The 128214-nt window shown below is 40.6% G+C and overlaps 7 protein-coding genes and 1 long non-coding RNA gene across 8 annotated transcripts; 2 read left to right on the forward strand and 6 right to left on the reverse strand.

Annotated features, from left to right (window-relative positions):
- Nucleotides 1-1984: 1984 nt before the first annotated feature.
- Nucleotides 1985-22912, reverse strand: ahnak (AHNAK nucleoprotein; the record flags this gene model as incomplete). Its single annotated transcript, XM_083981223.1, has 3 exons — nt 1985-22307; nt 22411-22628; nt 22756-22912. 3 exons carry the CDS (start codon nt 22910-22912, stop codon nt 2946-2948), a joined length of 19737 nt encoding a protein of 6578 aa, XP_083837349.1. The 3' UTR covers nt 1985-2945.
- Nucleotides 22913-23027: 115 nt separating this feature from the next.
- LOC310992743 lies at nt 23028-35661 on the reverse strand. Its single transcript, XR_014595716.1, has 3 exons — nt 35474-35661; nt 27908-27970; nt 23028-23088 (listed from the first exon to the last, which is right to left on the reverse strand). It is a non-coding gene; the product is annotated as an uncharacterized lncRNA (long non-coding RNA).
- A 12929-nt stretch (nt 35662-48590) lies between these two features.
- eef1g (eukaryotic translation elongation factor 1 gamma) lies at nt 48591-54484 on the reverse strand. The gene is made up of 10 exons (XM_083981447.1): nt 54435-54484; nt 53465-53623; nt 53179-53242; nt 52588-52730; nt 52261-52404; nt 52019-52148; nt 51504-51708; nt 50552-50724; nt 49487-49611; nt 48591-48949 (listed from the first exon to the last, which is right to left on the reverse strand). The coding sequence occupies exons 1-10, from the start codon at nt 54444-54446 to the stop codon at nt 48791-48793; spliced, it is 1314 nt and encodes a 437-aa protein (XP_083837573.1). The 5' UTR covers nt 54447-54484; the 3' UTR covers nt 48591-48790.
- Nucleotides 54485-54777: 293 nt separating this feature from the next.
- Nucleotides 54778-60398, reverse strand: polr2g (RNA polymerase II subunit G). Its single transcript, XM_083980609.1, has 8 exons — nt 60299-60398; nt 59887-59996; nt 59363-59522; nt 57188-57238; nt 57012-57077; nt 56731-56802; nt 55653-55686; nt 54778-55037 (listed from the first exon to the last, which is right to left on the reverse strand). The coding sequence occupies exons 1-8, from the start codon at nt 60308-60310 to the stop codon at nt 55024-55026; spliced, it is 519 nt and encodes a 172-aa protein (XP_083836735.1). The 5' UTR covers nt 60311-60398; the 3' UTR covers nt 54778-55023.
- Nucleotides 60399-60814: 416 nt separating this feature from the next.
- Nucleotides 60815-64880, forward strand: LOC310992466 (uncharacterized protein). Its single transcript, XM_083980525.1, has 5 exons — nt 60815-61150; nt 61236-61400; nt 61494-61593; nt 63538-63668; nt 63813-64880. The coding sequence occupies exons 1-5, from the start codon at nt 61097-61099 to the stop codon at nt 64095-64097; spliced, it is 735 nt and encodes a 244-aa protein (XP_083836651.1). The 5' UTR covers nt 60815-61096; the 3' UTR covers nt 64098-64880.
- Nucleotides 64881-78410: 13530 nt separating this feature from the next.
- Nucleotides 78411-109576, reverse strand: LOC310992099 (neuronal acetylcholine receptor subunit alpha-7-like; the record flags this gene model as incomplete). The annotated part of the gene is made up of 9 exons (XM_083980088.1): nt 78411-79004; nt 79778-79887; nt 82256-82342; nt 83370-83564; nt 84325-84572; nt 93012-93121; nt 94219-94263; nt 97892-98031; nt 109507-109576. The coding sequence occupies 9 exons, from the start codon at nt 109574-109576 to the stop codon at nt 78411-78413; spliced, it is 1599 nt and encodes a 532-aa protein (XP_083836214.1).
- A 6170-nt stretch (nt 109577-115746) lies between these two features.
- Nucleotides 115747-117695, forward strand: LOC310992997 (uncharacterized protein C3orf85-like; the record flags this gene model as incomplete). The annotated part of the gene is made up of 5 exons (XM_083981224.1): nt 115747-115799; nt 116787-116857; nt 116996-117120; nt 117208-117293; nt 117614-117695. The coding sequence occupies 5 exons, from the start codon at nt 115747-115749 to the stop codon at nt 117693-117695; spliced, it is 417 nt and encodes a 138-aa protein (XP_083837350.1).
- A 1598-nt stretch (nt 117696-119293) lies between these two features.
- Nucleotides 119294-125523, reverse strand: LOC310992567 (neuronal acetylcholine receptor subunit non-alpha-2-like; the record flags this gene model as incomplete). Its single annotated transcript, XM_083980653.1, has 6 exons — nt 119294-119458; nt 119572-120481; nt 120785-120894; nt 121110-121154; nt 123789-123940; nt 125460-125523. The coding sequence occupies 6 exons, from the start codon at nt 125521-125523 to the stop codon at nt 119294-119296; spliced, it is 1446 nt and encodes a 481-aa protein (XP_083836779.1).
- Nucleotides 125524-128214: the final 2691 nt, after the last annotated feature.

Here is a 128214-nt window from a genome sequence, read left to right on the forward strand (position 1 = left end):
TAAAACTGTGGAAATTACACTTTGCATGAATCTATTGATATATAATGTATAGATCTGAATTAATTAACCACAAAAGTGTTAGTGAAACTTCTAAAATGTTCCAAAGATATATTCAAAACCTATTAATGGAGGTTAATTATTGTTCAACCACTGGGTGGCACATTTTTCATTTGACCCAATACATATAATTGTTTCAAGCATGTCAAAGGACTTCTAAATATTAAATTTTCTCAGAATTATCCTAATCTCTGTCTACATTCCCACAATGACGTCAAATTTGAGTTACCTGAATTATAATGGGAACAGAGTGATAATATTTTGCAAGAGGAAGACGATTGAAACCACCTTTAGTTAATAATATCCTATTTCCTATTTTTAGCACAGCTGCGCAATAATTAAATACCATGATTCACATGTACAGCACATTCAATGTTGGCAGCTTGCAATCACTATGGTTATTATTATTATTATTATTATTATTATTAGTGGTACTAGTAGTATTAGTAGTAGTATCCTCCAGTCCAAACTCTCACTGCATACATAAAGTAATACACAAATGTACAGCACGTACACAATAATGATTGTCTAGTTGTTGTCCGTGGTCCAAGAGAATATCCTACATGAGAAAGACTTCCAGGCTTGTACAGTTGCTAGTTGTGCCTTATTAAGTTGTGCAGTTATATGCTCAAGGTTGACAGTGTTAACAAAGCTATCGATCCAGAATGATTTCATACATATATCTGGAGTAAACCAGTGTTTTAGAATTGTTTTCTTCGCAGACCTAGAAAATGCCATTTTACACTGAATTTGCTTAAGAGTGATATCTGAAATATTATTAAGGAGACAAAAGGCAGGATTAGGAATAAAACCAATGTCAAATACTGGTACTGTATGTCTGCACAAGCCCAAAACTTGCTGGCAGGCCCAAAACATGTGAAAAATGTAGGTTGTAACTTGATCTGTGATGTAGGCTCTATGTATGGTCTTGAATTATTTGGTGTGCTAGATTCTTATAAATCATACATAGATTGCACCATATTCTTCCCCAATCTAGGTTTACGTCCAAACTCCCTATTCCATGGATTCATGAAATGGTAAAGCCTCGGCCCTGTGCTCAATCAGTTTAAGAAACAGAGTGATGTGAGGGGAAGGGATAGTTCCAGTGAACTCCATAAGCTTGTAGGGCTGATCTTAGCTAAAAAATAATAATAAATAAAAGGCTGCAGGAAGACAAAGGTGTGTTCTGATGAATTACTTTTAATTTGTTTTGATTGTTACACTAGAGAACAGGATGTCTTGCAGCCTGTGTGGCAATACCTTAGAAGAGTCAATCATTTTCCATGCAGTAGTAGACTGTGGGTCGACCCATGTGTTGGCCAGTTTTTTTGATGTGTTTCTTAAATGTGAGATTCTCATCTAGTGTGATACCAAGGTAGTGGAACTGGATTACCAGTTCAAGTTCCTCTCCTCCAATTAATACTTTAGATCTGTTCTGATTTATTGGTCGTTCAGTGAATGTCATACACACCATTTTTTTTGTATTGAGCATAAGGCAGTTGTTATTAAGCCCGTCTTGTACCATAGTTAGAGCATTTGTGAGTTTGCTGGAAGTAATGTCAGAGTTCGGACCATGATGTTCACTTTGCCTTGGGCCGCCTCTAGGGCACACGATGATGCAATTAATCTGTACTTCTTTTTTTGAAATTGTTTTAGTTGCGTTTCTTGGATCAGGTCATTGTCAGCCTTTTTGCGATGTTGGTAGGCCTTTCACATTAAGTGATAAAATATACAATGACTGCATCAGCTTATACAGCCAAGTTAGTGTAATACATAGTATAACCACATAATCTTCCTGCCAATCATTGTACTGTTGTTGCAATGCTGATGTTCTTATAGGGTAATATCATATCATATCATGAAGAAATCGGGAAATACTGACTTAAGAAACATTATACATTCTATATATTTTTTTTATTTAGTTTATTTGGCAGAATGCACACAAAAGAATAGACCCAAAGAATCATGTTATATCGCAATTATATCTGATCAAAACTATGCAACTCTCTATGAACACAGATTTTTTTTTTTTTTTTGCAAACACATGAAATAACATCAAAAAGTGACTTTTTATTTATGACATTGTTTACATATTAATATGGAGTGTGTACAAAGAGTGACAAAGCAAATGAAATACAGAGGATCATCAAACAGGTAAGAATGAAATTGACACAGGATTAGGAAGCAAAACATTGAAAACAAATGCAGCAAATGCTTATTTTGGTAAATGGCATAGATTTTACGGGTGAATACATTTTCTAAAAAATAAACAGGAAGTACTGACAGCATTTTAGAGAGTTGACAGTTTCCAAACAGTGATTGTCTTTGCAATTATGGTATGTACAACACCATTACTCCTTAGAATGTGTTACACAGGGCCATCTCTATGTTGCATATGCTCCTGCACTGATTACATAAAATAAAAGCTTGAAAATAAAATATTTTCATACATTAAAAGTGGTGACTGTTAATATTTGTGTCTGGTGTATAAACAACATTTTCCTTCAAAATAACTATTGTAACTATCCGTTCTGTGCAAAAGACCCTTGAATACAAATATAACACACCTGTTCAACATTCATTTAAAAGAATGAATAGGACAAAAATGGCGAACCCTGCAATGAACTCTTGTTGAATATTTGGTAAGATGGCATGTTTTCAATAAATCTGGACTATGTACAAAAAACAATATCTATTATTACAATACAAATTAATCTTATTTACAGTATTAAGGGATTTTAAACAATCTCATGCCCTCCTGTCAAATTACTGAAAAAATGAATTACTCATAGTTAATGACTGTACATGTCCCCTTAGGTTTGAAAGAATTTATATTAGGAGGACACACTGGAGTGTGCATGAGATAGTTTAATTTGCCTTATAATTAATCATTTTTTTGGTGAAACAGATAGTTCAACTCTTGGGAACCTAAAACCACCTCTTGAGCCACTGTCACTGCTGGAAGATGAAGACAATCTTGACTTTTTAGAGGGTAAAGAAACATTCGCACCTCCCTCAACCCCTGCCTCCCTGTCCTCACCAAGTGTCACTTCATATGAGCCCTTTGACTTTGCACCAAAACCTCCAAAAGTGCCAAACTTCAGCTTTCCTTTCTTTCCTCCAACTTTGCTTCCTCCTAGATCTAATGAAATGTCGCCCCCCTCAGCTTCTAGGTGAGTTGAAGGAGAACTGACTGCAAGCCCACCTTCATCACTCAGAGATGAAGAACGATGCCTTGATTTTTTGAATAGATCCAGTGAGGCTGACTTGCCTTTAGTTGACACACTGAGTCCAGGGTCACCCTCTAATTCCAGTTTCCCACCTACCATTTCCCCTGTGTGCACACTTAAGCCTTTGGGGACCTTACTGCCTTTTCCACTGCCACTGAATTCTAACTCTGGTCCCCGAAGATCACCTGCACTACTGCCCTTTGCTTTTGATTTGCCAAACAATTTTGGCATCTTTACCTTCATTTTGCCCTCACTGTGCCTCAGCTCTGGACTCGGAACCTCAATATTTTGTGAACTGGCTTGGTAGCTAATGGATGGAGACTGTATGTTAATTCCTCCTCTGTTTGAAACTTCTGACTCAACATTTCTTCCACCTACTTGGCCTTCAACCTGAGGCAGAGCAATGCCGAATTTTGGTACCTTCATTTTTGGAAAAGTTACTGTACCCTCTGGGAATTGAAGGCCACCAACAGCACTGCCCCCTGACACACTTGCATCAATCTCTGCACCACCTTTAATATTTGGCATTTTAATATTGGGAGTCTTTAATTTAACATCTGACCCTTTCAAACTAACATCTGGGCTGTCAATACTTGCACTCAGACTACCAGATGACAAATTGATGTCAGGTGATTTCATTCCCTCTGATACAGACCCTTCGCCTTTCACTTTTGGGGATTTTATGTCTAATTCCACATCAGGAAAATGAAGTTTTCCAAAGAGGGGCTTCTTTACCTTCGTTCCCTTGAGATGAATATGTGGTGTGTCTACATCAAGGTCCACTGCCGGTGTGTCTATGTCAAGATCAGCCTTCTTTGCCTTTCCTTTCACTTTAGGAAGTTTAAATTTCCCCTTTTTCCCCTTTACGTTGATATCGATATCTGGGGCATCGAGACTTGCTTCAGTGTCTGGGAGATGCACTCCTGTTTTAGAACCTTTTGTGCCCACACTGACTGTGGGAGCTGTCCCCTCTATTTCTGGGGATTTTATTCCAAACTTGGGACCTTTGAATTTAGGAAATGTAACACCTGTCTTTCCACCTTCCATAGAGATGGATGGCACCTGGATGTTAGCATTCAGACCTCTCGTATTACCTGCCATTTTAGGAAGAGAGGCATCAATCTCCCCTTTGATCTTAGGCCCTTTTAGGTTTACATCAAGATCAGGAGTTTCAATGTTGATGTTAGATTTGGGATGATTTATGTCAAATTCTGGACCCTGCATATCTGGACCCTTTATGTTCAGTGATGGCATTTTGATTTTAGGCATCTCAAATCCACCTTTAGGTCCTTCTACATCAATCTTTGGACCTTTGATGTCGATGGAAGGTGTTTTGATTTCTCCTTCAATCTTTGGAACTGACACATCCACATCACCTTGGAGTTTGGGACCTTTAACATTGATGTCAACATTAGGCATCTTGGGTCCTTTTATATTTGGCATCTTCAATTTAGGTCCTTTGATTTTAGTGTCAGTGCTTTCAATGTCAATTTCTGGAGCTTTGATATCAATGTCAGCTTTGGGAAGGTTTATGTCAACATCTGGACCCTCTACTTTTGGACCTTTGACGTTCAGTGATGGCATTTTGATGTTAGGCATTTCAAATCCACCCTTCGGTCCTTCAATATCAATGGCGTGCCCTTTGATATTAACATCAGGTGCTTTTATATCTCCCTCAATCTTTGGAACTGACACATCCATATCACCTTTCAGTTTGGGACCTTTCAGATTGAAATCCACATCTGGCATTGAGATTTTTGGTCCTGATATGGATGGCATGTTGAATTTGGGTCCTTTGATCTTGCCACTAGGACTCTCAATGTCCAATTTTGGTCCTTTGATATCCAATTCAGGAGCCTTGATATCAATATCAGCTTTTGGAAGGTTGACATCAATGTTTGTGCCTTCAACATTTGGACCTTTAACTCCGAAGGATGGCATTTTGAATTTTGGCATTTTAAATCCTCCTTTGGGACCCTCAATATCCACATCTGGCCCTTCAATGTCCACTTTTGGTGCCTCTATGTTACCCTCGATCTTTGGAACTGACACATCAACATCTCCCTTCATTTTTGGCCCTTTAAGATTGATATCCCAGTCAGGCAACTTTGGTCCAGAAATGGAGGGAAGCTTGAATTTGGAACCTTTGAGTTTTGCATCAGGGCATTCCACGTCAACTTCTGGCCCCTTAATGCCAATATCTGGTGCGTTAACACCAATGTTTGCTTTGGGGAGATTAATGTCAACATCTGGACCCTCCACTTTGGGACCTTTGAATCCAAATGATGGCATTTTGATTTTAGGCATTTCAAATCCACCTTTTGGGCCTTCAATATCAACCTCTGGACCTTTGATGTCAATCTCAGGTGTTTTTATGTCTCCTTCTATCTTTGGAACTGACACATCCACATCACCTTTCACTTTGGGACCTTTCAGATTGAAATCCACATTTGGCATTGAGATTTTTGGTCCTGATATGGATGGCATGTTGAATTTGGGTCCTTTGATCTTGCCACTAGGACTCTCAATGTCAACCCCTGGTCCTTTGATATCCAGTTCAGGAGCTTTAATGTCAACATCAGCTTTTGGGAGGCTGACATCAATTTCTGGGCCTTCAACATTCTGACCTTTAACTCCAAAGGATGGCATTTTGAACTTGGGCATTTTAAATCCTCCCTTGGGTCCCTCAATGTCAATATCTGGTCCTTCAATGTCCACATGGGGAGCTTTTATGTTGCCCTCAATCTTTGGAACTGACACATCAACATCTCCCTTCATTTTAGGCCCTTTCAGATTAATATCCCAATCAGGCATTTTTGGTCCAGATATGGATGGAAGCTTGAATTTGGGACCTTTGAGTTTTGCATCAGGGCATTCCACATCAAACTCTGGCCCTTTAATATCAATGTCTGGTGCGTTAACATCAATGTTTGATTTGGGAAGATTAATGTCAACATCTGGACCCTCTACCCTTGGACCTTTGAAACCAAAGGATGGCATTTTGATTTTGGGCATCTCAAATCCACCTTTCGGACCTTCAATATCAACCTCTGGACCTTTTATGTCAATGTCGGGTGTTTTTATGTCTCCTTCCATCTTTGGAACTGACAAATCCATATCACCTTTCAGTTTGGGACCTTTCAGATTGAAATCCACATCTGGCATTGAGATTTTTGGTCCTGATATGGATGGCATGTTGAATTTGGGTCCTTTGATCTTGCCACTAGGACTCTCAATGTCAACCCCTGGTCCTTTGATATCCAATTCAGGGGCTTTAATGTCAATATCAGCTTTTGGGAGGCTGACATCAATTTCCGGGCCTTCAAGTTTTGGACCTTTACCACCAAACGATGGCATTTTGAACTTTGGCATTTTGAATCCTCCTTTGTGGCCATCAATGTCAATGTTTGGTCCTTCAATGTCCATTTTGGGAGATTTTATGTCACCCTCAATTTTTGGAACTGACACATCAACATCTCCCTTCAATTTGGGCCCTTTCAGATTAATGTCCCAATCTGGCATTGTGGGTCCAGATATGGATGGAAGCTTGAATTTGGGACCTTTTAATTTTGCATCAGGGCATTCCATATCAATTTCTGGCCCTTTAATGTCAATATCTGGTGCATTAACATCGATGTTTGCTTTGGGGAGATTAATGTCAACATCTGGACCCTCCACCTTTGGACCTTTGAAGCCAAATGATGGCATTTTAATTTTGGGCATCTCAAATCCACCCTTTGGACCTTCAATATCAAACTCTGGACCTTTGATGTCAATCCCAGGAGCTTTTATGTCTCCCTCTATCTTTGGAACTGACACATTCGCCTCACCTTTCAGTTTGGGACCTTTCAGATTGAAATCCACATCTGGCATTGAGATTTTCGGTCCTGAAATGCTTGGCATGTTGAATTTGGGTCCTTTGATCTTGCCACTAGGACTCTCAATGTCAACTTTTGGTCCTTTGATATCCAGTTCAGGAGCTTTAATATCAACATCTGCTTTTGGAAGGTTGACATCAATTTCTGGGCCTTCAACGTTTGGACCTTTAACTCCAAAGGATGGCATTTTGAATTTTGGCATTTTAAAACCTCCTTTGGGACCCTCAATATCCATATCTGGTCCTTCAATGTCCACTTTGGGTGCCTCCAAGTCACCCTCAATATTTGGAACTGACACATCAACATCTCCCTTTATTTTAGGCCCTTTCAGGTTGATATCCCAGTCAGGCAACTTTGGTCCTGAAATGGAGGGAAGCTTGAATTTGGGACCTTTGAGTTTTGCATCAGGGCATTCAACATCAACCTCAGGCCCTTTAATGTCCATTTCTGGTGCATTCACATCAATATTTGCTTTGGGAAGATTTATGTCAATATCTGGACCATCCACTTTTGGACTTTTGAATCCAAATGATGGCATTTTGATTTTGGGCATCTCAAATCCACCTTTTGGGCCTTCAATATCAACGTCTGGACCTTTGATGTCAATCTCAGGTGTTTTTATGTCACCCTTTATCTTTGGAACTGATACATCCACATCACCTTTCAGTTTGGGACCTTTCAGATTGAAATCCACATCTGGCATTGAGATTTTTGGTCCTGATATGGATGGCATGTTGAATTTGGGTCCTTTGATCTTGCCACTAGGACTCTCAATGTCAACCCCTGGTCCTTTAATATCCAATTCGGGGGCTTTAATATCAATATCAGCTTTTGGGAGGCTGACATCAATTTCTGGGCCTTCAAGTTTTGGACCTTTACCACCAAAGGATGGCATTTTGAACTTTGGCATTTTAAATCCTCCTTTGTGGCTATCAATGTCGATGTCTGGTCCTTCAATGTCCATTTTGGGAGTTTTTATGTCACCCTCAAGCTTTGGAACTGACACATCAACATCTCCCTTTAATTTAGGCCCTTTCAGATTAATGTCCCAATCTGGCATTGTGGGTCCAGATATGGATGGAAGCTTAAATTTTGGACCTTTGAGTTTTGCATCAGGGCATTCCACATCAAACGCTGGCCCTTTAATGTCAATGTCTGGTGCGTTAACATCAATGTTTGCTTTGGGGAGATTAATGTCAACATCTGGACCCTCCACCTTTGGACCTTTGAAACCAAATGATGGCATTTTTATTTTTGGCATCTCAAATCCCCCTTTTGGGCCTTCGATATCAACCTCTGGGCCTTTGATATCAACCTCAGGGGTTTTTATGTCTCCCTTTATCTTGGGAACTGACACATCCATATCGCCTTTCAGTTTGGGACCTTTCAGGTTGAAATCCACATCTGGCATTGAGATTTTTGGTCCAGAAATGGAAGGCATGTTGAATTTGGGTCCTTTGATTTTGCCACTAGGACTCTCAATGTCAAGTTTTGGTCCTTTAATATCCAATTCAGGGGCTTTAATGTCAACATCAGCTCTGGGAAGGTTCACATCAATTTCTGGGCCTTCAACATTTGGGCCTTTAACTCCAAAGGATGGCATCTTGAATTTAGGCATTTTAAATCCTCCTTTGTGACCCTCAATATCCACATCTGGTCCTTCAATGTCCGCATGGGGAGCCTTTATGTTGCCCTCAATCTTTGGAACTGACACATCAACATCTCCCTTCATTTTAGGCCCTTTTAGATTAATATCCCAGTCAGGCATTTTTGGTCCAGATATGGATGGAAGCTTGAATTTGGGACCTTTGAGTTTTGCATCAGGGCATTCCACATCAAACTCTGGCCCTGTAATGTCAATGCCGGGTGCATTAACATCAATATTGGCTTTTGGGAGATTTATGTCAACATCTGGACCCTCCACTTTTGGACCTTTAAACCCAAATGATGGCATTTTAATTTTGGGCATTTCAAATCCACCTTTTGGACCTTCAACATCAACCTCTGGAATTTTGATGTCAATCTCAGGTGTTTTTATGTCTCCTTTCAACTTTGGAACTGATACATCCACATCACCTTTCAGTTTAGGACCTTTCAGATTGAAATCCACATCTGGCATTGAGATTTTTGGTCCTGATATGGATGGCATGTTGAATTTGGGTCCTTTGATTTTGCCACTAGGACTCTCAATGTCAAATTCTGGTCCTTTGATATCTAACTCAGGGGCCTTAATGTCAACATCTGCTTTTGGGAGGCTAAGATCAATCTCTGGGCCTTCAACATTTGGACCTTTAACTCCAAAGGATGGCATTTTGAACTTAGGCATTTTAAATCCTCCCTTGGGACCCTCAATATCCACATCTGGTCCTTCGATGTCCACTTTTGGTGCCTTTATGTCGCCTTCAATCTTTGGAACTGACACATCAACATCTCCCTTTATTTTGGGCCCTTTGAGATTGATATCCCAGTCAGGTAACTTTGGTCCTGAAATGGAGGGAAGCTTGAATTTGGGACCTTTGAGTTTTGCATCAGGGCATTCCACGTCAAACTCTGGCCCTTTAATGTCAATGTCTGGTGCGTTAACATCAATATTGGCCTTTGGGAGATTTATGTCAACATCTGGACCCTCCACCTTTGGACCTTTGAAACCAAATGATGGCATTTTGATTTTGGGCATCTCAAATCCACCTTTTGGGCCTTCAATATCAACATCTGGACCTTTTATGTCAATGTTGGGTGTTTTTATGTCCCCTTCCATCTTTGGAACTGACACATCCATATCACCTTTCAGTTTGGGACCTTTCAGATTGAAATCCACATCCGGCATTGAGATTTTTGGTCCTGATATGGATGGCATGTTGAATTTGGGTCCTTTGATTTTGCCACTAGGACTCTCAATGTCAACTTTTGGTCCTTTGATATCAAATTCAGGAGCTTTAATATCAACATCAGCTTTTGGAAGGTTGACATCAATTTCTGGGCCTTCAACATTTGGACCTTTAACTCCAAAGGATGGCATTTTGAATTTTGGCATTTTAAATCCTCCTTTGGGACCCTCAATATCCACATCTGGTCCTTCAATGTCCACTTTGGGAGCCTTTATGTTACCCTCAATCTTTGGAATTGACACATCAACATCTCCCCTCATTTTGGGCCCTTTCAGATTGATATCCCAATCAGGCAATTTCGGTCCAGAAATGGAAGGCAGCTTGAATTTGGGACCTTTGAGTTTTGCATCAGGGCATTCAACATCAACCTCTGGGCCTGCAATGTCAATATCTGGTGCGTTGACATCAATGTTTGCTTTGGGGAGATTAATGTCAACATCTGGACCATCCACTTTAGGACCTTTAAATCCAAATGATGGCATTTTGATTTTGGGCATCTCAAATCCACCTTTTGGGCCTTCAATATCGACCTCTGGACCTTTGATGTTAACATCAGGTGATTTTATGTCTCCCTCCAACTTTGGAACTGACACATCCACATCACCTTTTAGTTTGGGACCTTTCAGATTGAAATCCACATCTGGCATTGAGATTTTCGGTCCTGATATGGATGGCATGTTGAATTTGGGTCCTTTGATCTTACCGCTAGGACTCTCTATGTCCAATTTTGGTCCTTTGATATCCAATTCAGGGCCCTTAATGTCAACATCAGCTTTTGGAAGGTTGACATCAATTTCTGGCCCTTCAACATTTGGACCTTTAACTCCAAAGGATGGCATTTTGAATTTTGGCATTTTGAATCCTCCCTTGGGACCCTCAATATCCACATCTGGTCCTTCAATGTCCACTTTGGGTGCCTCTATGTTGCCCTCAATCTTTGGAACTGACACATCAACATCTCCCTTTAGTTTGGGCCCTTTCAGGTTGATATCCCAGTCAGGCAACTTTGGCCCTGAAATGGATGGAAGCTTAAATTTGGGACCTTTGAGTTTTGCATCAGGGCATTCCACGTCAACCTCTGGCCCTTTAATGTCAATGTCTGGTGCATTAACATCAATATTTGCTTTGGGGAGATTTATGTCAACATCTGGACCCTCCACCTTTGGACCTTTGAAACCGAAGGATGGCATTTTAATTTTGGGCATCTCAAATCCACCTTTTGGGCCTTCGATATCAACCTCTGGACCTTTGATGTCAATCCGAGGTGCTTTTATGTCTCCCTCAATCTTTGGAACTGACACATCCACATCACCTTTCAGTTTAGGACCTTTCAGATTAAAATCCACATCTGGCATTGAGATTTTTGGTCCTGATATGGATGGCATGTTGAATTTGGGTCCTTTGATCTTGCCACTAGGACTCTCAATGTCCAATGTTGGTCCTTTGATATCCAATTCAGGAGCCTTGATATCAATATCAGCTTTTGGAAGGTTGACATCAATTTCTGGGCCTTCAACATTTGGACCTTTAACTCCAAAGGATGGCATTTTGAATTTTGGCATTCTAAATCCTCCTTTGGGACCCTCAATATCCACATCTGGTCCTTCAATGTCCACTTTTGGTGCTTCTATGTTACACTCAATCTTTGGAACTGACACATCAACATCTCCCTTCATTTTAGGCCCTTTCAGGTTGATATCCCAGTCAGGTAATTTTGGTCCAGAAATGGAAGGAAGCTTGAATTTGGGACCTTTGAGTTTTGCATCAGGGCATTCCACGTCAACCTCTGGTCCTTTAATGTCAATTTCTGGTGCATTAACATCAATATTTGCTTTGGGGAGATTTATGTCAACATCTGGACCCTCCACTTTTGGACCTTTAAATCCAAATGATGGCATTTTGATTTTGGGCATCTCAAATCCACCTTTTGGACCTTCAATATCAACTTCTGGACCTTTGATGTCAATCTTAGGTGTTTTTATGTCTCCCTCTATCTTTGGAACTGACACATCCACATCACCTTTCAGTTTGGGACCTTTCAGATTGAAATCCACATCTGGCATTGAGATTTTCGGTCCTGAAATGCTTGGCATGTTGAATTTGGGTCCCTTGATCTTGCCACTAGGACTCTCAATGTCAACTTTTGGTCCTTTGATATCCAGTTCAGGAGCTTTAATATCAACATCTGCTTTTGGAAGGTTGACATCAATTTCTGGGCCTTCAACGTTTGGACCTTTAACTCCAAAGGATGGCATTTTGAATTTTGGCATTTTAAAACCTCCTTTGGGACCCTCAATATCCACATCTGGTCCTTCAATGTCAACCTTTGGAGCCTTTATGTTACCTTCAATCTTTGGAACAGACACATCAACATCTCCCTTCATTTTTGGCCCTTTTAGATTGATATCCCAGTCAGGCAACTTTGGCCCAGAAATGGAGGGAAGCTTGAATTTGGGACCTTTGAGTTTTGCATCAGGGCATTCCATATCAACCTCCGGCCCTTCAATGTCAATATCTGGTACATTAACATCAATACTTGCTTTGGGGAGATTTATGTCAACATCTGGACCCTCCACTCTTGGACCTTTGAGTCCAAATGATGGCATTTTGATTTTGGGCATCTCAAATCCACCTTTTGGGCCTTCAATATCAACCTCTGGACCTTTGATGTCAATGTCGGGTGTTTTTATGTTTCCCTCTATCTTTGGAACAGACACATCCACATCACCTTTCAGCTTGGGACCTTTCAGATTGAAATCAACATCTGGCATGGAGATTTTTGGTCCTGATATGGATGGCATTTTGAATTTGGGTCCCTTGATCTTACCACTTGGACTCTCAATGTCAATCTCTGGAATCTCAATGTCTACTTTTGGGATCTCTATGTCTCCCTCAACCTTGGGCCCCTTCACATTCACATCTCCCTTCAGTTTTGGTCCTTTCAGATTGATATCCCAGTCTGGCATCTTGGGGGCATTGATGGATGGCATCTTTATTTTTGGTCCTTTCAATTTTGCATCAGGGCCTTCAACATCAATCTCAGGTAACTCAACATTAACATCAGCTTTGGGAAGATCAATATTGACTTCAGGACTCTCCACTTTGGGACCCTTAATGCCAAAGGATGGCATCTTTATTTTGGGCATTTCAAATCCCCCTTGTGGCCATCCAATTTCAGCCTCTGGAACTTTGATGTCAACCTCAGGACCTTTCATGTCCCCTTTTATCTTTGGAACTGTCACATCCACATCACCTTTCATTTTGGGACCCTTCAAATTAAAATCCACATCTGGCATGGACATTTTTGGTCCTGAAATACCTGGCATTTTGAGTTTTGCTCCTTTGACTTTGCCATCAGGACTGTCAATTTTAACATCGGGTCCCTCAACATCCATATCTGGAGTTTTTACACCAATGCCACCTTTGGGAAGATTAAGATCAACATCTGGCATTTCAACCTTTGGTCCTTTGAATCCAAACTTTGGCATCTTGAATTTAGATCCTTTTGCCTTTGGACCAGTCAATCCCAGGTCAACATCAAGACCCTCTGAGCTACCAGTCTTTCCCTTGATGCTGATGTCACCTTGAACCAATTTCACATCAGTTTCTGGAGCCTTTGCCTTTGGACCCTTGAATCCAAACTTTGGCATTTTAAACTTGGATTTCTTTGACCCAATATCAGGAACATCAACTGTAACATCTGGGCCCTCGAGTTCAGCTTTTGGCAGTTGAACATCCCCTTTCAAATCACCCTTCAATTTTGGCCCCTTCAGGTTGATATCAACATCGGGTAATGACATTTTTGGTCCAGATATCGTTGGTAGATTAACTTTAGGCCCAGAAAATTCTCCCTGTGGTGACTCCAAGTCAAGTTTTGGACCTTTGATCTTTACATCAGGGGTTTTTATGTCTCCCTCCAGTTTAGGAGCTGACACACCCATGTCACCTTTGAGTTTTGGACCCTTGAAATTGAAATCGACATCCGGCATGGAGATTTTCGGTCCTGAAAGTGTTGGCATGTTGAATTTGGGGCCTTTGAGTTTTGCATTTGGCCCTTCAATGTCAACTTCTGGCCCTTTAATGTCAATGCCTGGTGCGTTAACATCAATGTTTGCTTTGGGAATATTGATGTCAATATCTGGGCCTTCTACTTTTGGACCTTTCATGCCAAAGGATGGCATTTTGATTTTTGGCATTTCAAATCCTCCTTTTGGACCCTCAATATCAACCCCTGGACCTTTAATGTCAATCTCAGGTGTTTTTATGTCTCCCTCTATCTTTGGAACTGACACATCCACATCACCTTTCCATTTGGGACCTTTCAGATTGAAATCCACATCGGGCATTGAGATTTTCGGTCCTGAAATGCTTGGCATGTTGAATTTGGGTCCCTTGATTTTGCCACTAGGACTCTCAATGTCGACCGCTGGTCCTTTGATATCCAATTCAGGGGCTTTGAAATCAATGTCAGCCTTAGGGAGGCTTACATCAACGTCTGGCCCTTCAATATTTGGGCTTTTAACTCCAAAGGATGGCATTTTAAACTTTGGCATTTTGAATCCTCCCCTGTGGCCTTCAATGTCAACATCTGGTCCTTCAATATCCACCTCAGGAGCTTTTATGTCTCCTTCAATCTTTGCAAGTGAAACATCCACATCTCCCTCGACTTTTGGACCTTTTAGTTTGATGTCAAAGTCTGGCATCTTTGGTCCCTTTATAGTTGGCATCTTCAGTTTGGGTCCTTTTATTTTTGCATCAGGTCCTTCAATGTCAATCTCTGGGGCGTTAATATCAAACTCAGGTGCTTTCACATCAATATTTGCTTTGGGCAACTTGATATCAACACCTGGAGCATCCACTTTAGGACCTTTTATGTTAAATGATGGCATTTTAATCTTTGGCATTTCAAATCCTCCCTTTGTCCCATCAATATCGACAGCTGGACCCTTGATGTCGACTTCAGGTATGTTTATCTCTCCTTCCAACTTAGGAGCTGACACATCCATGTCACCTTTCAGTTTTGGACCTTTGAGATTGAAGTCCACATCTGGCATTGAGATTTTCGGTCCTGAAATTGTTGGCATATTGAATTTGGGACCTTTGAGTTTTGCATTCGGCCCTTCAATGTCAACCTCTGGTGCTTTGATGTCAACACCAGGTGCTTTCACATCAATGTTAGCTTTGGGGAGGCTTACATCAACATCTGGGCCTTCAACTTTGGGACCTTTAATGCCAAATGATGGAATTTTGAACTTTGGCATTTTGAATCCACCCTTGTGGCCTTCAATGTCGACATCAGGCCCCTCAATATCCACCTCAGGACCTTTAATGTCTCCTTCAATCTTTGGAAGTGAAACATCTACATCTCCCTCTACTTTAGGACCTTTTAGTTTGAGGTCAATGTCTGGCATCTTTGGCCCTTTTATGGTTGGCATCTTCAGTTTGGGTCCTTTTATTTTTGCATCAGGTCCTTCAATATCAAACTCTGGAACATTGATGTCAACCTCTGGTGCTTTCACATCAATGCTTGTTTTGGGAAGGTTGATATCAACATCTGGAGCATCAACTTTTGGACCTTTAATGTTAAATGATGGCATTTTGATCTTTGGCATTTCAAATCCTCCCTTTGTCCCTTCGATATCAACAGCTGGACCCTTGATGTCAACTTCAGGTGCATTTATCTCTCCTTCCAACTTAGGAGCTGACACATCCATGTCACCTTTCAGTTTTGGACCTTTGAGATTGAAGTCCACATCTGGCATGGAGATTTTCGGTCCTGAAATTGTTGGCATGTGGAATTTCGGGCCTTTGAGTTTGGCATTCGGCCCTTCAATGTCAACCTCTGGTGCTTTTATGTCAACGTCAGGTGCTTTCACATCAATGTTAGCTTTGGGCAGGCTCACATCAACATCTGGACCTTCTACCTTTGGACCTTTAATGCCAAATGATGGGATTTTGAACTTTGGCATTTTGAATCCACCCTTGTGGCCTTCAATGTCAATGTCAGGCCCTGCAATATCCACATCAGGACCCTTTATCTCTCCTTCAATCTTTGGAAGTGAAACATCTACATCACCCTCTACTTTAGGACCTTTTAGTTTGAGGTCAATATCTGGCATCTTTGGCCCTTTTATGGTTGGCATCTTCAGTTTGGGTCCTTTTATTTTTGCATCAGGTCCTTCAATATCAAACTCTGGAGCATTGATGTCAACCTCAGGTGCTTTCACATCAATATTTGTTTTGGGAAGGTTGATATCAACATCTGGAGCATCAACTTTTGGACCTTTAATGTTAAATGATGGCATTTTGATCTTTGGCATTTCAAATCCTCCCTTTGTCCCTTCGATATCAACAGCTGGACCCTTGATGTCAATTTCAGGTGCGTTTATCTCTCCTTCCAACTTAGGAGCTGACACATCCATGTCACCTTTGAATTTTGGGCCTTTGAGATTGAAGTCCACATCTGGCATGGAGATTTTCGGTCCTGAAATTGTTGGCATATTGAATTTGGGACCTTTGAGTTTTGCATTCGGCCCTTCAATGTCAACCTCTGGTGCTTTGATGTCAACATTAGGTGCTTTCACATCAATGTTAGCTTTGGGGAGGCTGACATCAACATCTGGGCCTTCAACTTTGGGACCTTTAATGCCAAATGATGGAATTTTGAACTTTGGCATTTTGAATCCACCCTTGTGGCCTTCAATGTCAACGTCAGGCCCTTCAATATCCACCTCAGGAGCTTTAATGTCTCCTTCAATCTTTGGAAGTGAAACATCTACATCGCCCTCTACTCTAGGACCTTTCAGTTTCAGGTCAATATCTGGCATCTTTGGTCCCTTTATGGTTGGCATCTTCACTTTGGGTCCTTTTATTTTTGCGTCAGGCCCTTCAATATCAAACTCTGGAGCATTGATGTCAACCTCAGGTGCTTTCACATCAATATTTGCTTTGGGAAGGTTGATATCAACATCTGGAGCATCAACTTTTGGACCTTTAATGTTAAATGATGGCATTTTGATCTTTGGCATTTCAAATCCTCCCTTTGTCCCTTCGATATCAACAGATGGACCCTTGATGTCAACTTCAGGTGCATTTATCTCTCCTTCCAACTTAGGAGCTGACACATCCATGTCACCTTTCAGTTTTGGACCTTTGAGATTGAAGTCCACATCTGGCATGGAGATTTTCGGTCCTGAAATTGTTGGCATATTGAATCTGGGGCCTTTGAGTTTTCCATTCGGTCCTTCAATGTCAACCTCTGGTGCTTTGATGTCAACATCAGGTGCTTTCACATCAATGTTAGCTTTGGGGAGGCTTACATCAACATCTGGGCCTTCAACTTTGGGACCTTTAATGCCAAATGATGGAATTTTGAACTTTGGCATTTTGAATCCACCCTTGTGGCCTTCAATGTCGACATCAGGCCCTTCAATGTCCACCTCAGGACCTTTAAAGTCTCCTTCAATCTTTGGAAGTGAAACATCTACATCGCCCTCTACTTTAGGACCTTTTAGTTTGAGGTCAATATCTGGCATTTTTGGCCCCTTTATGGTTGGAATCTTCAGTTTGGGTCCTTTTATTTTTGCATCAGGTCCTTCAATATCAAATTCTGGAGCATTGATGTCTACACCAGGTGCTTTCACATCAATATTTGCTTTGGGAAGGTTGATATCAACATCTGGAGCATCAACTTTTGGACCTTTAATGTTAAATGATGGCATTTTGATCTTTGGCATTTCAAATCCTCCCTTTGTCCCTTCGATATCAACAGCTGGACCCTTGATGTCAACTTCAGGTGCATTTATCTCTCCTTCCAACTTAGGAGCTGACACATCCATGTCACCTTTCAGTTTTGGACCTTTGAGATTGAAGTCCACATCTGGCATGGAGATTTTCGGTCCTGAAATTGTTGGCATATTGAATTTGGGGCCTTTGAGTTTTGCATTCAGCCCCTCAATGTCAACCTCTGGTGCTTTGATGTCAACATCAGGTGCTTTCACATCAATGTTAGCTTTGGGGAGGTTTACATCAACATCTGGGCCTTCAACTTTGGGACCTTTAATGCCAAATGATGGCATTTTGAACTTTGGCATTTTGAATCCACCCTTGTGGCCTTCAATGTCAACGTCAGGCCCTTCAATATCCACCTCAGGAGCTTTGATGTCTCCTTCAATCTTTGGAAGTGAAACATCTACATCGCCCTCTACTTTAGGACCTTTTAGTTTGAGGTCAATATCTGGCATCTTTGGCCCTTTTATGGTTGGCATCTTCAGTTTGGGTCCTTTTATTTTTGCATCAGGTCCTTCAATATCAAACTCTGGAGCATTGATGTCAACCTCTGGTGCTTTCACATCAATGCTTGTTTTGGGAAGGTTGATATCAACATCTGGAGCCTCCACTTTTGGACCTTTTATGTTAAATGATGGCATTTTGATCTTTGGCATTTCAAATCCTCCCTTTGTCCCTTCGATATCAACAGCTGGACCCTTGATGTCAACTTCAGGTGCATTTATCTCTCCTTCCAACTTAGGAGCTGACACATCCATGTCACCTTTCAGTTTTGGACCTTTGAGATTGAAGTCCACATCTGGCATGGAGATTTTCGGTCCTGAAATTGTTGGCATATTGAATTTGGGCCCTTTGAGTTTTGCATTCGGCCCCTCAATATCAACCTCTGGTGCTTTGATGCCAACATCAGATGCTTTCACATCCATGTTAGCTTTGGGGAGGCTTACATCAACATCTGAACCTTCAACTTTGGGACCTTTAATGCCAAATGATGGAATTTTGAACTTTGGCATTTTGAATCCGCCCTTGTGGCCTTCAATGTCAATGTCAGGCCCTTCAATGTCCACCTCAGGAGCTTTGATGTCTCCTTCAATCTTTGGAAGTGAAACATCTACATCGCCCTCTACTCTAGGACCTTTTAGTTTGAAGTCAATATCTGGCATCTTTGGTCCTTTTACGGTTGACATCTTCAGTTTGGGTCCTTTTATTTTTGCATCAGGCCCTCCAATGTCAATCTCTGGAGTTTTAATGTCAACCTCAGGTGCTTTCACGTCAATGCTTGTTTTGGGAAGGTTGATATCAACATCTGGAGCCTCCACTTTTGGACCTTTTATGTTAAATGATGGCATTTTGATCTTTGGCATTTCAAATCCTCCCTTTGTCCCTTCAATATCAACTGCTGGACCCTTGATGTCTACTTCAGGTGCATTTATCTCTCCCTCGAACTTAGGAGCTGACACATCAACATCACCTTTAAGCTTTGGGCCTTTGAGATTGAAGTCCACATCAGGCATGGAGATCTTCGGTCCTGAAATTGTTGGCATGTTCATTTTCGGGCCTTTGAGTTTGGCATTCGGCCCTTCAATGTCAATCTCTGGTGCTTTGATGTCAACATCAGGTGCTTTTACATCAATGTTTGCTTTGGGGAGGCTTACATCAACATCTGGCCCTTCTACTTTGGGACCTTTAATGCCAAATGATGGAATTTTGAACTTTGGCATTTTGAATCCACCCTTGTGGCCTTCAATGTCAATGTCAGGTCCTTCAATGTCCACCTCAGGAGCTTTAATGTCTCCTTCAATCTTTGGAAGTGAAACATCTACACTGCCCTCTACTTTAGGACCTTTTAGTTTGAGGTCAATGTCTGGCATCTTTGGCCCTTTTATGGTTGGCATCTTCAGTTTGGGTCCTTTTATTTTTGCATCAGGTCCTTCAATATCAAACTCTGGAGCATTGATGTCAACCTCAGGTGCTTTCACATCAATGCTTGTTTTGGGAAGGTTGATATCAACATCTGGAGCCTCCACTTTTGGACCTTTTATGTTAAATGATGGCATTTTGATCTTTGGCATTTCAAATCCTCCCTTTGTCCCTTCAATATCAACCTCTGGACCTTTGATGTCAACTTCAGGTGCATTTATCTCTCCTTCCAACTTAGGAGCTGTCACATCCATGTCACCTTTCAGTTTTGGACCTTTGAGATTGAAATCCACATCTGGCATGGAGATTTTCGGTCCTGAAATTGTTGGCATATTGAATTTGGGGCCTTTGAGTTTTGCATTCGGCCCCTCAATGTCAACCTCTGGTGCTTTGATGTCAACATCAGGTGCTTTCACATCCATGTTAGCTTTGGGGAGGCTTACATCAACATCTGGGCCTTCAACTTTGGGACCTTTAATGCCAAATGATGGAATTTTGAACTTTGGCATTTTGAATCCACCCTTGTGGCCTTCAATGTCAACGTCAGGCCCTTCAATATCCACCTCAGGAGCTTTAATGTCTCCTTCAATCTTTGGAAGTGAAACATCTACATCGCCCTCTACTTTAGGACCTTTCAGTTTCAGGTCAATATCTGGCATCTTTGGTCCCTTTATGGTTGGCATCTTCACTTTGGGTCCTTTTATTTTTGCGTCAGGCCCTTCAATATCAAACTCTGGAGCATTGATGTCAACCTCAGGTGCTTTCACATCAATATTTGCTTTGGGAAGGTTGATATCAACATCTGGAGAATCAACTTTTGGACCTTTAATGTTAAATGATGGAATTTTGATATTTGGAATTTCAAATCCACCCTTTGGACCTTCAATATCAACCTCTGGGCCTTTGATACCAATCCCAGGTATTTTCAGGTCTCCCTCCATCTTTGGAACTGACACATCCACATCACCTTTGAGTTTTGGACCCTTTAGATTGAGGTCCACATCTGGTTTGCTGACATCTGGCCCTGACATTTTTGGCATGTTGAATTTGGGGCCTTTAACTTTTGCAGTTGGTCTTGCCATGTCAACCTCTGGTACTTTGATGTCAACATTAGGTGCTTTCACATTAATGTTGGCTTTGGGGAGGCCTACATCAACATCTCCACTTTTCTCCACTTTTGTACCTCTTATGTTAAAAGATGGCATTTTTCCTTTAGACATTCCAAATCCACCCTTTGGCTCTTCAATATCAACCTCTGGACCTTTAAAGTCAACTTTATGTGCTTTTATTTCTCCCACTGACTTTGGCATTGATATATCCACATCTCCTTCAACTGATGGGCCTTCAATCTTTACATCCACATCAGGCATTTTTGTTCTTTTTATGGATGGCATTTTCAGTTTTGCACCAGGGACTTCAATATCAGCTCCTGGAATTTTGACCTCAAATCCACCTTTAGGTTTTTCAGCATCAATTTCTTTTCCCTTGATCTGAACCTCAGGTTTCGTTGTGTGTCCCTCTTTCGTTGGGACTGTCACATCTCCCTTTATCTTGAATTTCAATCCCTCTGTTTTTACATCAGCATCTGGCAATTTGGTTTGAATGTTCATTTCAGGTCCTGTCAGGCCACTCTCCGGAAGGCTCACATTCACAGCTGATCCTGGAATACTCGCATTAGGACCTTTGATTTGCATCATTCCTCCCTTTGTGCTTGGCAGGTTAACATCTACAGAACCTCCACCAAGTCTGACATTTGGAATACTTCCTTTTGTCTGCACGTTACTGATGATAATTTCAGATGCTGTCGTTGTTCTGTCACCTAAACCGGTTTCAGTGTTGCTTTCCTGTGTTTTAGCTATGGATGTAGTCGAGATCGGCATTCCTTTTCCTGGTAAATTCAGACTAATTGACCCACCGTTCGCTTCTGCTGAGGTTACCTCTGCACCTCCCAGCCCCCCTACTGTAACATGTCTACTCCCAGTGTTTGTGCTGTCTCTTAACGTCATGCTTGTTTCTAGCAGTTGAATGTTCCCATCTCCTTTCTCCCCACTCCCTCTTGAGATCTCAATGCCCCCCTGGCTACCAAAGTTTGGGCCTTTAAATCTGACACCTGTACCTCCTTCTTTCTCTGCCTCTCTTGTAATTGTTGTGGTCTTAATCCCACTACTGCCCCAGCGTGTCTCTGTGGAGCTAATGTGTGGCCCAGTGTAAGAGACATTGCCTGACTCAAAAACTCCCTCCTCTGCTCCCCCTTTACCTGAAGGGCTGCCATGTGAGATCCTGATACGAGGAGAGCCATCTCCAGATTCGTGCCTTAGCCCCTTAAACTCTGGGCTTGAAAGTTCAAGTTGCTCACTTATGCCACTTGGCATATCCACAGTGTAGGTGGTGATGCGGCGAGTGATGGTAGTAATCGTGCTGCCATCACTGCTTGTGCTGCTGTGCCGCTCTGTGCGAACATCTACTCCTTCTGCAAGGTCTTCAGACTTCAGCCTTGGTTTGATCTTTTTCGTGTATATTCTCTTATAGTCCTCATCATCCCCACTCTTGATAGAAAAAAACAAGAAGACATAGTAATGTCATTATACCATGTCTTTGTTCGGTCCCTACAAACAAGCCAAGAATAATTTTAATTTAATAAAATCTTACAAGTATGATGTCTGGACTGGAACCTCCAAACCGAGTCTTCCCTTCCCATGTCAGTGTGCCCATTGGTGAACGACATGGTGTGCTCACAGGAGAGCAGCAGGGGGATTTGTTTTGTAGTTTCAGTCCAACCTTGTGGCGGTTCAGTGTCTTCAGTAGCTCGGCTGTTTCATCTGAGCTCATGTTATCAAAGTAGATAGTGGCGCCCACAATTTGATCACCTGTGAATTAAGTGGGGACAGCAACAAAAATAAGTCTGTTAAGAATACTGGATATTAGTTGACACAAGCTAGGTGAGATAATGTTTGCTTTATGAACCCTGATTTTGAAGAAAAAGGAATGTTTTACCTTCATATACTTTTCCAGAACGTGCAGCAGGTGACTCTCCTTTGACCTCCTTGACAAAGAGCTCTCCTCCAGTTGTCTGTTCAATGGTCAAGCCAGTTTTGTCTGGGCCTTCCCAGTCTGGAAAGAGCACCTCCCTGGTTTCCTCTTCTTCAGCCATCTATAAACATAATAATTCAAATAATGGTTTTGAGAGATATCATACCTCAGTCATACATTTGCATTTAAGGAAAAAATTCAAGGTATGTATTGTGACTGAAAATTCATAAATTACCTTTTTTTTTTTGCTTTCCTTTTTCAAACGCCTGGCGTATTGGAAACTCTGCCTTGGTTTTCCTAAAGAGAACACAATGATAATCCTTAAGACAAAACCATGACAAAATGACAAATGACTATAACGTTGTGTTCAGCAAATAGAGACATCCTTTCCTTAAAGCAAAATCGATGTGTGACTGAATTTCCCAACCAGCATTAAAAGTCCAGATTGTAGTACCTAATGATGGACACTAGATGGTGTTAAAATCTTGTTAGACAGCACAGCCGCTAATGCTGCAAAATCCAAACCGTTCTCCAAGCTCCTATGTGCTCTGTTTTTGAAATTTGGTTGGACTCAAACCACACCCTGCCCTGAGGAAAGCAGCCTGATCCTGTGCCTACACCCAACTCCAATGTCAATAGAGTGAACAATGATAGTTTAAGCTGTGTTGCTTTAGGAAAACACAAATGGAGGTGCAGACATACACAGTAACATATACTGTACATCAGCATGTTACCACACACTCTCTCACATGCACATCAGCAAACAGCATTATAATACTGAAACAATTTCATCTTTGTAAATGTTTGTACAAACAAGGCACACTAAAGGTCTTGAGTTCACAAACAATAGAGACATAATCTAAGTTGACCATATTTGCTGTAATGTTCTTCACTTTGCATCTGCATCAAAGTTAAAAAATGTGTAACTCTAAGGTGCACACTCATCACGTTAATTATTGGGTGTGGTCAGTATCTTTTAATATGCAAACGATTGGCCATATTGCTCTCATACATCAGGCTAGTTGAAAGGCATGCTTAAGTGTAAGTTTGTGTTGGCGCACACATATGTCACTGTCACAGTGAAACTGAAGTTTGTTGACATCATCTTCTGACCTGCCTCGTCTAACACACTGACTCCCCTCTGGAACAGTCAACCCATTGTAGAGCGTTTGTCTCTAGCCAGAATAGTTTTCAGTCATTACATCCACACTTTAGTTTTTCTTGCTCAGTCTCCTCCTGTGTACAAGGAGACCCAGGGAACCACAGACAGCCCTTTTTACCAAGTCACTCAAATTGCCACTCAGCCATTTAATGGTTCAATGCATGAACCAATAATTCATCGTCAGGGAACCCACTGACTGCAGAGAATCTAGATTATAAATAGAGGAACTTTTTGTTTGAAAAAAAAGGATTGTTACAAAAAGGGCAAGGTCATTCAGAGTGCTGTGTTTTCATAGCTTGAGTATCTGACTTGATCATACGTACAGCAACCAGTCACTATTTGGCAACACTGCAAGCTTTTGATTTGAATGTTATTGAACTGTGAGATACAAGTAAAAGCTGTATCACCAAAGTCATTTCAGTGAGAGAATCATTCTGGTGCTGCCTTGTGCAGCTTACCCCGTCAAACTGTATGCCAGCTGAGTGGCTTTCAGAAAATTCTCTGTTTACCTGTAATCAGCCAATACAAATGACAAAGGCCTAATTATGTGATGACATGAAAGAAACAGGATGTGAGTCATGGTGGTGAATGGTGGCTTGTGTTTTTTTATGGGATGGACATGACAGCCAGAGAATCACTAGGAAAGGAAATGCCCATAACATGTCAAGGGAGACTAAGTGGGAGGGGAGAAAGAATGCATTGCATGATTCTAAAATAAATCTGGACTTCCATTATGATCAGAAACACTAATTTCAGGTGCCATTTGCATTTTCTGAAACCTATGATAGTATGAAATTTAACAAATGTTTATTTTGGCTTTATATTCTCATAGTTGTTGTTTTTGAAAAATAAGAAGAAAAAAATATCTGTCACATTATTGTAAATCACATGAATAATTATGTTTTCCCATACTATTTTGTGCCACTGTAAATAACATAATTACACCAGTAAACCACAAATCCCCTCCCCATTCACTGAAGGTGCCACACTGCCCTGCATGATAACAAGCTGCTGGGAACAAGAGGAACCTGAGGTAAAGATAACAAACAGCTGTTTCAAACGGGTTGGTATTCTTCATCACTCTCTTAACTGCCATCTGCCACTCTCTACACTTTCAACATACTGTACAGTATTTCAAAGTAAATGAGAAGTTTGGAAGGAGACAACACCAGTGTTTTGGCTTATTTTCTGGGATGTCAACACATACTGGTGAAGACCAGTTTGTCTCTAATTTAATTGAGGAGGTGTGTTGAAATATTACCAGGCATACAGCAACTATTCCTGTATGTGTTCCTATGACTTTACATGGAGACAGACCCAGACATACTGAACATTTTGGCAGGTATATACAGCAAAATGTGGGTTTTATTTCTTCTCTGCCTGAACATTTACACATCAAACTGTCAACTGTAAATGGCTTAGACAAACAAGCAAAACATCGAAAACAGGACTGTCTAGACTTCTATGTCAATAAGGATTATGAAACTAAAATTAATAGAGCAGTTTTATACAACAACATGGGGTGTGGGAGAAAGCACTGCAGACACTTGGAATGCCAAGTGATTTGCAAACTGTCTGCCCAGTTTGTTGGACCCTGTCCAAGGACACATAACATGCAATACACCAATTAACACAAGTCAATAAATAGACTGGTCCTGCATGACTGGGAACATTGGAAATGTATGCAATGCTTGAGGAAATATAAAGACCTCCCTTCAAAATATCCTTTTGCAATCTCTTGGGACTGAATAACATATGCCAAAGATGACGCCAACCATATGCAGGCATCCACAACTTGATATTCTTCCCGCCCTTTCTCTTCCTCCTCTCTTGTCCATCAGTGCAACTTGAACTTGAATCTCATTGAAACCTCCACCAGCCTTAAATCTGTGCCATTGTATCAATCAAATGCAGTATGGAGGCAGTTTGCATTGCCAAAGATCTATTTTTATCCAATGAATTCATATATAATATATCAAATTCCACTTAGGTAAGCCAACACTAGCAGTTATTGTATCTTAACAAGGCACCCCTGATACAACACTGAAAGTATCTTGACTGAACCAAATAAATTAGTGTTTTCCCCATGGGTAACAGTGTGGCTCAGTTTACATATCCACCTCCTCTCTTTAGTCAATGAAAACAGACAAAAATAGCTGATAAACTTTCCACATGATCTTGGTCTCCCCACTTTTTCAATCTTGCACATGCCGCTCACAGTTTATTGATATTGCAAATAATAACTATTTAGTATATGAGATGGGGGCGTTGAAGATGAATCACTTATACTATCTTTCAAGGCAAATATTGTTGTTGGCTGGTTTACATTTTTAGGGGGGAAAAATAATTTGCTGAGAGAAAGTGAAGGCTACATCCATGAGTTCACACAATTTCCTCAAGTGCAAGGGAGAGAAAACAGTTTTTCTTTTTGTTAATTTCTCACAATTCTCTTACTTCTCTGTATCCATTTATTTTCATCCATACAGTAATCAGCCTTTCTATTTTAAACGGTCTTTCCTCCTCCTGCATTTTACCCTTGCTATGAAGGTCTCCATAAGTGAGAGTGCACTATTTGGGCCGTCCTTGCTCTCACAATTTTGACATATTTCTGGCAGAGAGCTGCAGGGAGGAGCTGAGCCTCGCAGCATTATAGGAGGAAAGGAAGGAACTTAGTGAGACGGAGGGAGATAGAAAGAGAAGAGGAAATGGTTTAAAAAAAAGAAAGAAAGCGAATGGTTGTTTAACTGCCCTATGGAATGTTAGCCTACAAGTGACAAGCGGGTAAGACAGCAGAAATGTGGTAGAAATTAAAATTCAGAGCTATTTTGAGAGAGGTTCCTCTGCGATATGCCATAGAGGGCATAGGGCATCCTGAATATGTGCAGGAAAATCTCCCTTTCCCCTTTTTTTTCTTTTTACTAAACTTAGTCCCCCTCAGTAGACAAGCTGAGAATTTGTCTTTGAAGAGTAAACTCTGCCTGAAATGGGGTAAACATGGATACAAAAAATGATCCAAAAAGATCATATGATTAGATATGGATTGTGTTGTAAATAGATGCTACATAAGTAAGCCCCTGTTCTTGGGATCATAAGACAGGCAGACAGTCTGTGACTCAAAGCGAACAGGCAATATGACAATCAACCAGTCCTCTATCCTTCCCTTTTATTTCTCTGTTTTTAATGTCTAATGGTGGCATTCCTGGTGTCACATGTCCTTAAATTTCATTAGTGATGTCATCTAAAGCATTTTTGAAGGACACACAAAATAAAATCTTAGCAAAAAGTCATGAAGTAACCATGGAAGCAGGTGGAAAATTAGGAGAAAGGGTGATAGATACGCTTGCCAATATATCATGTTTTATTATGGCTTAACATGTGTGTTGAGCAAGGACAGCCAGCCAGATAAAAGCCTGTGTTTACTAGAATGCAACCACAGAGCATTTCTGGATACGCCTTTTTTATGGCTTGTCATTCGCTTACAGAGGCTGCGTATGGTTTTGAATTAGTGTGCCTTTTCATCTAACTTCCCTCCAATCAAAAGAAAAAAACCTCCCAGAGACTACAGGGACTACAAACAGTTAAAACAGTGTGAGCTTGGCGGGCTTTTGCCAAGGTTGTTTCATAAGAAGGGGAAAGGGGTTCGAGCGGAACAGGTGGTCGCTTGGGGGAGGAAGGAGGGCTACAAGAGGAGGCCCGGGGAAGCAGAAGCAGCCAAGTGTTGGGTTTCCACAAGGCAGGCCTTTCACAGCTGAATGACAGAGGCATGACCTTCCAGGTTCAAAGGAGGCTTTGCAACAAACATTCCAACAGAGGTTTGGCGTCTGGCCACATAATAGAACGCTGGTCTAAGGTGACACTGATCAGAAGTGGAGTGACGGGTAGAGAGAAATGTAGTTTACTTTGCAGCGCAGATGTGATGTGTGGATGTTTTGCATGATGTCATGGGACACTTACCTTGGATTGCTCAAGCAAAGCCAAGGGCTTCAGTCTTATGCAATGGTTCGTCTTGCTCGACTTCTGTTGACAAAAAACAATGAAAAGACTCGAGTTATAATCATGTACCTATATAATCAATGATGTACATGTATAATAAATCTGGATGGATAATACAAAAGAACCATGTTGTAAATTCTCCATGCAGCACATCTAGACAATAACACAACATGTTTCAGCTGTATGTTTCACACATAATTAAACATATTTCTCATATACAGCCAGTGTTGCAGTAAGTATGTCCTCATGTGACAGCAACATACCGGTGTTACAGTCAAGATGTATTTGTGGTATTTTACTGTACATGCACAACTAATCAGAGCCTTCTGAGTCATCAATAATTAACCAACTAGTGGTAGCAGTATTGACACTGGCAAACAATTATGCAAAACACTCCCTTTTTGCATAATTGCAGCTAGATTGATTAACTCCCCAGTTGATCAATCTAGCTGCTTCTTTATTGTGGCTCTCACTGGGCACAATGGGTCCCATTCAGTTTGATGGGGTTTGAAAAAAGAAACAAATCAAGTTATAGAGGAGAGTTCTAAAAGGAAATGTTCTTTAAAATGTGTTTGTGAATTCCCCTACTCTCGCTGCCTGTGAAACAAGACTTCTCTGCCAAGGTGTGATGTACAAAAGGACAGTATAACAGCAGATGTGGGAAGCCATATAAGCCAATATAGCTGGAAAATGATGTTGTTGCAACTGTATTCATCATTTGGATCCCGAGTTACATGCTTATTGCCAAATCAATCTTACTTTTACCAGCTGTAACTAGTCCAAAATCTAACATGACTTATGAGGATTATTGTTTCAACCCACTGCCGTATTGTGAAACAAAGCCTTCTCTTTGTCAGCCACAGTACAAACAGAACCAGACTTGATGTGTGTATAGACAGGCATCCACTGGTGGGAACATGTCCCTCTGAAAAATTCTTCTAAGACAGGCTGTCCAAACCTGTCATTAACCTCCCCCTCCTCAGCCCCCCGTGTTCAATAAACTAAAGTGCTCATTACTGTGGTGAAAATTACACCAAATAACTGTGTTTGTGAGACTCTGAAACCATTTCTAAACAGTTGGGGTTTAAATGCCTATGCTAGACCCTCCATGCAATAGAGAGAAAGTGAGCAAACGTGTCTTTTAAAAAGCAGCAATAGTGAGGAAAAACTTGTAAAACGCTTTAGAGCTTTTGCCTGAGAATGTATTGTTTGCAGGCTACTTTGAACTGGCCCTATACAGACATGGATGGGACATGCAGAGATAAATGCCAGCCAGAACGTGGTTGTCATTATGTTTGTGTAGGGAGACTTGTGCCAGAGCAGCTGTGTACACTCTCTAGCCAATACTCTAGTTACAGAGGTGTATTCATCAAACTCCCATGTTGAGGAGTCATTCAGGTGCAGGGATGACTGAGTGCCATTTTTCAAAGGGCAGACATGAAGCCAATTACCAAATCAGATAAAGGATGGAAGAGATGTGTTACTTATTTTAATAAGATTTGTTGAGACATGAATTTTAAAAAAATCTCATAATCTTTTGCAAGTGGAATTTTTTCCACAATAGTCATATCTGAGCAAACATACTCAAAAGATAAGAAACGGGTTGCCACACCTTCAGTACTCAGTACCTTGGTGAGACCACACACACACACACACACACACACACAGTAAGGGGAAACGTGGTCACCAACAGTGGGGAGAGCAAATAAAAACACATGCTTTGCTGAAGAGTAGGAATACCACGCCACAGCCCACGAGGTGGATCACATCGCTTTGCCTCTGTGCTCTGCTTACAGAGGGAGCAGCTCAGTGCACAGCCCCACCCAGGCCTCCAGTCACACACATTCCTTGATAGAGCCGTCAGGCCAGCTGGAAGTTAGCCCGGCCTCTCCCCACGGTGACTAACTCCAAAGAAATGTCCTCTCTTTCTCTCTCTCTCTCTCTCTCTCTCTCTCTCTCTCTCTCTCTCTCTCTCTCTCTCTCTCTCTCTCTCTCTCTCTCTCTCTCTCTCTCTCTCCTCTCACTCTGACTCTGACTCCAGCTTCATTCTCTGCTGCCCACCCTGCACCCTGCCTGAGTGGTCACCCTCCTGCAGTCAGTCCACCACACCCCCCACCTCCAGGTTCTGCTCAAATAAACAAGAACACTACATCCAGTCATATATGCATTTTTGACTCCCTCAAATGAACATGGAGGTAGCAGAGGATTTCTTAAATGTATCATATGTCAAGCATCCACATCAGTATTGACACCATAATTATTGTAGCTGGCTCCACCTGTGCAGTCGGTTACAACAAACAGAACTCTACACCTCACCACTATCCATTTCCAACACAGGCCTTATCTCTTATTTGTCGCCTTCAGGGCACATACCGTACCTGCTCATAGTTTGTACTTGGGTCACACCACACTCGTAACTGATCAAAGTGGCTTTGGTCAGTTCAGCTGGTTGATTGCCAAATCCAATCAGTTTGGTGAACAGAAAACAGGAGCAGTGTGACAATGATTAAAGCTCAGTCATAAGTGAATCAGGCACAGCGGTGCTGTTGAGTGATAAGATTTGATTATGAGCAAATAAAAAGGTCTCAGTGCAGGGAGGGAAATAGCTGTGACCAAATCAGTCTTGTTGTCAAAATAGACTCTGTGTTCCCCCACTCTGCACTGCAGTTTGACGTAGCAAGTAAAACAAATAACAAAAAGAGACATAGCAGGCCTCGGCGTAGGCTCACTCTTACCCCCCAAAAAATACAGATAGGACATGCATGTGTGACACATATAAAAGGAATGCACGTCAAAATAAACGGTTCTTTTCTGCACTCCATAGTCCACATAGCCCTAAACCAAACCACAAGTCCTGCAGAAGACCAAAGCCTGCCCACTGACGCCAAGTTGGCCTGCTGCTGATTAAACCATTGTGACTTTGGCAGGAGTCAGGCACTAAATGGAAAAACTGATGAAAACTCTTAAAACACTCTTCTCTTGCTTTTACGAGATCACAAACAAGACCAGGGGCTGCGTTGAGAGTACATTTCAACTATGCCTCAATTTCCATGTAAATTATATTTAAAGCTGTGTGTTCATGAAAGGAACGTGGCGGAAGGTTCTATACTGTATGAGGCACTGAGTGCCAGATAACCCATGGTTCCTACCATTACTCATTGTTTTCTGTTGCACTACATATCCTAAGAGGGAGGATCTCAATTTGACATTCCTCTCCCAGGGCTTTTACATTTTTTTTCCTAATTTGCTAAGGTTTTGGGGGGAGTTTTTCCTTTTTCTTATGGACTGAGGCTGCATCATTCTGTACTGTTGTGTGCCTCAATATCCCTCTGAGATGCTTTATGTAATATTGGGTTATACAAAGAGTGATGACTTAACAACTGAAATATCACAACTGTAACTGTTTAGCAAAAATGAAAGAAGGAATTTGACTGCAGCTGTAAGTTCTGAAATGAGAAGTGAGCCCAGGCTGGTTCCTAAGGACAGTTTCAGAGCAAAGAACATTGAGCTACTAATATAGTTAAAAATAGGATTAACAAAAGCACAGCTATGTTCTAAGATGTCACAACTGACGTGCCATAACTAGATGGCATAACTGGCATGACTAGTTACACCAGAGATAATTAAAAAAAAAAAAGAGGTTAGTGATTTCTACAGTTCCTACCAAACATGGCCCCTAGACATCAACGTCAGCCTCACGGAGGTCACGCCACATAAGGGTCCTCAATCAACTCAATTTAGCTTGCCAATTTAGTGAGGGTTTGTTCCACTATTCTACAGCTGCTGTTTGAACAAGAACAAATGCAAGTCCATTCATGGAACCAGAGGTGAGAAGGTTAAGAGGAGGGTTAGATGGAAACCATAGCAGCAGAACGTATAGACATGGCTGCAGAGTGTGAAGCATAAGCACCGCGTTAGGATATTCATATTTAGTGTTTGGATCCACATAGCGCTACAGTTGTTTATAACAGTGGTTGTCAGTGTGTGAGGAGTGCCATCCTTGAGTGTGTAGTGCCAGATAAAGAAAGCCTAAACAAAGTCGAATGTATTTCTAAATTTACATTCCAAGCCCTGCTGCCCTGACATTTTGGGCGCCCCATTCCAAATAGAGTTTTTGTAACAGATGCCGCATGTCATTCCATGTGCAGGGCAACAGAACCGGCATTTGTAGGGTTCTGGGAGCAGGGCAGGCGGTTAGTGGGGGGCAGGTGCAGTAAGGCAACAGTTATAAAAGATTTATTGTTTTTGGATGGTGTCATCCCACAGATGTTAAGCTGAGCCAGGACGATCAGAAAAATGATTCACAACCTTTTTTTAAAAAAAAATGCAAATCAACCTTGATGTTACATTAAATGCACCATTGTATGCACGTGCAGACTTACACATGTATTATGTGTAACTTGTGAGAACTGTTTCATCATACTGTTTTAAACACTATTTCTCAAGCAGAAGGCAGCCAATTATAATGATAGCCCCTCCATAGAGTATACTGAGAACGTACTGAAACATTCCAACCCAGCACAGGATGGATGAAAAGGGAGTGGCTGCTGAATGGACTGCCTAGAAAGACACGCTACAAAACGCACTCCACAGTTAGATGTTTATTTACAGCTGGGGGAAAACTAAACATCCCTCACTGGGGCAGTTGTGTATCTACAAGTTTGTACTTGTGTCATTTACCCAATATCTAGGGTGTTACTTCATTGAGTGTGCTGGAACTTTAGGATGTCAAAACCCAGCTTTGCCTTTAAATGAATGACAAGCCTCCCGCCTTGCAGCGTATTCACTGCATCCACCTCCCTCTTTTTGCCTTTCCATGCTGTCCCTCCTGACAACCACCCACTCAACAAACCCATGAGGAAATGACAGAGGAAGTGTGCTAGAGACCAGTTTCTTTCCGTTTCACACTGGCATGGCTGAGTAACACTGCTCCTCTCGCCTGCCAAGAATATATAGTGGCTCTGATGGACCACTGTGATAAATATGTTGACATGGTCAAGCTAAGACTCCAAACAGTTCTTCAGGCAAGTAAAGATGCTGTTTGCCACATTGGTGGCAACTGCAGCAAAATCACCATGAGTGGCACTCACGGTGGGACATCTGCTATGATGACTGAGCACGATTCTGTCAGGAAAGCGTCCTCACAGTTCCACAGCATAGCTTTTTTTTGGCATTTTCAGATGAATATAGTTAGAATATAGTTGCGCTAACGTAATGTAGCTTCTGTATTGTTGCAGTGATAGTGCAAGTATTTAGATAAACAGCATCCGCCCCAGGCAATAACTGATAGACGTTGTAGCCGCAGGCAGTCGAGAACCAGTCCTGAAAATTTCTATGCTTCAATATGAGTTTAAAATATAAATAATTCATTTTCTTTTTATATTCCCATTTCAATAAACCCATGGAAAAACTTTCCACAAGATCACATGTAATACAATACATCAAGCAATATTATCACCAAGTTAAACAGGATTTTTTTGAAATGCAAAGAACACTAAATGTATCATAACTTTAACACACACCTAATGTCCAAAGACCTTTCAGCCCTCTGTGACCATATGGCTCCTCAAGCAGTCTGTGTCATAATCAATCACCTTGACAAGAGTGACTTGAAAAATGCCAGACATTTACAGCTGTGGAGCACTAAACATGAGTTTTAGTGCACATTGTAGAAAAGACTGAGCAGAGTGGAGCACGCCACTTGGGTGTGGCAGCAGGGAGCCGTGGAGGACAGGCAACTACACACACAGAAATTTGACTTTCAAGTGAGATCCAACAAAGGATTACGTCTGGTCTAGTGGAGGTTTTTAAATCTGCTTTGGCCTCAATTTGAACAAACACATCGCATTAAAATGCACACAAGACTATATGTGATGGTTCAAGCATCAGCCACACCTGGAAAGAAGCCATTTCATGCTTTAAATATACATTAGGCGGAAAGATAAATATCTCACAACTTTTGGGTTTATAAAATGCGTTCCTGTCTTTCTACAAATGTGCGAAGTCTTCGCTCCCCCTCTATGCCTCAAACCTGGTTTCAATTAGCTTGTCTTTCCAAACCACTACATTCCATTACTCCCCTCCTCGCCCCCGCCCCGCCCATCCCCCCTTCGCTAACTCACTCCCTGGCTCTCTTTCCCCGTCTTCCTCCCTCCTTCTCCACCTCACCCCTCTCTCCTCCCCTGCACACCCTGGCTAGGAGCCCAGGTTAAGAAACCCAAGGTAACAGAAAGAAGGAGAAATCTCTCTCTCTGCCCAAGAAAAAGTAAGCCATACAAAAAAGAAAACATACAAGGCTCAGTACAAAGCAGCAGTGATAGTTTTGAACTTTCTCTTATAAACATTAGCTGGGAAGGAGGTACGACTTGAAACTCATTTATATCATATCAAGAACCTTCAGACAAGATCCCTACATTCCACAAAAGCAGACTGCACAACAAATGCCCAAATATGACATTAGATGAGCTAAGACAACGGAAAAAAGTTTTGACTAATACTGTTAAATTTGCTGGAACCCCCTAGACACATTGTAAAGGAGATTTGGATGTGCTTGGAGGGACCGACCCAGCGCGACAGCATGTATGGATTTTGTTCACTTTCCTTTTGGCTGTAAAGGGTGTGCCTCTGTGAGGAGACAGCGAAGCAAGAAGGGTGGGAGAGAAAAAAGGAGGGGGCGGAGGGAGGTGAAGGAGAGGAATCCACACCCAAGCTTGTTGCTGCAGGCTCCTATATGGAAATACCTATATTCTTTATATCTGGAGTCCCAGCAAAGGACATTGGCTCTATTAAAAAAACATCTCGTCTACAACTTCACCTGACACAACTTTATTCTTTTATCTTTCCCGTGCTTACTCCACATTATCTTAAGGGTGTGTAAATGTGTTATCTGACAGACAATGATTATGATAATGAAGAGGAGATCCACATTCCATAATAGTGAAATCCTCACACTAATGCAGAGCGAAAAAGTGTTACTATTCATGTCCAAAAGGACAAAAATCCTTAAGAGAGACTCTTTATACTCTCTATAACGGCGGGCTCAGCACTTACATGCAATGTGGACAACAGGCTTTGTGTGTAGTTAAAGGAAAAGTGAAGTGCGCAACTCCAGTCAAGTCATCTGCATTCATGTGGTGGCTGTGGATACACACCCACTTCTCATGTGCAGTGCCATTTTAAGTCGGCATTTAAAACTTATGATAATATTTACAACTTTACCACCACTTTATCCCTTTACAGAAAGTACACAATTTCTATTCATATAACAAAGTCTCTCAAAGAAATCTTATCAATTATACACACTCTACTCATATGAATATTAGCACAATAATAGCAACAATAACAATAGCAAAGTGTCATAACTTCTATAACTTAGTTGTTCAAAGTCAGTCAAATTGTTGGAAGTGAATATATATTTCGTAGCAAAGTTAAGATTTACACAAAGCACAAAAAGACAAAAATATTTTCAATCATCAATTTGTAATTCAATTAATTTCAATCTGAGGAAATAAAAAGGTGCATCTTTACCTGTGCGCAGTCTTTGCGCCCAAGAAGCCTCACACCAACTTGAGCATCCTTGAAAACGTGTCCTCTCCCCTTCTCCCCAGCCCAAGAAAAGCTCCTCTTCCAGTCACAACTTTGCAGTCTGCTAAGATTCTGTCACTCCTTTCCTATTTCTCGATCAACCAAGTTTCCAGGGCGTTTTCTTCCCCCCCCTCTCTCTTTTCCTCCCTCCACTGCTGTGAGTTGATTTTGACTTCTTCTTTTTTTCTTCTATGTGGCTGCTCCTCTGGGCTGAGCAGAGTGGTTGGACAGAGAGCTGGGCAGGGCCTCCTGGTTTGCAGAGGGAGGAGAATTGCAGGGGAGGGGACCGGTGCGAGGGAGTGGTCCTCAGCAGCAATGGGACCACCCACTGCCTCACATGGAGGCCTCTGCTGACATGCAACAGGAAAAATAACTTATGCTTCTTCTAAAAAAAAGAAGAAGAAAAAAGAACATAAATTGCAAGATTAAGCGTGAGATACCTTCATTAAATTTCCATAAGTACCTACCTTCATCATTTGCCAATTATACTGTCATTGTTGCTGCCAATAGTGATGCCAAAACTGTACAAAATGTTAACAACTTTGAGCTAATTCAATGCATATGACACCTCACTATACTCACTTACCCATATATGGCAGCTCTTAATGACCTTGCATTGACACTTACACAACATTCATTCATTGACGGTCACCGGCGGTGGAAACTTGGCTGTGACTGGTCATCGAGCCCTGTCTCAGAACAATAATGCAGCAAGCTCTGGAGCACTCTACACATGGATTTGCAGCAGCCCACCTGGATTTGAGGATAAGAATGAAGTACACAACAAAGTGGCTCATATCATATCATCATATGATAGACAATGACATCAACATGTTATTACAGCGTTTAAATTACTGCACACAAACTGACCCAAAGTTGTCATTAACAAAATGAGTCAGGAATGAATCCTTTGCTTACACAGGGAAAACCTTCTATTTACAAGACAAGATTTTCTGTGTTTGTCTCAGAGTTCACTTGTTTTGACACTGCCCACCCTGAATCAGATCTCACTGAAATACAGTAGCGAATGATGTTAAAAAGTTACAAGCTATTTTAAATAACTTCATTTCTTTTTTTTTTAAGTATATTTTTTGGCCTTTTATTGGATAGCACATAGTGAGATAGACAGGAAAGGGGGGCGGGGAGAGGGGGAATGATATGCAGGAAAGGTCTGCCCGACGCGGGATTCGAACCGGGAACGCCTGCGTTGAGGACTGTAGCCTCTACATGGGGCGGCCGCTTTAACCACTGCGCCATGCACCGCCCCAAATAACTTCATTTCTGTTCTGGATTCATGAGCACAGCATTTTAAAAGCATGCTTTACGTTGTCATTTTCCATCACAGTTTCTTCAGCTGAAAACAGTAATTGTAAAGTCTCAGTAATTGCTGGAAGGAAGAACGACCTGTTTTCCCTGCATAATTTTAGAAGAGGTCTGTGTCACATGAAAGATTTCTTTTTTTTCTGGAATGAAACTCTTCTTATTTTCATAGGTGCTGTTCCTCTTACATCCTCTTGTTATTTCAAGTATTTTAAGAATAGTGTTTTACAGCCAGCCTGTTTCTACATGCTCTAACACAAGACCCGCAAAAGCAAAAAGGTTTCAACTATTAATATTAGAAATTTTAGAATATATATGTTTGCTATGCTTTTGTTGTATAAAACTCAAAAGACTGCAAATGATCAGTAAGAGTTAGGGCAAACTTTTGCAACTGTTTGACTGAGGTGGGGAAATAAAAGATGCATGAGTGAGCCACTGAGTCATTTTGGGTGGTGCCTCAAGCCAATTCAGCAAGGGATAACGGGTAATATTGGCTCAGCAAATGAGTCCTTACAGGCTTATAGATGAAAATGTCCGATAAAGCATGAGTTCAGTTACTAAAACAACCTTTTAGGCAGCTGTATGTTGTACTCTGCTTTGAGATCATTATGTTCCTAATGAGTTCACTTGAAATTATTTTAAACCAAATCATTATTTTACAGTTACAGTTTTACAGATTTTTTATTTCATCTTTTTTTCACACAGTTGAAGTCTGCATGTCGTTTTGGCCAAGTTTGCATTTGTGCTCTGACCACTAAACATTTGTAATTTAAACTTTTGAATCATTTAAGCCTTTTAAACAATTTCTCTCATACCTTTAGCTGTTATAGTCTTTCATCATTACTTTTATGTCATATCATAATTATCCAAAACTAATAACATGATTCAATTTATCCATTATTCAAAACTTAACACTTAATTTTCGCAGCCTACTTTTAGCTATAGCTATTTCAACCACTTATCATTTTAGTCAGGTATTTCAACCATTTGTCCTTTAACCTTCTTTAAAGGTAGCTGTTTCATCCACTTAGCCACCTATTTCTCCTCCCTTTCCCTGCATTTTATGATTAAGTATATTAATATCAATAATTAAATTAATCCACTACCTTTGCCTAACTACATGATTTTTTAATGTACTTGTTCAAGTTAGCTGTTTAGACTACTCAGAGGTGTATGTTATATGTTAAAGCTGACTCAATGAAGATAGATTTTGAGTATATTTTTGGCCTTTTTTATGCTTAATGGATAGTACAGTTGAGAGAGACAGGAAATGGGAGGCAGAGAGAGGGGGAATGACATGCAGTAAAGGGCTGCCCGATGCGGGATTCGAACCTACTGCACCACTCAGCGCCCCTGAAGATATATTTTGAAGTAAAAAAAAATTATATATATTCTGTCTTTTTTGTTTGTCAAGTTACTCTAAAATCTCCTCTCCACTGTGAGAATACAGCTGTGCAAATGGCATGCCATGTGGGATGCAGATGTATACGTGTGTGTAGCTGTAATCTATATGTGTGCTTGCTCAGCTCTCACATTAGCGTCCTTGAAACACTACTCACCAACCTGTCGCACCCATTCTCCACAGGGTGAAAAAGCAATAACGTGCAAGGAGTAGCACAAACACAGAGGAAGTTACTGCGTGGCTTTGTGGGCTTAGAGCAGGGAGTGGCACACACACACACACACACTTGTGTGCACATAATGTATTTTAATGTTACCACATTACACCACCATCTAAGACAACTCTGATTTTGTTTTCTCTGGAATACAGAGTGCAGCCCTCCCACGAAAAGAAGGCCCACTGTTTGAGTGTGTGCACATGTGTGCATTTGTTTGTAAGTGTGCATGCTGAGATAAAAGCGAAGGGGAAATCCCATAAGCAGGAATCCTAAAGAACTCTGTCCGTGTAGTATTACATTACTCTTTGGACTCTGCACAAAAAGATGTTGATGCTCCCAACAACAAATAGATTTTAAGGATTCCTAAAAACATTATATGAATGAGTAGGTGCACAAAATGTATGACATTGTTGACAGCTGTATGACAGCTGCTGAGTTCATTGATACTGACCATGTGCAACTTTATTTTCTCATTTTCAAATTAACCCTCTGGTGCTTTTCTACATGATTTACACTATTAGCTTCAGGAAAGCATTGTTGCATTGGCAATGAGGATCATCATCACACAGTGCCGTGCTACTGCACCTGTTTGCACAGCTCCATGCATGTTGAACGTTTACCAGCGAGGTGTGGCTGTTGTTGCCTTTGAATAACAGTTTCAGCTTAGAGCAACTACTGCTTCCAGACAGACAACTCCTATGAAGTGTGCACATGAAAACAGCAGGGCTCCTGTCTGAACTGCGTGCTACCCAGCAACTTTTTTTGCAGCAATGTTTATGGTCACATAACAACCCCACAGTAAACACTTGCCATGCTGCGTGTTATTTTACTGCTCACAATGACTTTCACTCCCAGTCAAGAACTCATTGGTAAATGCAGAGGTAAATATTGTTTTAGTAACCTTTATCACTTATTGGTTTGGCCTTAAATGCAGAGGTAAATATTGTTTTAATAATCTTTATCACTTATTGATTTGCCCTTATTAAGCCTTAATCAATCAAAGGTGGGCGTTTGAGATCAAGATATAGATAAGTAGAATAGAATGAGCCCTGAGAACAGCTGAAACTGTGGATTGCGCCATAGGCACAAATATGAATATTAACAGGATTTTTCATATCCAATGCATGTTTTTACCGACCCAGTTCCTTCTGCCTGTCACAGCTTTGTGGCAGGTCACTAGATGAATACAAGGATATGTGGGAATGGGTGTGTTTCCTGGTGCTAGGTGTGTCAGCCAGTGTGAACCAACGCAAATAGTTTGGCTCAGACGAGCACGATGAGTCACAGCCCATGACTACAATGAAAACAGGGCAGCTCAGACTGTAGAGGGGAGGTAAATCAGAGGATTAGATAGGGATGGACGGTTGAATATGTGTGTGTATGTTGTGTGTGTGTGTATGTTGGTTTGTGTACGTACGTGAGAGCGTGTGTATGATTAATGTGTCCCACAGGATAAGGGAAGTCACATAGCACTGGCCTGAATAAAACTTTAACTTGTGATACGATTATAGAAAAGTGACACCTCACCTGAATCTAATGGTTTTAATTCTATCAAATCTTCTTTAGCAACTGTTTGTCTCTGCCCATAGACAAGATGGCAAGCCAAATGGGTGGGGGCTACGCATGTGATTGTGTAACACATGTTTAATCAGACACAAAGGTCGCTCTGCACACATTACACATCAACAAAATTTGCAACAGTTTTCAAAAATGCTAGTGGAGTGAAAATAATCTTGTATTATAGTTGCAAAATGTCGCAGTTATTAGATGAAATTCCTTCCTAAATTCAGACAATGCAGGCAGTGTTCTTGGCAAATGGCCTGTTTGTATGAGTCATCAAGATCAGTTGTGAGAACACGAGATACAATAGAAGGATTTTATTCCAAAACACACTGGAGAATGTAAAGCAGAGTTATTTTCTGATTCTTATCTTTTCTACTCTTGTTGTATGCTTGTCTCAGGTCACTTCCACACATTTATCATACAAATTTAAAGGTTTAAATGATCATTTATTTTATAAGCAAGGTGTAATGTTTGATTTCAATGACTCTGTAATGTGTCATGTTTTTTAAGGTGTGCTGTCTGGTGTGGTTTTATTATCATCTGTTGTGAAATGTAAGCCTTGGCAGTGACTGCACTCAAAATCTGAACAAATGGCAAACCTATTCAAAGTGGATGCTTTCACTGAAAGTGATCCGCATTTGTGGTTATTTGAGAATGTCAATGAACTTAAAAAGTCAGTCCAGTCCAGTTAACAGACAAATCCACATCTGGAAAGATCATTGTTGAAAGCGGGCACTTCACTACACAAACCCAAATTGTGTGCAGATTGAAGAGTTCTTTGTATACCAACTTCATTAGATTTCTCTCAGACAATGCAACATTGTCAGTGTTGTGATAAGTGTTTCACCAGCCACTGCTGAAGACACAATCAGATAAACATTGCCAAAGAAGCATTGTCAGTGCCAAATAACGTCAAAGAAAATGTGTTACAGATTCAGCTTGTGTTCTTTGAAAATGAATGAATGTACTGTTGTTGAAGAGGAATCAGAAAAGCTGCCAAATAGTGAGCTATCATATGTTAATTCCTACAGTTTTTTCCGATACAAAATCTCTTCTGTTTAACCTTTTCTTTGATATTTTTTTTCTTGGTTGTGTTACTGTTAAATTCAGTAGAACCTGACTTCAGTGGATACAAGAGGAAAATAAAAAAAATGGGGACAAGCCATAAAAATGGAGGCTCTGCAGGGCCAAAACTGTAATGAGTGCACATTGTCTGTCATCACCTACAGCATCTACTCCCAGTTTTCATCTCAGGACACTGAAAGATATATTTTAGTTTCACGTCTTCAGCTGAGTATCTGTAGCCGCTGAGTCTCATCATCTATATTGTTGAGATAACAATGTAAAATCAACAACTCACAGATTGTTATTATGTCCCCCTCATTTATGTAGGACCGTTGAGAGAATTTTAATGTAATCAAATGCAATTCACTGTAATTAAATAAAAACAAACATATTAAAAAACAAATAAATGCAGCTGATAACCATTATTATTTTAAAAAAAAAATTCTAATCGTAAAAAGTTAAATCCTTTCTTAAGTGGTGGAAAGAACATCAAGAAAATATTCACTTCTTTAACAGTTCTTTCACTTTCCACAAATATAATGCATCTTATATTTTGTGAAAGAATATCATCTATAATATTTTATAGATATAGATATAGATATTTTTAAATATCTAAAATATGACTCCACAAATTGTTATAGTTTACTTCTTATATTTTGCCTTATCTAACTTTGCAATAAAAATAAAATTATTATGATTTTTGGCCTGTCAACTAAGTCCAATATTCAAGAATCAAGAATTTATTTTCGCCATTTTGTGCATAGCAAGCTGGGTACAATAGAAATTCTTGTGCGGAGTTCCCCCAGGTCAGTCTTAAAAGATTATTAAAAGACTTGTTAAAAATAGTGAGTCAAGACAAAAGTCAAAAAGTACAAAAAAAAAACATTACAACACAATTAAAATAAGTAAAGCTGCCATATTGTTTAAAGTGCAGGAGTGATGTCAGTGGTGTACCTGTTGTGTTTATTTAATATTTGCCATGAGTCTGACTGTGGCTGGGAAAAAAGTGTTCGGTGTGTGATTATACTGTCTGCTCGGTTGTGTCTGAGCAGAGGATGAACGGGGTGGGACGTGTCTCTCATGATTGTCTCTGCTTTTTTCCTGCAGCGCTGAGAGTAGAGATTGTCCATGGATGGAAGTTTAGTCCATAGCTCTCTGCAGTCTTGATGACTCTCAGGAAGGCTTTCTCTCTGCCTGTGTGGTGTTGCCATACCATACAATGATACCTGTAGTGAGAATGCTCTCTATTAGTCCTCTGTAGGCTATGGGTGAGAGGCTGACGGCTCAGCCCTACCTTCCTGAACAGTATGATGTAGTACATCCATTTCTGGGCCTTTTTCACTGTGTTAGCAGTGTTTCTTCCAGAAATCCATCACTATCTCCTTTTTACTCCTCTTTTAGCTCTCTTTTTGGTCTCCACCGACTCAAGATTGAAATCTTATAACTGTTAGTTGTAACTGAGTCTTCATGGCAGTTTGGTGTTTGAAGTTTGGTTGGAGCTTCTTTACTAAAAACTGAAGATGATGCTATGAGAGCAACTATGAGAGTGAACTAAAGCTGTAGCTAGGCAGTGATCAGAAAGCTCTTTAAAGCCACGGGGAGCTGCTCATACAGGTGGCAAATCCTTTCATTGTGAAGGGAGTCTCTCTATCCACACGGTCATTTGAAACGTTGTTATTAAATATTATTACATATCAAACAGTGTAGCTGTTTGACTTGGAATGTAGAACATCTACTTGAAATTGGATCATCTGTTTTTACTGTGTATCAGTCACGCACTGTATCAGAAGAAAAACAACTGTATATGTATAATATATTACCCAACGTTGCTTATAATGCAAAAAAAAACTTTTGAATGTCAACATGTCACTTTTGTTTGAATATATTTTTATTAACTTGAGTCAGAATCACTGACTTTTCCCTCTATCCCTTGTTTCTATCTCAGGCTGAAACCAGTGAAGCTTCAAATATAATTGGAAAATTCCTGATCTGTAAAATTGCAGTGAAAGTTCAGGAACGGCCTCATCCTCTATGTGAAGTCTTTTTTCCGGTTTAATTTGATTTAAGTTAATTCAATTAGCACTGATGATTGGATTTCCTTCATCTTCTTGCAAAATTAATTGAACCATAAAACTAAAACAAAGGCAGAGAGATTAAGTTCCTGTTCAACATATCAGTGAAAAAACTTGCCCTTAACTCAATTATTACATACGTTATTTCGTGACACAGGATGCTGTGTTTCACCACACATGATTTTGTGCTGTCCTGCCAAAGCCGTGTGCGCAGACAAGCTGGGATGTCTCCAAACAAAGTGGACCAGAGTGAGCAAGAGTGTATCCATGGAGAGATTACAGCTACAAAGAAATCACAGTCGGCTAATGACGGTGCACACTACTCAAGATACACTATCTTGCAACACACAGGTCACCATAGTAACTCATCATTGGTAATCTGTTTGGAATTCCCCACAGCGCGTGCTCCCTCACACACACACACACACACACAAACACAAACACACACACACATAAACACACATAAACACACACTGATGATTCAGAAAAGCGAGTTGTTCCTTTGGTGCACAAAGGAATGTAAGGGAAAAAAGGGGAATAGAAGACAGACTGAATTGTGGTTTCCACTGTGAGTTGTGAGTCACGAACACGAGGGAGGGGAAAAAAGAGACTATTCTGGGATGGCTGCTATAGCAACATAATAAGCAAGGGGGCAGGTACTTGCAAGGATGTTTCCATAGCAATGCCCTGTGTGTGTACGTATAAATATCACATGGCACGGAGCTGTTTAGTAAGTAACTCTGCGTTGTTTGGTTACACAAAAAGATTTGCAGTAGTTTTTTTTTCTTTTTTTTTTTGGGGGGGGGGGTTTTTCAGAAAGACAGAGAGAGAGAGAATACCCACAAGCCCACATACCCACAACTCATCACCCCCCTCCCCCTCCCCACCCCTACCACTCCCATTCTTATTTCTCTAATTGGAGGTTGAATGCTCCACCTATATGTTCACAGTACACTCATAAACACAAATGAGAACAGCTTCCACAAGTTTGGTCTTGCCACTGCCATCGCAATGTGCAATCTGAGTGATAACGTTGCTGCAATTTTGCCTTCAGGTATGGCACTGTTTCCCAACTGTTCGGTCATATCAGCTCCGTAGGCAGTGACGCAACTCTGCATATTTGATGCATTCACACAAAAATACCGCTCTGCGTGATTAACCCATTGTGTGATCAGTGTCTTAATACTGGCCTGACAATCACTCACTGTTCATCTGTTTCGAGTCATTGATCAGTCGGGGCGATAAGTGAGTTTCGCAACAGCTTCTCCACCCTGTGGCCCACCCCTCATCACTTGTGCTTTGACAGAAGCAGATACCTTCATGAGCTGCACATTCTTGTCATAGCTTTAACTGTTCCAACTCTCCAGCTCTTTCGGAGGGTGGGATATAAACAACCAGCAAGTCGGTACATGAAATGGCAATTAACTCTTTCCAGAGGAGGGTCGGGGTATCCTCTAGGTTTCCACTGCCTCTGACTATACCCTGGATTAAAAAGGGAAGTCTATTAAATGTTCTGACACTGCTGATTGTAGTTTCAGGCACCTGCATTTTACCTATGTACAACACCACAGTTGAAGTTTATGTGTGTACTTGTGTTCAATGACAAGATAATGGATAGCCAGGGGCCAATTTAAAAATTAAAGCTTCAGCGCACACCACACCCAGACCACAATAGCTGACTGGATGTAATAGCTTTATGGTGTGCCAAGTGGAGAGAAGATGAAAGGGTAGCAATTATTATTCACACTATATTATTATTATTTCATTTCTAGGGAGGTGATCGATATTTCCGCATTTGGTAGTCATGGCAGTGTGTATTACAGTTTTGCTTTAGTTTGACAACATCAGTCCTTCTGCCCCACCTCCTTATACTGGTAATATGAGCCAGAGGCAACTCTGGGGTTTCATGTCCAAAAGCGCAGGGGCTGTCTGTTTTCCCTCTGCCGTACCTCTCCTCTCTCCTCTCCCTCGTGTCACGCACTTTCCTCCCTATACTCTCTCACTGGCAACCTCTGTTGCAGGGCAACACAAACTAACCGAGAAAATACATAACTAATAATCACTTCTCCAAACAATGGCTTGTTTAAAGATGTTGCTTGCAGGCATTGTTATGCAGCTGTGTCTGTTTAGTGACTATCATGTCATCTTGTCTTCCCCTGTCTTCTTCAGCTATTTCCCCTCAGCAGACTCACCTTTGACCTCCCTCATTCCATTCCAGTACTGAATTACTACGCTGTGTTTTAGTGCTACACAGAAATGTGCAGCTCACACACCCCTTTAAGTGCAGAAATAGGAAGAAACGCTCCTCACGCCTGAACAAAGGTTAAGATCCAAAGCTCACTGTTATTGTCTCATAGAAGGCCGTTAAGATCTCTTTAGATATGCATCTATACCACTATTGTATTTGTGTATTTATCGTGGTCTGAGTTTGCCTTTGAATTCCAGTTTAGCATTCGCATGTGCTTAACTGTACCTTAAATGCATGGAGGGGACACTCGAGGTGAAGCAGCCCTTATAAGTGCTGACTAAGGATCCATTTTCCTGCCCCAATTCCTTTTGCTCAAGTTTGTGTGAGTGGTGTGTGTGTTGGTAGGGGGGGACTGGAAGCCCAACCCAAAACTGGAGTCTAGGGAAAACTCCATAAAACTTAGAGGGTGGGACTCTGTGGTGGCTGCGTGCTGTCTCTGTACGCCCACAGACGTCCTTACAACTGACAACACTGACACAGTGATATTGGCTGTTAGGCCCCAAAAGCCCCTTAAACACGAGGAAGTATCTACCTATAAAGAGTTTGTAGCTAGCAGCCCATCCCAATTCAACAACATGCACATTCTCATCTTATCATAACAGTCTGTCTTTAAAGTCGTAAGACAAATGCAATAAACGTGGGGGAGGAACCCTCGTAGCCATAGCATCTGCAATGCATTGACGTTCTTCAGAGAATACTGTGTTGTATTTCAACCTCGGACTCCCCAGCGTTAGCTCTTCACCTCGTTGTTCCAAGCCCACCGCCGACCGCCTCACTCTTTTCCAGATGTGTGTCCTACACCACCAGATGCTCAGCACATGCATACTGTGCCTAAAGCTGCTACAGGGGGCTGACAGCCACACAGGGACCTTGTGTGGTGAAACAATACAGCCAGTCTCTCTCTCTCTCTTTCTGTGTTACTCTCTCAACAGCACTCTTCTACTGCTTTTAAGACAAACCCCCAACTCACCCCACCTCCCTCCAGCCCGCCCCAAACGGACACAGAAAAAAAAAGATGTCCAGGGACCAAGGATCGAGGGAGAGGAAGGAAAAAGAAGTAGTATGTGTGTGTGCGGCCAACAGAAGAAATAAAGACCAGGGGGAGGAAGGTTGGCAGGACTGGAAGAGAAAATGTTGCTGTTGGCACAAGGCTGCATATTGTTCATGTGTTTAATTTTAGTTTAACTTGTAACAAACACAAATAAGGACCAGAACACTTTATGGACTTTATACTGACGATTTTGAGTAGGAAAATTGCTCCAAGAGCCTTGAAGCTGTGTGTCTATGTTTGTGTGTTCTGCTTACATTAATTTCATATTTGATTGCAAGATGAAATGGCTTTTGTAACATCACTCCTTCAGCAATCCAAGGATTAGCCATCAGCCGTGTTGTAACTGCCTCGATGACTGTGGGTGAAGCTATTTGCTCAAGTTACAGCCCTCTTCCACTATGATCCACAGGATGGGTGAGTCATGTGTTCAAGGACTTGGGCGCTTTGCTGTTATGGGAAGATTTCCATTTTCTGATTTCCATGAGACCACAGAACAAACTAAAATGGCCTCCCTGATTCAACACTATGGTGGAAGATGGTTGCGCCAAAATGATCTTGAATCACGCTTAGTAAGCTGGAAAATATGACACATCTGACTCACTCCGGGAAGAGATTCCCCTCTTGTGCATCTCTCGTGTGTGTGTATGTGGGGTGTGTTTGTGTGTGTGTGCGTGTGTGACAAAAAGAGATAGGCCTACATGTAAGATTTTGCATACGTTTTTGAACATATGCCATGTTTAAGTTAAAACTGGTTATGCTAAATACATTACTCAGCATTTCCAAAGTGTCAAGATGAAGCGAGTTCATAATTTGAACAACAGTGCACGTTATTATGGGCTGGGCCAGGTGTTCTTTTTTTTTTATCTGTATGAACAACAAACAATGAAGCACCTAACAAAGAAATCAGTTAGGGCAGAAATGAAAAGTTAAGCCCAGTTGCAGGTGTAGGAACGGTCAACAACAAATGACAAAGAAAACACTTTCATAAAGTTGGGTGTGTCTGAATAAATCAAGTGCTTTGTCTTCACAGCTGAGCATTAACTCTACCTGGTGAAGCGTCAAAACATTTTCCTCAGTCATTACAAAAGAACGGAAATGTTTGAAGCTGCAGGTTCACGTGACAGAATTGAAAATGGCCTGTGAATGTTCCATCCCCCTCAATGGAAAGTTTTTCTTCTTTATATCATGATACCAACTTGCAGAAGTAGGCTCTGAAACACAACATTTCTGCATTTGAGTTGGGTGTGGCCAACCCATACAGAAGATTACAGATTTTTTTATACCCATCTATCACATCATTAAAAGGAACAACATAATTCTCAGTTTGAATAATTTTATGGATTTGATTCAGTGTGAAGTCTTTCCATTCATCAATGTTCGTTTAATGCATTCATAAAATGAACATGCAAGTGGATTAGACTTCTATGTTACTCAGGAGAAAGTTAAAACTGTTTGTGGGATGACTTTTCAAGAGGCATTCAGTTGGATGCTCCTTGATTTGTTCCAGGCTTCTACTCCCTGGGGAAGCTCAAGGAACATTACAAGAGCTCATAGTTGAAAGTAGACTGCATTTTAGTTTGAACAAACCACGAAGCTCAGCCCAGTCATTTTCTTTCTCTGTCTGGATGCTCTCCATTCAACAAGCACGTCAGCTTCCTGTTGACAAGTCTTTGCCTGCCCTCTGCAGGGATCAGACTATACTGCAGCACCAGCTGGACGAAAGTCCAAAGAATAACAGCTGCTAGGGACTAATTTAACAGTTGGGCCAAAATGTTTCGTAGATGCATTAATGCATTCAAAATCAGTGTCAGTGGAGCAGAAAGCACCTGTAGTTCACTACTACAGCAAGTTGATACCAAGCTAAAAAGGCACTGCACTGACCCCTGATGGGACAAGTTACAAATATCACCAACCAACCACACCCAGCACCACTGTTGGGTGTGGTCCTACAGCTCACTGCTGCACCATATAGCAGCTAAAGTGTAAAAATACACCGTCAGTTTCTAACCAACCATGTAGAAAATAATACAATTTATTGATGAAAACACTTTAAATACAAATAAAATACGCTTTTTACTACCAGATAGGACTAAAGCCATACACCAGACATCAAATCTCACAGTTGGCATGGTGGAAAATGCTTTATTTTGCAGGTCAAACAAAAAACCAGTTGGGGCCACGGACAATTCACTTGTCATTAAACACTGTCATTCCAAGTCATTCTTGCAGTTAAGTAAGCACGTGGTGGCTGAAAAGTCCATAAGTTTTAGGTTGGAGAGCAGAAGCGCAGAGTGCTTTTGTTCAGTCTGTCCCAGGGACCTCTCACTTGAAGACCTTGCCCTGGTTGAAGGCTTTACCCACATGCTTGAACTCTCCCTCCCAGGCAAAGTACTCCTTTACCATGGTCTTGCACTCCTCGGAGTTTGGATCCAGCTTGCGCCACTCATATGATTCATAGTCGATCTGCCAGTCTGGACTCAGCTGGGAGAGGAAAAAAACAATTCCTTATTTGAATCAGCATGAAATACCCTGTTGCTTTGATGTCATGTGATAATGTGAAACAACCACTGATTATCAGATGACAGATTATTCACTGATGTTTATCAAACAGTGAATACATACCATCAAATATGTGCCGTCAACACACCATGTATGCTACAGTTGCATCAGTCTGAATGTTACAATTACAGCATTTACTGATTAAAAATTATCTGAAATTTGGATTTCAGGACATTGTTTAGTGTGGCCACAGCATGAACCAGCCTTTTGCCTCACTGAAACAGAGATGACTGGGATGAATGAGGTCTTTAGTTTTTCTTCCCCCGTCAGATTAAGACTTGGTGCCATGATTGGACACTGCCTTGCCCAATGACAGGGGACTATCCACTAGCCAAATATAACGAGTCTTATCCGGTCGTTTAATCTCTCAGGAAACGAATTTGTTGGTCAAAAGTAAATGCTTGAGGGTGGCGTTATGATGTCAGACACCATGGGAAGTGTTTATTCTTAGATACTTACAGGGAAAGCCAGTTCCTGGCCTCTGAAGATCCAGATACCAGAGATGCTGCTGTCGTTGTTGCTGCCAAACAAGATGACGCTGGCGAAGCCGTTCTTTCGGAGTTTGTCCAGACGCTGGAACATACCTGTGAAGAACAAAGAGGGTGTTTGATGCACAATGGATGAAATAAAAAAATAAAAAACATACAAGATGTAGTCTAAGAGCACTTGTCAAAACTGAACAAAGCAATTCCATGTCACCTTTGTTCTTAAAGGTTTCACTCAAGACCTAACTTTACAGATAGCCAAAGAAAAAGGCTGCAACAACAACACTTTAATACGCCGAGACGAGTCTTGTTTCAGTGTGACCACAGCATGAACCAGCCTATTGCTCACTGTTTCAGAGATGACTGGGATGAATGAGGTCTTTAGTTTTTCTTCCCCCATCAGATTAAGACGTAGTGCCATGGATGGACACTGCCTTGCCCAATGACAGGGGACACTAACCCTAACTGCTTTCCCCACAGAGGACTGACTCCTAATGGTAGTGCAGGCCTATTCCTACCCGACATGTGAACATAAGACAGGGACTGATCAGACAATTGTAGCTTGAGACTCGTGCCATGGATACTGAAAGCAAACTAAGAACTTATGTTGTGACCTTGAAGCAGCTGAGGCTTGAGAAAAAAAAAAAAACATGAAGTATTTTCTGAATATTATCTTGAGCAGGTTCCTGAAGAACTGTGTCATTTAAAAAATTATTGTTAAAGCTGGTAGTTAATTATTAATATACATGCAACCTTTAAGGGCTCCACATTGTACACTTTTTCAGGGTTTTATTTGAACTTTTATATCCATAGCAATATGCATCTGTAGTTTTGAGTACCTTTGGTCAGTTCAATATAGTTTTACATGTCCTTGCTCCAGAGCTCTGGCAAGAATAGCCCATTTAGCCAATCAGAGTAGAGGCTCAGTCTTTCCAACCACCATGTTCAAGATTAATACATATTGGGCCTTCTCAAAAATACGACAAGTAATTCCCTTTGGAACAATGTGTTCGGTGAAGTGGCTGTCGCCGAGTCTCACCTGTGATGAGGTTGCAGCTCATGAAGGTCTGTGTGAGCTCGTTGGGGTATTTGTAGTCGCAGTACCAGATGGAATACCCCTCGGCGTCAAAGTGCTCCCAGAAGTGGGGAAGGGCTACTTTCAGGGTGTCCTCATTGGAGTACTTTCTCTTGAACTCGTCCATGACGAATGCGCTTTAAGAGGGAGAAAAGAAGACGGATTCAGATATGTTTGCCGTCTATACATATAGGGAGGAGAGAAATGAGGTGTTGCAAAGGGATTTGACTACACAGATGTTATCTGCGGACTCACATTTAACTATATTTATCTTAATATCCATTTCACAAATAAAACAAAGCTGTAGACAGTTGCTGGCATCCTGCCATCACAACATTTGAGTCTAAGTCAGCTTTGGAAATTATCCATTATCTATCCACTCTATCCTTTTTTATATATACACTATATATAAAAATAAAAAAAAAATCAGCAATATGGCTTCAAAATGAGTCTTGTTTCAGTGTGACCACAGCATGAACCAGCCTATTGCTCACTGTTTCAGAGATGACTGGGATGAATGAGGTCTTTAAGTTTTTCTTCCCCCATCAGATTAAGACGTAGTGCCATGGATGGACACTGCCTTGCCCAATGACAGGGGGCCCCCTGCAATCCAACAACAGGAGTTGGTGTACAGGTCCGTTACTGACCAACACACACGCAGACTTAACACCCTGAACTTGATTCAGTGAGTCATCAAATTCTCTAAATGCACCATGGAGTGTCAACCTCCTCCACCCACTGATTAGCAGTCGAAAAGCAGAGGCAAGTAACATGAAATAATCTGCTGAGGTGATCAGTTGGACAAAAAAAAAAAAAGGCAGACTGACTCATACATAAATGTGCTGTTGAGTACCAAAATTAAGCTACATACTAATAAACAACCACCTACCGACAAGTAAGGTCTATAAACATTTACCTCTTAGGCAGGTGTGCAAAGGGGTCCTTGGCTTTGGGCTCCGCAGCCAAAACTGCATCACAGTCGTCCATCTCTTCTTCTGGTGCAGGCTTCTTCTCCTCCTTTTTCTTTTCTTTTTTCTCCTGGGGTTTGGCTGCCTCTTTTCCTGCTTTCTCTTTCTTAGCAGGGGTCTCCTTCTTGGGCTGCATCTCAGCAAACTTCTTGGCTGATTGAAGAGAACAAAACAATCAAAAACATGTTTTCTCTTAAATGCTCCAATTATCTGTCATTGGTTTTGCACCCTCTGAGACCACACTTGGCAAGGGCCTTGGAAATGAATGGTAAAATATTACAAGCAATCTGACTAAGTCTGGAGAAGGACCCATGTAACTGTTAAAATAAGGCTACACAACCGACTTTTTTTTTTTTTTTAAATAGATAATTCAGCCCAAAACTATTCAACAAAAAGCCAAGTACTGATTTCACCCTTCAAATGTGCTAAACAACCCATCCTCTAATCTAATTCATTGCCATACCATCAAACTGGGCCATCTTTTCACACAGCTTGACCTCTCCAAGGACAGCCTTGAACTGGGGCTGGTTGACGCAGGTGACAAACCAGCGGGTCACGTTGCCGTATGGCTGACGGAAAGAAGGCTCAAGGACCTAAAAAAGGTAAAGAGATACATTCATTTTTAAGAGCACATGGCACAATCATTATAGATGAAGTGTTGGTCCAGTAGCTGTCAAAATGTGTGTAGCTGTTCGTATGTCAGACCTGCTTGTAGAGCCAGAGCATGGAGCAGGCCACAGTGATGTCAGCAAGGCTGGCCCTCTCTCCCACAAGGAAGGTACGGGTGTTCAGGTGCTGGTTCAGGACTGCAAGGGCCTTCTTCACATCCTCCTTGGCCTGCTCTGTGGCCTGGACAGATCCACAGGAAAGAAAGAAAAAAAGACTGAGTGTTGCATGATATTTTAAGTCTACAATCAGGCACTATATCACAAAAGGGTGATGCACTACAGCCAACTGGCACCCACTTCCCACCACAGCTACAAAACAGTAATTTAAGTCTTAAGCTTGGTCAGGGAATGCTGAGCTGCACACCTGCTTGTTGAACTGCATGATTCCCAGAGTGGGGAAGACCCATGCGCTGGCTGGAGGGATGATCTCTGAGTCAGCGAAGCTCACCCACTGCAGCACCTGGGCTGCAGCCTGGGGAGTGGCGCCACGCAGGGCTTCATTGCTCACTGTTGTTGAAAGACAGGGAAATTGCTTTTTAGGGGAAAAAAACTAAAAATTACAGAGCCAGTCCACATTTAGCATGCAGAACACATACAATAAGTGCATTTTTCACAGCTGAATTTCAACACTAATGCAACGTTGTTAAAGACGTGCATTGCACTTACAAGTGCAGACTAGTTAAAATCCTGACAGGTGCAACTGTGCTACAGATTTGTTATATTCCAACAGGTTTTACAGGCTTGGTCCCATGAAGATGGCTTTAGAGAGCCGCTTTGGCAATAAAATTTTATGCTTTGCTGACCCAAATTACATATTACAGTAACTCTAAATCTGTGACCAACATCAAAGTCTTTGTATAGAAGTCATTTAACTAAGTGGGATTTTGCTCTAGCCATAAATATAGACTTAAGATGAAAACAAACATTTTTTGGTATCAGAAAATGCAAGACTTACGGAAGTGAGCAATGGCATTACTCTCAAACAGACAGAAGCCGTCATCTCCCTGGTAGGCAGGTACCTGCAAACCAAAGCATTAAGATGTGTTGTTATCCAGTGAATTAACCAGTAAAGTGCATGAGCATATTTGGTTACACCACAATAATGTTATCCAACTAGTTAAAGCCATTTTAATTAATCACATTTAAAAACTGGTCAACTGGTCACTGTTTTGACCACATTCACTGCTACAAGTACACATATACATCCCATTTAATTATCCCATTTAATTGTTTGCACCAACCTTGCCCAGAGGGAAGTTGTTGAGGAAGGCTGGAGTACGGTTCGTCTGCCCGAAGGTGAAGGCAGGGGAGCTGCTGGCAACTTTGAGGCGAGCACCACTGTACTGGGCTGCAATCTGGGCCTTGAAGGCCCGCCAGTTCTCTGGGTATGTGTACAGAGTCTGAAGGGAGGGAGAACACAGGAAATTATTATACAATCAAAAGAAATAAAATGAACTTTCACACACACACACACACACACACGCATCATCATATTGCAAGAAAGATAGCTGCAGACTTGGGGAAGCCTATGGATGGTCCACCACCAACATCTCAAATGTTTCAACAAAGCACATCCTCCCTCGTTTCAGTTCATATGGAAGATATGAATGATGCTATTTAAACCCAGGCGGCTGGCCATTTAAAACCCACTAACCAGGAAGGGGAACGGAGGTGAAGCTGGAATACATCTGCGGTTTTTTATCTAATACAATAAGGTTACCGCTGCCTGGTGTGCGTTTGGTTAACACACAGCGAACAAAACTGAGATATTCACGTGGCTACTAGCTCACTTTCAATGCTGTGTCGTTACCGGCGATTTCACCGGAGACTTGACACTTAACTACAGTCGAAAACTCAGACGTTACCAAAAGTGGATATGGGCTCTAAGGTTGGACGAATATATTAATAAACGTCCTGGTAGGTATTCACAGGATGAAAATAGCCAAGGTAACGTGGCACAACCCTGGGCCAGCAAAGGGGCGTCATTCACTTTGAATGCAACGTCAGGGTAGCAAAAGCTAACCTCGGTTAGATTGAAGACTGAATGAAATTCTTCACAAATAAACCCTCTAACATCTTCCAAACATACCGAGAGCCCAGTTTACATGTAAAGGAACCCAATACGGGTGCAGATGGGTCTGATTCTCAACGGATTGCGATAGGAAAGTTAAAAGAGCGCAACATCACTGTCCATCTCTCCATCTTACTCACCCCTGCCGCCATCTTCAGGACGAGAGAAAGAAAGAACGAGGGCGCGCTCCTGTGACGTATTTACGGCCACAAGACGTGCGCGCCCTTGAAGTTTGCGCGTTCACATTTCGCCTTTGTTTAGGACCCGCTGCGCTGGGGGTGATGCTTTGAAACATTTAAATACATTTGATCTGATGATGTGAATTACAGCAGTTACAGCAGAGCATTCAATCTATTTTCAGCCAATATATGATCAAATTAACATACTCTAATACTTGAAATATCAAATAACAACAAAATATAAGAACAAATAAAATATTTTTATTACACTCCACATACAAAAAACAAACAATATGAAGTTGAAGTCAAAGTTACAAATTCTATGAAAAAAGAAGAAAAAAAGTGTATGACTTTTTTTGGTTACAAGAATATTTTCCTTCAGTGTTGCAATTATTCCAATAAAAACAAATCCAGGCTGTACAGCACGATGATAAAACAAAGCCGTTATCAAACTTCACCACCTGTCATCAAACCATCAGTGTAGAAAAATATTAATTTTAACCAGGAATGAAATATCACATTCCATGTGATGTGAAACATCTGGACTGACTCAGCTCACAAGACCTAGAAATAAAAGTAAAGGGCAAGATCAACAACCAGCCATGAATCTGATTTTTGTGTGTAAATAAAAATACATTAAAGGGACAACGAGGAGTTTCTATTCGGTTATAAAAAAGTCTCACGTTAATGTGGATGAATCTCCGCTACCCACACTTGTTAATGGGCCCATTTTCGATAAATATATCGTTCTGTCTCTATCGTTATTTTGTTATTATTAGTGGTGGCGGAAATGCTGGTCGAGCCGACCAGCGTTTCCTTAATGAGAATAACGCAGCTGAATCGCCGTTTATGGTCGGAACTACGACAGTAACTGAACCTCTTTGAACCTCTGACTTTAATTATTGATGAATGAAAACATGAGTCCGTCTTGCGCCGGTCAAAGAATTTTACGGTGCGCGCGGAGGCTCATAAATGTAGTGTGAAAACGCTTCGCTTTTCCAAAACTCCTCGTTGTCCCTTTAACCTAACTGTACCAATAAAAAGATTGTTCTGTGAAACTATCATGTTTTCAGAATTGTGCGGAGTAATTTGACATAATATAAGGCATTTTTCAATGCATGCCGATTGAATGAGTAGATCTAGCGCCTACATGACAATGTACTGTGGTGTAATACTCACCCAAATAATCATCCATGAGAGAGCCAATAGCAAACTGGAAAAAAGGAAAACATTTGTTATTAAATTAAATTCTATTGCAAATAATCACAGAGTGAGTGTTTCCCATTAACTACTAAAATCAGTTGGTCTTGTTTTTTTTCCTTTGAGAAGTTAAAGGATAATTTACGTTTTTTACAACCTGGACCTTATTTCTAGCATAAAATATGATCATTTACTCACCCAGACAACTTTGGCGTCATTTGGAGTCGTTTTGACGAAATTAGCCCCAGTGGAGCGGCGTGTATATCCGTATAATGCGAGAACACGGGGCACCCAAGCGCAGCCTCTATATAACGCATTATCTGCGGCAAAACTCGTTCATTTCACCAATATTTTGTTATGATATGCTGGTGCTATTCCCCTCCGAGCCCGTGGTGGCATGTTATCAACATGCTGCGCCTGTAGGTTGACTACTAACCTCCGACCTGGATGATGTCATCTCCGACCGCGGTGCGGCGCGGCTTACTTGCTACCACTACTTCTATGGTTCATTTCTGCGTGTTTCTGACTTGTCAGAACAAAATGAGCAGCTGGATGAAGTTCAGCTTCCACAGGCTTCCTCTCCACAGCCTGGACTCACTAAAGCTCCGGCTAGTTGAGCTAAAAATGGACCCAAATGCCGAAGCGGAATGATTATTATCAGAATGAGCCGGGCAGCGGTCGGAGATGACATCATCCAGATCAGAGGTTAGTAGGTCAACCTAGAGACCCCGGATGTTGATAACATGCCACCACGGGCTCGGAGGGGAATAGCACTAGTGTATCATAACAAAATATTGGCAAAATGAACGAGTTTTGCGGCGGATAATGTGTTATTTAGAGGCTGCATTGCGTGCCCCGTGTTCTCGCATTATATGGATATACGCGCCGCTCCACTGGGGCTAATTTTCGTCAAAACGACTCCAAATGACACCAAAGTTGTCTGGGTGAGTAAATGATCGTATTTTATGCTAGAAATAAGGTCCAGGTTGTAAAAAAATGGAAATTATCCTTTAAATACATGGTCCTTACTTATTTAAAAAAGAAAGATAACACTTACAATGTCATTCTTGTCCACTCTTGTTCCCACAATCTTAAGCCTGATCTCATCGTCTTGCTGGATTACAATGTCCTTGAAATGAAAAGAGAAAACATCCTTTAATGTAACATTAACAAAAGTTAACAGGTCCTGATTTTTTGCATTTCTTGAAAATACTCTCCTTAACATAAGTATTACTAAGAATTACCTGGATTTTAACATATCATTTAATTTCAAAAGTGGTGAAAACCTAAGAGAAGCTAAAAATGGCAATTTTTGTTACACAATTGTCTTTTGCTTACCTCATCAACTGTCTTATAACAAGGAGGATTAGAATTGGGGTCAAACTCCATTTCTGAGGGGATGGACTGCAAAAAGAGTGTTTCTTGTTAGGAAATACAACAGCAAATAGACATCTAAATATGTAAAAGACGACCAAATCAACAATTCTACAACTACAGATGTTACGCTGACTTACATGGCGAGAGATGAAGCAAGACATGGGGCCAATTTCAGTGAACAATCCAACCTACAAGAAATAAGGCAAAAGGTAATTTAACCAATTTTTTTATGATCCAAGAGGAACTATGCAAGTCTGGTTGCTTTTCTGCTGTTTTGCTAACCCTCCTCTCGGCCATGTGTATTTGTTTACAATGAAGCCGGTGAGAAATCAATCAATAGAGCAGTAGATAACGTTATATATCATATACAAAGGGACAACGTGTATATTTGAGATTACGGGTTACAGGGCATGTTTGTGTCGCAGTGCGCAGAGACGAGAGCTAGGACAGCGGGCGGCGTCCCCCCAATCTTGCAAGGTTGGTTTTAAAGCAGAAGTAAGCGATCCGGTCGTTTTGGCTAACTTCTTGTCAGCCGATGGAGTTAGCAGCCCCCGCCCTCGTCATGGATCTATTGGCCCTTGTCCCTACATCACCACATTCACGCGCATCCCTTGGCTGCACACACAGAGAGGACCGCCCCTTTATGCCGTTCTCTCTCCTCATTGGATAAAGGTTGTAGGATACAAGGAAAGATTTCTCCTCGGCTTACAGCAGAGCAGAGTGACTGACAGACCCGTGTTTCGGTCCAAACACTCTATATAAGTGATTGCCGTCGGAAGATATAACTATTTAAGACTTATATTAACTCATTGAGTGCCGCGCTCCTTTCCAAAGTTTTAGTCAAGTGTACCAGCAATTTAGACCATTTTTGACGATTTTTGTAGAGCCATACTAGTGTATTCTATATTATTGCCACCAACACATACTGTGGCTCATTTGAAGGTGAAACTTTATGCTTCAAATGGCCACCAACTGTTTGTTTCTACGTGCCTCCATTCCTGAGAAAACTCAAGCTAAACATGGCTGGGTTTCACCAAAATCCCTGCTTTTTTCTAGAAAAGGAGATACAGCGTCTTTTATGAGAGGTGCTCTGTTTGTGCCTGTCACTCTTCTGACACTTGCATTTCTGGATCAAAGGGCTCGTGTAAGATAAATATATACAACAACTGTTGTTCTATTCACAACCACCATCAGGGGCGGGGGGGGTGCCACTAAACAACAATAACACAGACGCACCGTGCCGTGGCACAGCCTCTCGCCGCGGAATGTGATGGTCTCTGGGCCACAGCAGGTCGGGAACACCGGCCCCACCGGTGGTCGCGGTCCTTCTGTGGTACGGGTCGGTGGTGCCAGCCTGCTTTGGCTGAGAGACCATCACATTTTACCGCGGGAGGACATGGTGTTGCTCCAGATGAAGATCGGGCGGGACTGTCGGCTGAGAGCTTCCTGTTTCGGCTCCGAGCTGCTGGAGCCAGCGGAGCAGCTGCGCTGCATCCACATGCAGAACTCGGTTTGCAAAAGCCGAGTTATGATAAAGACTTCCAGATTGTGAGCTGTCATGAGACTTTGATCGTCATCTATTTCAGTTCTGCTCGTCGTAGAGTCCCCAAATTTACACATCATGTGTGTTAAAGTGTCTATTTTCATAATAAAAAAAAAAACGTAAAATCTCGTTTTTGGCACTCAACGCATGGGAACGAAAAACGAGAAATTACGTGGTTGGCACTCAATGAGTTAACACAAAAATTCCGCTTACTTCTGCTTTAAGTCAAGAGACGCAATAAATGACAGGCACATGGAAGGCAGAGAGCCTCCATTCTCCCTCGTAACAAGTTAAGCCATTTATTAAACCATCACAATTACTTGAAAGTTGTTTAATTAAGGTCAAAAAGGTAGCATAGTTAAGCTACAACTTCTGCATAGTTCCTCATTAAATCTGTGCGCATCAACAGTGATGAATTCCATTAATTTTATGCATGTACTAAAGTAATGAACCCAGCCAAAATAATTATCTTTATAATTAATAACTGATACACCAATGCATATAGATTTACTGATTGGTCCGAGAACATATGGAAATATGGGTTTTAGCCATGACACCATATCATGCAAGTTTTTTCTGATGTACACGTGCACATTTTAGACATTACAGGAGGTAATCAAGCAATGCAATGTGCAACAGTGTGGACAGGGCAGTGAGCTTTTGAGACAGCCCATCACAGAATTTAAAATGCCTTCGTTGTATAAAAATAATATTTAAGGACAAAAATGCTGCATAGTGGCTGATAAATCTGCCCTGTATTGTACCTCACCTTGTTAACTTGTGTGACCACAGCGTCCACCACTTCTCCTTTGAATGGCCGAAACACAATGGCCTTGTACTTGACGGGGTACAGGACAAACCCTCTGCCTGGCTGGATTACACCTGCCCCAATGTTGTCAATGGTGGTGACTGCAATGACAAAGCCATACCTGAAAGATAATTATTATTATAAATTATTAACATAATATATGTCAAACATTTCATGTGAGAGTATTAATGTAAAATTTTAATATTTGCTGCATGTGAAGTTGTCAAAATAACTTAAAGGTCACATTGTGATCTTGTGCCTTTGGTTTTCAAGTGTTTTAACTGCTAAAGTCAAAGTCATATAACATACCTTTTGACAAGTTTACATATAGCACTGACAGCTCCTATGACAATTGATATCAAAACGTAGTGAAATGCCTATTTGATTGTTGCTTAAAGTGTATGAGTTTAAGTTATGTTATTAGTTTGGGTTGGAATTGACTTTAGTTTAGTAACATCTGATCCGATCTGCAACATGCCACTCACTTGCCAGTGCAGGTACCCTCCACTTCTGTGAAAAGCTTCTGCTTCACGGTGTTGAGGAGGTTTGGACCAAAATACCTCGGATGTAGCAAGATTTCATGCTCCAAAGAAATCTGTGAACACCAAAGAGCGCGTGCATTATAAACCAACGCTAGCATTTTGATAGCACGCAGATATTTTACTGTAACAAGTGTTTATGAATGGGGTCCGCTTGGTATTCGTCGTTATTACAGGCAAATGAAAACACGTGACTCAGCATGTCAGCAGTAGAAAACTAATTTGGAGAAGTTTTGTTTAGCTGCGTTAGCAATGCTAACCGAGCAACGATCACGCTACATTTCTAAACAAACCATTCGTGCATTGCTATTAACCGCATCTTACAGAAAAAACAAAACAAAACAATGCACACACTTACATGGTAAAACATATCGGTCACAAAGTTCAATTCGGCCCCGATTAATGATATTAATTTGATCAATTATCCAAACCGTCTTCCACTAAATGAATGAAAACCATGGATGTGAAAACCAGTCGCGCATTCGCAACAAAGTCACTTCCGGGTCATTGGGTCGAGTGTCGATGACGTGAACTTTTTTGTTTGTTTGTTTACCAGGGAAGTGCGCACTCTGTGGAGGAAAACAAGCGCTAAACTCGTGCTGGCATTAATTATAGGTCTAAATCAAATGTTGTCAAACCTGGATAAAATGTGCTATCTGCGTGGTTGGCACAGACTGTACAGTGGGCTTTTTACTGGCACCACAGTCCTGCCACACCATAGACAGCCTGACCCCTGCCGGCGAGGAGGAGCAGAGGCAGCCAGCAGGCGTGACTCAGTACCGTGCTCCGATTGGACTGTCTGACTGACTACGAGCAACGAAGCAAGACCAACATTTTTAACAAGCTGAAAGGTAAAATAAAAAAAATCACAATTAAGAACAGTATAAGCAGCCGTCAGAGGGTCCGATTACCCTTCGCACAGATGCAAACATTAATTGATATGTGACTGAGAGTTGTATAGACTGATGTTCTTTTCTTTAAAAAAAATATTTGCAGCATTTAAACACTTCCTCAATCATTCTGGGAAGCCTATAAACCATCCCAGCTGACCGCTGGTGACACACCCTCCTCCAGCTGCTCCTCCGTACTTTCTAGTCCCACAAGACGATATTAAAACCCCAACAACAACAACAGCCTGTTTCCTCGATTGACTGACATGGCGAGTAACCTCGTCGCCAAGTTATTTCGTCCTCGTGTGCTCACACAGCTTGTAAGTTGTACTCTCTTTTTTTATTATTATTATTTTGTGCTGCCTTTAGTCGTGTTTCTGTCTGACTCTTCGGTTCTCCGTCCAGGCGTCTGTCACGTCGGGCTGCCTGTCCCGAGGGAGGGCGGCGGTTGCGGGGGTCAGACATTACTCCAACGACCCTCCAGCGGAGACAATCAGTCGCTATCCAGTTCCTTACAAGAAAGACCTACCTTATGATATAGTGGAACTCATGGAGGAAGTGGAGTCTAAGGTAAGCAAAAAGGCTTGATGGTCTTCGAGAGGTATTTTGTGTCAATGCTCTGATTATCCACCTGCTAAACTGTATGATCATGCTTTCTTGCAGGGGGGCTTTTTGCCAAATGTCTTCAAAGTCCTCTCTCACAGGCCAGCAGAGTTTAGAGCCTTCTTCGCATACTACAATGAACTGATGAACAAGGAGACAGGTGTGTGTTTGTTATGTTTCGCTGTAGGTATTAATACTTTTTCAGGGGTCAGGGCAGCACTAATCACGACCCCTGAAACAGGAGGGACACGTAGGCCGATAATTCCTGGCATGCTCAATACTAAGGTCAACAAACCCTCCAGCTCTGCAATAAGCAAAGATGATATTGGTCAAGATGGATCCTTGTTAGTATTTATCACCTCCCTTCCAAAGACAGTAGTCAGAAAGTGCTTCACAAACAAAGAGAGAAAATTTGATAGAGAACAGAGGAAAAGAAGATAAGAGCGCCAGACTAAACCAAGCAAACCTGAGCATATGTTAGACAGATAACATTTAAAACTTGAAATGTTATCATTTCATCAAAATTCATGTGTGACGACAGATGGGAGTGCACAAATATCTTAAGCATGTAAGGAGACTTGTCAAAAGTGCAGGGGCTGATGGCTGGAAAGCACACATCACCATGTCAATCATCTCTAATGCAGAAGGTCCAAATTATACAGTTTTATTTTTATATAATTTATAATATTTTTATATTTATTTAAATACTGTGCAGAATGGCCATGCATGACTCTATAAGGCACCATTCAAATTTGGAAATAAATCCTAAAGAATCCAAAAGAGTCCAATAATGTTGAGATAAAGCATGTATCTCCATTTCATTTCTTACCACAACAGACATTGACTTGTTTCCCAGGTGAGAGAAACATGAACAAGTCAGCATCATAACTCATGGACTGGTCAAGATTATGCAGACAATTATGCTAACAAATGATTAGCAGGGGAAATAATCACACTTTGGTTATCTCCACTGAACTGCACAAAGTTACCTGGGTAGGAGGTGTTGTTTACACCTTTTTCAGGGCTGCGCTCCATTTGGCTTTGCCGGTGTGTTGCACTTTAATGGCAGCAGGGGGAACAGAAAACCTCTTTTGGAGTGCAGGTGGTACATGAGGTGGCAGGTGTGGCGCTGAAACTGCTCCAGCTGATGAGCAAACGAGGCAGTGTTGTGTAGCCAAAGGTTGAGGTGAATAAGGTTTAGAAGGAACATACTGGATAGGCAAACAAAACAACAGTCTCTCTGGTAAGCATGAGCAGCAGGTGTGCAGGATGGCTCACACATTAAATACACAATGTGTAACTGTGTGCTGCTTAAACAACAGAAGACAGAGTTTGGTGAGGCGCAATTTCACCTTAAAAACTGTGTCTTTCATTTATACAGTATTTGAAAGATGTGCACTTACTCGCTGCTTTTAACCATGCGGCAAATCATGCGTCAGAATACAATCAAGTTAAGCAGCATGAGCTTTAACAATAGAGTTCTTGTTGCAACAATGTGGATTGGTGGGTATTAGTGAAGCACTGGCTGGAACGTGTGCAGCTCGTTCATGTTTCACTCTGGCTATGAAGTAATCAACTGAATGCGTCTGCTCTCTAAACTCCCAGGAGACAAGTAGGCTCAATAAATAGTAGATAATGTTTCCCAAATAGTCTGTAAGTGCCACTTTAAGGCTTGCCAAACTGTATCTAGTGACTTATTAAAAAAAAATAAAACTAGTAAAAAAAATGAACTGCTCTTTTAGCCAGTAGCTCTCATTTGGAGTTAATTAATCTGTGGAGCACAACAATCTTTTTTAAACAGTGAATCTTGTTGCTCATTTGTGTTTTGAGTAAACATTTTAAACAGATTTGCTGCTTCCTAAGATTTATTTTGAATCAAAATTTCAATCTTTTTTGAAATTTGTTAATCTAAATTGCTTGTTAAGATTACCACTGCAGAGAAGTGTAGCCCCTTGATTTAATAAAGCCATTTAAAGGGATTGTAAAAGTTGGTATTAAGCTGTTTCATTAGCCTTTATGTAAGCTGTGGATTTTGAACTGCAAAATCACAAAAGTTATGTGACTTGTGGTTCTTAATGTGTATTTATTATCTAATGTCTTCCAGGCAGATTAACCAAGGCAGATCGTGAGCTGATAGTCGTGGCAACCAGCATCCACAACAAGTGTCTTTACTGTGTGGTATCCCACAGTGCACTTCACCGCATCTACTCTAAGAAACCCACTCTTGCTGATCAGGTATCATCATCCACTGATTTTCTCTGTTATGCTCATAGTTATTGTGGTGAGTTCAGGGACCTAGCTGAAATCAGACTTGTCCTGTATGTGTGGAGAAAAAAAATGTTTCCCCCTCTGAGTTTTTCTGAAATAATCTTTACCCAGGTCGTTGTTAACTATGAGAATGCAGAGCTGGGACCTCGGGAGCATGCCATGCTGGACTTTGCGATGGCCGTGTGTCGCTGTGACACCATCACTGAACAGCATTTTCAGTCTTTGGAGGAAGTGGGCTTTGATCGCGAGGACGCCTGGGACATCGCCGCCGTTGCCGCCTTCTTTGCCATGTCCAACCGACTCGCCCATCTCACAGACATGAGGCCAAACCTAGAATTTTACAACATGGGTCGTGTACCGCGGGACAAGGACAAGGCGGCCGGAGACAGCAAGTGAACCACAGAGGTGTCGTGTAACAGACAAGATTACAAAAGGTCAAAGGTCATGTGACGATATGTTTCACACAGTAACTAGAAGTGTCTAATTTCTGTTTCATATTCTTGCTTCCCTCTCACATGTGAAAAATCAGATCTTTTAAGCTTATGTTGGACGCCTGAGTTACAGCTGTTAAAGTTGAACAGTAACCAGTATCGCTACAGTGACTGTGTTCTGAACAACTTTACTGACTCTGTGGCATCAGGGATGACAGATCAAGACTGACATGGAAAGAAAGTGAAATAAATGTATTGATAATTTAGCACATGTTTAAAGTCAATCAAAGTTTTCATACTGTATCTGTAATGTTCATAAAGCCTACATGTGAATGGCTCCTGCCTTGAAAGACTGTGATGAGTCAAATGGTAAAAATAAGTGTGAGTGAGACTGTCTGAATTTGTGAGATTGGACATATTGATTTGTTCTTCCCATGTGATGGGGACAAGTTAATAATTTGCAGGTTGTTTTATATTAAACTTAATAACTGTACTTCATGTGACAGTTCATACAGTCGTCTTCTAACGCCCATAACTAGGGTTTGTTTGTATATTAAAACCTTTGAAAAATATTCACCCGCAATCCCATATCTCAGGCAGCTCTTTATTTCCTTATCTAGTTCTTTGTAATGATGTGCAGCATAATCGGCATTATTCACAGTCTTGTTTTCTAAACTTAAAAAAAAAATTGCACTTTCCCTTAGCATCAGTTTGCCTTTTCAATAAATTCTATTTTTCATGATGCTAACTGAGATTGAACGCTTGACTTATTTGTCTGTCTTCATCACTTAGCTCTCACAAATAAAAGAAGACTTTTAGAGAATATTTAATCATTTTGAATGAATCATCTTCATCACCGTCACCACTGCTGGCAGACAGTCAATGGTGAGACTGTGTAACACCAGTAGATGGCATTACCGGGATGGTTTAAATTTACACTGCAGATAACAGAATGGCAGAATGGCTTTTAAGTCATTAAAATGAAGCTGAATGGAGGTCTCTCCTCCCACATACATGAACAGGATCATACACAGGGTCCAAAACTAACTTTTTCACTTACCAGCCAGCCTGGCTGGTAAGTGAATTTTTTTACCAGCCAGGCAGATATTTTACCAGCCAACCAACTAAAAATTGCGTTTAAGTGCTGTCAGTATTATTTAACGTGTCATTTGGGTCTTATATGCGATTCTCAATCAACATTTTAGTAGTATGCACTAATATTAGCAATTAGGGGTGTGCAAAGCATCCGGTATTTGTATTTGTTGAGGGGGGGAAAGTATTTCTATTTGTATTTGTGTTCGAGTAAAATTCAAAATAGGTGTAAAAATCCAGTTTTTTTTAGATACACTTCTAATTCTAATCCATTATGAATCCCACCACCACCTGCTGAACAGACAGAATATAAACAAATGAACTATCATTAGGCTACTTCAAAAAATCTCTCTCTCTCTTACAGTTGTTTAGGATTGTGTGTGGTGTTTTTAATCATATTTTTTTTAAAGAATAATAATTAGTTTAAAAAATATTCTTATCAGTAATTTTTTTCTTTTTTTCAATTACTAGACATTTAAGGCGACCCCATCTGAATTCTAGGCGACCATGGGGTCCTGATCCCAAGGTTGAAAAACACTGCTCTACTGTCTTTCCTGTCTGCTCTCAGAGTGTGTGTGTGTGTGTGTGTGTGTGTGTGGGGGGGGGGGGGGGGGGGGGGGGTCATGAATGACTGCACCAAAGTTCATGGTAATCCACTCAGTTGATGTTGAGACATTTCAGTCTGGATCAACCATGCCCAGAGAAATACTCAGTGACTTAAACAATGAATCAATTGTTAGAATAATTTTCAGTCAATCAACTCTAAGCAGCAACTATAAAACTGTAGCCTCAACAATTATAACACTTTATAATAATTAATAATTCAAGAGGGGGGGGGTAATGTAGTGTTGATTCTCTCTCTCTCTCACACACACACGCACACACAAACAAACAGGCGCGCGCGCACACACATGTTCTCAGCGGTGAGGTCCGACCAGAGCGATTGACATGTGTCCAACCAACCCAATCAGACGCGCGGGTTCGGAGTCCGGACCGAGAATTAAAAGTTGGACCGCGCTGGTCCGTGCTTCAGCACCCGTGTGTCGGGCCACGTCTGGTTTTAATTAATACGGGGATAAACAGTCAGCACCGCGGTCACCGGAGCTGATCACTGCCCTATAAGCAATGAGAGCATTTTTTACCGGGCGCGTTAAACAACACAAACGGGTACGACAGTAACAACAGTTATCCACCTCGACGCTGTGAATGACGGCCTGACGCGCATACCTGACCAAAGATCGTCTCTGCTGGAAAGACACATTACTCTGTCAGGAAACAACATACCAGCATCGCTCTCCACCAGTAACGAAAAAATGAAATTTTCGTCTGTAAAAAATAACTCGCCAGAGTGGCGAGTGGTCTTAAAAATTTACCAGCCAGAGACAAAATCTACCCGTAATTGGCGAGTGGCGAGTGTTAGTTTTGGACCCTGATCATACATGGTCTAATTTCATTTTCCCCCATGTTTTTTTTTATTTGGGGGGGCAACCTACTTTTAATGTTTGCTGTTCCTGTGCTATGTGTTTTCTAAAGTGACACAAGTCAAACATGGCTCCAGGCATCACCAGAAGGTTCACTTTGGTGAGCATGTGCAAGTGATGATCGAGTTCCACACGCTCAGTTGCAGTCTGAAAACCACAAGCGAGGACTCACATTGATATTTCAAATGAGTTATCAGATTTAACATGTTTGAAAGTCATCCAAAGTTGGGATTTACTTACGTGGAATGGGATTTGTCAGGCACAAACACACTTTGACTTTGAAACCTGTTGTTAAACTATGTTTAAGGCAAGCTGCTGCTGTCACTAAAGGTCACTTCACTGGCGTTTTTTTCCCCCCTGGCCTCTCCTGTCCTGTTCCTCTCACCCTAATGAAGTGTCATAGGCTATGTCTTAGAAAATGCTCATGTACTGTTACAGTTTCTCATTAACCACCAGCCCTTGTGACCCCCATGTCTTATTAAAAGGGGACAACTGGCTCCAGACAAGGCTTATTAATGGTCTGGGGCTAACCCTGCATCACCCATCTTGTGAGTCGCAGGCTAAGAGAAGGATAGACTACAGCAGGCCAATTTCTACTATATCTACTCTTGGCAGAGATTGATCACATGAAAAGATTAACAGCTTTCAAGTGGCGGCTTTCACTCCTTTCTTATCATAGTCCGTCGGTACATTGATGGACAGATCAATAGGATTTTATCCCTGTCGTGAGCTGGAAGAGGAGTTTGGGGAGGCCTGGCACTGTGTCTTTATTCTCCTGAGGCAGATAAAACCATGATACAGCACAGGAGAAAAGAGACTTAGTTGTAAAGCAAGTAAGAGGAGCAATGAGGTTGTGGGTCAAGTGAAAAAAAAGAGGATGAACACCAGTGAAGTGGATATCAGTCATGAAGCTTAACTTCCACATGGACTTACAGTACTGTACATTAAAGGGCAGCAGGGTTGAGAACATCCTCCATCTGAGCAGTGTTGCTATATGTTTAAAACATGTTTTATGAACTCCTGTAATAAATGTCAAGTGAAATTAATGATAAAAAAGATTTGCCTCTGGACTGTGGTGTTTTGGGGAAATTTTAATCTGTGAGTATGTTATTCTTATTGAATGAACAGTGCAAAAAAATGTGACAAACTTTACAAATTATAAATGAAGCATTTCAAATGTGTGGTTTTTAATGATGTAAAATGATATCAGCAAATATCTGTGATTTTACAGGTGTAACCTTTCACATAGCTACTTTCTCTAAAACTGGCCCATGGAACGGACATTTCATTCCTGTGTTTTATATTGTAATGTAGATCTGCTCTGTCTTTGTGCCTGTACACAGTCTCCAGACTTGCTGCTTTCAGAGTCAACCCACTCAGCTGGAGCAGAGATAAGAAGTGGAGTTTTTGGAAGAAGTGCTTCTAATCTTTTATTCCTCCTCTGGGCGTTCAGGCGAACTTGGCCTCTTCAATTTAACACAACTTTGAGTGTTGACAGACAACTCTTCCATTCTCTCACATTTGCAGGGGAGAGGAGGAATGACCTTAGAAAAAAAAACTGGGGGAAACATAATTGTTCTGCCCTGAATTGCTCAACTTTTCCTCTTAAGTGTGTGATGATCAAGCTCGTCAAACTTTGCCGAAGATCTGTGCAGTTCGCTTCAGCTGTAACTTCAAATCAAGATCCAATACGAAGAACCTCACTCAAGACAACAGTGCATATTATTGTGATGTGAGGGCAGAGGATGGGAAACTGTGACTACTGATGTGGTGATAAGAAGATAAAAGATATCAGAGATCAAGATAAGAAGCAAGAGCAAGAGAGAAATGATGACTCTCTAGGAAACAGTCTCTGCTACTGCTGCTGCTTTTGAATACAAAATGCTAAAATGTCTCCAGTATTTGAGAAAACTTGAAAGGACATCATCATATAAATAAGATGATAAATTGGTTTACAAAATAAAAAACACTGACAAAGCTAAGAATCAACATTCAGCACGTAATGAGTGTGTGTGAAAGTTTAAAATCCAGTCTGTATTTGATGCTGCAACTTTTTTGTGCTGCTTCAAAAGAACAAAACACTTTTATCATTTAAAGGGGAAGGAAATCTGGGCTTTTCCATTATGTCCCAGTGTTCAACATAGTTTCATACCATTAAAAATATCTCTCATCACAGAGTGTAGTCAGGAAATGTGTTTTGAATGAAGGGTACTGCAATGGCCATAAGCACGCCACAATGTTCAGATTTATTTTGAGTTACAAAGCCTAATGTCATAATTAAACCTATTTAATAAAATTAGCATTTGTGGTGGAAAAATAATTCTGGGAAGTGAAATCACTGATTTAGTGGAATTTGACAAAGCGTGAAAAAAGCAAATCACACTTGATTACAAAATTACTGGGAATGATAAAATGTAGCGACTGTTATACTGATTATATCAGTGATTCTATTTTGGGATGGCTTTTTTTCCCTTTAACTAATGCTTTATTTACACAGAAGGGATGCACTCCCACTTTGTGACTCAGTGAAGAGAATGCATACGGGCAGAAGGGCTGGATTCGAACCAAGCATGCACATATGGGACATTAGCAAATGGTCAGACACAAGGACAAGACCATTACCGTCCCCTGTTAAGAATGTGTCACTTCCTGTTAAAAGTCTGAACACACATGTGTATGCAAGTCTACCTACGCACGCACTCTTGTGTTTGTGCATATACAATAGTTTTCCTTCTCCAGCAAAGTGGATGCTGTGTGAGCATTTGCAGCTGGGGTCATTTGCATTAATTTGGCTTGATGGAATTTCACATGTTACACAGCAGCTACTTCTCCCATATCGGAAAATCTAATCCCTGCAGACTCTACACCAGAGATAGGACATGCAGTCAGTCTCACAGCTGAGACACAGAGAGCAAAAATAAAACATGGTCCTAGACAAACAGTGCATCAGTTTTTTGGGTGAATTAGCATGTGCACAGGCTACATTTTAGAGGTCAGCAACGCATCATCATTGTAGCAGTAAATGGTTGGTTGCAACTCCATCTGTCCCATAAATAAAATTAAATGTCAGGTTTTGGTGTCAGCCTGTGAAACATGTGAGTGAAATGTATCTCATCCAGGAAGACATAAATTTACTTCTGTAGTTATTTTAGATTATGCATCATTAACTTAATCGTGTTCCTTATACTCATCATCTCCAAGGGCATAAATATTACAATTCATGTCACATCCCAAAACACAAGATATGTGGCTAATTCGTAAAATGATGGGGTTGTTGAGAGCAATCTTTGAAAGTGTACAAAATGAGTAACTTTAACAGTTCGTGGGGAAGCATGATGCAAGACAGGTACAACAGAAAAGTCAATTTGCACATCCTAAATCTGATCAGGGAGCTGGTAGATGTGTCACTGCAGCTGTCAGCTAATGCATCATGATGATAAAAGTCACATCGCAGATGCTCAGATAAAGGCATGGAAGCAGCAAAAGGAACTCTAAATAGCAGCCAATGAGCCTGTGAGCATAGGAACAAGTTACACACTTGATACCTGCCAACAGGGGAGCTCAATCACTCAGGACTAGAGCCCAGGTTCCTCAAATTTGCTGTTTACCTGCCAGTAAAAAACATACAGATACAGTATCACTGCATCTCCTCATGGCTGAAGCTGTTTCCTGACCTCTCAGTCAACCAGTTTGAGAAGTGTTTCAGATTAGACTGTTCCAGACTGATAATCCAAATGCACATTCACTCAGATTACTTCATGCCTGCGGATTACAGGTCATGCATCATCTCATATTTGCTGCTGAAAGAGCGCGAGAGAGATTCGTGCCTGTGCTGTTTGTGTTTGTTTGGGTAAAGCCTTGTTTGTTTTCTAGGTATTTGTGCATTACAGTATATGCTTGTTTTTGGCATTTATGGATTTCCCTACACAAGATGACACTGCATGGTGTGCACGTTCCCTGATTCCGTTGGGGGGGCTTAGTTTGTTTTAGAGTTTTTAAAAAAAGAGTGTGACCTGCAGCCTGTCCTCTGAGCTCCAGAGCAACCTGGAACTAATGGCTTTGATATTCGATGGAGGATTGTCTAATCGCTCTGATGTGTTTCTTTTTTGGCATCATTCCCATCTTAAAGATCAAAGGCTTCTATCTGCTTTGTTTTTTCTCTGTTTTCACCATGATTAGGTTTCCGATTATGCTTGCATCTAGGTTGTAATAACTATTTCAGAAGTCTGCTTTCTCGGCCCGTGTCCTTGAAAACTCAGCAAAGATCACCACATGGGAGACTCTATTGTAAGCATTTGCAAATACTGTGCTCATTTGTTTGCCTGTGTGCCACAAATATGAATGTCATCGGACTCATTTAAATGCTGCCATATTTACACATCTCACATATGCAGCTCGTGTTTTGACTCAAAGAGGAAGGAAGGGTTGTGCCCTGTCGGGAAAACTATTGAGGAGAGTGAGAGGAGACTGATGGATGACAGGACTCCCTGCCCAGTCAACCACTGTGCCGCTCTCTCATTTGGTGATGGGTCACATTAGCATTCAGGCCATAACCCCCCCCCCCCCCCCCCCCAACTCTTTTTTCCACCACCCACTGAAATGAATCAGAGCTTATTACAGTAATGAAAGTGTCATGACAGAATTAATTAAATAATGCCTTAATGAATTACTAAAACGTGACAACACAGCCGCGACAGGAGGACGGAGCACAATAACAGAAAACAAAGTGGATAAGTTAAGAGAGAGCAGAGTAGAAAGAAAGTAGAGTAAGTACGGGTGGTGTTTGAAGGTGAGAGACTGTTTGGACCATGAGGAGCAGCAGACAGGTGGCCTGGCAACATGCAGGGCAAGGAGGGGAAAGATGATCATCTGGTGTGGCAGTAGCGTCCAGCAGGGCTGCTTCTCAACTCCCAACTCCCCAGGGGGATTGTGGGAGTGGTGGATTGATTGGGCCTGAAATGAGAAAATGTGAAGAGAGGCTGCAGAGCTGATGTGTCTCTGTGCATTTTTGAAGAAGCAATACAACCCACCCACAATCCATTGGTCACACATACACACATGTGCACTGCACACATACACACGGTGAAAGCTTCATTTTTCTTTTAACTAATAATGCTGGGCCAGCGGTTCAGCAGGCAGAGGTCGACGGCACCATATTGGATGGTAATAAGATTGCGCCTCAACCCATAACTTTTTTTATTGAATTCATTACTTTCCTGCCCTTTCCTCACTCTGGCCTATAGCCCTCTTGACTTATTTGTGGTTTGGGTTTCAAAATAAATTACCCACAGTATATAATCTACTGTTGTTGCATTATTAACCATTACAGATTAGATTTCAATCTGTATTCGAAGAAGAAAAATACAAGAAATAAAAAAAAACCAAAACCAAAAGAAAAGCGTCTGTGTTTTGGTTCATAACTTTTTGATTCCCTGTGAAGTGTACATCAGCAGCATGCTGAGCTCAGCAGCCTGACCGTTTGGCACGCTCTGAACATGCAATCTGGTCTTGCTTTGGTCCCCGCTGAGCACAGCGTGTGTAAATGTGTTTATGCTGATGCCGTACAAGCATGTTTGTGTTTATATGGGTGTGTGCGTATACGGCACGCGGCAGAAGTTTTGTCAAAGTGTGCGGCACCCCAACCACCAGTCTTGCACCTTCCATGTTGCCCTCCCAGGTTCCGCATCCACAGCCTGACATAAAAACATCAACAACACTTGTTTACATGTTGTCATCTCAGAAGCCTCTCGATGCTGAAGGTCTGGATGAATATTAGAAGCATTTTAAGAGAGAACTGCAAATTCTGGCAACTGAGATGTCTTTCCTCAGCAGAGGTTTGCTATGTAACCTATACCAGGCCACGTTGATGAGACTGGGCTAAACACAGTTTATCTTTCCAAAGACTGTTTCATTTCATCTCATTTTCATAATGTTAGACATAGACATATACAGAAGAGTGAGAGGAAAATACAAAGTTCTGGAGACCACAGGAAACCCTTTCAGGAATAACAGAAACCATTTGCATGTGTTTACAGGAGCATAAAGAAAGAAAAAAAGACATTTGCCTCCAGCATTAATGTGCATCATTTTAGCAACTACCTTCAAAAATCTTTCTGTATCTATAATAGTTTGTGGCAATAGTGCATTTTGTTTGTGTTTGTGTTGACAAAGCCCCGATGGGGTCAAATTAGACCATGTAGGTTACACTTTAGAATGGTAATCAAAATAAAGTCATGAAAAAATAACTAAAAAAAATAACTGAAAAAAACTATGCTGTCTGATATGACTTTTGTTTCACATGCAGTATTTGAATATGTACTGTAGACTGTATTGCATTTTAGTCATGTACTCACTGGGCTACTGTTTCCTCATCACCATTATGCTCTCACGCCAGACGACCTCAGAGGGACATAAGGATGAACAGATTTTGTAATTACACTGCGCGACGTGGTGAGTGTTTTCTACATATTTTCCAAATCCTTTGGTATTTACTAGTTTAAAATGGAATTGGAAGAGTTTTCACTATCTACAAATAGTTTTTGCAGGTTTGCTACAGCTGTACAAAATCAACCGAGTACGTGCTCTTATATTCTTAACACCATCCAGACCTTCACTTTTTGCTGCAGCTGTTTTTTATTGACTATAAAATAAAGGCTTTCACAAACAAGTTTGACATTCAACTAGATTTATTTACTATTCATCTATCCAAAACTAGACCACCTGCAAATTTTGAGATTAATCATTATCGTCATCATCGTTAATCTTCATTAACATTTTTTTTTAAATTGTAGGCTGCTGTTTCCTTCATCTGTCTGTACAGTTGGTGTTATTTTATATTCACACGGTCCAGTGCACTGCTCTGCCCTCTGTCACACATACAGTATACTGTAAATAATATTCTATCCAGGAAAAAAGAAAGTTCCACCGCACTCAATGGGGTACATTCAATAAATTTATTTGTTAAAACCGCAGCAACGCGTTTCGCCCTGTGGGCTTCTATCCAGATTCTACTTTTTCTTATGATATACAACAGCTAACATGTTGTAAAGTGTCACAAAAAAGACAAACAGAGGCAACACTTTGTGTGTTGCAGTTTCTATTTTTCTTACCTCATTTCCTCGTATGACATCATTGCCCTGATCATTTTGTCAGACTTAGCTCGGAGCACTTACTCGCAGTGATTCACTCTCACCAGAGTAAAGTAAGGTAAGAGCAGTTAGACGTCACACCACCAGTGGGAGTTGAGTTCGCCTGCTGTGTGTTTGGGTGCACTCCTGTTTGATTTCAGGTTGTGGCTGGAGCTGGGCGGTTTGGCTCGTCCTTGACTCTTCCCGCCTCCAGTGATGGTTGTTGTTTACGTAACTGCTGTTCTTTCACCTTGTTTTATCCCATTAATGATGACACTAATTAAAGTGATTGATTATGTGATTGTATATTACCATGTGTAGTTAAATAAACATCCTGATCCGAACTAGGATTCTAACTCTAGCTTTTTCAGTGTGTTTTGTGTATATTTCTTTGGCTCTAATCATCTTCAGTGAATGGACACACAAACCACTCTCGCTCCCAAACCTTTAGGGTAAGCAGAACAAAATAGAGGAGGGTCTGTCTGGCAGAAATAGAGAGAGAGGATTAACCTTTAACACACTGTATAGAGAAGCTGCATGTTTTCCCACTTAGCACACACACACACACACACACACACACACACACACACACACACACACACACACACACACACATAGAAAGAGAGAGAGATCACCATATGGATTGTCAGAGCTCAGTGTCTCTCTATCCCCTATGAGCCTTGTTGCAGGGATTCTCAGTTTTATCCTCAGTTATGTAATATTCTTAATGTGTGGCCCACTGACTGATTGTTGCCCTAAACCCTTAGATCTATTCTATCCATAAATGCTTTTGAAGTATTTTACATTAGTCATCTGAATGAATAAGGGCAGGGAATTACAATATAATATTTACTGTTAGTCTTTGTTGACTTCTTTGCTCTTTGGGGGTAGATTAATCACCAAAATGTAACATTACTCTAAAAGTGTAGAAGTGGGTCATACATTGCAGAGCATTTACCTCCACTGTAAAAGGACAGATCCCATAAACAGCACTTACATGTCTAGGCCATGGAAATCACAAAATAGTTAACACAGCCTCCTTGTTCTACTTTTTGAATTTTCAGTGGCGTTGCAGTTTAATGGGGCAATTGCATTAAGGATACTGTTGCATAACCAGTGCAGCTGTTCTTCTATTTACAGTGTGATCAGTCCAAATCACAATTGCCATAACTGCCAACCAAAGTGCAATCATAGAATTTGATGTTTCATAGATCTACTGGTAAATCACTTTTTAAAAAGCTTATTCCAAGTGCTGAGTACTCCTCCGCCCACAAGCTACTTCCATCTGCCTCCGTCATGGACTGTTTCACTCATTTTTATTCCCATGCCCCTTTAATAAATGATTAGAATACCGACACAGTAGGAGGCATAACTCAGCACTTTAGTGTCCCTGTGTGTTACACATAGTTTATCTACAATTTTACAAATCACATTTATCAGTAATAAACAGTGTATCGAGATTAGACAGTCCCCAGTGTGAAGTCCATCTACCTCAGTAAAGTATCTAATGCTAAGATAAATCAAATACACCAAACTTTTTTTGTATTTTTTTTCTCGGAAGATTAAATATGACTTTGATCATTTTTTAGGTTTTTAAAGTTGTAGAAGTTATGGTCTTGCAGGTATATTTCATAGCCTCTAAAACAAAAATGTTTATTTTAGTTTTTCATTTCTTAATAAATTCCTTCCTATAAAGTAAAACTGCTTTTTGTTCACTGTAACTATAACTCATATATTTCAAAGCCTTCTTGTCACATAAACCTTGAACAAGCAGATGTTAAATAAAGTTTAATTCTGTGAAATATTATACATTTAGGCTCAAGCTGACGCCAAAGTAATGGGCTTTCTGGAAGAGGTTTTACACTCATTTAAAAACCTTTTCCTGATTTAATTCAGAAAAAAAAAAGATTTGTCCAAGGACACAGCTGATTGGAAAGGATTTTGATAGTCCTTGAGTGTTCAGACTTACTAAAATAAAACTTTATCTATTAAAAAATAAATGCACCAACCACTCTGCCTGAAATGAGGGCCCAGTCTCATTGATTGGAGTTCATCCACAAAACATCAAACAATTGAAAGTAGAGAGGAAGCCTTTGTTGGTTGCACAAAAAAAAAAAAAAAATCAGAACATATTTCCTAGACCACAGATGGAAAACATGCCCCATATTTTTTTGTTTGCATGTTTTTTTTGTTTGTTTTGTTTTGTTTTGTTGGCCTATTTAAGCTCAGATTTCTATTTGATTTCTGTTCCCATTCAATTTTTTATTTCCCGTCCTTATCTGAGCACAAGAACCATCTTCTACACTACTGAAGAAAACCTAAGACGACTGTTACTGAAATAAATGGAATCTGCACATTTTATGCAAAATTGAGAACATTGCGCGTGTATTGCCTTGATGCTCTTGTTTGAGATGTACAAAAATTGCAAAGATTCACAGTTGATGCCGAATTTATTACTTTCTTTTTGCCTTTATGTCATAGTTAACACACCCTTGCCCATTAGAATACTGTGAATATTTCAAAGTGATAAAAGCTGGAGACAAAAACACCAGATGTCGTAATATCTCACTAATCTTCCTAATCATCAGTGAGAATGCTGGCATTGTTTTAATTGATGTTCTTATTAAATATGCCACTCTTTTGCTATTAATACAACCGAGTCGCAGCCATTTGAAACTGTTTATTCCAGTTTTCATTGTATTATCCTCATTAACCAAGCCTTTAAATTTTGCAGTGAAGACATCTGGCTGATCTGTTTTCTTCCAAACTGGCAGCTCACAGTAAAGCAGCGTGCACTCTCACTAAACTAGTAACTTGTGGATGGAGTTTAACAGTGTTTAAACTACTGAAATCATTCCAATAAGTTACATTTACTGTTATTTTGATTTTGGATATCATTATACTAGACTGACCAAGCATTCCCCAGAGCCTGTTATACAGAGAATAAATAGACTTTTATTAACATAGAGCCAAAAATTGACACTTGGAATGACAGAGAAAGAGAAAAAAGAGACCAATAACTGTAGCTACAACAAAGAGGTGGAGGAAGAACTTAACACATTAAAAGCTTTGTTGTATGAATCAGTCACTCGACTCCCTCTACAAAACACAGGCACAACTTATTCACACTAGGGCCTTTTATAAATCTACAGTATGTTCTCCAGTGATACGGTGGCAGGTGGAGTTGAGAGGTTTTGTCCTTGCGGTCAAGTCTCTTTTCCACTGTCTGTGGTGTCCGAAGTTCACAACAGTCACGTCACTCTTCATCCTCTATGACCACTTGTATACAGTCAAGAGCATTAAGTCCAAATTCCAGTTCATCTTTTAGCGGTTCATGAGTGTGAGTACTTTTACAGCAGCTAAACAATTTCTTTTTTCATAACTATTGCAACTACTTGACCTTTTTCCTAAAGATAAAAGAATGAGTTGAGTGGCTGGCCACCTGGTTGAAAGACGCACTCTACAGTTTAATATGAAGTATTTGACAGTACTTTAGAAAGACACCTGTGCGCCTTTTCTTACCAGTCAACATGGTGCTTTTTAATACAATATACTGGATGTTTCACACACTGTCCCAAACTGTTGACTACTGGCTTAAAGTGAACAGTGATCCTAAATGAACATTTTATACTGATAGATAAAGAAAACGACTGTACACAAGTGTCAAAGCAGTGAGGCTGTGTCCAGTGCTACGCTGATCAAAGTGAAAACAAAAACTAACAAACACTAAAATTCACAGTGAAACATCTCATTTCAGTATCTAACCTAACATCGTTACAGGGATGGTACATCATCAGAAAGAGGTCTGCGACTCCATTATCAAGAGTTCGTAAAGTGAACAGTCGGTGTATGAGCTCAGACTGAGGTGATATTTATACATGTGCATGTGTGGATTTGTACATACAGGACAACAACAGTTGAACTGGCTGAAATGAACTAGAGAAGAGGCAGTGAGGTGGACTGCGGTGCTGCAATGTGTCACTGTGCAGAAAATTAAGCAGTTACTTTTAATGACTGGTGCAGATACAACGATGATATTTAAAGACAACCACATTTTCCTTATTGATATCTAACTCAGTGTAGAAAAGAAAATCTATACAGTGCACTGCTCTACTTCGCCAGTGATTCCCAACCTTTCGCTTCTAGTCGCCCAAGGTGCCTTCGCTGTTTCATCTGCGTGACTAACATCTTTTCCTCTTCTAGATATGAACAATTTGTCACTGACATCAAAACAGAAAGGGGCGATCAATTCATGATTCTTTTCTTAATTTGGAATTTGCTCAGGAAACATAGTGATGTGTCTGTGTAATTACTCGCTTGCCAATCGTCAGTGGTTCAATTGAATACATGATTCAGCAGTTTGGCAGAACTGCAAGGCTCTACTTCTTCACTATATTTTTTGGAGGTTTTTCAGTTTTTCTCTTAAAACACTGTGTGGCTCACCTCCTGTCCAATGGGATGTTCAGACTGTAGGTTAGGGACCACATACAGCACTGCACTCTCTTATTTCATCCTCTTCTTTATTTTGCACATTCTTCCTTCCCTCTCTGCTGCTGCTGCTGCTGCTGCTGCAACCAGCTATGTGAAGTCCTTAGAAACAGCCTCTATGAAGTTGGGTGCTGACATGAGAATGGTGAAGGTGCAAATGATGGAGAATAAGGAGAAGGCTACCAGGCACAGTCGGTCCACCACCGCCGCCGCAAACTTCCACTCGCTGCAGATGGCCTCAGCCTCGTCCTGGTCCCGGAACCGCTGGGCTATGTACGACACCTCCTCCAGGATGCGCTGGATCTCCGGTGGGGGGATGCCGACTCCCATCCCCAGGCCTCCAACGCCACCGCCAACTCCTCCAGGTGGCTCGGCCTCATCGCTCGCACGACCGCCTAACGCTACCCCGGAGTCGCTAGAGGGTGGGCAGTGTGAGCTCTCTATAGGGTGGTAGCTACCGAAGTAGAGGCTCATGGAACCATTGGAGGTACCTGTGGGGCACGGGGGGCAGGATGTCTGTGAGAGGGGCACGGAGAGGCTCGGTACTGTGCCCATTTCTATGGAGCTGGTGCTGGAGTGGTGCTGGGAGGCATGGCGGTACTTGTATCCAGCCCGCTTGCGCTCATCTCCGGGTTGTTTCATACGGAGAAACCAGGCACACCAGTTCAACAGGACCACGCGAACCTGAAAGGAGAGAGAGTATCAGATCAGGTACTTTTACAAACAGACTCTTGTGCTAAGTGTTATCTACACCAGTGGTTCCCAACCTTTTTCTCAAGGGACCCATATTTTTACCATTGTAAACTTTGGTGACCCCCCCCCCCCGATGAAAAATAAAATAAAATAAGGAACATTACTTCTTTTACATTACAGACTTATATTTCAGTAATTTAATAACAGCATGGAACAAACAATCAGGAGAGACTGTGTGTTTTTAAAAGTACAAGTTCTGAAGAATATGTTGTAATTTTACAGAGGTTTTTTCTCATTGTTCCATGCTGTTTTTTTGTGTTTGTAGCCTATTTTTTATTAATTCTATCACTCAGCTCATACTTGCTACAGACGATGACATTCCCTGCATAACTTCGTAACCAAAAATACTATTATCAGTAGTATTTGTTGTGACTGATATTGCCCTGCTGTACATTATGTATTTAATGTTTTAAAACTGTTGATATTTAATCATCTATTGAGTAGGCCTATCATTTATTTGTTTATCTAGGCCTATTTAAATACACGGATAAATGTTTAATGTGGCCCTTGAATTTAGTTGATTTTGTCACATGTGAATTAAATTCTTAGCCTACTCATTTATTTAACATTTTAATTACATTAAAATTATTAAACCCCTTAAAATCAAGAGGGCTTCGTGACCCCCCCTGGATCTCTGGCGCCCCCCTTAGGGGGTCCCGCCCCCCAGGTTATATATCAGATTAAACGTGTATCAAGTTACTCACCCACTTTGGCATCTTTCCTCCCTGAGGGTCATGATGGTGAAACTGCAGCACAATGACAGTCACCACCACAGACATTCCCACAATCATCATGGTGCTGGCAAAGTACTGGGCTGCCATGTACACACACGCAAAAAAAAACCCAATCAACATACTATTAGTTTTATATTCACTCACAAATAAGGTCAAGCATTTTATTACTTGTTGAAGACCTTTCTCTTTTCAGTCTGCCTGAGCTACCCTGTGGTCACATTTAATTAACATGTACTACCAGGTAAAACATGAAGCTTGCATTAAGTACAAAAAATAGGTTGATTTCACACTGGAGCATGAAAGGAAAGCAAGTCTGATCAATCTGTGCAATAAGTTACATCGCCATGGGGAAAGGATGCACACTTGAACTCAAACAGGGGAAATAAAAATCTGTACAGAAGTTGTGACAAAACAGAGAAAAGGGGTAAACAAACCAAAAAACAGTAGAGGAGACTGAGATTAGTGCTGGTTTTAGGAGGGGGGGGGGGGGTAGTTTTCACCCGCATGAGGGAACAGCAGGGGAGCACCAAATAAACACTCTGCTCTCTCCCAGCATGAACAAACACAGACACACACACAAGGTATATCTAAAGGCCTGCCCCCTGTCTCTTGTTTGGAAGTGGCTGTGAACAAAGAAAAGCCAACAGCTGAACATGAGTACAGCCCCTGAAGCTCCAAAGTCAAACTTAATGTCGCCTCATGAGATCAGAGACTGTGAGAGACTTTGTCAGGTCTTGGATAAAGGTGGGCGGAAAGAGGGAGGATGCAAAAACCAAGAGAAGAAGGTTAGAGAAGAGGTGGGACAGAGGATACTAAAAAAAAGATATGGGGGAAGAGATGGGAGAAGAAATAAGAGGCAGGACATTGGGAATGGTGTTAAAGGATGTGTTTATGAGATTTGGAAGGACATTGGCTGTGTCCTGACTGCTTTATGGTCAACCACTAATGACTTTGGCTGTCTTTATGGACACAGCATTAGAAGAAGGCTGTCTGCAGATATGTATAATAATTCAAAATATAATTGTGAGACCTTCAGTGAAAAATCAGGTTGTTGTTCGAGGCTGAAATAACTAAAAAAAAAAAAAAAGACCTGAGCCACATGGTCTTGAACCAGATAAGATAAGTTTAAATGAACTCAGATGAAAATGGCTACTCTTGGAGTATTTGGTGATTAGGTGCTTATGAAAAAGACATATGGTTTGATTCGAGCAGCAGTGTTGATCGCTTGCTTTATATATTTACAGCAGAGTTCAAGCAGCTACGGTAACTCACATTCATATTCAGCTGCTGTGTTGTAAAAGGTCATGAGTCATTTTAACAAGCCTCGTAAAAATGTCCCAGTTGGCCTCAAGTTCAGGTCACGGGAAATAAACAATGAAAAATATCAAGCCTCTCTGTAAGGGCTAATAGTGACCATGTTCAGCATGACCCAACACTTCCCACATCGATGAACTAATATAATGTACACTTGATATTTCACTATGACCTACTGGGAGTGATATGACACAAAACAAACAGGACAACAGATATAAAGCCTGTGAGTTCATTTATTCCTTTTGTGCTTTTGTGAGTTCTCCCTGACAACAGATAACCCTCTTTATATGGATTGATTGATTTGTTTTATTTGAGTGCCATGCACATTTTTTGTGCCCAGCCCAAATGGGCTTATGCATACATTCAAAATGGTTAGCGTGTCACCTTAAAAGAAAAGAAAGGAGAAAAAAAACAAGCTTCTAAGATATACAGAACAATAAACAGTAATTTATGATTTTATGTGGGATGTAATGTATGTTCGCTTCTTCATCTGTTCCCACAAAGTCTTTCTATCTGGGAACTTTACCCCCAAAGGTTAGTCATCCTTTCACCTCTGGCTTGAACTCTTCATCCATTGTGACCTCTGCTATGCACCTTTTCCTTTCCTGCCTCCCCACTGGAGAATCAGACATTTCACAGTCTATTAATGTTGCTGACAGCTTTAGCTCTGGCCACCCAATTTACTCCATCCACCATTCAGAGGTAGTGAGAATAATGTATGGACAGCCTCAGGCTTCTCAGTCCAAAGTCAAAGCGGACCCAAAGCTCAGTTTTTATATATTAGTTTCCAAGGAGACCTTCAGTATTTATAAAGATAAAGCAATTGCGTACATTGACACTCAATAATTAATGCATGTTTTACTTTGTATATTACTGCTGTTTACTGAAGGTGCAAGAGATATATAGAAGGACAGTTTAGTTACTACTGTAAACTTGTCAGTAATGTCTCTGTGTTAATGAATTCATTGATATTACTTTCACTTTAACTTAACTTTTTCCAAAGAGAAAAAACAAATATGGAAACGCAGGTGAGGTGTTGCTTCTGTTCAATAATGCATGTCTGTCTGGAAATTCTGCATCTGCATGACTTGCCAATGTTGCATATACTCACACAGACATATAAATATAACCTACCAATGAGAGGAACAGAGTCGGACGTGGCGGGCATGATCTCTGCTACCAGGAGCATGAAGACAGTTAGCGAGAGCAGCACAGTGATACCTTGAGGCGGAGATCGAGAGAGACACAGAGAGACACAGAGAGAGACAGAGAGAAACAGAGAACATGAGCATATACGTAGATAATGATGTGATCGGGGTCACTGGTGTGTGAAATTATTCCTGTAATTACTTATGTATGTAATCAGTTATGTTCCCATGACTACAACCATTTGTCAGCTGCCTCCTCGTCTGATACTATATCCAAGGTAGATTCCAGAAATTTCTCCAACACTGACTTTGTAACTGGTGGCTGCTCATCCACACTTGGCGATTTATCAAAAGTCAGTGGCACTGATAGAAATCCAACATGGATGTAGAGGTGACTCTCTTACTTTGAAATTCAATTATTCCAAGGTGATTTGACATAGTTTTATGACTTTCTATATGAATCATGAAGGCATGTTTTAGACAAATATGCATGCGCACATGTAGGAGCGTGTTTTAATGTGTTTATACATTAGAAACATACATTATACAGTTGTGACTGTATATTAGCTTGAACCCCTTAAGACAAGTTTTTTTGTATATAGCTCCTGGTGTTTGAAAACTAATTTCAAGTTTAGATTTTTTTAAGATGAATATTTCTTTCCTTTCTCGTCTTAATTCTATACATCAATTTCACATTTTTAAATGATACTAGAATTTCAGTGCTCATTTTGTCAAATAGTCAAATTAATACTGGACTTTTGAGGCAAGTATGATGTTTAAAAAGTTTGATAACTACAGATTGGCCAATAACATAAGTACAAAATGTAAATTAACAGACTTGATACATATCCCTCATATATTTTTTAATTATGACCAAGAGACATCTAAAATAAAACTGTATTGTGTAAAAAGACTAGCCAGTGTGCAAGTGAAACACACAATTATTTTTAACTGATCTATATCATTCATCTATTCATCATTTATGTATTATTCAATTTTCTGTTAGTAATCAGGCAGCATACGCCAATGCATCTGCAATATCAATCAATACAGAGACAAAATCAACAAAGAATTGGTGTGTTTGTGCAGCTTCCTCTCACCCAGAGAAATCTTCTCCCCAGAGTCGGCAGGCAGGAGGAAAACCAGCAGGGCCAAGCCAGAGATCAGCACACATGGAATAAGCAGATTGAGTCCATAATAAAGAGTCCTGCGGCGCATGGTGACCGTAAAGGTTACATCAGGGTAGGGCTCCTTGCAGCAATCATAGTACAGCTCGTTGCGCTTAGCAGGCACACCTGAGGGAGAAGCAAACACCTGAACATGTTGCATTGGAGTGGATCTAAGTCAAACCAGGCTTTGAACGTTGCCTTCATTTGAACTTTGTATCATCAGTAAAAAATGTTCAGTGAGCCAAAAATACCAGCTGAATCACTTTTTCACATTTGGTAGTTGAACTATTTCACCTTGAACTCTAACTCTCGGGATATGGACTGCTACACTCACATATGGCCTGGCTATACGCCTGCCAATGTGTCAAACATTTCCTATTGCATGCCATCTGGTGCTGTCTGACACCCAGTTCCAGCTAACCATCACCCCAGGGGCACAGGCACTGGGATCTGCTCTTTCTCTGTCCCAGCTGGAAACACCCCACTTCAGAGGTCTTCCAAAAACCTCTCCACTTTCCAGTTAATCCATCTACAAACCATCCAAATGATTTCCCACAGTGAAAACCATTTATATAACACAAGAAGCTGGCAAGGCCTGCACCCAATGTAACAAGCAGAGGGATGCAAAGGGGCTATTTATGTTTTTGTAAGCATTTTACTTTAATTGCCTTGGACAGTTTTTCCTGAATATTTTAGCTGTGTCCAATATTTTAAATCATAGGAAATGTTAATTGAAGGAGACTGGAGATCATCCCACAAGTTTCACAGCCCCTAAAGGCATTGTTTTCAAAGTCTGTTTAATTCCATCAGGACGCAGATGGAAAAATCTCATGAGATACTCTATGCCAGAACCTGAAGTGATACACATAAACAAATCTTCTCTTACCCACAAGGTCCCACTCTCCGTTGGGTATATAGGTGGACGTGTCCACATCCAGCATCTGGAGGTCCAGTAGCCAGCCGTTATGCGTCCAGGAGCCAAACTTCAGGTCGCACTTCTGAACGTCAAAGGGAAACCAGCGCACATCGATGTAACAGGTGCTTTTCAAGATGCCAGGGGGGATGTACTGGCAGTAGCCCGATGCATTTACCAGGACGTTGGTGTGGAAGGTGGCGTCAAATCGCTCATCGGCACTGAGGAAATAAAGAGAACAGGGACAGGGAGATGATGTGTTTGTGCGTGTGCACCTTTAAAATATCTAACAAACCCAAGAGCTAAGGCTTTATTTAAGTTCTATGTTGCTGATCTCTTCATCGCCTTTTAACTAGTTTTTCATTCAGTGAAGTCATGATCAGGTACCACAAGCTGGCAGTTACTTTGTCAGTTTGTCTCGTCACAGATAACACTCTTGTAAAAAAAAAAAAAAAAGAAACTTGTAAAAAAGAAACAAAACATTGAGATGAAAGAGGGGGGAAAGAGCAGTTAAGAAGCAGGAAAAGTTCTTGGAGGGATCAGCATTACTGAGCAAGAATATACCATTTGTTTTTGTAATATAAATGGATCAATAAATACATGATTATAATTAGCCAGCCCATTAATTCAGCCCATATCTTCACTGTTGTCTGTCTGTATTTGTACACCTGTGTACGTCTGTCTTCTGTTGATACCTAACCAGCCGCAGCGGTGCGCAGTGAAGCGATGCATCCACCCAACCATCTGTGGAGCAAACAGCCTGCTGAAATTGAATATTCATTTCCATTGCTATGCCAAATATGTCATAATCCGAACCAAATCAGTGACACGAGAAAACAGTGCAGATGCCTCCCTCAAGGCTCTGAAACTCACATCCTGTTGGGATGATGGGACAGGGTGTGATGTTCAATGTCAGGACAATGTCCAATGCAGGTAGAACAGTTAAACAGCTGACATGCAGTAACGGCAACCCATTCTCATCTTGACATATAAGACACAGACGTTCTCCTCCTGAGCGAATCCCATGCCATCAAAATTTAACTTCTGTCCGTTTCTGCCCAACAGTCATTAAAGTTAAGCACCTTTCTGGTGTTATGTTGACGTGAGGTGGCTTCTGGAAATTACTGAACCAAATAGCATCTGTTTGGAGCAGCAAACGCTGCATTTGAGGACACGGTAAATAAAATGACCTAACCTCAACCTTAGACCCACTTCTGCTGCGGCACTCCAGCTGAACTCTGATTAAGAATTAAAGAGCAGCTCCTCTGGTGTCAATGTGTGAACTCTTAAATAAAGTGCCTGAGGCAAAGTCTGAACCAGTGGATTTTAGGCAACGTCCTCTGTTTTGTTTCTTAGTGTCCAAAAGCTCTGTTCTCAGATAAACTCTCCCCCAGCCAGCTGGAAGACATTATTTCATTCCCCTCTCTTCATCTCTATGTTTTATTTTACCCCACTTGCTGAGCCTGTGGGGGAAACATTAGGGCAGCTGTACAGAAGATTAGTAGTCAACCTTAATCAGTAAATATTATGATTTTATTTTGTAGCATCCATTTCCTCCCACAGAACTAGTGTTATTAAACTGAATGTCTTAGTTAATTTTATCTGGGTTCACATGCACTCATTTGCACTTATATAACCAGTTACACTGTTTCTATTTTAATCTGATAGATGGTTTTATATTTTCTCTTAGTTGCTTTACCTGGAAGACATTTGACTGATAGTGTATATTTCTGAACTTGTTGACAGTCTGCATGGAGACTTGGATTAAAAAAAATTCCCCACCACATATTGGTCCAAAAACTAATAAATTGAACCTTAACAACTTTTTTTTTTTAAGTTTAAATAGTTTTTCGGTATGACACGTCACACGATAATATAATCCCCCTGAATGCATATACACCTATTGAAATAAAAATGACTGACAATATAACAGTCTTACATCATTAAGACTTTCCTCCTGAGGCTGCTGTAGGTTTTGAATAGTACATTGTGAATGTAAAACAAACTGCTTCATGCCATTGCATAAAGATTCGAATAATGAAAATTACAGGCTCTATGGAAAAGTCAATAATCAATAAACCAAGGGAAATGAGTGATTCAAAACAAAATAATTTCTGCTTTCAGTTTAAGTCAGAAAGACTAAATACATATTGCACTAAATACATAGTGCAGTGTTTTTATTCATAACATGCATTACCCCTAACATACATACATTCATAAGAGCTAAATTCAATTTGTCAGTGTAGGTTGTACAAAAGCTCTTTAGAGAGCAGACAGTCCTTTCCACTTTAGAGTCCATACCCACATTAGACCCAGACCAACACACTGAACTCTATAAAGCCTATAAAGACTCACACAATGCATCTATACATGCACACACCAATCAACAGACACACACACACACACACACACACACACACACACACACACACACACACACACACACACACACACACACACACACACACACACACACACACACACACACACACACACACACACACACACACACACACACACACACACACACACACACACACACACACAATGTATTCCCCTGTGAGAAAGATAACGCCAGTTTGTCTGAAACATCCTGGAGCGTCATGCAGCCATGACAAAAGCACGTGGTCTGCATCTTAACAGAATTTATGGAGGGAACCATTTTATTTATCAGTGCCTGTGCTCCAATTGAGTGATTTAACTTTTTCAGGGAGATTAAGTGATGGTTAAGTGTAATTTATTTCTCTACTGTGTGTGTGTGTGTATCAGCCGTTGCTCCAGGTGCTGGAGGGAGGGAATGTGTGGGTTGGCCAAGGCAGAGAAATACAATGAATTATTCAAGCTTTGGCCTTACTTTATCTGAAGGTGTGTGCTTTACTGCAATCAGCGCTTACACACATCACAGCAGAGAATTTTCTTAAGCGTGTGTGTGTTAGAGGGTACAAACTGTACAAGTTAACTTGCATGTACAGAACAAACAAGCTGTATCATACACTACAAGAGTTACTAAAGATAGACTACTAAAAAGACAAAATACAGCAGATTAAACAATGTGGTATATATGTGTGTGTGTGTGAGACACAGAATAAGATTCCAAAGCAAATCAGTCTAAAATAACCTGCTTTATTATAACTTGTATACCGAAAATAAGTCTTATCTCAAACAAATCGCCTTGGACCATTTCCCAAATGTACACATTTGAGTTATACATGTGTACAACTGGACATGTGATATCCCTGGGAGAACGGAAAGTGATCATATTTGTACAGCGCACCCACACATACACACACACATACACACTGGAGAGAGATTACTGCGGACATGTGAGAGTGGGGCAGCTTTTAAACAGAGACTGACCGACAGTGACAATGGTGGCAGTGAGTGGATCCTGTACCATGGGACATGAGTCACCATGCTTTCCTCTCACTCAGTCAACACCTGCTGTTGCCCTCACACACACACACACACACACACACACACACACACGCACGCACGCACACACACACACACACACACACACACAAATGACAAAAAGAAGGAAGTCACAAAGTGTACCTGAGGCAGAAATTAAAAATACGCTCTAATCTAAAATGAGATCATCAAGCCAGATTAGGCAAGAACATGTTACATCGCTTTTGTTATGTAGCCATTAAGTCAACTTTAATCATTTTGGGTGACTTCTGTTATCAGGTTGCAGGGACTGAAAGACCAACAAGGGTTTTTTTCCAAATAATATCATATTATCTCTAAGCAAACATATTTATGTATAAATTTGATAAATGCATTAAGATGATTAAATAAAAGTAATTTGTATTGTACCAGAGGAGAAATGCTTCCTTGAAGCTTTATACCATGCTCAGTCGAGTGCCAGGGTCAGCACAGTGTCCTATCTATCCATGTAGATTAAGTCATATCCCTGAAATATAGCAGTCAACTGAACAGCCTCAGGGGGTCCTGACATTAGGCATTCTGTTTGACAGCCTTGAGGCTCTGTGGTTAACTAGCTGGATAGGGAAGCTGCAGGCTAGATGCACCGCATTTCTAATGTACGGTGTGATGTATTTATTCCTTGAGAATAGAGGCAGAGAGCATATACACATATGAGCAATGCTGAATGGATTATAAGTATCTTCATCTTCAAAATATGAAGTAAGGGAACAGAATGCTTGGAAAGATTATGGTGCAGCTAATGATATGTTACATTTGTTGTACAGTAAGTGCATATACTTTGTTTTTGTTTTTCAGTCAAAAACTTGCATTAACATACATTCTTGTGTAGCTATCATGAGAGCTTCCTTTTTGTTTAATAGTAGAATTTCTGTCAGGCTTTAAGATGTGATCAGGATTATCTCGTTGACATCTATGAGTGATATTCAACATTGTCACCAAACTCCAGTTTAGTGCATCTTTGTATGCACATTCAGTGAGTTTCAGGCTGTCAGAAAAGATCTTGTTTGACATAATTGCCACATTACATGAAAAATGATTTGCATGCACATCAGTCCCAAAGACAGGGAATATCTTCCTGTCTTATTTCCAGAGCATTAATTCATTTAAGTGGTCAAAGAAAAGTCATCAAATCAGCCCATCTGTCCATTCATTCATCCATCCATCTAGGTAACAAAAAAAAAGAAACTCCAAGTATCCATTTATTAGATTAATTCCCCTTTCATCTTTATGGCCTGTCGCAAAGCTTTGTCTTTGTTGTACATCTATCTTCCTCAATGGCAGAATTGGGATTCAGTGTGTGGTTCACCTGCGTTGGATGTCCTTCATGTGCCTCATCGATCCCCAGTCAACTGAGACCATTGACTTTTTCCCTCTAATGAGAAAGGAGGTCAACGACTTGCAAAGCTGTTTCAGATCTGGATATTCTTTATACAAACACAATCAAACACACATGCCAAAGTCATGCTCGCCTGACACACACACATACACACAAAACATACCTCATCCGAACACACAGGAAGTTTACAGCTGAGTCTCTTTAATGAAGTGAGATCTTCTGTGTAAACATGTAAAAGTGCATTTGTTTTTCAGTCTCAATCTTATTTTGAATCTCGATATCTCAAATACTAAATTTCTCTCAACTAAACCATTTACTGTCTCTGCACATAAAAACTAGATGTTTAGTTATAATGACTTGACAGGAACTATTGAAGCCTTGCTATTAAGTCTGAGCTGCTGCTGGTAGATGTGGGAAGCACATTAGTTTTTACTTGTTGATTTGAATTTGATGATGTCCATGGTCAATGGCAGGACGAAAACCTGGACAAATACGCATGGATGTGGTGTTGATGGTAAATCCACAAGCCACAGTATAGATTTTATCCATGTGTGAGACATCATTGTAAGATAGTGTGAGACAGTGTGAGCAGAGTTACATCAAAATATGAAAAGCAATACGAGCAATTTCACACTGGGATAATAAGACCTGGATGACTCATCACAGACAATATCAGATGTTTTTTTTTAAATCTCACTCCTATTTTCTTTGAGCATACTCCATATTGACATAGTATCTGACCTCGGTACAACATCAACTTCATATTAAAATGATGGAAATGAATGAATGGACTCATGGCAAGTGTTTGTCTGAGCGGCATGTGAATATGCTCAACACAGTTAAGACTAGCGTGTTATTGGCTGTGCACTGATGGCCCACTGTGTAATGGTGTGTATGGGGCCATTACTGTGTGTAATTGGGAGATCGTGTGCATGTGTGAGGTGTGGCGTGATGAAGAGTTTACTGCCTGCACTGATTTATTTGCATGTGTTTTCTTTTTGTTTTGTTCCTGTAATTTTGTGGCGGTGTGCACAGATATTTACTGTTTATTCGTGAGAAGAGGGATAAGAGCTATGTTGGGTACGGTAATCAGTTAAGTGTGCATGTGTGTGTTTCCAGTAATGATCCATATTATTGCTGAAAACTGTAAAATGTTATTTCTCCTCAGGGGACAAGTAAACCTTCTGCTTCAGCAGTAAAACAAAATTTCCCCTTCAGCTTCTTATTAGTGATCTCTCTGCCAACTATCAAGGTAAACGATAGTTTTAGGCTAACAAACAGCAACATCAATGCTTTTAAAAATGAATTCGACTAAAAACAGATATATGAGGCTGCTTTTTTGTTTTCCGTTGTTTTACTTTGCATTAGCAAACAGAAAATTATACTTTTACAAAAATCTATTGATTTTGCAAAACTGATTATGAGTAGATAACTTAAAACATCAGTTTGAAGTCAGAAATCTCAGCGCTCTAAAATTTGGCACAGATGTCCACGAATCCTAACTGATTTTGGTGATTGCTTGACATTTCCTCTAGCACCATCGACAGACTGAAAAATCTCCAAATTTGCAAGATCAGTTGGCACAAAATGTTGAACAGATATTCATGATTCCGGATGAACAGTAACTATAATAACAACTGGCTGTTAAGCAGGTTAATTTGCCTAGTGCTTTAATTTATGACCAAATACTTGCTATACTACTGGAATTCCCTTCAGCTGTAGCCTTCGTTGTGTTAAGTGGTAATTAGCAAATATTAGCATGCTTATGTGCTAGGTTATGTGGTGAAGATGGTGAACATTGTACCTAAACATCAGTATGTTGGCAGTGAGAGTGTGAACAAGCTGCCATTTAACTGAAAGCACCATTGTTATTATAATTATTATAACCTTTATTTAACCAGGTTTGTCCCATTGAGATCCAAGATCTCTTTTGCAAGAGAGACCAGGTCAAGAATGACAGCACATAAAGTTTCGACACATTGTCACATTAATCAATTAATTGTGCCAAAGTACAGACTCTTTGACTTATTGAGCATTTACTGTAACTAAAACGTCAAACTTTCTCCATATTAATTAAATGCACTCAAGGCCTGAACCAATAACAGATGAACCCCTCATCTCTCATGTAAACCCAACCTTCCACTGAGACCTCCACCAAACTCAGAAGTGAATATATTTCAGAAGGTGCTAATTTTTGCTCCATTCCCATGTTTGGAAAAGTAAACCATAATAGTAGATAAAATGGTTGTTTTCATGTATGAACAGATTTTAAGGAGGTAGTAGAGTGACACAAGAGAAGACACAAGACAGTCTAGAAACTAGCAACACATAAGCAGGGAGACTGTGAGAAGCAGGAGAGAGTAACATGCTGACACCCTGACGGACAAAGACAGGTAGATGGGATGATTTATAAAGAGAAGTTGGTGAAGGCTAGGAACGATAAAATATGGAGAGAAAGAGTTGATTGAATAGAGTGAATTACAGTGAGACAGTGAGTTATGAAAGAGAGACGGAGGGAGACACAAATAGAATGAGATGAGAGGAGAGACGGTAAGGCGGGATGGATGATGGAGAGAGGGAGAGAAGTGGAGGCAGAGGGTAAAAGGCAGAGATGGGGAAAGACAGAGATTAGGGTGGGTAATCCTGGCAGGTCTAAAAGCTGAGCTTTTAAAATTTGGGTTAATACCGCCAAACCTTTTATGTTGTCCTTGTGTTCCCCTTAGTGTGTGTGTGTTCGTGTTTGTGTGTGTATTGGGGGTAAATACGGACACGACGAGAAACTGCGTGGCTGTTTCTCTTAACCTCAGTTATTGGGTCCAGATCTTTCAAATCTCGTTTTTGCCTCCTCAGCAAACACTCTAACTGTGCCATTGTCTTTGTGACTGAATCTCCATCTTTTCGTCCTTCTCTCTCCTCAGCCTTAGACCAGATCAACCGTCCCTTACTCAAGCATGCAAGCGCAATGCAATTAGTTGTTTTGCAGAGAAACAACTGGCCTACATTTCTAATTGACTCCAGAAAGCGGCGTGAAGAACAGTGGCTCAGCAAACAGCACAAGTCCGACCTGAATTACAAAATGAAATGAGCTCCCTCAGCCTCACTTATAGAAAATTAAGGACTTTGACCTCAGCTGTAATGTCTTTTTAATGTGTAAAAAACCCACATTTTTCTGGTTTTAATTCAGCATTCTGACATCAATAGCACATTATATATCACATCAGCAATGTTATTGTTAACTAGCAAGATCAAATGGAGACTGGCAGCCTTTGCCAAAGGGTCTATTATGTTTGATTGACAGTTTAAGATGTGACACTTGATTTTTGGTCAGTGGCAGATACCAACCTGTTACTTTGAATTAAATTAAGCAATATGTATGCTCAAGACATTTGTTCTTTTACTTCTTTTCATTAAATAAGGAATTTTAATATGGAAATTTTTATGGAAAGTTTTTATAGTCCCACTGTGAGGAAGTAAAAAATAATCGTATGCAGTGGAGTTTCTGTCTCCTCCTGTTGCCTGTGTCATTGGGTTTGTGTTTGATTGGGGGTGTGTTTATCACATTGGCTTAGAGTAAACCTGATACTGCTATGGTTTGTGGAGATTAAAGACAGGATTTAATATAATAGCGGCATATCTGAAGGATTAGAGTGATATTTCTTTCATTTTTCACAGATAAAAATAGAAAGAAAATATACCGTCTGTGCAGGTGTGTTTACCGGCTGGAAAGGACTCACAATGTTGGATTATATCTCCGATTTTATCAGAGTAGACAGCTGAAAAGAAAAATCTAAAACACGGACAAGGACAAAACTTGAAAAGGAAAAAGAAAAAGGTCACAACCTTTACAGCTGTGGTGGGTAGCAGCAGTTCTCACCTGTTGTAAAGGAGGATGTCTGGGGTCCAGACCTGGTCTGAAGGGAATCGTAGGTTCTGGACACCAGGGTAGTTTTCTGGATTCCAGCTCAGGTAGATATCTGTCCAGTACTGAGACAAGAAGAAAGATCTTTAGGGCTTTTGATTAGCTTTTCCCCCCCTTTTATTACAATGGGTGCAATAACACTCTGCAGAAAGGCCATACCATAATGTCCAATGTCTAGCTGATATAATCAAATTGAACTCTTAGAAGAAAATGGCCAATTTAAAAGAAATAGGAAGGGCTGCGTCTTGCTGCAGGAAGGAAATGAAAATGGAGAGGTAAAATGACTGTTGTGGTAGCGTTTTTTAAATTAAACAGCAGTTCTGATGTTATTGAGGTAAGAGTGTGATGGTTATTCCTGAAAATGTGTTTCTAACCATGCAGGCATAACTAGCAGGGTCAAAACTGCGACAGTCTATAACCATTCTCAGTCAATCAGCTTTTCATTCATTCAGTGTAAAACTGCAGCTGTGGGTTTCTTGCACTCACTCTCTCCTTTTAACTCTTTTAGAAATACCAAAGGCAGAACTACAGAGTAATGAGCCAGAGGTGGTTCTTCCCTCTGCTTCATGAAAACAGTGTCTTTGTTTAAAAACCTAAAACTGACACATGGTCTAATTGGGCTTGTGGCTGTGAATTTGAATTTCTTAAAACTTTGACCCCAAGTCCATTCACAATCAAGTTGAAGGCTACTTAATATGCTCCCTACATTTAGTTCTTCCTCTCCTTCTTCCACTCCCTTCTTGACAATTTGCCTGAAGTGATGTTGAGTATGCTGATGCCAGCATTGAACATGCATACACAAAACTGCTGCCCTTCTCTTTCATTCTGTGTCTCTCTTTCACACTCTCTCTCTCTCACACACACACACACACACACACACACACACACACACACACACACACACACACACACACACACACACACCAAGGAACAACATTAGCTTAAATTCTAGGACTAAATGTAATTGCAGTTTCCTCTAATTCTTGGATGGATGATCTTAATTAAAATTCATTATTATTATCAAGCACTTAATGAACTGGCCCTGATAATTTGAGAAACACAGGTGCAAGGTCTTTAGAAGATAACCAATAACTGTGTAATAAAATCATGAATCAACACACATTAAATTGGTGATAATGTACCAAAGTCAAACTTGACTCACCAGCTGCAGCCAGGCATTGGTCATCAGCACTTGGTTCTTCTCATCCTGAAGACAGAGGACAGAAAAAAGAAGAAGAAATGTTGAGTTTTTCTTTCGTATGAAAGAACCCAACCAGGCAAATCTATATTTAATGTAGTGGGGAAAGGCTTTGTCATCGACAAGTAAGTCCAGTTGTTTTGCATATCCAAAGAATAGCAAATCAGGCTATGCAAAACTGTGTGAAATCTAGTTTTATGTAACCAAGTGCTGCTCTGTTGAACAGTTATATAGTGGAGCCATTTAACAATACAGTATAAGCAGCAAATTTACAGCAACTGAAATGCTGTAGTCCCATGCTGTAGTAGTTCCATCTAAAATACAATGAGACAAATCAAATCATATCAACATCACAACTTTTCTCAACTCACTCTGTCAATTTGATGCATATAATTAGCTGAATATTTAAGTGCTTAACAAGCAATTAGCCTACTTTTTCTTATAGTAATTCTGAATAGTCATAAGTAAAGATAATAAATCTTGACATAAATGGTAACAGACTGAAGGTTATGTCTTCAACTTCAAAATGTTTCCAAGGTGCATAGAGCATTAGGGAAATCGTGCTGCTCATATTCTAGCTGCAAGGTGAAATTAGCATTTGTGCAAGCCTCAGAGTTTCTCAGCTCCCAGCGCAGAGTGGAAAAGTCAGAACAGGAACGCCTGCATCGGTTCTTTGGTTAGAAGAAGAATAATCTGAATGGGATCAAAGAGGTTTCCCTTTTTTCCACGCACTGCATCAGTTTATCCATTTATCCCTCCCTCCCTCCCTCCCTCTCTCCCTCTTTCTCTCTCTCTCTCTTTGTCGCTTTTCTGACTTGAAAATGTGTCCACATATGGCCGACTCCTCTACGATGTCTTTTGTGGGAGCAGACGACCCAGATGATGGAGCAAAAGTCACAGCTGGAAGTAATCATTGGAAATGTGTGTCTCTCTAGAGATTTCAAATCCCCCAGTGGTTTGTGTGTGTGTGTGTATGAGCAAGTGAGTGGTTGTATCTGATGAAGTGATGAAAATAAAATTGTGGGTCGTATAAAATTTATAACCCGAAAAAATATGAACTTCACTCACTTATTCAAGGACAGAATGCCAGAATGCCTGCAGCATTGTGTGAATAATAGAGCATATACACAATAAACAAACTGACACAGGCTTTACTATTCTTAATCTACTTGAGGTAAAATATGTATTGTCAGGTCAAACGTGCCGCTCTTGTATATTAATATTGATGTGCCAAATTGTGCTGTATGACCAATCCATCTCTGTGCTGCTTGTAATTTGTATTTGATTGGTATCTGTGGGAAAGATACATTCTCATCGGCTCATACATTTAAAACAAATGTAAAAATGATGTAAAATTATCTCAAAACATGAGGGGTTACCAGTCAGTTTGATCATCTTTGGCTTTTCTTTCCAATTTGCTTTGCCACAGTAGTGTTCCCATGACGAGTCAACAGTATCTGCACCTCAGGGTCTCAATCACTGCAACATAATCCAAATCTATCCTTCATTATTTTCATTCTCATTCTCATCTTTTTGTGAGAGATGTTTTGTGTTGATCAAATTGTGTCTTTTTGGCGTAAATTCACTCCCTCTAGAAAGGTTCAGTGAGCTTCCTTGCCTAGTGAGGATGATACCCATTCCACAAATCTACTTCACCTCCTCTTATAAGCCCCCAAACTGAGTGTCAGTGTGACAGTGAGATTACGCCCTATACCGTTTTCCCATCCATTCAAGGGACACACAGTCATGGCAGCTTCTGTCCAATCCTCCCCAGTATCAAGGCCACATAAGCACGGTGTGTAAATTGGGTTACTTGTTACAATTAATGATTCTCTACAGAATCTGAAAAAATACGCATCACTCCTCCACTGGTAGACAAACTAAACAACTACGACTACGAACGAAGGATAACAATCCTACAGTAAAACTGCCCCAATTTAAAAACCAAGAGGTCCTGATGAAGACACACACACACACACACACACACACTGGTGTATCTGTCTGTTCTGACAAATGAGAACAGACGTCTGGCTGGTGCGATTCTCTCTGCACAGTATTTAACAAGCGAACACTTCCCTAAACTACCTTCTGTCTCTCTAGGCCTGCTGACAGACAAATGTTCATGGAGCAGGCAAAGTGTCTCGAAGGTTTTAGGTTCTCTCTGCTGGTTAATGAGTCGAGGCTTCATCTGAAGGCCCACTGCTATTCTGAGAACGATTTTTACAGTTTGAAAAGTCATAAAGATAGAAGGCCAGATTGATTTCTATTTTGGGTCAAGGGCTGTAGGCCAGAACAGAAATTATAGTTTTCAAAAACTGGGAATGTGTGAGCCGTGTGAAACTCAAGGAGGCACAAGACACAGAGCAACTGGCACTTGAGACTAAACAACATGAGGAAATATGGACGGGGAGAGTAAACAAGCAAAGCTAACCTATCTCTCAGTAACTGCTCCAAAACACTTAACCTCAATTTGCCTTTATTAGCAGAGCTGCAGGAAGACTGGAACTGACAAAAATATGCATTTATACTGGGAAAATAAAGCAGTAGAGATAATAACCTGAAACCAACAAGGTGTAAGTTAAAGTTAACAATTAATGACGATCTCAGTGACCTCAAAATGTGTGTGTTTTGTGTGTGTGTGTGCCTACATATGCAGCAGAAGTTACTATGTCCCAGTACAGAGGGTCTTTATATAATAGTATTCAAACAGCATAAGTGCATTACTTCCGCCAACATTTAGCACTGTTTCATAAGCACAGACTGCTGCTGGATCTGTCATTGGGCACCCAAACAGACACACATCCAATTAAAACATTCTCACTCAACTCTTTGTCCACAATGTGGCAGCCCGTCTGGGCATCCATCAGCCTAAAGCTGCACATGCAATGCAGCTACTCGTCCACCTACACTGGCTACCTGAGTCTAAGAATAAAGTCTGAGACACTAATGCTGCCTTCAGTGACATTTCTGAGTCTGCATCAATCTTGAGCTCAATCATACAGACTTATGATCCTTATTGTTAAGAGGAATGTTGTCTGGCTTTGTTTGTTTATTAGTATATTACTATTACTAGTATATTAGATGGTATCTGATAACACCTCCTCTCCTAATACCTCTAACTGCCTAACAAGCCATTTCTCTGCACCTCTACCTGATCTCCTTGCACTTTTTAATGGGCGATTCTTTGGTATTCACACCAAGATCTCCCACTGCACTGAAAATTGTGTTTTGGCACTCACTTGTAGGTGGCTTTGGATAAAAGTGTCTGTCAAATGCTTTAATCTAAAATAATACCTCATGTCACCCACAGACCAAAAACAAATGTACAGGCTGCTAAGACATAAGGCATATTTCAAAGGCAGTGTTTTCTTTACAAATAGCACATGCTCCATTTTCTCTGAAAATGTTTCATTGTTTTTAATCAGTTCGTTAATAAGCAGCTTAACTCCTTAGAGGTGAAATTATGCAGAAGTCAGCAGCACAGCAGGAATCCCACTCTCAAATAAACTACATAGGCTACCCAACATAATACAAACCCAATATCCTGCCACCTACCTACATCATCACACGGCAACAACCTCAACACCCAGCTTCACACATATGAACAAAACACACACAAAAAACCCATCTCCCTCACCACGTCGATGATCTGCAGCAGTGTGAGGCCTAGCTCCACTAAGATGGCAGCTGAGTCATTGACCACAGGTCTCTCCAGTCTGTTGTAGTTGGCCAGCAGCTCTTTGTACAGCCTCCTCTGGTGTTCGCCTTGCAGGGATCCTGGGGAAACAACAGGAGCAAGAGAAAAGATGCTTCAGCTGATTAACATGTTGAATACGAAGCACTGGCCACTCGCTACTGAGTGTAATTAAAAACAAATGACCAAGATTCGAGCACAGTAGTTACTTCATGACCCTGATAAAATTGATAAAGCTTTGTCACACACACCCACCTGCAGCTTCACCATAATTCAGAGCTGCAGGTGCAGCCCCCTGTCACTACAGACTTCTGAAGGTCTCTCCTTGATTTATATACACAGGGCGTGCAGTCTGTTTGCATTTATGGGCCATAAATCCACGACTGAAACAACTGAATTCCAGAGAGGATTTTTTTTTTTGAAGCACAAAAAATTGGCTTTGGCTATGGGAACATTTTCTTGGGTACGGAGGCTGATTTCTAATCCAGAAAGTAGCTTTAATGGTTTTGCTCACCTTTTACCCTTCTCTTTCTGGCACCGGGCTGCAGCTAGATTATAATTTACCCGTTGGAAATTCAAACACGCTGCCACATGCTGTACCTATTCAGTCGACACAGTTTGAGCCAAGATGTCCCTGGTTCCTATACACCGTATTCTGTGGTCCTGCCTTAAGCATGAACAGAAGAGGCAGGTTTGTTTGTAGAGCTGAAAGTTTTGATGAATAATGAATAAATAAGCACAAGTGCTGACATCTGCATATACATCAGCAAACTGTAACACACATACATACACACGGTGGCAGGACTGTGAGGTGGTGTAGTCTTAAGGTCCAAGGTGATTAGGATGATGTGTTTGTTGGCCCGATTCTCATCAGCATTATTGATCCTCTCTACCTAACCTTCCACACACATTTAGCACTATCCCATTTGTCCCAAAAATAAAGGGAGACAGCGACACACAAACGCGTTCTCATACACGCACATACACAGTCAGACTCTGCTGTTAATGCCCTTGGAGTCACAGATCTCACTCTCAGCAGGCGTGTCATCTCAAGTATTGCATTTGTGCACATGGAGGTGACTAGAGATTAATTACTTTTCAGACTGGTATTGGATTCTGGCTACAATGACAAACATGACATTTCAACAGCAAACTGAAGATGAGCTGCGGATAAAAGCCTGCAGTGTGAATACAGACTGTATTTTACCGAATAAAAAGGCAGAAGCTGGAAAAACAGCCTTCTTTTGCACTCAGTGACATTTTTTACACCAGCCCAGTTTTTTTATACAGCATATAAACAACCTGCCACTGATAGACTGTCAGAAACTGTGCGCAGCAGGTAACCCCCATGACAGCATAATGACTCCCACATGTAAAAAAAAAAAAAAAAAAAAAAAAAACACAACAGAAAAAGAGAGAGAAGAAAAGAGAAGAACGATCGAAGAGAGACATGTAATGTGGGTGAGAAACTTGGAGAGATCATTACAGCAAAGGAGAAGAGCTCTACAGATCTGTAAAGCTGTGAAAGAGAAAGGAGAGGAGTGTGCCTTTGGCCCAGCACGGTGCTGATTGGCCCATTAAGGCTGTAATGAGGAGAGTTATGGCAGAACTGAGGTCAGAGACAGACGAGCTGCAAGAAGCTGCTCGGCACAGCAGAAACCTTTTCACTGCTCCTTAGGAGCCACACAGACTCTGATTAATACACCAGACCGGATCCTTTCAATCTATGCATCCATCTGTCCAAGTTCCACATCTTCAGGTGGAAGTTGGACTCACGGATCCCACAGACACTGATTTAGACGCATTTTTACGCCTCATTCTTCATCTGTCTCTTGCTCTGTAAACACGTTTGAATGGACATCCCAGCAAGTGCATTAATAGCTGATGTTCTGCAAAAACAAAAACAGAATCTCAATAATTCAACACAAAGCTCTACAATCTGTCTATCCATGCACAACCAGTTTTACAGACACACGAGCACACACATTTAAATACAGCTTCATCTACTGTACAGTGGAGCTATTATCTTGTCCACCTCCCTCTTCCATCTCTCCTGTGTTTTATTACAGTGTAATGTGAACAGAGGTCCAAAGAGACGTAACTGAACTAATGAAGTCAGTGAAGAAGAATTGTAGGCTCAGACTCCATTGCCGTTTGTCTCATAAAACACACACGTGAAATGAAGAAATGAAATAAACTGAACCACTGTGCCAACAACTTTAATTTGAAAACAAACTGTGTCTAGTAGGATAAAAAGATAGGATATAGATCCATGCATTGTTTTGTCTGTGTTTTTTTTATTATTCTAATTACCTCGCTGATAAAGCTGATATGAGAAACTGGCAAGCAGCATCAAACAAACTTCTGCAGAAGAGTGTGAGAAACATAGGTAGAGGGAGTGGGGGGAGGGGTCTGTCCTTTTATTTAGAAAGCATGATGGAGTTGCTCAGGTCAAAAGCAAATCAATTATCAATAACAGGCCTATTTTATGCTCATGTTAACTTTAAAATAAATATATATTTCGTTTTAGCTAGATTTGTGTCATTTATACTCTCGTTACAATAAAGGTATGTGTAACACAAAACGCAAGAAAGAACATCAAATTAATGCTGATTTATGGATGAAGACAAATTTACATTATTAAACATGTAAAATGGACTTCCAAAGAATAATATTAGAAAAAACAAAAACTTTTTCAGAGCTGCCCTCCACCTTTGACCTGCATGGTGACCTTTTCACACCAAATTAGAGCACAGAACTATATTCTCCAAAAGATGTCACTTTAACTGGTTTGACCTTTTTGTGTCTGTCATATGAACTAATGCACAACCTTTGCTATTAACCTTGCTAAGTAGAAAATGAGTGCAGCAGTATATCAATTGTGTGCGTGTACTTGCTAAACACAGCCATCCTAATGATAAGCAACTAAGGTAGATCAATACTGCATGTAACACCATGTGGGTCATTATAGAAAATGTCAGGGGTCACCACTGTACCCTGTTCAGGTCTAAGAGAAGGTCACTGATTAGTGGCATTATCCAAATAATCAATTGTCAGTAAGGCACATATTACAAAAGGTTAAAGTATTTAAGGGATATAAAAGGAAACCTCTTTAACCAGGGAACCACACTTTAAATCAAAATGTTACTGAGTGTCAACCCCACTGCTCAGTCCTTATAGCAGCTGATTTACTGTCAGGATTTATAGAGGTTAAGGTTACAAATATCAAATATATCATCATTTTGCTGTCATTTGTTGTGTGTTGCAAAGGGGAAATGTATAACTTAAAATTATTATCTCAAAACCACTCAGACCGATAGAGTCTTATAATTTCAAGGTCACAATGTATCATAGGATTTTGAGACATGCAGAAATGTTTTTTAAATAATATCCTCTGATCAAAACACACACATTTAAAGTGACTGTTGCCTTTCTTTTCTCATTTGCATAACAAACGTAGAGGAAACGGGTAACCCCGTGTCTTTGACACCGTTTCAGTGTGGGTTAAAACCCTGTACACTGATGTGTGCATGTTAACCTAACCTCACTAACACAGCACACTGAAGTTACCCCTGAGCTCAAGGATGTCTGCATAAAGAATTAGTTCTAGTTTAATAAGCAGAGTCAGACTGCTTCTGGGCACCTCTGGGACCCAGAGGGCCTCAGCACCCAAGGGGACCTTTTATTTCAGCTCGGCAGCATCCCTAAAAATATTAATACATTTCACACATTCACATGGTCTCCTTAGAGACAAAGACAATTTTCTATTTGTGTGATTCCTCAACATCAACATTTATTAGAAGAATATTGGACGCGAGAGCTTTCTCGCAGATTATTGTGAGAGAGAATCAAGAGGAGATGAAAAATGTGAGACACAAAGAGATGTAAATTTGGTCCGTACATATTTATGCATTACGCTTTGTGCCCTGGTGGTAAGACAACTCTTCCAAGAATGTGTCACCCTGCCTTTTAGTCTGTATATACTGGGACAGGCTCCAGCCCCTGATTTAAAGTTTTATTCATTCAAATACTGAGGACATAAATAATATTGTGGGTGTTTTTGGAGTGGGACCCACTATTTTGTATTGGGATTAGAAGGAACACTTAAGAACTGACAACATCAAGACAGGGGGTGGTTTGACAAACTGACACAACAGTTACTGAGTCAGAACAGGACAGCTGCAACCCCGCATTTGTTACTGTAGAATAAAAATTATAAATAATTTTGCTTAGCGTCAGCAAAAAAGGAATCATTTCCATAATATGGCCAAGGTAAGAAGAAAATCAGATTTTAAACACATGGGAGCTTTGCAAATGTGACAATAGGAGGAGCAGCCTGCTGAGGACTGGGACAATACTCTGACTGATCTGTCCCACTACTGACCCAATGTGTTGAAAAGATGCTCTGTCAGAGAGGACATCCAGATGGATTCAAGCTTTGTACTGTATCATTTAGCGAATTAAGTAAAAAATCACACTGCAAATGTCTACATTTTAGTGTGTTCTTGTACAGGATATATTGGCTTGTGCGTTAGTACACTCAGTTCTGTGTTCGCACATGTAACCTTTCATGCTCTCAGGTAACAATGCCAACTCAACAGATGAGCACCAAAACACACTTGACAGCTTAACACTCTTTAATATTTTGTATTCTGTCCACAAGAAGAGAGGCCAGCTCAAAGTTCAACCTGCAGATCTGAATTTACAAATAAAAAAAACATACATACTGCAGCGTTGTGATTTATTTTACATTATACACGTCATTATGTCACATGCAGCGAATACAATCCTATACTGTCTCAGTTACAGTCTCATGTTACAAATGCTTCAGGCACTGGCTAAATTTCACAGATTTTGGGAAATGATCTAAAAGATAAAAAGGGCAGGTGGATGGATGGATGGATGGATGGATGGATGGATGGATGGATGGATGGATGGATGGATGGATGGATGGATGGATGGATGGATGGATGGATGGATGGATGGATGGATGGATGGATGGATGGACTAGTACCTGGAGAGAAGAAATGTGCATATTTTACAAATTCAAAATGCAGTAAAACTGCAGGTCCCAGCATAGTTTTAAATGTCAAATGTAAATGTGGGTATAAGGGAAAACCAGAAGCACATTCTACCCGTCTTTCCTCCCACATGTCCTCTAATCTAATGTCTTTAACATCTTTTATTTCTCTTTTGAAAGCAATTCCAATTTTTGCAACACGCCTTTTCTAGGCTATTTTACTGTACATTTTTTATTCTTTCAATACCCCTCTCTGTCTATCAATGTCTTCATCCCTTTACAAGCCTTTCCAAATCTTGTGATATCCCCTTTGATCCATCTCGCTTTCTATGCCTTTCTCTTGTTACCTCTAGTCCTCCTTTTCTCTTTCTCTCTGTCAGTCCCGAATTTACTTCAATGAGCATATTCTACAGCCAGTTATGTTGTTTGGAAATAAACAAAAAACTTGAAAACACATAGTCATTTCAACACCATCATCTGCAAAGTAATGGTTGGATTTTAATAGAAAGTCACTTCTAGTGGAGGGAAAATAAGCCAACTGTTTACACTGTGGAGCCAAAAAATACAGGTTGTTGATCTAAAAATGCAAGTATGGTGCAAAAGCACCCGAGTGCATTACTATTCTCTCTCTTTTTTGCCCTGTTCCTGTCACACAGTCTCTCACACACTCATTAACATATACAGAGAAATTCAGCTAGGCGATTCTGTCCCATCGGAATATTTTTTTACTGGGTCAATGCGCTCAGATGAGGCCTCTAACACAATCATCAGACACAGGCTATCCAAATACAGATGGCCGGAGGGACGTATTCTCCCTCCCTTCTCTTTCTCACTCGCTCACACACACATCCACAAACACACACACACACACACACACACACACACTGTTACCTGGAGAGAGATAGTCATAGACATTCACCCAAACATAAAAACAAACAGCAATGCTACTTCTTACGTCAAGGTGTTTTAGTGCCCCTGATGAGTCCAGCTAAAACACAACAAAGCTGTGGTGACACAAAGACCATGAAGATAGGAACTTGGGTACTAAGATTTAAAAAAATTAATCATACAGATGGTGCCACCATAGCTGCTATATTTAGACATTAAATTTAAAAAAGTTAAACTGCTACCACCCACTGACAGTTGTTACACAGTGTACCCACTAATTGCAGCTGTTGGTGCCAGCCCTTGGTTTTCTGAGCAGCCTTGGAGAGCTTGGCACGGCGGCACATGTAATAGTTCTTCTCCAGACTAGAACAACAACCATCATCATCATCAACAACAGCGGTCCAACCGTGTGGAGCCACAGTCCATCCACAGGAGGAGAGACCTGGCTCCAGGCAGGGAAACACTGAGCTGGACCAGTCAGGGTAAGCTGTTAAAGGAATAGTTCAACATTTTGGCAAATTGGCTCATTTCCATAATCGCTATAGTCATAGCAGTAGGTTTGTTACCTTTAATTGTCGGTGTAAGCCATTTTTAGAACGGCGGAGCGGAGCGGCAGGCTGCTCAGAGCAACGCTACGGAGGCTAATGGGATTTCTTTGTTTTCCTCTTCAAACTCATCAAATACACAACCCAAAAACTCCAAAACACTTCCGTTGACAAGTTGTGACCTGCACATTCACCACGCTATGAGATAATAATGGAACGTTATGAAACAGAGCCGTTTCCGAGGTAAATACAGAGACTGCTTGCTGAAAAACTATCCCTGAATGCAACGTGCATAAGCGGTTTTGCATGAATTTACCTCAGAATTTACAACTCCGTCTTGGAATGTTCCGTTATTATCTCATAGCGTGGTGAATGTGCAGGTCACAACTTGTCCACGGAAGCGTTTTGGAGTTGTTGGGTTGTGTATTTGATGAGTTTGATGAGTGAAACCAAGAAATTCCTTTAGCCTCCAGCGTAGCTCTGAGCAGCTCGCGGCTCTGCTCCGCCGTTCTAAAAATAGCTTGCACCAACAATTAAAGGTAACGAACCTAATGCTATGACTATATAGGGATCATTGCAATGGGCCAATTTGCCAAAATGTTGAACTATCCCTTTAAGCGACTAAAGACTTACATATAGCGCCTCATGAATAACCAACAGTGCCGTCCAGATGAATACTCCATATGAACTAAGCAAAAAAGTGTGATCGGATGGGACAGTTTCAAAACAGAACAGCATTTTGGGCTAATTATAGTGACGAGTAGAGAAGCAGCTGAAAGAAGCATCAAAGCAAGAGCACAAGATATAAATCATAACTTCCAGTCGGCCCTTTCATGATAATATCAGAGCATTAACAAGATTCTGATCATGTTTCAGATAACGAGTCGTGACATTACCCAAAAAGATTGTTGTTGTTTTTTTTCAGCCAGTCCACCCTCCTCCCTCCCTAGCTTAACATTACACGTAAACAGCAAGTTTTCTTTTGTGGCTTGTCCGTAAAAAAGGACATAAAATGCTGACATAAAAATCACACTAATGTGAAACCAACCCCTCATTACTTAGAGTAATCTTATTTCACACTGTGGTAAACATGCTTGCTAAATCTCAACAATTGAAACAAAAAGCCCAGTCTATTATCCAGTCTGGAACATAACAGGGGCTCTGATCCCAGAATGCTTTGGGACTTCGGGACCACAGTTAAAAACCTGAAGGGGAACAGAGCTGCACAAAGAAACCGCTGACAGGCCGCCACTACCAGAGGGCCAGGACAGTCAACACCACGGCAAATGCTAAACATCCACAGTCTTTCTGATGCAAATATTGTAGTGTACTAATGTGTGTTGGTGCGTGTATGGAGGGAAACTGGAAAAAAAAAAAAAAAAATACCGCTGAGACCGACAGTGAACAGATTAAATAAAATTAGCAGCAGATAAAACTTAGAAACACTTTGGTAAATCACACACTGACACTGCTGAAATTTCACTGGCCAGAATCCGTCTTGCAGATAACAAGCAACTTTTTTATAGATTCAGTCACTGTAGATGAGGGGATGACCTCACACTGGTGTGCCAATGAGTCCCTGCCAAATATTTCCTCTCCCAAACCAGTGAATGGGCGCCCAACTCAACAAAAGCCATGTGCTGTCTTTTAGATTATGGCCGACCTTGACAAATGTTTTTTAACAGTCTGTGAGGAAATAACAGGGTCCTTGTTGCAACAAATGTATTCTGTGTATTCATGTGTTGGTAGAAAGTTTAATGTTTTATATTTGTGTCTGCAAAATGATAGGAGACTATAGAGGATATTTGTATTTGCGTTTTGTCTTCACACAGGTTTGCTTCACAAAGTAATCCAGTATGCATTGATTTGAATTAAGGTCACGTCTACTTTGGCGATGGTCTATAGCACCTCATTATTTCACTATCAATCATTTGGTAGAGGAATGAGACAGGGGAGGTCAGCAGTGAAGTATCCAGATGTTCCGCATCTTTAAACCTACATCTTAACCCAGGTGGCTAGCTTATTACCCAACCTGTTTCAAACCACATATAGCAAGACAGGGAGAGGAGGAGAAACAGAGAGAGAGAGAGACCAAGGAGAGATGATGAGAGTTGGTATCAGGAGGCACAATGAAGTAAGAAACCAAAAGAAAGAGAATTAGAGCTGGATGACAGAGAAAATGAAGTGAAGCTAGGATCAAACCAGGACATCAAGGGTCCTTAAAAAGCCTGGAAAATTCTCCAAAGCCATTAAAAGAACTGGATTGGTTACATTTCATAACTTTGTATGGGTTTCTATTTATGCTTAGAAATGTGACAGTAAACCCGCAAACAGAGGTTTTACATTTTGTGAGATCTTCGCAAAGAGTGTTGTGAAGTAAGAATGTGCTCTGACTTACTGGTTGTATTTTTAATGAAATGATGAAAATGAGACGGTCTCTTCTGTCAGTTAGTTCACTTCTGTTTTTGTACTTGCAGTTGGTCATGGTCATACGCATAAATGTTCCCTGATATATTAACAGAGAACTGGACTAAATATCAATTATGTCCCTAAATGTTTTAATTATTCTGTACCTGTTACCTAATATTCAGATTAACAGCTTTCACTAGCTGCATTCATGCTGTGCTGCTTTGTCAATTCCAGCTGCCAGAACAAAAGTGTAAGACGGGGTTTAAAATAGGACCTGTGAAATGTGCAGACACTAAACAAAAGGGATGAGAAGGACAGCATGTCATTGACAAGATGCAATATATAAAATCTGGAATGACGAGAGGAAAAGGGGGGACGGCAGGCAGAGAGAAGGGACTGGAGGTTAAAACAGAGACAGGTGAGGGACAGTAGAGACCACAGGATGAACTAATACTGAAAAAGATTGATTTCCACCCTCAACCCTCATCACTTTCTGTAGATCACCAGTAATTGCGTGTCACTGTGACTGTGTCTATGTGTGTTTCTCTGCAGGTAATTGAGTCTCCTTCTGCATTTAAGAAGTATACTCAAAGAGAATGAAGAGCACTGGATCCATCCATTAACGCGTTATTTCTACGACTGCAGGGATTAGAGCATATGGTGTTGTGTGTTAATGGAGTTTTTCATGGGTGGATTCATATAGCAAAGATTTATAATCTATGGTTGAGGGCTCTGAGCCCTAAAACCACTGGATGTTTAATCCTAATCCAGGAGTTAAGACCTGTGCTGCTGCAATGCTGGGTTGTAGCTGCCACATCTATACTGTGATGCTGATTTAAGGTGTTTATATACAAACCCACAGCTTTAAACTTCCGAAATAACTGGATGGCAGCACAACCTGTTGACCGTGTGTTGTGATTAGACGAACAGCAGCGCTCGCACCACCTTCACGCATGACTGAAATGCTGAACAAGGGCATAAACAGCCCAATCTACATAAACTTCATGATTAAGGAGCATGAGTCTGAGAAAGTGTACAGTATTGCTGACTCTGGAAAAAATTAGAAAGCAGGCAGACTGTGAAAGAGTCTGTGAGTGAGAGAGAGATTAAACAAGAGCCAGATGAAGACATCCGAGAGAGATGAGGCGCTACACTGACATCGAGCAGATATTACCGAAGCATCTGTGCCAGACAACTCCAGTTTTGTTTGAGTGAGGGTCAGAAAAATAATTTCACACTCCTTAATCTGTGAACCCCATTGTCTGGCTGAAGGGAGAGCAATTTATTAAACAATCATGCTTCAGTTTCAAGGAAACTAAATTATCCTGTTTTATCTTTTGGTTGTCTTGCCTTTCCCTCGACAGACTAAAGCTACTTATTGTACAGTGAATGTGCACAACACCAGGCCAACAAGCAGCTGCTTCATTAATCCCCATGTCCAAAGCTTCAGGGGCCTCTACTCTACTCATCCTAGTACTCAAATGTAACATGTCATGACACAAAATTATGAAGAGATCCGCAACACATTGCATGTATCATGAAAGGTCAATATCAACAATCAAAAACTGCAGAATTTTTGGGGGATTGTTTAAGAGGGAAAAACAGCTTCAAGATTTTAAGATTCAGTGCTAAACACAGCTCATGTCTTCTAACAGGGCTGTCACAGCTTTGACAGCAGAAAAGACTGATGCTAAACACCAACACTGTCCCACCATGAGACAGCAACGCTGTCCATGAAAGACTGTGGCTGCCTCCTGTCATGGGTCAGCATGTAATCCATCCTCTTTATCTCTCCCTTCAGCCTTTATTCCAGTCATTAAAGATGATGCTCCCACCCCCCATTCTCGCCTACAAGACGACTATTGACTGGATCAGTATGGAGAAGTGAGGTTGGCAGGTTGAATGGACACACACACATGCACAGATAGAAAGTTTGAAGGGATATCTCCAGCAAAGCCGCTGTGTCACAAATGGCTAAGTAAACATCCCAGATGTTGTAGATGCTGCTGATGCTGATGCTGATGCTGATGATGATGGGATGGAGCTTAGGAGAGAATTAGAGCCATGCATGCACTTCTCATTGCACACGAGTGTGCAAACATTAATGCTTCACACACCGCACATCGCAGAGTCTACTCACACACACTCACAAATGCACACTGACATGCAAACAGTGTTTAAAAATAACGCTTAGTGTATTAAATAATAATTTAGGAACAAAACTCATGAAAAGTACAGTCAGAGTGAAGAAACAAGTGATTTTTGTTTTCCTGATTCATATCAGACTGTCGTTCAATATAACATCTATGACTCTGTGAAGCAAATTTCTGATTCATTCCTTAGGTGGCTATTCTTCATTACTTGAAATTAAATATTAGAAGTTTGATGTGACTTCAAAAGGCAACTGGGTTTCATCTAAATCAATACAAAACGCCAGCAATCGATTTCATTCAGATATTATCAACAGTTTATAATGTCAAAAAACAAACAAGTTGCCAAAATGTTAGACCTCACCTAAGCTCAATAGCTCACTAGTCCTTTCAGGGATAAGAGATGAAAGATGGTTTAAAATCTAAATGATTATAGCCACCATTCATCCACATACCAAGCACCCACGAAAAAAATGTTTTCAAAAAACACACAAGGGTAAAAAAAAACTAAAGTTAAACTAAAGAGCGACTTTATCACAAACCTACCTCTGAAAAGCATGGCCATCCAGATATAAAACCCAAGCGAACATGGTCCCCAAAACTTGTGGCACCGCATCCTGGCAGCGCTCAGTGGACTGGACTCCGCCGGCCCCCGGCAGCGCGATCTCAGCGTCGGCTACACAGGTGAACTGCTCCGGCTCCGCGGTGGTGTGAACATGAGGCTGGAGGAGGAGACAAAGAGGAGGGAGACACTCGCACTGTGTGAGATAAAAAGAGTGACAGACCGGACTGAGTGTGGAGTTCAGATTGGCGCGCTCACGCCGCTTCAGAAACACATTCCCTCACAACACTGCGCAGCGCCGCTGACACGGGGGCGCGCGTCCTAGCTCGAGATGTCCAAATGACTTCTACAGGTATGACATGATGATAAACTTTTATTCCAGCCTCACGGCCCGTATATAAAAAAAAAACACACACACAAGACAAAGATTTAACAAAACATAACAAAAACCTAAACAAAAAGAACAGAAACAATTAGATTAGAAGGCATTTGTATACCAGTGCTTGGCGTGTGGTACTGTACCCAATGTTCACCATAACCAAAACAATTTCATTATCAGAATCATTTAAACGGCAGATGAACTTACTACGTTTCTCAGGACAGTTTGAAGTATTAACTCGTGCAGAAACAAACAATTCACTACAAGTAAGTTGTAGCTAACTAACTATATGGTCACGTTTCAGATCCCCAGATCCATATCCAACAAATAGCCTACACTCAGCGGTCACATCGGCCATTAGCCTAAGTGTCGTTGCAGAGTGTCCCTTGTGAATTTATACAAAATATTGCGTGTAATTTGATTTCCCAGATTAGCAATGACTCCCGCTAAACTATCTTAACGTTACATTTTATGTGCGATTTAAATCCTTAATTGTTACTATTTTAAGCTTTAACTAATTGATTTTTGCAGATTCCATGTGAAATATTAATGTTGTAGGCTAACAAGTTTGAGCTGTACTAACTTTATAATTGCTCACCTGCATTTTCTAGGAACAGGTAGCGGTGGGAGCCTGTGACGTAAATAGCGTGCGTCTGATGTGAGATGAAGGTCTCCCCTGTCATGTCTGCATGAAACCAAAGCTCATCACTACACGAGGAAACACAGGTAAAAGTTTGTCAGGCCATATCCATAGGCAAAAGAAACGATTTCCAGCACCTCACTAATTATCTCAATACATCTTGTTTGTTTATTCTGTACAAACATTCCACGTGTAAAACAGCAAGATATGGATGTTTTTTATAGTCACTGTGCTCCAGTAAGAAATTGTCTGGTTTATCCCTGAGTTGACTGCCAATGGCTGTTTTTACACCTCTGTTTCTGGTACATAGCAAAGAAACAAGATAGAAGGTGTTAATTAGTGAGCTTAGTCATAGATAACCAGCTCCTTAATTGCTTAAGAGTGGTGTGATGGCTTAAGGAACATTTTAAGGAAGATTCCTAAAATGCCAAGTACTAATTTCACATCTGTTTGAAAACACAGATCATAGAAATGATTATGTGGCCATTTACGTGGATATCCTGAAGCCTATGAGCATATAAAGCAGCAGGAGTTTTTATGTAACTCAGATTTACCACTTTAAAATAGCCTCATATTTATTTTGTAAAGCTGCTCTGACTAAATGTATATGTGCATGTGTATATGTTTTTATTTATTTTTTTATTTTTTTTACAAAGCTTCTAATTTCAGTACTGTCACCCAAACCACTGCAGTACCCTCTTTGTTGGGTGACTATTATTGCTTTCATTAGTGTTGTTCAACTCTGTTGTTCACTGGTGAAGTAGTAGAGCTTTAACACCAAAACAGATAAAGAGGATATTGAACTTAAATCCATCATGTAAGATTCAATAAGGAATTGCTTGCTAACACATGTGCCATACCAACTTTATGAATTGATGATATGTCAATATTGTCGAAGGCTTGTTGGCTGCCCATCAAGAGGGGGAAAAAAATAATTTAGTCAAAATCAATCAGTGCCATGGAGTCATAGTTACCAATACAAGAAAGACACTCATCACTCATGATGTCTTGTTTCCCTCTGTGGCCTAGTGTTTGAAGTAGGCACAGATCACCACCCAGCTCTCTTTCTCCCACAATGGTAGACCTTAATTTATGAATGTGATATGTGTCATACTGCAATTTCCCACTCCGTCGAGTTACAAAGAGGTTCATCAACTGCATTTTTGTCGTATTTGTCCCGTTTTTGTGCCAGCCGGGCTCATAATCAAATGACCTATTTATTCCAGTCCATAAATAATTTCAATTGGAAATAAGATCCAACAGGCAGTTGGGGGGGACACTGCACATTTCTCTAAATGCTCTCACCGCTTGGCTGCTATTCTCTTCCTCTCTCTTCCTCTCCCTCTCTTTTCTTAGTGTAACAGGGGCGTATCATCTAAGACGTAGTCCTGTGCCAGTGGTATTAGACCAGTTCTTGCTATTTTTCATACCCCACGTGTCTGTATCTCGTGGAACTCCATCAGAGGAGCTTTATGCTGTTAGAAGTGATTTGGTACAGAATCCCATATCTGTGTGTGCTGTAGGTGGGCCGACAGCCACAGTGGGCTCAGTGAAACCACAACTTTCATCCTTGTACTTGCTCTCACTACATTTCTAGTCAGCGAAAAGGCAGTGACATTAAACTAATCCTGATTTTGCCAGGGACCCATTTATAAAAACAACTGCACTCAGCCAATTGCAAACTAGTAGGTAAAACTTTTAATGGAGAGCTGTCTTGTACTGCAGCAGGACAATAATAACATTAGTGACACCAGAATTCGTGTAATTTTCCCTCCATATAATTTCACACAACATACTCACCGGAGAACATAGAAAAAACTGCTCAAAGATGTGACAAAAATCATTGTATTGTTCATGAACAATGACGTCAATCTAATCAACTCTGATCTTGAAGCTCATGGTTACAAGCGACAGATTGGTTTCGTAGTTTATGACAACAATGTCAGATCAATATCAAAACTGACAAAACGGCTTTGAAGAACAAAAGTATGACTGTATCATAAAGTCTGAAGGTGAATCCCATGTATTTGTCTGTTTGAAATACCTTATAATTCTTATTGGATGTACATGTTTATCAACATCTTTTCCTGAGTTTACACAGCAAGTCTGTGAATCTACATCATAAAATATATTTTTTTTCTTTCCATGAGTTGCATCCTTTTGCACTTTCTTATTTTACCTCTTGAGGGGGGAGGGGTTGAAAACACTAATACATGCTGTCTCACAGACTGCACAAACACACACACACACACACACACACACACACACACACACACACACACACACACACACACACACACACACACACACACACACACACACACACACACACAAACAAACACACACACACACACACCAAACAACAGAAAACCCCATCTCTCTCCTCAAAAGGCAGAAACAAAGACACAGAGATTTACTTAAAACTCAGCCCTCAATACTTTTTAAAAACAGAATTGACAGAATATCAGGTAAAACAACAGATGGAAGCAAAACCATAGAGGAGTGGCACCCTGCTTGTCAAACACTCTTTATTTAAACATCAAAGATCAGAGAGGAAGTGTGATACTTGTAGATTTAGTTAATGTTTCTAAGTCCCGGGCTGTTGAGCTTGTGCAGAGTTTGAGCTTCTCAATACTGACAGAGAAGGAATCTGCATCATGATTTGGCATTTTTAAACACACAGATCCACTGATAGGACATGAACAATAGCAGAGAGGAAAGACCATGCGTGGAAGAGAGTGCAGCGGCTGCCCACAGGGAGCTGTTAATTCTCTATCTTTTATAAATGAGAGGTGTTCTGCTAATGGACTCACATGTTGTGCTGTTACCGTGACGTCGCTTCTCTCCCTCTCATCTCTTTGTCTTTTTTTTTCTCCTTTTATTTCCAACTTAAAACAATTATATGGAATAACAGAGACAGAGCTACATTGTTCCACTCATGCGTATGTGGGTGTATGTGAACGTAACAGCACAAACAAAAGCTAAAACTGATGGACTGAATTCAGTGATGATGATGGAAGTGACAGATGTTTCCATATCTCAGTTGACACACACAGTTCAAAAATGTGTATTAAAGTTTCAGTCCCATATTTTGTTAAACATCTTTTCCCTGTTTCTAAATGAAATATTTGAATTATTTGCCCATCCCAGCAGGGTGCATACGTGTGCATGTGTATGTGTGTGAGTGTGTGTGTGATAGAATGGGGTCAGATGAGTTTTAGTTTTTGTCTGAGTCGCTACCTTTGATGTGTGGAAGACGCAAAATAGCTTTTGCTGTGACAGAGAGCAAACGGGTCCCAGAGCTAACCAAGGTGTGTGTGTTTAAAGGTATACGCATATAGCTGTGAGTCTGCATTTCTGTGTAGAATTTGTGCTTCCATAATTGTTATTCGGGATCTTTTCATTAATAAGTGCATGTGACAGCTTTTGTCAATTATGATTATACGTTATATGATTTTTTTAGGTGTGTGTGTGTCTACTCGATGAAGTGCATCATGGTCCTCCTGCTCCCCCTCTGTTGTCGTCCTGCTGCCAGCCAGCCGTTTGTCTCAGTTACACTGCACAGGTGGTGACTCGGTTTATTATTGGATGTCAAAAAAGGTCAGACCTCTCACACACACTTAGGAGCTCGCTGTGGGAAAAGGTCAGCACTGAGGGAGAGAAGAAGTCTAGGAAATAAACAAAACACAAACAAAAAGTTACACAGAGTTGTATGCTGCGTGGGAGGATCAACACAAAGTTACATCTTCAAAGAAGTGTCCATACAATTACATGCACAGAAATATTATCATACATTTATATAGCCTACACATACAGTACAAAGACATACCTAAGTGCATAAATAGAAAATGACTGAATTATTTATGTTTTTTTATTCTATTGTGCTTGTGCATTAACCCTCACTGTAGCTGCTCGACGGTCATTTTCCTGCGGCTTCATTAGTGTTTGAGTGAAAGTGTAAATATTACATCACATAAAGAATTTCACAGGAAATCTCCTCATTTAATGCAGCACCTTAAAAAAGTAGACACTTTAAATTAATTCTCTCGGGACCTGCTTTGAAATCTTCAGGTCACAGTAAGACTTTCTTGACTCAAAAAAACAGGATTTATAAATTCCCTAATTTCCCTAAGGTAAAGTTCCACTGTGCATATTTTCCTTTCATTAAATTTATCACACGTGTAAAATTTCATATCTTGAGTTTTTGACACTTTGATTACAGATTTGAAGTCAACAATTTGGTGGTTTTGGTGTGTTCTGTGTTGAATCCAGTGACGCAGCTTCCAATAAAAAAAAACTAAACTAAACATATTTATCCCCAATTATGTTGCACATGAGGTAAATCCCTTTGCAGAAACTGTGAACTGTCTGTCAGCAAAACTGAGGTTAGGTCTCCACCCAGTGGAAGAAATGTTCATGTGCACAAATTGAAAGCATTTAAATAACACTTGTACTACAATATAATACTTCCATGACCACAAAAAATATATATATATATATGTGGCCAGGTCAACGAAGGAGGAGACCGGACACAGAAATAACTTTTTAGTAGGATCTTTAATACCCCGACTGCCCTCAAACGAGCACAGCATTAATTCTCTAATTTTGAGAGATTTGCTTGTAACAGTCAAATAAAAATAAAACAAATTCTTTCTTGTCTTTCCTTAATTTCTTCTGACTGTCTCAGTACCAAATAAGTAAAATAAACAGGCAAAACAAACCAAAACAAACCGAAAACAAACAAAAACAAACAACAGCAGTGGCCTATTCCTATGTAAACAGGAAATAAAATACATTAATTAGCATGAATACATTTTTAAGCCACTCTCCTCATTTTATCAGACACATTTTACAATACACATCAGGTTTTAACTTGGTAGACTTCATGAATTAAATTAATAAACACCATGAATTAACTTCAATGTACATTCTTACATATCTCAGTGCAAAATACACTTTTTACCATGACCTTTAATGAACTTACAATACATTCAGAAAGCAAAATCATGTGCTCACTTACTCTAGCTTGTAGCTTCAGAGCCTCACCCTGCACCTGGATGCAGCTCACACGCACACACGGCTCTGTCTCCCCTCTACATGGGTAACACAACATATAGCTTCATAAACAGCATTTAACACTGAAATTATAACAGTAACTAATATTTCAGTACATTATGTGCCACTTACGCTGACCCGTGGTCGTCTATGGCGGCTCCCGACACCGTGGACACAATACACAAACCCCCGACCGACGAGAAGTAAACACGAAGTTCTCAGTCACACACGCTCGTCAGACGGCTCAGTTACCGGTCCGCTCTAACTCTTTCACTCGGTCACTTATTTCCTCTGTGTTACACGTTTTTCACGGTTTAACCCCTGCACACACTCTCACAGACAAGAAACAGACCTCTCCGCCATTGTTTGCGTTAGGAAGACGACGGTTCGCGGGTGTTCACGTCTCGCGTGACTTCCTGGTTCCCACAGGATTCTCAACCTGGCTGGCCTTAAAGTGACAGTACACATTCTATTAGGGCTCAGCTAACACAAAAAACACAGTAACCCCTGTTCACTTGGCTACATATATATAATCTATAAATTGCAGTGTGTACTCTTACCTACAGGTAAGCTATATCGCAGGATTAAATTGTTAAGAAAATGTAATGCGAGGCAGGCATCATGAAAGCTCCATGTACAACTTTATGAAAAATAATAAGCAATAAGTTAACAATAGTACGAATACAAACAAAAACAATGTAACAAAATATATAAAGGCACAAGTTGCCCACTAAACTTGATCTTCGAGACTCCTTATTGATTTTATGAATAAAACTAGTCAAGAAACATGTTTACTGGAAAGAAAAACAGAGAGTTAGGTTTGCTAAAATCTGCACTGAGTTTGTGTACTGTCCAGACGGCACTGTTTTATGTTGAATCTCACAGCCTGACCAGCGTGTGTGTGTTTGGATAGTTTGTCCGTGCTCTGGCAGTCACATAAGTGGCTACCTCGAGTGACCGGCCTCATGCTTGAGTCCATTCATCGCCCTCCGGTTCCTGAGAAAACATCTGTGAAAGAAACTCTTGTCCACTTTTCACATACAGCTGAGAGATTTTGAGCTCTGAAGACACTGAGGCATTTAACAGATCAACAGCTCACTGCTCACACTGCAGGTAAATCACACATTTTGTCTTTCTAAATAACTTTGCTGTAGATCTTTAAGATGAAATCAGTCAATAATCTTTAAAAGAAAAAAACTTTGTAACATATTTTCACATTTCATAGACATGAAGGCTGTGATCCTGTTTGCTCTTTTGAGTGGTAAGTTTGTCGTTTTCATACATAAGTACCTGTTCATGTATGTAAATTGTGTTTTATGGTATTTCCTTACATGCTATTTATTGTCTTTATATTTATGGTGGTTTTTGTAATAGTTTTATGGTTAACAATGTGTTTTAGGGGTTTTTGCTGCCCCATTCATGAAAGAAGAGGAGGCAAAGCGATTCATCAGGCTGAAGAGACAGGCAGGATACTGGGATCCACACCATGCTCAGAACCAGTGGGGTTACACCATTCAAGAACAGGTGACGCTGTGTTGTGTGGTGTGGAAGCATAGAGTAAGCCTGCTGGAGCATTTCTGTGACAAAGTATCTAATCTTTCATCCCTCCAGGCTAACGAGTACTGGACGGCTCTACGAACAGATGCTCAATATTACATGGACATGGGCAACCTGATGTTTGACCGCTCTGTGGCTACGTGAGTGTGACACGAAGGTGTTTTATTTTGCAAGTGAAAGTAGTTTTATCACTATATTTTTCTGAGTGCTACACTGACACAAAATTGTCCACTGAGCAATCTATTTGTTTTTCAAAGTGTGCTGCCATTTGAAACTGGTAATGTGTCCATATTGAAAAGTGTAGCTTGAAATATTGAACCTAAAAACATCTTGCTTTTAATTATATGATGATGATTTCCTGTGCAATGTTAAGATGCCTCCTCTTTTAAATTATATGACTATTATTATTGTATTTGTCTTTTTTTTTTTTTTATCTGTCTTTCATCTGCCTACGTTGCAGTGAAAACAACAGGATGTATCTGGAGATGCTGCGAAATGCAAGAGCTCACCTGGACAGCCAGACAGGTCAGCAAAGAAAATAAAGAAGAGGAAACTGAAGAGATGATAATTATTTTTGCTTTTTAATCTATTCTGTATCTCTATTGAGAGCATATTATAACATAAAATAATTACAGTTAAAAAGCTGCATAATATACTGGATTCTTCAAACAAACAATGGACATATCAAGGCCACACTTCTATAGGTAAAATAGATTAAACAAGTTTAAAATCCAAAATGGTACCAAGATATGAAACACAACACGTAAATGTTTTGATAAAGATGTTCATACTATTACTACTATCTACTATACATTTTTCTTGTATTTAATATCCCTCAACAACAAATCTTGTGGTGTGGTGCTTTTGGTGGTTCAGGGAAATTGGACGTGGTTTACAGAGACACATTTATTTCATGAAGGTCTTTGAGGGGAAGGGAATCCTGAGTGTTGTTTTCTGTGTTTACCAGTGGGTGGTGCAAAGGAGGCAAAGGAGGAACTGTGTATTCAAAATTGTTTTATTAGTGTGATGAAGTACATTTGAACAGAACAAATACTGTACTTTTAAGGACTGGATAATTAAGAAAGGAAATGTCAATGAACTTTTAATTAATTTATTAATTACACTATTTACTGTAATGGTGGATGAGACAGACAGTATTTGACAGACAACAGTATTTAACAGAAATATACGAGATGTTCAGACTCAACCTCACACATTAGGGCTCAGATCAACACTTTTAATGTCTCCAAAGATTGCACATGCAAACATGTACAAGATGGTGGCATGTCTGATGAATGTGCAACACAGTCCAAATGTTACTGGTTCCTTCAGAGATTAAATCAGTTTTTAAAACAGTCAGCTTTTATTACAGTATGCTACTAAAACACAGATACAGTAAGAGGTATTTTGTGCTTCAGGTATGTGATTACCATATCATTGTGCCAGAATTGGTATGTTTAATGTGAACATATTATTGACTCAAAACAGAAAGTTTAGATAGCTGTTCTTATGTTTTTTTTAACTGTACCACACCAGACAGGAAATCCATTCTTCACCCTGATGACACAATTCAAGAAAACAAATCCACCACATACACCATCAATGGCAATTAATTAATTAATAACAAAGAAGTCAGCTGAGTATATTAATCAAGCCAATAATACAATTTGTACTATGTTCTTTGCAGTTTAACGTTTACAGTTTACAGTTGGCTGGGTTGTTTAAAACATTTTACACTGTTTTCATTCAAGTTTCATTTGTTTAATCTTAAATAGCTTTCTAACATGACCAGCATTTGTGATCTAGTGTACTAATAGCTGCATGCTCCTTAAAGCCTCTAGTGTAAAATTTGATATTGTATGGCTTTGGCAATAAACAGGCTCATTTGCAGGTCTCGCTAAGTTTGTTTCATTATCTACAAACACAACATTACATGACCTTATAGTAACTTCAAACTTAATGACATAAGAAACATTTTATGCTGTGGATTTGGAGAATAAAGGTAAATAAAAGTCGAAGTTCACCTTTAGAAAGCACCTTCTTTAGAAACAAGCTTCTTGTTCTGTGGTTACAAATATTTTGAAAATTTGGGAAAGTGGATCATCGGTTTCCTGTGAAAGTGTGTGTGTTATTGTTATTGCTAGTTTGAAGGTGGATCCTCATTTCCAATCGGAGGAGGGACTTTCATGAACATCTGCAGAGCTGGTGTGAAGATGAGGATGGTGCCCAGTACTGAGGCAGTGAGGAAAGCCCACAGGAAGATCCTGTCTAATACCTGGGCCACAAACTTCCAGTCTTGTACCACCTGGGGAAAAGAGGAGATTACATAGTACGACAGCAATGCATTGAAATATTAAACCCTGAGAACTTATGATTACTGGCATTACTTAAATCTTTCTTGAGTGATACTATACACACCTCACGAATGAAGTGCTCCTTGCGGATGTGTCTGCTGATGTACCGCACTGAAGAGATGGCCTTGTCCAACATGGTCGCCCAGGCTTCTTCCTCCTTCCCCTCAGAAGTCGTCTGTCCATGAGCTCCACTCCTCTGCCCTCCTCTCCGACCTCCAGAGCGAGGCTTCAGCTCGGGGCTTTCAGGAGCCAGCTCTGGGTAGTGGTAGCGGTCAATGTGTCCGCGCATGCAAAGCAACCTCGGCAGTTTCTGGAGGAAGAGGTTGCGAACCCATGGCGACATCGGGTGGTAGGTGGCTGAGGAGCGGTGGTGGACGTTGATGACAAAGACAGTGACGATGATCGAGAGGGTAACGAATATCATGATGAAGAGCAGGTATTCTCCGATGAGCGGGATCACCTTGGAGGAGGAGGGTATGATCTCCTCTATGACCAGGAGGAACACAGTGAGAGACACAAGGACAGAGGTAGAAAGTGACAGCTTCTCTCCCTCATCTGAGGGAAGGTAAAACACCAAGACTGTCAGAAAGGACAAACCCAAACAAGGAATGATGAGGAAGAGTGTGTAAAACAGTGGTAGCCTCTTCAGAATGAAGGAATACGTGATGAAGGGATATGAATACAAGTCGTCCTTCCGATTTCCTCTTGCACCAGTGGCACTTAGGATCTCCCACTCCCCGTTATCGAAGAAGTCCTTTCGATCTACCTGGTCGTCCATCAGAACCAGGTCCACCATGTTGCCATCATAGGTCCAGGAGCCAAACTTCATGGAGCAGTTCTGGCGGTCAAATGGGAAGAAGGTGACATCCATGGTGCAGGCGGACTTATAACTTGCAGGTGGTGTCCAGGTGATGGTGCCATTGAACTTAACAATCGCTTTGGTCATTAGGGACCCCTCAAACCGCCCATCAGCACTGAGGAAACATGAAGCAGAAGTAAAGAAAATCTGTCACTCGTTCTCATCTGTATTCGCTGATTATATTTCTATTGGTTATCTTGGTATTTTATGGTTTTATCTGGATTTAATTCACTTTCTGACATTCAAAAAACGTTATGCACACATTTCCTATTTTACATATCAATAATATCAAAAGCTATAACTAACAATTTAAAAAAAACTATGTTAATTGTATGTTCAAACATTACAAATGTGTAGCTTTTGTCTAAAATAAATGACAACAATATACAAAACTGTCACAAGTTCAGAGCAGTCTTACTTCTCATAGAGGACGATGTCTGGAAGCCAGATATTTTCAGAGGGAACTCTGATGGAAGTGATTCCTCCATACTTATCTGGGTTCCATCGAAGTTTGTAATCAGTCCATTCCTGGTAAATAGACACAGGACATATAACTTTTTGTTTGACTTTATCTGAATGAAAAAAGATTATTCACCTCACCATTGTGTCAGATAATGAGAAAGAAAATTCAATTTTCTGCTCTACTGAATTGATATTATCTTGCTCTCTTATTGCTATCCTTATTCAAATCCTAAAATGTAATGTAACCATGAAGACTCAGTTTAGTTTTGCCTTTTACTTACCTGACAAAGCCATACATTAGTTGTCATGAGCTGGTTTTTCTCATCCTGAATATGAAGACAATACAAAAACAAAAATATAAATAATAAATAATCCCAGTATGTCAGGCTAAATTAATGTTGTTACTTAATGCTTAAATTAAAACATTCATAAAGCAAGAAAGAGGGAATCGGGGTGGATGTGTGGTAACTTGTTTACAACACACATCCTTTTTGAAAGCATCAGATGCGATTAGTGGACAAGATGAGAAGCTTGGTTCAAAGTAAACTAAATTACCCTTTCCTTTCAGTGAAATCAGACAGAATCTCATTTTACTCTCCCTGCCACGACCTTAGCAAACAAGAAAAAGACACATGACACCCGAGGTGGGTGCAGTGGACTGAGCTGAAGCAATACAAATACAGCAAGAATTAAAGTAAGACAGGAATAACAGGAACAGAGAGACTGTGAGCAGCTATCACAGGCTTGTTGTTTCTACATAGAAGTGAGAGGAATAAACCAGGCAGAAGTGAAAGGGACATATTCAAATATGTACCTTCTCCGGCCAAGAGGTAATGTTTTCACCAGTGTCTGTTAATTTATTTTGTCAGCAGCATTATGCAAACAGTTTTGAACTGATTTGCACCAAACTTGGTGGAAGAATAGGGTATTGGCCAGGGAGGAAGCCAATCAGTGTTGCTGCTGTTCCAGTTAAAGGGGTAAGTCCTGGGATTGCCCTTATCATGCTCCTTAACAATGCAAGATATGGCATTTCTCATTCTATTTATCTGAAAAACTGACTGAATGTATGTACCTTGAGACATAGTGCCTTTATCTATGAGTTTATACAATCGAGATCCAGACAATAATCCAGATCTGGTGGAATAAAAGCTTTGGTTGTGAGTGACCGAGGCCCACGCTCTACTGAGTGCTAGTTTAGCTGTTTAGTGCATCCAGTCCTGGCCTCGGCTGTCAGAGTGAGTTGGATATTTTGGTGATCACACAAAGCAGAGGTGAACCATAATCTAATACAGACATATGCAGCAGCCCATAAAGACTCAGGGGACAGTGTTGCCAAGCTGCTTTATCTCTTGTTAGTTCTCTTTCCCTCTCTCTATTCCAAAATCAAACAGATCAAGATAAATCCACCTTCTTTGCAGAACCACAAAGGGCTTTGTTTAATTAATCCCTGACTGTCCTCTTGCAGCATGTCTCAGGTGGAAGGATGCAGAGTTAAATCTAAACTGGTTGAGATGAATATTTCAAGCCAAGAAGAGTGGTTCCTCCATTAGCATTCCCCCGTTTTCTCCCCTTGAACACCTAAACCATCTCAACCTATCACAGCAAGCTTCTGAAATATTAAAGGAACACGCCACGGAGAGAAAGACTGTGTGGTTGTAGATACGAATAGAGTGTTCTAGATCTATTTCAGGACCATGGAAAGCTCCACACTGTGACACTGCAGCTGTTTGGTTTCAGCACCATGGAGAGAGACACTGCTGGAAGAAAATAGTAACCACATCTAACTTTTGTTCTCCGATTAGTCTTATTTTCACATTTGCTAACATTTGCTCTTCAGTGTACAATTTTACATCATAATTATGGCTCGTTTACAATTCGGTTTAGCTGTTATAGTAATAAGACTGACAATAGTCTATATTTTTATTTAAAGCAGAAGTAAGTGATATATTTGTGTTAATATAAGTCTTAAATAGTTATATCTTCCGACAGCAATCACTTACATAGAGTGTTTGGACTGAAACACGGGTCTCTCAGTCCCTCTGCTCTGCTCTGAGCCGAGGAGAAAACATTTATCGTATCCTACAGTTTTTATCCAATGAGGAGAGAGAACGGCATGCAGGGCTGTGTGTGCAGCCAAGGAACGCCGTGAATGTGGTGACGTAGCGACGAGGACTGTTATGGTGCGTTCAAGGAAACTCGTATTTTTCCGACCGTGAAGTGGTACCAGTTCGATCTGGTACGAGTTCACCGGTCGGAAGTTACGAGTGGCCGTTATAGTGACTTTCACCGGTAAAACAGGTCGGAAAAACACGAGTGGGTTGCCTGAAACGCTACAAAGTCGTTAGTTGTGACTTGAAGCTGTAATTTACGATTTCAAAAGCCTGCCTGGAACGCAGCATTAGCGAAAACGACCGGACCACTTACTTCTGCTTTAATGCAACAAATCCATAAAACAGCCCCAGTTAAAAATGTTTGACCCCATCTGTCAAGGTTTTATACCAACTTCACCACAATATCTGTGACTCTTACTCCCATTTATTCCTAATGAAAAATGTATCAAAATAAATATGAATAAAAATAAAAAGATACACATACATAGACCACATTTATGTTGAAAAGCAAAAGTAGCCTACTTACAATTACAATTACTTACAATTTACAGAGGTAAATGATTTCTTAAAACAGCTGAGGTCAGTAATGGATAGCAGGCAAAACACAAATTGTTCATTTGTTGGGGACATTTACAGATCTGGTGCATTGGCGAGTTATTTCTGACAGCTGGAAGCAACTTCAGTGAAAAATGAATACACTCGTGGAGAGTTGTTTGGAGACATTAGCATTTGGATACGTTTTACATTGTTTGAGTAATGGGTTAGAAATGAATGAAGTCCAAGGCAATATCCTCAGAAAGATATACATTGCTAGATATTTTTTGAGTGTGTTTCTGGATTCATCCTTACCACATCAACCAGCTGGGAGATTTTGAGTCCAAAGCGAACTCTAATAGTGTCATTGGCACGCTGAATTGGCCTGACCCAGCGCTGGTAGCCTTGGAAAAGGTTCTTCAGCAGGGCATCCTCCATCTCTGCCAAGGATACAAACTCACTTGGAGCTGTAATAACAAGTATCACATAGACACTCAAGTTAAGTTCACCTTGACAGTGCTTTCTCACAATGATGGTTACAACTTAGAACAGCATGAGTAACTTAAATAGCGACTGTTTTTTTCAACACTTGTCATAGTCCAATTGTTGCACTCAGTTTGCCATAGTTTGCCTTTTTACTTAACTATATGTGAATAACATGCACTTATTGCATTGCTTGTAATGTTAATCTTATGGCAAGTTGGAAAAATTGACCATTGTTAGTAGTTAGAAATTGTGTTTGACCACTTATCTGGCCCAAGAGCATAAACGAGATTGTCATTGGTTTGACTATTTACTCTGTACACCCCTCGTACAGGTCTTCTGGGGCATGTCAGAGACAAATGTATAAATAAATGTATGTAAAACAAAAGTAAATGCGAGTGGATTCACAAGTTCTCTTGCTCCAAATCCAGATAACATTAATCTATATGAATATAATACAGTATGATTCATGGAAATCAAAGCCCCAGTCATCAAATTGTGTATACAGACAGGTGTGTAGATACTGGACTAAGAGAGGATGAGGCGAGCCTGATGCTGCTCGGAGGAGCTACAAATGAAGGGGGAGGGGACAGATATACTGTAATAGAACTGTGTCCAGAAGCTGGGCAGTCAGCAAATAAGTCCGCCTGAGGCAATATGATGTCTCTGAAGCGACAGAGACATTATATTGACAACAGAAAGCTATCAGGTCAGACACACGGGACATCAAGTTCAAGAGCTAATGTACATGCAGTGAGGAAGTGTGTGGACCTTTAACCTACGGCTGGTTCCTCCAACAGCTTCACATCTGTCTGACATCATCTGTGAAGGGATCATGTGTGGTGAACAGCTGTAAAATATCCACAAAGCAATCGTAAAACTGTCGCTTGAGTGAGCATTGTAATCCCACTAGATCACCTCTGCCTGCACTTTCAAGGACTCAGTGAGGTGCACAGAGAGCTGGGTGGTGACATCTGACACCTGTGTTCCTGTTTGTCTGAGGACCTGTCAAATTCAGCATAATAAAAGCTGGGCCAGAACAAATCACTGATGAACTTGACATAGGGGTGCAGTGAAATAACTGATTCTAACTAACTACATAGGCTACATCTAATTAATTTTGTCTGTTTTAAGTTGTGTTTCTCGGGTTGTTGCTTATTTCACAATTGCACACCCCCACATAAAAAGAGAACTGTGGAAAATGCCCTTCCCAGATGTCATGGATCAAAATGAGAATAACACACTTGAGAAGAGACACGGAGAAAGTAAAATCTGAAGCTGTAGCCTAATTGTCGCAAAATAAGAACAATGGGGCACTATTGGATAAGCAATGAATAAGCAGGTATAGCCTAGTTTTTGTTTTGACGAGGTCATGAGAGGTTGTGCGCAGATGATCTAAATCTTTACATGAACGTCGCGTAGGCTATTTCGCTTTCTTTTTTTTTATATTTCTATAATACTAGCAAATTCAAAAATAGGCTTTTTATAAAATAGTTTTCTTACCGGCGATGGCGGCGAGGGAGAGCGGGCAGCAGGTGCACAGGATGAGGAAGACCGCCAACTTCATGATGATGGTGGTTGGTGTCCTGATCCGCAGCTGAGCGCTCCAGGAGCCTCCTTAGTTTACTATCGGCTACTGCACACACATCGAAATGGCAGAAACACTGAGGTTTCCATCAGTAGTGACTAAACACACCACGGAAAGGAATATGAGCCCACTGCCGCCGGACGGAGGGCAGGGACCCGGTGTGGGGGCGCATGTGGCCGGTGTGCGCGTATTCACTGTGACTCCAGTCAGTCACACGAGGAGCTTCGGTCAGCGGGGCTCTCTGGAGGAAGAACGGGAGGGAGGGAGAGGGAGGGAGAGGGAGGAGAGATAGGCTACCCGGGTGGGGCCGAATAAGAGTTTAAAAGCAGCTGTGAACCATAAAGCAAGTTCTGATCTCTGTTGCATCGATGCTCACTGATTTTATTAGGCATATAAAAGCACTGGTAGGGTATGCTATTGCTGATCGACTTCGAAATCTAAATCTTACTTTAAGTAGCCTATTCCCACATTTTATAAACGGAACTGCTGGCAAATTATGACTTGGATATATATTTGTGATCCTACAATGATACAATAGCCTACTGATGAAAATGTGAAATCGCAATGTGCTGTAACTGTAGTGGCAAAGTCTGGATGTTATGCGGCACACACAGCTCCGTATCCTCCGCAAGAGAGCGGGGTCTGTTTGGCAGATGTGGTGAGATCCGCTGAGTACGTCACTGACGTTTCTCATCCACTGGAGAGCGCTAATACTGTAGGTCCACTAACGTAGGAGGCTTAATGGTGATTAAATTACATTGGAGGCTGTTGTTTAAGTAGTTAGACAAGGGGCAAAGCTTTAGGCTACTTGAACCTGTAATTACAGAACAGCGGGGTAATGGAAAAGTAGCCTAACTGTTGCTATTTGCAGTTTTAGGTTTATGGTGATGATTATCATGATTAAAGGGCTCAACAGGCCCAGCATTAGTTTCTAGGCAAGGTGGTGCTGTGAGTAGGGGAGACTGGGGACAGTTGCAACAAGGGACGGTTGCAACAAGCCTTATTTCTCCAATCAGAAACATGCTAGAGTGATGACACTCACACTGTACATGCACAGTTAGACCCTCTACCCACCAAGAATAGAAAAGACATATTCAGCATCTGCTCCTGCTTGTACTGAGACAAAGTTGTTTTAAGGGTATGAAAGTAGCTTTTTTCATGAGCTGTATTTTTGTCATACTGTCCTGACTTTTTGTATGAATTAATCCAAACCTTCCTAGTTTGAATCACTGTTTTGTTGACTATCAAATGACATGGTTAGCATGTGTCAGTGTCATTGTGTCTAGCTAGTACATGATGTTTTGTCATGGCTGACAGGGTGGGGACGGTTGCAACAACTGCCATTTGAATATGGAAGCACTATGCAAATGCAAATGTATAAAATGAAACATTTTTAGCTTAAAATAGGCACAATATATCTATTTTTTTCTCCTCATGATGAACAGAACAGCCAATTATATTAAACCATGAGAGACTAAGATTTCAAAATAATTCCCCAGATAACTTCCTATAATGAAATATGCAATTTGTAGTTGTATCTTATTCTATGGGACAGACGTAGCCATATATATTTTCCTTTGAAAATTAGAGAAAAGTACATTTATTTGATGTCATACAGTGAATAAATCATCCAAAAGTAGAGTACATGTTTATAAAATTTCTTGTATTGCAAATAGTTCCATTCTTCTTGTCTCACACTGAGCTATTGAGTTTTATTACCACTGTTATCTCTGCACATTGACTCAAGGCCTATGTTCCACGCAAAACAAAACTCCAACTGTTCTCTGATAAATATTACTAAATAACTAAATAATACTATAGTACTATTGTAAGACAATGAATATTTTAGGAATGCTATGCTTATTGAGACAAAAATCAAATGTTAATTAGTGAAATTTAATGTATGTTTAATATGTTGCAACCGTCCCTGATCCGTGTTGCAACTGTCCCCACGTTTGGGGTCAGTTGCAACGTCTGGATTCTTCCATTCAAATGAATATTGTGATTGATGTGTCATATGTAACCATCTTTAAATCGTATGACTAATTAGCTGACAAATGTATGTTTAATCTATAAAAGTTTGGTGAGCCTAGTCCAAATAGTCTCAGAGTAACTGAGAAAAATGTAAAAAGTGTTGCAACTGTCCCCAGTCTCCCCTACTGGTGGAGCGCACTTATAAAAAGCAGATCCTAATCCAATATTTGACTGTAAACTCCAGTAGCCTAATCACTGTATGGCTATTTTTTAGGGTCATTTAGAGTCACATTGTTTGAAACAAAACAAATGAGAAAGTTCAACTGTAAATGTAGCTACACCTAGAATGATGATAGAAATTGAACAGTAAAAGCAAAGAAGGATCCAACAATAAAAACTGCACAACTAATTTTGATTCCTTATTTAAGTCGTTATATTTATTAAGTTTTAATCATTTATTTAATCCTAGCCCTAAATTATAATGTTATCAAGAAGGCTATCAAGCAGGCTACAAACATCCTTATTTAACAGTTATTGAATTAGAAAAACTAAGGCAAACTTGCAGGCTGCTGTGACTCTGCAGTGAGTCTGAAGACTTTTCCTCCAGTCTTGTAGATGGATGGAAGAAGCAGAGTTGTCAGGACCTTCTACTCTCAGTTTTACTTACTTCACAACTTGAGCATTTTTCTGCTCTGG

Source organism: Trachurus trachurus, assembly GCF_905171665.1.
Source record: "Trachurus trachurus genome assembly, chromosome: 10".
NCBI lineage: Eukaryota > Metazoa > Chordata > Actinopteri > Carangiformes > Carangidae > Trachurus > Trachurus trachurus.

Excerpts from the sequence above, each read along its gene's own strand:
- eef1g (XM_083981447.1), bottom strand. Across the intron at positions 53,243-53,464 it reads ACAACTTCCCTCTGGGCAAG|GTACCTGCCTACCAGGGAGA; the intron begins GTTGGTGCAAAC and ends TTTGGTTTGCAG. Across the intron at positions 52,149-52,260 it reads TGCTCTGGCTCTACAAGCAG|GTCCTTGAGCCTTCTTTCCG; the intron begins GTCTGACATACG and ends TACCTTTTTTAG.
- polr2g (XM_083980609.1), bottom strand. Across the intron at positions 56,803-57,011 it reads GTTATAAGACAGTTGATGAG|GACATTGTAATCCAGCAAGA; the intron begins GTAAGCAAAAGA and ends TTTCATTTCAAG. Across the intron at positions 55,687-56,730 it reads GAGTGGACAAGAATGACATT|TTTGCTATTGGCTCTCTCAT; the intron begins GTAAGTGTTATC and ends CCTTTTTTCCAG.
- LOC310992466 (XM_083980525.1), top strand. The coding sequence starts at position 61,097 with ATGGCGAGTAACCTCGTCGCCAAGTTATTTCGTCCTCGTGTGCTCACA. Across the intron at positions 61,151-61,235 it reads CTCGTGTGCTCACACAGCTT|GCGTCTGTCACGTCGGGCTG; the intron begins GTAAGTTGTACT and ends TTCTCCGTCCAG. Across the intron at positions 63,669-63,812 it reads AACCCACTCTTGCTGATCAG|GTCGTTGTTAACTATGAGAA; the intron begins GTATCATCATCC and ends ATCTTTACCCAG.